Source organism: Ochotona curzoniae, unplaced genomic scaffold, assembly GCF_017591425.1.
Source record: "Ochotona curzoniae isolate NIBS_2020 unplaced genomic scaffold, NIBS_Ocur_1.0 contig_2692, whole genome shotgun sequence".
Taxonomy (NCBI): Eukaryota; Metazoa; Chordata; class Mammalia; order Lagomorpha; family Ochotonidae; genus Ochotona; species Ochotona curzoniae.
This window is the reverse complement of record NW_024465556.1, coordinates 6,853,968-6,998,146: the sequence shown is the minus strand read 5'-3', so window position 1 is coordinate 6,998,146 and position 144,179 is coordinate 6,853,968. Positions and strand designations below refer to the sequence as shown.

Here is a 144,179-nt window from a genome sequence, read left to right as displayed (position 1 = left end):
CTGACAGAGTTCTGGATTCCTGGCTTCAGTCTAGCTCCAGCTTGGCTATTGAAGTCATTAGCCTAGTGACTAAATCCATACCTTGCATGCGCTAAGGACATATATGGGCACCAGTTCATGTTCCGGCTGCTTTATTTCCCATCCAGCTCCCTTCTGGTAGTCTGGAAAAGCAGTAGTGGATGGCCTAAAGCCTCGGGACCCTGCACTTCCATGGAAAACCCGGAGGAAGTTCCTGCTCCTGGCTTTGGATTGGCTCACCTATGGCCATTGTGGCCGCTTGGGGAGTAAACCAGTGGATGGAAGATTTAAAAAAAAGTTCAATGGAAAGAGCATATGTCTTTTTTTTAAAGATTTATTTTTATAATTTTTTTTTTTATTGGAAAGGCGGATATACAGAGAGGAGAGACAGAGAGGAAGATCTTCCATCCGATGATTCACTCAGGGCAACAGCTGATACTATGCCGATCCGAAGCCAGGAGCCTCTTCTGGGTCTCCCACGCGGGTGCAGGGTCCCAAAGCTTTGGGCCGTCCTCGACTGCTTTCCCAGGCCATAGGCAGGGAGCTGGAAGGGAAGTGGGGCTGCCGGGATAGAACCAGCGCCCATATGGGAACCCCGGGCATGCAAGGCGAGGACCTTAACCACTTGCGCCACCACGCCGGGCCCAAGAGCATATGTCTTAATATTTTTTTAGAAGTCCTAAATTTGTATACTTATTATACTACAAATTAGCAATTATCTTCCCACAAGTTTCTTAAGCCCTCCAATTTTCAAATATGGGATTCTAACACTGCAGGTGGAGGATCATCCTGTTGAGCCACCATGTCAGTCTCTTAAATATGAAGTGATAACAATCATACCAATCTCCATAGAGTGGATGAGAAGAGACAATAGGATAAACCATGGGAAGCACTCCATTCAGATTATGCATCCAATAAAGTTGCATTCATTTCATTGCCCTGATCTTCCCTTTAGGTGCTATCTTCTGGTTTGTTGATGGCGGTTGCTAGTTATGGTGAAATGTCTCCTGAACTCTCTGTGCTCTACAACTCCAATCTTTATGGTTGCATTACAGGGAGCATCTTATTTTTGGAAGTACATTCCTGAGAGATAATAGATATTTTGGAAGAGCTCTGAGCTCTGTCTCATTTCAGCAGATTTGATAAGATAATAGATACTGCACTGACATGTAGTGCTAAACAACAAAGGGTTTGAACTGACATTTCTTCGTGTGAAAAGGCAGTTAGCATAATTAGTCATCAAAGAACTGCAAGTTAGTGGGATGACTACTGGGATGGTTCCAATCAGAAAGACGATGAAAAGAGTTGGAGAGAATGGAGATTGGAATCACACATTCTTGGGTGACACATAAAAGGTGTAGTCCCTTTTTGGAAAAGTTTGGCTGTTCCTCAAAATGTTAAACACAAAGTTACAAAAATGATCTAGCAATTATATTCCTATGCAAAAGAATGAAAACAAACATTGTTGAGCAAGTTGTTCAGTAATAGCATTAGTCATAATAACCCCACGATGGAAACAACCTAAATGTCCATCAACTGGTGAATGGAGAAACAACACCACACATGAATACCACAGAATCTTACTCAGCAATCAAAAGGAAAGAATACTGATGTTTCAAACTGGATAAACCTCAAAACAATTATGCTGACTGAAAGAAGCCAGTCACATATTGTGTGATCCAGTTTGCATGAAACATCCAGCACAGACAAATCTGTAGACTAGAAAAGCAATCGAGGGGCCGCTGATGGCTGGGGATGAGAGGGCAGGGAAGTTTGGGGGTGAGTGAAGAATGACTGCTAATGGATGCAAGGTTTCTTTCTGAATGATGAGATTGTTCCAAATGGGATTACAGCAGCAACTGCAAATATCATCAAAGCCAGTGAATTATGCACTTTAAACTCCAGTATGTGGAACTGTAGCTCAGAAAGGCTTTCTTTAAATAGTCAGTTATGCTTACGTTGTTTTTGAATCTTCCACCGGCATCTATCTTGCTGAGGTCAACCCACTCTGCCGCTTCACGTCAAGAAGCAAGGTTACTACTTCTGCATTTCCCTTGCTCTAAATAAGAAAGAAAACAAGACTTCAGAGTTCTGCAGCCCCAATATCTATAAAAGCAGAATTTCTCTACCGGGATTGAACAACCTAACAGCAAGTGTCACCATTTAGAAACCCTGACTGGGGCTAGGGACTGTGCAAGCCATGGCCCTGACAGCTCATCCAGCAACCTGACCGCATCAGGGATTGTTGCAGAATAGCCCTACTCCAGCTCTCCCTTGGTGGATCCCCTGGGGGTTCCCAGTCCAACCGGACTCCAGGTGGCGAGTGCAGGCAGGTAGGGAGGGATCACGTGAGCCAGGCTCCACGTAGCAATCACCCACAGCTTTGGAAAGCCTGAGAAGCAGGGTGGTGAGGAATCCATCCTTCCCCACCTGGCTGGGGTATTAACTTCTGCCAGGATACTGTCCCCAACCCCCTTGGTCCCCACCCTGTGTCAAGAGTGCCTGGTTTCTAGTCCGCTGTGTTTTTTTTTTTTTTTTTAAGATTTATTTGATTTTTTCTTATTGGAAAGGCAGATATACAGAGAGAAGAAGATACAAAGAGAAAGATCTTCTCTCCACTGGCTCACTCTGCTGAGCTGAACTGAAGCAAGGAACCTGGAGTTTCTTCTCCCACATGGGTGCAGAGTCCCAGGGCTTTGGGCCATCCTCGACTTGCTTTCCCAGGCCACAAGCAGGGAGCTGAATTGGAAATGGATCAGCCAGGATATGAACTTGTGTTCATATGGGATCCTGGTGCATGCAAGGTGAATCATTAGCCACTAAGCTATGGCTCCCAATTCTAGTAAGTGCCGTTGATCCAGCTTCCTGGCTGTGAAACCCAGGGAGGCAGCAGGTGGTGGCACAAGTACTTGAGTTCCTGCCTCACACAGAGACCAGGATTGAGTTCCTGGCTCTTGACTTCATCCTGGCCCAGCCTCTGCTTTTGAGGGCATTTAGGGAACGAATCAGCAGTGGAGAGATCTCTGGGTCAAATAAAATACAAAAAAGACTCTACTAAGAGGCAGCTCTTTTTAGAATGAAACAACTGGACTGCCCAGGACTAGGCAGGGTGTGCCCCACAGGCATATGTGACAGAGCCAAAGCTGCCACTGTGCAGGTTATGAAGAACTTGGAAGAATGAGTACACTGATTCTGCTAAAATATTAGAGAATAAAGTGAAACACAGGGCCTGGAGAAAGAGCCAGGCGTTCTTGGCCAAGTGTGACATGATGGAGCAGCAGTACATCCACCGCAGTCCCTAGCTCAGTCCTGGTGAGAGGCAGTCAGCTCAGAGTCGTGCCAGCAGCCCTGCCAGTCTGGGCACAAGTCACCTGTTTTCTCAAGTACCGCTGGGGATGCTCCTGCGATTGCCACATTAACGTCTCTCCTGTTCCTTATAAACCAATGCTTGTCCCTGTCATTGTCAAGCAGAATCGAGGCCACGCTGTCCAGGAATCATCCTTCTCAGTTGGAGGCCACTCTACCCAGGGGTTCCTAAAGTTTCATCTGTGGGGGCTTTCTTTTGACTGTTGAGAGTTCTCCGGCATTCTGCGGCAGTTGGGCTTGGAGGCCACTGCAGCAAGTGCAGCTAGGTCATTTCCCTCTTGTGGTTGCCTGAATAAAACTCAGGAATCACCAAGAGGTGGCGCTCACTCTGCAGCGATGGGAACGCTCGGATCAGGTGTTTGGCTGGCAGGGAGCTCAAGCTGCTCATGGACATATTTGCTGAGCAAAGATCCAATCCTTTCCCCCGACCCCATTAAGTGTTCAGCCTACGGACGGTAAGAATTTAGGGGACCATTCCCATAGAGGATCCAACAGTGGATGTCAGGTTTTTAAATTAGGTTTTAGGATTTTTAGGGTTCAAAAAAGGAGATGAGGTGACTAGCTTAATTGGAGAAGACTTTATTTCAGGAAAGGCAGAACTGAGGCAGAGAGTAGAGTTGGGGTAGAGCCTGCCTGGATTGAGAACAGGGGTTGAAACTAGGCTTCACTCCATTCAAGCAGCAGAGTACCTTTTTTCTTTCTTTTTTAAAAATATATTTTTTAAAGATTTATTGATTTATTTTATTGGAAAGTCAGATATACAGAGAGGAAGAAAGACAGAGAGGAAGATTTTTCATCCACTGATTCATTCCCCCAAGTGGCCACAATGGCCGGAGCTGAGCTGATCTGAATCCAGGAGCCAGGATCCTTTTCCGGCTCTCTCACATGGGTGCAGTGTCCCAAAGCTTTGAGCCATCCTTGGCTGCACTTCCAGGCCACAAGCAGGGAGCTGGATGGTACACAGACCAGTACCGATATGGATCCCAGTGTGTGCAAGGTGAGGACTTTCATTGCTAGGCTACCAAGTCAGGCCCAGCAGAATCCCTTCTTACACTGCATATTGGAGGAGGTGCAGAGCACCACAGGGACCTTGATAAGGTGGGTGGAGGGTGTGAAGATAGGCTTCTTAGTGAAGTTTACAGTGCATATTTTTAGCAACCTTGGAATGCCCCCAAGCACAGGGCTTTCCGGAGCAATAAGTATTCCTCTTGCCTTTAGATTAAATACCTGTTACCTAGGCCAGGAACACCCAATGTTCCAATGGTGGATGTCTAAATGTCTTTGCGTCCTACCAGGTTATAACCCAGTGTTGGAGCCAATGCTCTTACATAACAGGTTCAGCTGCCACTTATGGTATGGGCATCCTATATGGGCACCAGTTCAAGGGCTGCTCCACTTCCATTCTAGCTCCTTGTTAATGAGCCTGAGAGAGCAGCAAAGAATTGCCCAAGTGCTTGGCCCCCGCACTCCCATGGGAGACCTAGAACAAGCTACAGGCTTCTGCCTAGTACAGTGGCCATTTGGGAAGTGAATCAGCAGATGGAAGGTCTCCACTTCTCTCTCTTTCTCTCTCTCTCTCCATCTCTCTCCTTTCTCTTTCTGTATCTCCTTCCTCCAACTTCTTCAAATAAATAAGTAAGTAAATCTAAAAAACAAACAAACAGTATTGAGTGAATCTCTGTTTGAATGCAGGCCCAGGTCCATCTTGGGTGGACAAACAGGGCAGAGCACCTTGGTGCTACGGGATGCTAACCTTCCCAGTAGGAACTTGTGCTTCTCCAAGGGTGTTTTAGCTGCATGTGCACTCTGATGCCTGTGTTTGTTACAGTAGTGGTCCTGTCCACTTGAGGCTGCACTGAGTCTGAATGAACTCTGAGTCCTTAATCAGAAGCTTTTTAGCATTGCAATCCCCAGAAATGTATAAACTTAAAAAAATATATAGCAATGGCAGTACAGCAGTTTCTCCCCTGAAAAATTTATTCTCGAAATTGAAAAGCGTTTCTATGAAAAAATAACCCTACTCAACTGAATTCTAACTTTGTGATAAAAAGATGAAGATGGGGTGGATGTTTGGTACAGTCATTAAAATGGTGCTGGGAACACTCATGTCCTGTATCGGAGTTTCAGAATCCACTTCTGAACCAGTAAGTGCAATACATTTCTGTTTGCCTGTCTGTATTTCTGCTTTTCAAATAAATAAGATTAAGGCAGTGATCTCTCTAAATCAGAAAGTTGTATGTAAAGAAACTTTTCATTCCTTTATGAGATGTGCTATACTTTTGCAAAGGCATTTAATTTTTTCATCTTATGTCTGGAAATCTTGTGACTCTCCACAAGCAGTAAGTCCCTTCCTTCTTTGATGTAAATTGTCATTTGGGGTTGGGTTGTAAATATTCTGAATGGAGTTTTTCAACCATAACTCGTGCCCTTGGTCAATGTGTGTTACAATTGTTCATTCTGAATCTGATGTTGTCATCTACTCTGTAAAGCAATAAGTAAATACTCTGTTTGGTCAATTCTTCCAGTAATCCAGGGCAATATAATGCAGCTTACTGAGAAGGCTGGTTGCAGTGTTGCTCCCCAGTTTAAACAGCAATAAATATGTTAATAATATGAAAGTTGTTAGACAAGTCTACATCATACAGACCTTTAGCAAACAAACATTTCCAAGAGTTCTGTTTCCTGGAAGGTTGTATTGTATAGGATGTAATTATCAGGATATAGTGCTTAAAAGAATATAGTTGAATATACTCTGTATGTTTAACAGAATATACTCTTTACAATCCGTAAAGGAAGAACCAACTTTATGATCAATTAAGAGTGATAAAGACACCAAAAGCCCATCTGCCTTGGAGGATCTTCATATCCTTATCATGGAAAAAGCGGAAAGGTGATGACTTCTTACTGCCAAAGGGGAGTTAGCTGTTAGCCTAAACTTGGGCAAAACTATGTGTATAAATGCATGCAAAGAAAAATATCCCTAACTCCTGCCTGTTCTTTCTGTCTTTCAGAATGTTTCCAGCTGCAGCACCCACCAATAGGAGCTGGAACAGGAGGCAGACTAGATTAGGAACAGCTGTGCAATAAGACTGCAGACACTGAGGTGAGGTGAGTCATGTCAGCCCGGGCCCAGGCTGTGCTCGGGTAGTTTGGCTCAGATCATGGAGTCCACCTCTGTGGTGGGGGATGGGTTCCTGAGCCCTGAGGTTGAGGGAACTGGTGAGGTGTCGGTCGCTTGGCTCAGATCCTGGAACCCACCTTCTAGGTGGATTTTGATTTTGTGAACCCCACAGGTAGGGAATCTGGTGGGGCTTGGGTCCCCTGGAGCAGGTCCCAGGCCCCGACTACTAGGTAGGTGTCAAGTTCATGAGCCCCAGGGGTGGGGTTTAGGTGGGGCTTGGATCTCCTGTCCTGGACCATGGGGCCCACCTACTAGGAGGATGTCAGGTTCGTGAGCCCGAGGAGTGGGGGATCCCATGATGCTTGGGATACCTGACCCAGGTACTTGGACTGGCCTGCAAGAACATGCCCTACTTAAGGAAAAAGGTGGAGCAGTGGACACAGGCCCTGTTGCAAAAAGGAGACTATGGCCACATATTTGGTGCTGTAGCAGGAGAACAGAATAAACTGGACAACTACCCCAAACAAACGATGACAGCAAAAACTCAGTGAATGGAGCCAATGGACACTGAGAGGATGGCATCATCCTTGAGTTGGTGAAATTGGCAGCATTTCAAAACTATCCAAACCACTTGGACAGAACCTCCGGAGTATGTCCACATTGAGACTCTGGGTTGATATGAGGTGGCAGTTCCTCATCCCTGGGTACTGGGACATGTGGAAAGTGGTGAGTGGTTTTCTCCTTTGTTTCTCCCCTTCCCCCAGGAACAATAAGGAGAAATAGCAAATTTGGAAGCAATGAATTCACCCAGTTTTCCCTAAACCTCGATCCTTCCCACCCTGATCAACCATGTAATTGTTATTTTAAAAAATTAAATTTGTCAAAAAAAAAACCCCACATTTCTATCCTCAATATTTTTCTCCTTTCTATTCCATTACCTCTGTTCCCTACAATCAGGACTTGCTTTAAGACCAAGGATAATAGAAACAACATTCATTTGCCTAAAAAATCTATGCTTCTAGCCTTTGAAAGAAGGGGATTCTAAAGTATGCTACAATATGGATGCACCCTGACAGTCTCAATGAAATAAACTAATCACAATAGATTGATGCTTGGGGTAGGCATGTGTAGTACTGTGATGAAGAAGATGCTGTGGATGCCTGCATCACTAATTGGGACACTTGCTTGGAGTCTCAGCTCTGCTTTCTAATCCCAGCTGCCTGCTAATGGGTACCCTGGGCAGCAGCAGTGATGGCTCCACGTACTTGGGACTTTTCCACTCATGTGGGAGACCTGGTTTGAGTTCCAAACTTCTGGCTTTAGCCTGGCCTAGCCTCGAGTATTGTAGGCGCTTGAGAAGTGACTATCAATAGATGACTTGTCTCTCTCTCTCTCTGTATTATTTTCAAATAAAATTAAAATAAATAAATGACTAACACTGGATGATACCTCCTACATGAATCATCACATTGATGGAAACAGAAAGTAGAACAACAGTGTCCCAGAGCTGACGTTGGGGCATGGGTGAATTATTTAATGGTTATTTTTTCAACAATGTATGCACTTATTTGTTATTATAAGACAGTAAGTATAGAAGTCTATAAATTGGTTATAGGTTCAATTTATCTTTTCTGTTTTTTGAAAAAGGTATTTTTTTTATCCAAAAGGTAGAAAGCCACAGAGAGAGAGGTAGTGACAGAAATTGAGATCTTCCATCCTCCCGCTCACTCTCTAGATGACGACAGTGCCCACAGCCGTGCCAGGCTGGAGCTAAATGCCTGAAACTTCGTCCAGGCCTTCCACATGGATGGCAGAAGCTCAGGCATGGAACCTGAACCAGCACTCCCGTGAGACGTCAGCATGGCAGCTGTGGATTGATCGACTGTGCACGACACTGGCCCCAGGCTCAGTTTTTCAAGATGAAAGTTATGGATATTAGTTGCTAAACAAAGTGAAGATGCTCAACACTACTAAACTACGTATTCCAAAATGGTTAAAATAGTTAATTTCATGCCTTTTGTTTCTTTTTTTTTTTACCATAGTTTAAAAGCAAACAAATAGGTCTTATTTAAGGCAAGTATCGGAGAGACTACCGACCCTCACACAATGCCGGTGAGAATGTAAATAGCATCATTGTTTTAAAAAAAACATTTAGGGCCCGGCGCGGTGGCGCAGTGGTTAAGGTCCTCGCCTTGCACGCCCGGGATCCCATATGGGCGCCGGTTCTAATCCCGGCAGCCCCGCTTCCCTTCCAGCTCCCTGCTTGTGGCCTGGGAAGGCAGTCGAGGACGGCCCAAGGCTTTGGGACCCTGCACCCACGTGGGAGACCCGGAAGAGGCTCCTGGCTTCGGATCGGCATAGCATCGGCCCGTTGCGCTCACTTGGGGAGTGAATCATCGGATGGAAGATCTTCCTCTCTGTCTCTCCTCTCTGTATATCCGCCTTTCCAATGAAAAAATAATAAAAATAAATCTTTAAAAAAAAAAAAAAAAAAAAAAAAAAAAAAAAATTTAATCAGTTTCTTTAAAAGTTAAACATAGATATAACATATGACCCAGCAATTGCATACTTAGGAATGTACCTCAGATAAATGATAAGTGTTTACACAAACATAGGTACATAAATAGTTATAGCAGCATTATTCATAATAGATAAAAAAGCAACACAACCCAAATGCTCCTTAATAGTGCATAAATGAACCAAGTGTAATATGTCCATACAATGGCATACTAGTAAATGTTTAAGTGGAACAGAATACTGAAATGTACTATAACATGGATAAACACCCAAAACATGCTGGGGTAGGTAGATGGTGCAATGGTTAAGATGCCTCTTCAGAAACCCACATTCCATATCAGAGTGCCTGGGTATGAGTTCCGCCCTCTGCCTCTGGCCCAGCTCCCAGGGGATGTACACTCGTGGAGACAGCAGGTGATGGTTAAAGCACTTGGGTCCCTGCAATCAATATGGGAAACCTTGATGGAGTTCCTGGCTTCTGGCTTTAACCTGATCCAGCCCAGGCTGTGGCAGCATTTGAGGAGTGAGCCATTGGATGGAAGGTCTGTCTCTTCTCTTCTCTTTCATTCTTACCAATTCGAATAAGCAAATGAAATTTTTTAAAGAGCCCAAGCCTTAGCTCCCATGAAAGTCAGACTTAAGAATCCTGCCTATTGTCACCCATCAAAAATAGCATCTTCTCCTTTTTACCTGTTAGGAGGTAGAAAGAGCCTTAGAAGCTGTCAATTTGGGCTTCCTTGAGTAGATAGTACTTAAAAGAGGCCAAATAAATGGGGAATGATCCAAGATCTGAAAATTATTAATGAGGCAGTGGTCCCACCTCCCTACAGAATTACTCAATATTTGCACTCTCGACTGAGATACCCCAAACTGCCAGTGTCTCTTCTGTGCCGGGCCTCAAAGCTGCCTTTTCCTGCCTGCCTCCAAACCCAGACAGTCAGCCTCTTGTGAGCTTTTTGCAGGTTATTTGCAGAGACTGGTAAATCTTTAGGGTGGAGGGTAGAGAAACGGTTTCACATAGAGTGGTTTATTTGTGTGTTTCCCATCAGAAACTCCAGTTTTGGACGTTTGACTAGCACTCTCTAACTTCCTGGCAGAACATGGCTCCTGCATAGCCAAGGAAAAGCATAACTGGCCTATCAGCAAAATAAACTATGTGGGGCTCCCTCTTACCCCTGGGAAACAGAAACTGGTCCCTAGAAGGGAATACAATCCACACAGCGATTCCTATTCCTAAACTGAAATACAGTTCCCATTAACAGGTTATGAATCCCTAAGTAGAGAGACGTGCCAAAGCTCCTACAGCACGATCTGTATCAGGCTTTCAAAAGCCAATCAGAGGGTCTGGCACAGTAGCCTAGTAGCTAAAGCTCTCCCCTTGCAAGCACCGGGATCCCAGATGGGCGCCAGTTCTAATCTTAGCTGCCCTACTTCCCAACCAGCTTCCTGCTTGTGACCTGGGAAAGCAGCTGAGGATGGCCCAAAGCCTTGGGACCTTGTACCTGCGTGGGAGACCCAGAAGAAGCTTCTGGCTCCTGGCTTCAGATTGGCTCAGCTCCCCCCATTACAGCCTCTTGGAGAGTGAACCAATGGACCAAAGATCTTCTCTGTTTCTCTTCCTCTCTGTTTATCTGACTTTCCAATAAAATAAAAAATAAATCTTAAAAAAAAAGAAAGAAAAGAAAAAGCCAGTCAGAGCAGGGTCCTCTCTGTAGGGAAACACAAGAAACAGAGTCTTCGTCCAATTAAAAGCTGTTGTGGCTGGGGCCCCTCCCTGTACAGGGATGCTAAACCAAGTCCTTCCCCAGAATACGCAGGCAGTCCAACATGCTACCTGTTGCCAAGGGGTGTCCAGGTCATGCTGTAAAGTGTTGGGGAGACTCCGTGAAACTGGACAGATAAAAAAATCATTTCCACCGTTTCTTGGGTAAGAGCAGCCAGCCCCAGGGCCAGGCTAAACAAGGCTGGAATGTTTGGCTTAACGTCTGATCATGGGACTCCTGGCTGTTGTTGTTCCTTGGCCCTAGAACTTCCACACTCCCGTTGCTTCTCTGGACCATGTGTCATTAATGTTCTCGTCTGTTTTCTCTCTACCTGAGTAGTCATGAGGCAGGGTTGCCAGCCTGCCCTTTCAGATGATATGACCTGGACCAGATGATATGTCTGGACCATGGGAGACAATCATTCCACAGACCACATGTAAACACCATAGGATATGAATTAAGAGAACCCAGTTCTGTACCCATATGTCAGCTATGAAGGAAAGACACAAACCACTGTGCCGGGCCCCTAATCCTCTCTTTGCAGAGTAGCTGAGGGCAGGGTGGGATTCACTCTTTGCTTGGCTTATATTTGTCAGACGATTCTGTTCACTGCTGTTGGGGGTGGCAGGAGGGGGTGGTGGGAGGAGAGCGCGGTTCCTGGAGCTTGACTGTGATATACCGTGGAGGGTATACTTACGTAAGTAACTGCTGTGTTGATCAGCTCTGCCCAGGCAGCGGACAGGAAAAATTGAGTCATGTCTTTGACATCCCATCCACCTTTAAGCAAAACAAAGCTGTGGTGTCTGGTTTGACGTCTCCGTTGCCTTTGCAGGAAAAGGAACTGGCACTATTGCAGGTGCTACAGTTGCATAGCTGCCTTCATTCACACCTTGAAAAGTGACCCTCGCCTTGTTCTGCTGCGATGCTAAAAGCTTTGGGTCTCTTGGAAAAATGTTCAGATGATTCCCACACAGAACACTAGCGAGGGAAAAGGCAGAGGAAGGGGAGAGAGACAGAGAAGGAATGTAAGAAAATTCAGTAGCAAGGACAGGAAAACCACAAGGCACTGTTCAAATGTGTTCTTCAGGGCTGATTTCCACTGGAGTTTCATCTGTGGGAAGCTACGGAGGGCGCAGTGTATGCTTGGATCCTGGCCCTGAATGTGGAATCTTGAGGAGCAGAACTGAATATCAATTACATCACATAGAATTAGGATGCAGTGGTGTGCCAAGGGCCTGGAGCAGACACACAGGGCTCATTCTACACAACTTCAGACTAGCTGATATTTGTTTTTAAAATGTATTTATTTATCTGAAAGTCAGTTACAGAGAGAGAGAGAGAGAGAGCTTCTATTGCTTTCCCGGGCCATTAGCAGGGACCTGGATCAAAAGTGGGGCAGCTGTGACTTGAACTCAAGACCACTGTAGGCAGAAGGTTAGCCTGTAACACCACCATACCAGCCCCAGAATTTAAGAATAATGTTAAGCTTCCAGTAATTTTAAAGAATGCCAGTGATGAAAAACTCTGCCCCCAAAGGTAGATCCCTGAAATGAGATCTAAATACTTCCTACAGTTGCTCTTTTGTATATGTCTTTATTGAAATGTGATTTACATACTGTAACATTCTCCTATTCCAAGTCTACATTTAAATGATTTTTAATATATTCATGAAGTTGTGTGGCCATCACCATAATCCAACTTCAGATTTTCATCACATTGTTGAGTTTTAGTAATACACGAGTAAGCTTCTAATTAGCACCTTTTTATTACTAATCTTTTAACAGCTCTGCATACTACAAGGGAACTACTCTGGATAATTTCCAGTTGTATCATTGGTCTCTGAACCAATGGAATTCAATTACACACATTTGTTTTGAAAGAAAGTTCATAATGGTCTAGCATCGCCTCTGGGCAGTTTTTGCCTCCACTGTCTGTGATTTTACAAGGTGTTGCATTTAAACAGTGGATTAAACATAATTTATGATTTCTATAAGCAACTTTGTTTTAGTTTTCTTTTGTTCGAAAAATATCTAAGGATTTATTTATTTTTCTTTGAAAGGAAGATTCATAGAGAGTAAAGAAGAGACAGAGACAGCTTTCATCTGCTGATTCTCTCCCCACCTGAATCCCCTCTATTTTTTAAAGATTTATTTATTTTTATTGCAAAGTAAGATGTACAGAGAGAAGGAGAGACAAAGAGGAAGATCTGCCATCAGCTGATTCACTCCGTCGGTGGCCACAATGGCTGGAGCTGTGCTGATCCAAACCCAGCAGCCAAGAGCTTCTTTTGGGTCTCCCACACGGGGGCAGGGTCCCAAGGCTTTGGGACATCCTCAACTGCTTTCCCAGGCCACAAGCAGGGAGCTGAATGGGAAGTGGGGTGGAAGGGATTAGAACTGGTGCCCATATGGCATCCTGGAGAATGCAAGGTGAGGATCTTAGCTGCTAGGTTACCATGCCGGGGGTCCTCCATATGGTTCTAACAGCTAGAACTAGGCTAGTCAGAAGCCAAGAACCTGAAGCTTCTTCCAGGTCTCCACATTGGTGCAGGAAGCCAAGGATTTGGACCATCTTTTGCTTCTTTAGACGATCCTTTTTTTAAAAAAAAATATATTATTTTTAAAATTTTTATCAGAAAATCAAATTTATAGAGAGAAGGAGAAACAAAGATCTTCTGTCTGTCTGGTGGTTCACTCCACAAGTGGCCACAACAGCCAGAGCTGAGCCAATGCAAAGCCAGAAGCGTGGAACTTCTTCCAGGTCTCCCATGTGTGGGTACAGGATCCCAAGGCTTTGGGCCATCCTTCTCTGCTCTCCCAGGCCACAAGTAGGGAGCTGGAAGGGAAGTGGAATGCTAACTGGCACCCATATGGGATCCCAGTTGATGCAAGACAAGGATTTAGCCACTAGGCTGTTGCGCCGGGGCCCCTGTTTTTCACTGCTTTTCCAGGCATATTATTAGGGAGCTGGATCAGAAGTGGCACACCTGAGACTTGAACCAGCACTGATACAGGTTTGGGCATCACAGGCAGAGGCTTAATGTACTATAGCACGGTGTCGGCCCCTTTTGATGCTTTTTCTTATTCTGGTGTGAAAATTTTTAGATAAGGTAATGACCAATTAGGCTTAAATCATATTCAGGGAAGCATGAAGCTTTAAAATTGTTCCTTGAAAATCTGTACGTAGTTACCATGGAAAAGGCTATACAACAATGAAATATAAGGAAACTGAGTGCTAACATTAAAAAAAGAATAATAATTGAAAGAATGCCAAGAGAAACAATGAAATGTGCTATATTTTATGGGTAGAAAAAGTCAATAGTCACTGAACATCCACTTTAAAAGCCAGAGATAAAAAATAATATTTTCTGTTATTTAGTCATTTTCTCAGATGAAAATGTCTAAGATGGAAAAATGGGAAATTTTCACTAAGTTATAAAAGTTATTAATAATTTTTAAAAAGTATTTATTTTAATTTTTTATTGGAAGGTCTGATATACAGAGAGGAGGAGAGACAGAGAAGAAGATCTTCCATCCGTTGATTCACTCCCTAAGTGACTGCAATGGCTGGAGCTGAGCTGATCCAAAGCCAGGAGCCAGGAGCCAGGAGCCAGGAGCCAGGAGCTTCTTCCACATCTCCTAGGCAGGTGCAGGATCCCAAGCGCTTGGGCCATCCTTTACTGCTTTCCCATGCTACAAGCATGGAGCTGGATGGGAAGTGGGGCCGCTGGGGGTAAGAACTGGCACCCATATGGAATTCCAGCGCATGCAAGGCAAGGATTATAGCTGCTAGGCAACTGTGCATGGCCCTAAAAAAGTTATTTATAACAAAATTTCTAGCAAGCTCAGAATTCTAATGGATTTTCCCCCCAGACTTTAGAAAGCCTCTTGAATTGATCCCAAGGACTTACGAGTATTCCTATATCTGGATTTTTTGACTAAATCGTATTTTTATGATTCTATCAAGCTCATCCTCATATGTTTAAGGCTCTCCCTCACACTGATGTTACTTCAGGTAGAAATTTTCCAAGTTTGCTCTAAAGCACACTGTTCTAAAGGGGGACTGACTGGTTGAATGTGAAGGTGAGATGGTGCATGGAATCGTGCACACATTTTTTTTTTCAAACACTCAAAAACTGCAAATGTAATATTATTCACAACTGCTTGAGGCCAAAATGTAGGTATTTCACCTTTCAGAAAACACCTGAATGAAAGGCAGACATGTGTCCTGGCCACTAAGAAGCCCATTGGAGTGTCTGCTTCACATAGCAGAGTGTCTGGATTTGAGTACCAGCTCTCTCTTAATTCTAGCTTTCCGGTAACATGATCCTGGGGTGGAGCTCAAGGAGTTAGGTCCCCCACCCCACATGAGTCGCATCATGTTCAGTTTTTCATATAGAATGGAAATTGTATTAAAAGAAAAAGCTATCGGGCCCGGCGCGGTGGCGCAAGTGGTTAAGGTCCTCGCCTTGCACGCCCGGGATCCCATATGGGCGCCGGTTCTAGTCCCGGCAGCCCCGCTTCCCTTCCAGCTCCCTGCCTGTGGCCTGGGAAAGCAGTCGAGGACGGCCCAAAGCTTTGGGAACCTGCACCCGCGTGGGAGACCCGGAAGAGGCTCCTGGCTTCGGATCGGCATAGCATCGGCCCGTTGCGCTCACTTGGGGAGTGAATCATCGGACGGAAGATCTTCCTCTCTGTCTCTCCTCTCTGTATATCCGCCTTTCCAATCTTAAAAATAATAAAAATAAATCTTTAAAAAAAAAAAAAGAAAGAAAAAGCTATCTGTAAGATATTTGACCACTATACTGTTCATCCCTGACAATTACTTCTCTGCTTAGTTTATTAAAAAACAAACTTACAGTATCCTAAATAAATATTAACTAATGAGTTTCTTTCTGCAAATTAAGTCAGAAGTTGGGGGACAATAAGACTCGCATTTGAAGGTTGTATGCATCAGATGCTAGGACAGGGAGGGTCTCACATGTTGCCTGGTTCAGACATCACATCACCCCTAGGAAGTAGGTTTCATTAGCTTCACTTTATAGATGAAGCTTAGAGGGGCTTAGCAAAGCAAGCAAGCTTACAGGGTGACATGTGGTTTCTAACTAGTAGTGGATTTGAATCTAGATTTGTCTACATCCAATGAATGATATTGCCCTACAAAGTCCAAAGTTGAATTAGGAATTTAGAAAACACACAGAGGGATGAAAAGATAGGGTACCACATGCCAAGTGCCCTGTGAGAGCTGGAACAGGGCTGCTAGTGCCCTGGGAAGGTAGTCATCACACAGTTGGGACAGCTTTGTAGGAACGGGTTGAACAAGGCCTGAGATTAAGCATTTAGATTCAGACCTATAAACACCAAAGAATAGACATGGGAAAATGTGGAAAGTTGATCCATTCTTTTTTTCATACCCACAGGTGCTGGCTATCTGTTTTCATTATATATGTAGCTAATAGAAACCCTAGTGCTTTCCTGGTAACTTCATAGGCAGGCTTGGGGTTCAGAAGCTAATGTCATTACGGTATGTAAGAAACATTTCAGTAATGGAAGCTATCGATGAACTTTTCACTAATTTTTCTTGAAACTTATGAAATTTAAATTTTTTATATGAGCATATAAGCACAAATCTACATGTGTAAGTACATATATTTTAAATGAATGGCAGCTACAAATATAACAACTCTCCTGCACCTTGCTTTTTATTCTCCTGTAGAGTTTTATACCAGCATAGAAATGTCTACCTCATTTCTGCACATGGGTGTATTTTATAAAGCTAGTTTGAAAGTTTAGGAAAAAACTGAATTTAAAAAATGAAGTTCAGGGGCCAGTGTTGTGGAGCGGATGAAGAAGCCGCCAAGTTCAAGTCCTAGCTGTTAACTTTTTTTTTTTTAAGATTTATTTATTTTTATTTGCAAAGTCAGATATACAGAGAGAAGGAGAGACAGAGAGGAATATCTTCTGTCTGATGATTCATTCCCCAAGTGACTGCAATGGCCAGTGCTGCGCCAACCCGAAGCCAGGAGCCAGGAGCCTCTTTCAGGTCTCCCACGTGTGTGCAGGGTCCAAAGGTTTTGGGCTGTCCTCAGCTGCTTTCCCAGGCCACAAGCAGGGAGCTGGATGGGAAACGGGGCCGTGGGGATTAGAACCAGTGCCCATATGGCATCCTGGTATGTTCAAGGAGAGGACTTTAGCTGCTAGGCTACCATGCTGGGTCCATATGCATAGTTTTTTTTTTTTAATAATATACATTTACCACATGATTTTTTGAAGACTCCTCATTTTTCTTATAATCATGTACTATGACTTATGTAGTCTGAACCATTCTTTGACCCTTAGGCTGTTTCTTCTAGTTTGCCATTACAAATAATATGTCATGTCATACCCTTACACCTGTAACATTTGCTCATGTGTGACTAAATCTCTGGTATAAATTCCCAGAAGTGGAGTTTCTGAGTCAAATAATACACGACTTTTTAAGTTTTAGAGATAGTGCCAATATTCCCTTCATAGAGGTTGACACTGATTTTTAAAAAGCTTATCTGGAACCAAAGTCCTTTTTTTGTGTGTGGAATGAAAGATTAATCCATGAGTGCAATGTACTGTCCGCTGGGCCCTCCGAAGCAGCTTACCATGAAAGCATATGACTTTCAGTTCATTCATCCCACATTGCTCGAAACTGGATTGTGTGCAAAGCAAAAACCAAATCAGGGAGCCAGAAAATTGACTGTGAGCAGGAAAGTTAGAGACGTACAGCAAACACTATGAAACAAAATTACATCCTGGCCTAAAGCATCTAACTTCACACAGGTGGAAAGGGCTAAGCACAGAGTGTGGGAATGCTTCAAAGAGGAGGCTTTTCTGTGCTTCCATAAAGAAGACTCTCAAGGCTTTGAGAGAAGTCCAGAGCAGATGGCGTCAGGACCCTGAGTGCTAGTCCGTAAGATGAACATGGGACCCCTACAGTAGAGGTTATACCCGGAGTAAAGGAACCGAGAAAATGAACACAGTCTTGCTATTTAGGAAAAATGTGGATGGGGCCTGGTGCGAAAGTCTAGTGGCTAAAGTCCTCACCTCGCACAGGTCAGGATTCCATATGGGTACTGGTTCTAATCATGGCAGCTCCCTGCTTGTGGCCTGGGAAAGCAGTTGAGGATGGCCCAAAGCCTTGGGACCCTGCACCCATGTGGGAGACCTGGAAGAAGCTCCTGGCTCCTGGCTTCGGATTGGCTCAGCTCCAGGCATTGTAGCCGCTTAGGGAGTGAATCAGCTGATGGAAGATCTTCCTCACTGTCTCTCCTCCTCTCTGTGTATCTGACTGTCCAATAAAAATAAACCTAAAAAAAAAAAAAAAGAAAAGAAAAATGTGAATGGTATATGAGAACTCTGTACTTCCCAGGCTTGATCCACTGAACATCACTGAGTTCCTACCTCTCAGACTCGTGTTTCTGCTAGAAAAGCACATAGGCCAAGGCATTGGCATCTTGTTATTTTTTTCCTTCTCCACAGTAAATGATTAGTACAAACCTGGGCATATGGTTATTAGTTTGTAAGCCAGAATTCCTTCTTTTTTTTTTTTAATTTATTTACTTATTTAGTTAGAAAGGTCAGATCCACAGAGAGGAGAGACAGAGAAAGATCCTCTATCCATTGGTTCACACCCCATGCGGCTGCAACAGCCAAGCTGAGCCAATTCGAAGCCAGGAGCCAGGAGCTTTTTCTAGGTCTCCCATGCAGGGGCAGGGTCCCAAGGCTTCAAGTCATCCTCTATTGCTTTCCCAGACCACAAGCAGGGAGCTGGATGGAAAGTGGAGCAGCTGGGATACAAACTGGTGCCCATCTGGGATCCCAGCACATGCAAGGTGAGGACTTTAGCCACTAGACTACCATACCGGCCCCAGAATTCTTATTTCTGTACCCCTTCTTCATTTGAATCAATTGTTTGAATCCAGGGAAAGGTTTACATTACTGAAAAAAGAAATAAAGCTTTGAAATTGTCCTATTTCCAATTCTTTCCTCATGAACTCCTCAACCAATATGACAAATCCTCTTAGATTGTAAATGTAAAAAGAAAATACAGGTGTCTATATCTTTATCTTAAAGATTCATTTATTTAAGAGAATCCCAGCCTAGGTTGCCCTGTACCTGGGTAAGTGTTACTAGCTGAGAGAAGAACAGCCAACAGCTGGCTGGCATCCTGGGCCTGGTTAATGCCAAATTTGTGTTAACTATACCACTATGCCAGTGTAGTAGCTAATTCTTTTCTTTTCTTTTTTTAAGATATGTGAGAGGATTCAGCACCACAGGGTCCTCAGCCCGGCTTGGGGCAGCCCGTACAAGTGCCATTTGGCACCAGAGGCCCCACACGCTGCCAGGCACAGGGACTATAGACTGATCAGGGAAAAGTACAAGGGGGTGTCTGGGAGGGAAGACCACTGAGGGAGTGTGTTGCAGGAATGACTTCTGAGGCACTTCCATGGACAAGGCCATTATATCTGCTGACCATGGAATGCTTGTGTCAGAACTGGGCCTCCTTAGTGGTTCAGACAAAGCAGCGCATGGCATGCCCAGATGCACAGGGAGGATATGGCACTCCAGGTTGGCCTGCAGAGGACATTTAGTATCCAGGCAGAGGAAAGAGGGCAGAACAAATTGGCCAACCACCCTGGCCAGGCATTGACAGCAAATATCTGGATGAATGGAGACTCCAAAGTTGAACTACGTTAGCAATGGACCTTAGAATGATTTCCTCATCATTGGAGTGGCAAGAGTGACTGTATTTCACAACCGTCAAAATCACTTGAGCAGAACCTTCAGAGCATGCTTCCCAATGGGGACCCTGGGGTGACATCACGTGGCCTTTCCCCATCCCTGGCTGCTGAGGTGGTTGGGAGGCTGGGTGTGGCTTCTGCTCTTGTCGCTCCCTCCACCAATTCCCCCATATACAGGAAGGAGAAAAATAAATTTTGGAAACAGTGGTCTTACCCACTTTCCCTAATCCTGAACTCTTCCCACCCTAACCAATTATGTAAACATCATCAAAAATAAAATTAAATTGTATTTAAAAAATAAAGGAGAAAGATCTCCCATCTGTTAATTTACTCCCCAAATGGCCATAATGGCCAGGGCTGGGTCAGGCTGAAGCCAGGAGACAGAAGCTTCATCTAGGTCTCTCACATTGGTTCATGGGCTGAGGATTTGAGCCATCAACTGCTGCTTTCTCAAATAAGTTAGTACATTAACAGGGAACTGCATTGGAAGTGGAGCAGCTGGGAATTCAACTGGCACATATATAGGATGTTAGCTTCACAGGCAGAAGCTTAACCAGCTATGCTACGTTTCCAGAACTGAAAGGTTAGCATTTGTTAATAGAGAAGGAAAGGCCAGGGTTTCTCCATATGCTACTTCTGTAATAAGTTTCCAAGCATCAACTTTTAAGATTTTAAGATTTTACAATGGTAGAATTTTCTTCACATGGAACCATTTACTGTGTGGTAGAAATTGTTTTCATAAAAATCATATACTGTAGTTTATTGCTTCTGCATTATATCATACAAAGTGAATGGCCATCTTTTTCAAAAAGATTTATTTTATTTTTATTGTAAAGTCAGGTATACAGAAAGGAAGATCTTCTGTCTCATGATTCACTCTCAATCATGAGAGTGGATGACAACAACAACTGGAGCTGAGCCGATTTGAAGGCAGGAACCAGGAGTCTCTTCCGGGTCTCCCACAAGGAGATGCAGGGTCCCAAGGCTTTGGGCTATCCTCGACTGCTTTGCCAGGCCACAGGCAGGGAGCTGGATGGGAAGTGAAACAGCCAGGACATGGACCAGTGCCCATATGGGATCCTGGTGCACACAAGGCAAGGACTTTAGCCACTAGGCTACTGTGCTGTACCCTTGAATTGCCATCTTACAGCAACTTATGAGCAAAGGGCCATGTTGACTTTTACGTTAAATTCTCAAGTGAATTAAGATCTCTTCAAAGTTTCTGTTATTTTTAAAGATTCATGTCCTATTTATCACACCATTTGGAGCATGATTATAGTTTAACAATAGGTTTAAATATCTGACTTGCTAATTTGGGGTTTAATAATAGATTTTTCTATCCTTCTAAAATAAGAACAATCAGTAAACTCTCAAATCAAAAACCTTGCAGGAACCCTTTCTCTTACATGCGACCTTCAACCTACCAACAAACCTGTTCCATTCTACCTCCAAAACATACCCTGGTTCTGACCAATTTTGTACCATCTTAGATACAGTCACTATTCTTTCTCTCATCTGGATTATTACAATAATACTTGTAGCCTCCCAAATGTTTGCCTTGTTCTGTTCTTGGTGTCCCTACCATCTAGTCTCTGCATAGAAACCTGACTATGTAAATCAGATGTCACCTTCCATCTCAACACCCTTGGTAGGAGTAGATGCTATGGTGCAATGGAATAAACTGCTGCTTGAGACATATGCATCCCATGTCTGAGTGCCTGGGATCCAGCCCCACCTCTGCTTCTAATTTTGTTTTCTGCAGCCTGGAAGGAGGCAGGTGATTGCTCAAGGGTCCCTGCTATCCTCCTGGGAGACCTGGATGGAGTTCCTGCTTCCTCTCTTTGGCCTGGCACAGCCCTGGCTGTTTCAGGCCTTTGAGGAGTAAATTAATGGATGGAAGAACTTACTCTCAGACTTGTTCTTTCTCTCTTGCTCTGCCTTTCACATAAACAAATTAACAAACAAGTAAATAAATAACCTTAAAAAAAACCTTGGGGCTGATACAGTCATGTAGCAAACTAATCCTTCCCTTGCAGTGCCAGCATCCCATATGGGCAATGGTTCATTTTTCCGCTATTACACTTGTGTTCTAGCTCCCTGCTTGTGGGTTAGGAAAGCAGTAGAAGATGGCCCAAATCCATGGGCCCCAGAACCCAGGTGAGAGCCATGGAAGAAGCTCCTGGCTTCGGATTGGCTCAGCTCCAGGTGCTGTAGCTATTTGGGGAGTGAACTAAAAAATGGAAGATCTCTCTTTCTGTATATCTAATTCTCAGATATAAATAAATAGAATCTTTAAAAAAAATCATCAGTAGCAGCAATCCTTTTTACTCAGAGTAAAATCCCAGGACTGCCACACATTGCTAAGCCACAGGGATCTGCATCAATAGATGATTTCCTCACACTGGGAACTTCCTAGCGAACACTCACTCAAGCCTAGAAGATAAAAGTCAATCACTAGCTAGTCCTCTCGATGCCATCCAGAGGTTTGGTCAACACAAGGTACATGTGGTTGCTGTAAAATAGGCTACTGTTTTCTACAGTGATCTTTTTTTCAAAAAATAAGCAGGAGTGCACTCTAAAGTAAAGATAAAAAAATACACAGCATTATAGTCTGAATCAGTAATATTGTCATCCATTATTATTATTAAGAACTGTGTATCATTATAATTGCATATGTCACACTTTTACATGACTGACCACACAGATTTGTTAACATCAACACCATCACAGGTATACGAGTAATGCATTTAGTGACAACATGACCAGAGCTGTGACATCACTAGGCAACAGGAATTTTTCAGTTCCATAATCATGTTATGAGGCTGTCGTCATACATGTGGCACCTGACTGCACTTATCTTGACCAACACAGCACTGCTGACCTCTTTGACCTCATCTCTCTTCCTCCCTGACATTTTATTCAGCTCCAGCTCTGGGAGCCTCCTCGCTATTCCTCCAACAAACACACACACAAGCCTAGCATAATCTACCCTTGGCACTTGCACTCCACGGCAGACCATGGAACCTGCACTTTTCTTCATGGTTAGGGTCTGAGTCCGGCAGTTCGATTGGGGAGATCCCCAAAGAAACTTTGTCTGAGGTGATCCCAGCGCAGATTCTTGTATGTACTAGCAAGTACAGGGTCCGGCCCCGTCCATTGCCCCAATCAGCTTATGCAAATGATGGTAGTTGCAATTGCTGGGTCATTTCTGTCTCCAGCCCTGTCTTCTACACAAATCAATGGGTGTTGCAGCCAGGTGGCCAGTGGTTGAAGCCTGGCTTTGCTGTAACTATGGTGCCCTGCAAGGCCAGGATTCACCCACAGCTTGGCAATGGCAAATGGGGAGCTAGGATCTCCAGCATGAAGCCTGGCCTGGCATGGGTTCTCCCAGCCACAGACATGACACCCACACCTCTGAGTGGACTTACCTGGACTCCATCCACCAACTTGACAGTGGTGGTGAAGCCATGATCCCGAGCATGCTCACAGCTGCCCAAGATCCGCCCACAGCACCATCACCACTGTAGATGGAGGAAATTCTCAGAGCTCGGGCTCGGATAAGCCCAGGATTCACTCACTGCTTGGCAGCAGTGGATGGGGAGCTAGGATCCCCAGTAGGAAGCCCGTCCCAGCACTGGTTCTCTCAGCCATATTTAGACACCTGCACCTCTGAGCAGACTTATCTGGGACAATGATTCTGAAATGTTATTAAGCAGTTAGATAAAATGAACAATAATGAATAATTTAGCACACTCGCCTGAGTATTAGGCAGGTTGAGTTTAAAGAAAGTTACAGGAGGCCATTGTTTAGGGACTGAGCTTCTGTGTTAATATCAGTCCACACCAAAATACAGTCATTTATGCTAAATGCTATATAATCAATCTGAAATTTAAGGAAGCACATTCAAGACAGACCACTAATTCCTGAAACAAGTGCGCAGGCAGATTTCAATCTCCTTGAGTCAAAGTCTTAAGAGATGTCCTCTGTTTTAACTTACAAAAAAGTAACATGCAGCAACCTTACCTTAACCAATCAATTTTCCTTCCTTCTATTGTTCTACCACCTTTCAAAACAGACTCTCCTGCCATTGCCCAGTGGGAGCTCACATTCCATTTTGCACAAGGAAGGCTGCTCTAGTTTATGAATCACAAATAAAAGCCAACTAAGCCTATAACCACATTTGTTGCAATTTCTTGTGACAGGTGCTTCACATGCATTTTATCTGCATGACAGCACTGTGAGACAGCCCTATTATCCCTGTGTTATAGAGGCTCACAGAAGTTAAGACCTGACCAATAGTCCCTAACTCTTTGTTAGAGATTCCCCCAGGGATGCTCATTAATCAGCAGTGGGTACTGACAAAGGTTGTGTTGAACACATGCTGCACCCTTTTCAAAGTTACATTGTTGCACAGCTTAATTTAGAGCATCACTGTGCTGAGGTCATGAAACATTTCCAGGAAGATCAGGTGTTTCTTCACTAGCAGATGGCACACCTCCATAACCACCACTGATTGAACTTTTATTCAGTCATGCTTGAATACACGACCTTCTAAATCGTGGCCAAGTCAATAGGGCCAGTCTGTTCTAATCCTTTGTCTTGCTTTCACAACTGCATTTCATCTTGCATATTAAAAGTCAGGGAAAGCAGCCAGTATCCCAGTGGAGCAGGTTAAGCTACCTCCTGCGATGCCAACATCTCATATAAAATCAATTGGAATCCCAGCCAGAAGCTCTACTTTTGAACCCATTCTAAGCTAATGAGTGTAACAGAAGATGACCCACATGTTTTGGCTCTGGTTGTTCATGTGGGAGACCCTGATGGGATTCCAGTCTCCAGGCTTTGGCTTTAGCAGTAGCTTTTTTTTTTTTTTTTTTTTTTTAAGACATTTAGAGAGTGAACCAGCAGATGAATGATGTCTCTCCCTCTTTCTGTAACTCTACCTTAGGAAAGTGTGTGTGTGGGGTTATACTTTTAATGACATCACTCTACAGGGAGGTACTCTGTAGATGTAACATGCAGTAGAATCAGCCAGCCATCTCAGGGAGAAGGGAAGGTGGCCCAAAACTAGCCACAACTTTTGGGGAAGAACCAGCAGATGGAAGATCTTTCTCTCCCTTTCTCTTTGTAACACCAACCTTCAAATAAACAAATAAACCTTTGTTTGGAAAAAGCCCATGAGTTGTTGAACCAGTCCCTATGTACCCAAGAAGGTAAATACATACAATGAACCTGTTTCCCCAGTCTGAAAAACGTCAGAAACTGTGGCCTTTGTCATAAGAGTTTTGTCTGCAGATTTGAAATAACCCGCAAATCATACTCCTTTATAGTTATGATGTATCCCATGCATACTGGCTTAAAACAAGCTTGCCTGGACAGTTTCTATTGGTTAACTAGTTAATATCCCTAGTTTAGCCACTGATATGGTAATTAGAAAGATTTGGTAAACAGTCAATTTTACCTGGATAAAAATAATAATGTTTTCTAGACGGCTGTTCAAAGGTTTAGAATATTAGATGCAAAGAAGCAAATCTGAGGGATAAAAGCATAATCAAAGTTTTGATGGGGCAGAAGACAGATATGTTTGGTTGTTGGCAATTACTTTTGTACTCTTTAAAAAGTGAATTTGAAACTCTAAAGGCCTGGCGTGGTAGCCTAGTGACTAAAGTCCTCATCTTGCATGCACTGGGATCCCAGATGGGCACCAGTTTTTGTCCCAGCTGCTCCACTTCTCTTCCAGCTCCCTGCTTCTGGCCTGGGAAAGCAGCAGCAGAGGACAGTCCAAAGCCTGGGGACCCTGCACCTGCGTGGGAGACTCGGAAGAAGCTCCTGGCTCTGGATCAGCTCAGCTCCAGCTGTTATGGCCTCTGGAGGGTGAACCAGTGGAAGGAACATTTCTGTCTCTCCTCTCAGTAAACCTGACTTTTCAATAAAAACAAATCTTAAAAAAAATTCTAATTAAAAAAAAAAAGAAAGAAGTCATAGAAATGTAAGATACAGTAAGGAATACTTACTGCTTGTAAGCAGCTAAATCTGGGGAGGCACAAAGGAATTTCAAGATCAGGGACTTAAATCAAGGGCACATTGCTAAATTACAAAATTTAATTTATGACTTCACGTTTTCATTACTATTCTACACTAGGTGGCGCCAAGGGACGGGATGGAAGCAGCAACCAGTAAGGGAAAGCCAAGGTTATCATAGCTTCTGCCCTAGAAGCAGATTTCCTGTGGATTAAAGACAAACAGTATTAAAGAGAAAGGGCAGACGTTGCATTATGGGATGGTACAAATGCTCTTTGTTGCAAGGGGTGAGAAGGTAAAGAGATAAGGAAAAGGTTCATGTGAAAGTTACTAAATAGACTGCACTGGAAAAACAAAGGTTGAGAAATCTTAGAACTTAAAGCCCCTAGTATTAAGGTGAACATACAGCTGTTTGGAATGCAATGAGGGGGAGCCTGCCTTAAGTTTCAGATAAAGAAGAAGTGTGGATTGTGTTGAGAGAGATCACATAAGAGCAACTTTTCAGAGTTGCTGGAATTTTAAAAAATAAACAGATCTAGCAAAGTTCAATGGATGACGAGACATCAACTCTCATCTTGCATACGGAGTTGGAAGAGCTCCTACTTAATGCTGGTAGGAAGTATTTTTAGCAGAAATGCTAATGTGTCCTCCAGCAATATATTTTACATGAGACAGATTAAATGAAAGGTAAAGGTGGGTCTCAACACTTACAGATGAGAACAGTCTCATGCAGAATGCCATCTTGAGCGCAATGTACTTTCCATTGTTCCTCGGAAAGAGGTTACAAGAAGCAAAGAGAAGCAACTGTTTTCAACAAGTGCATACTTGGGGACTCTGCCAAATGAAAAGCAAATCAATTACACAACACATGATGCACAATCCAAGTCTGGCATGGTTTTGCTTTGTTTGAATTGAATCACGTTTTCTGTTTGGAGACACAGAAGTAATACTCATAATCTCATGCGCTATTTCTTTACAGATTTACTGAATTAAAAGAAAAAAACTGACTCCCAGTCTTTCTTGTTAAGTATAATTCCCAGGAGCTTCAGTTATTCTATGTAATTCTTTTGTTTATAAAATACTTTCTCACTTAAATCCATGAAAAATATTTTCCTGGACAGACTGATGTTCAAATTGTCCTTTGTAAATTTCTACACTTGATCTTAGCCAAAAGGCTGAGAAGCAATCCCTTTGTAAATTTCTGAGATGTGTATTTGAGTCATTTAAAGTTACTGGTTAATAGCCTGGCGGCGTGGCCTAGCAGCTAAAATCCTTGCCTTGAACACTCCGAGAACCCATATGAGCGCTGGTTCTAATCCCGGCTGCGCCACTTCCCATCCAACTCCCTGCTTGTGGCCTGGGAAAGCAGTTGAGGATGGTCCAAAGCCTTGGGACCCTGCACCCATGTAGGAGACCTGGGAGAAGTTCCTGGATCCTGACTTCGGATCAGCACAGCACCGGCTGTTGCGTTCACTTGGGGAGTCAATCATCAGATGGAAGATCTTTCTCTCTGTCTTTCCTCCTCTCTGTATATCTGACTTTCCAATAAAAAAAAAAAGTCACAGGTTAAGAAGAGATTAGAATAGACCGGTATCGGCCTTAGTTTGGATCCATAATGCTCAACTGAATGGAAGGGAAAAAAAAATTTTTAAAAAAATATCCCAGTTAGTAACGTTCTATGAAGCTTCAATGCATTATGCTTACAATCACATATTAGAAATATCAAAATACAAATATCAAGATCAATAAAAGTGTGATTTCTTTTAAAAATGTATTTATTTGAAAGGCAGAAGAATGACAGAAGAGAGGGAGAGACAGATCTTTCATTTGCTGGTTCAATGTTAAAATGGCTGCAATAGCCAAAACCTGGCCATTCTGATTTCCCGCAAGACTGACAAGAAGCACATGAACAATCTTCTGCTGCCTTTCTGGGTGCAACAGCAGGCAACTGGACCAGAACCAGGGCAGCTGGGACCTCAACAGACAAGAACTGGTGTTCTTACATGGATGTCAGCATCATAAGCAGAGCCTTAAGCCACCATGCCACGCCAGTCCCAAGTCTCTGTACCTCAGAGAAGACCTTGGCTCAATGGTGCCTAGACCATTTCATGGAGATGCTTTGAAAAAGGGGGCGTGGGCCACAACCAAAACAGAGCTGCCTATTTTTCTTCTGTTAAGTATGAATTCAAAGTAACTTATACTAGTAATACTTCATAAAGCAATACTTTAATATTATACAAGTTGGACTAATCCCATAGTAGTAGATTAGAGTTGATACTATCAGTTGAAAATGTGCACTGGTATTTGAGAACAATTGCCTAAAATACTGTTTATTCCAATCATTGCAATTTAAAAGGTTGGGTCATGAGAGCCTTTGCTTGAGGTCAGTTGGTAGTAAAAGTGAGGGGCAAGAATATTATGGCTAGTAACATAATACTCTCACTGGCACCCGAGCAACTTGCTAATTATAAACCTTCAAACAAAGCAAAATCAAAAACCTTCATAATCAATGTAAAATCAAATAATTCTACGTGCTTAATAGAAATATTTGGTACAAATGATTGTAGCTTTAAGGTTTATCAGGGAAACAGCGTCAAGTCATAATTACACAACTTTATGCCATAAACTATATATAGTCTAAACTGTGAGCTTCCAGTTTTCCAAAATGCCCACCAGTTCCATGGTCCATGGCTGCCTATTAAATATTTGCTACAGATCAATGTCACTTAAAATCGCTGTAAAACAAGCTCTCCATACAAAAACCAAACAAACAATCAAACAATAACAACAAAAAACAGGCTCTTCAGAAACTATGAGAACAAATGAGAGGGAAAAATGGGGAGAGCCACTTGTCCAATACTGCAATGAAATGATAACCACACACTTCAAGGTGTTTAACTAGATCAGAAATTATGCACAATTAAAAAAAAAGTCACATCAACATATTGACACCCACCATTTTTTAGGTTAATTATGAAAGGGAGTTCTCTTTGAGTATTTATTATTTTTTCCTTTGTGGGGCAGAGACTGAGAGCAAGCTCTCACCAGCTGCTTCATCCCCCAAATGCCTGCAAGGAGGCAGGAACCAAGAACTCAATCTTGATGTTCCACGTGAAAGGCAAGAATTCAATTACGTGAATGATCGCTGCTGCCTCCCAAGGTTTGCATCAGTAGGAAGCTGGAATCAGGAACCAGAACCAGGTTAAAACCCAGGTTCTTCCCATGGATCATGGACAGCTTAACCAACAACTGAGCTGCCAGGCCAACCAGCAGTTCCTTACAAGGTTTGAGCATCCCATTAGCTCAAAAACATGTTAACTGATACATTTACCTGTTCTGGTAATACACAGCAGGAAATCTGTCAATGTCATTTCCAATTGAACCACAGAAACAGACCAATACACCTTCGAAAAGTAGTTTTGATAACTGTGTGATAGGCTCCTACAATTATAAACAAAAATACCTAACAACCTAAGTTTATAATTGACTGTTAAGTTACAAGAATGTCCCTTTACTAAAAACTTTGTAAAACAATATTTGAAAGTATGATTTCCCTCTTTTGTTGACCCTGCAAATCTGACAGTATCAGGGTTTCATGGTTTTAGATTTCGTTCTCTGTGCTGTTAAATACATGTCCAGGTCAGTCACAAGTGCTGCTTAAAACAAGTCTACCCAGTTTTTGTAGCATTTTTTTTTTAAACCTACAATGGCACACAAAGCTTATTTTAAAAACTGCCATGATCAAATATAATTTAGGAACACCGCTGTCTGGTTTCATTGATTCTAATAAGGAACTAGACTTTTTTCAGTGGATTTATGAATGACTATTGAAAATTCAAGTGTGTTAAAACAAGAAAGTTTATCTCATCATTTTTAAATGTTTGCATTATTACACATGTATTTTGTTTTGGTATCTTTCCTTCCATATAATTCAAAATCTCTTTAAAACACAAAATTACCTCAGAAAAGTTCATATAGGCATGTGACTAAAAGCAAGTTCATTTTGGTGCAAATGATTTTGACACTCATGCCATGGTTTTCCTATTATATGTTTTTCCCATGAATTTTCCAAAGATCTCTCAACTATTCCAGCTTTCTTTGACTGCTCCTAATTATTTTCAGTTTTCATAATCAGTAACAAATGCAATGCTCCTGGTATGACCCCTCGATGAATGTCACATAAGCGCTGTCTTCAAATCTTTGCTTTCTGAAAAGATGCACCTCTTATTTTTCTCCAGATGCTTCCTTACTAATGTAAGCCATACATGATTTCCCAGAGTGGGGGGTAAGGAACAATATAGCCATCTTCCATGTCTTTGCTCTAACTTTGTGAATACTATTTCTACCATGGATGTGGGGCTTTGTAATGAAGACAATTGGCATTGTATGTTCCAATTGTTGCTGCCCTCAGTTCCAGCCTTTGCCATTCCCTGGATACAATTTGGGAACATTATGTTGTTGTAAGACATTCTTCATGACTTTACATCAGTTATGATTTTGGTTTATTAGTTCCTTTAATGGATCAAGGAAATATCCATCAAGATGAATACAGAGATGTTACTGCCCCTGAATTATGGACCTGGTCACTTACAACTAAGCAGAATAATACAGCTCATTTCCTGATTGAAAACTTTGAGCACACAGAAGCCATGTTTTCTCAGTGTCACTGCTATTGTCAAGAAGAAATCAAGGTTGTAACATTTTCAAGCTTGTACTAAGAAGTATATATAGCTCGATCATACCTTATTTACTTTCTAGCATAAATGAGTGATATGAAAAGGTGGTAATGTTTCCTTGAAACTTACAAGTACAATTTGCGTATGTGTGATTTTGAGAATAATTTAATACATCAACCTCAAGATATGACTATATTCTAATATCATTATTTTAAATTTAAAGAAACGGATCCTTACAAGACCAAAATAACCCACAGGCCATGAAGTTGGTTTTCACATTTTCTTTGTTTTTTTTTTTTTTGTTGCTGTTGTTGTTTACACAAATGTGCACCACGATGTTTCAGCAATTAAGGCAAATGCCATGAAATGTGAAAGCTGCAATTTGCAATATACCACATCTAGAACCCAGAGGAGGTGAATTAGACAGAAGTGGTAGTCACCCTAATTAAACAACCAGGTAACATCATGACAAGTCGGTCTGCAGCATGTGAACTGTCCCTCTAAGTTTCCTTTTTCTTGACAATCAGGGGTCCCACGTTGTCTCCAGTCTCTTCGTTGTGTTTTGTGTGGGATCCATCACAGAACGGGAACTAGCAAGAGAGAGAGAGAATGTCAAACATCCAATCTCAGGATCGGTAAGATGCCTGGCAGAGTGGGCAACGATGCCTAACTCAGGCACAGGACATGGTCACTTTTTCAGACTTTTCTTGGCTATTCTAAATAGGCTTTCTCAAAGAGCAAGTCTAAAGTATGTATACTAAGTAGGAGGAAAAACTGGTTTGTAAAATTGATCATTAATTAAATTTCACTGTTGGCAGCTTTTTCTATGGTTAGGTACTAGTTAAATTCCTTTGTAGAATTTTATTTTGAAAGATTATTTTGAAAGATTCCAAGCTCATTCATTTAAAAACAATTTACGGGGCCCGGCGCGGTGGCGCAAGTGGTTAAAGGTCCTCGCCTTGCACACCCGGGATCCCATATGGGCGCCGGTTCTAATCCCGGCAGCCCCGCTTCCCTTCCAGCTCCCTGCCTGTGGCCTGGGAAAGCAGTCGAGGACGGCCCAAAGCTTTGGGACCCTGCACCCACGTGGGAGACCCAGAAGAGGCTCCTGGCTTCGGATCGGCATAGTATCGGCCCGTTGCACTCGCTTGGGGAGTGAATCATCGGATGGAAGATCTTCCTCTCTGTCTCTCCTCTCTGTATATCCGCCTTTCCAATGAAAAAATAATAAAAAAAAAATAAATAAAAAATAAAAACAATTTACGTGTTATTTCATGCTGGTTATCTCACAGTAATTTTGCTTCAAATCTTTCCATTTTGTTTTTTTTTCTTTCTTCATATCCCAAATTTCTTCACTTTTATACACATATGTCATTACATCATTTTTAGATAGCATTTAAAAGGACTTCCTTCTTTTAGAGATGTGATAACAGAAGTTCCCATTTCTTCCCCAGATTTCACATTTTAGAGGTAACTGATATTCTGATGTTCCAAGGAAAAGGGACAAACAATTTCTAGTAGTTGTTTCTTAGACTACACCAGGGAAGCTGAATCCTGTAAAATATTCGAATTTGGTTTCATTCCACGTTTGAAAAACATACCAGGGAGTACTCTTAAATCACAGCAAAATTGTTACTCATTTTCATGGCATTGTAGAGAATACATTGCAAAATGTTCTTATAAGAGCCTGTTGTTCGCCCGGTGCGATAGCATAGTGGTTAAAATTCTTGCCTTGAATGCACCAGGATCCCATATAAGCGCCGGTTCTAATCCTAGCAGCCTCACTTCCCATCCAGCTCTCTGCCTGTGACCTGGGAATGCAGTAGAGGATGGCCCAGAGCCTTGGGACCCTGCACCCGAGTGGGAGACCTGGAAGAGGCTCCTGGCTCTTGGCTTTGGATTGGCTCAGCTCCAGCTGTTGCGGCCGCTTGGGGAGTGAACCATCAGACAGAAGATCTTCCTCTCTGTCTCTCCCCCTCTCTGTATATCTATCTGCCTTTCCAATAACAATAAATATTTTTTTAAAGCTCCTGTTGCTTCATTATTATTAGAGGCCATTATTTCCCAAGTTGTTGTATATTGATATAATTTTACCAAAATAAACTCTACATACAAATGCCTATTTATAGACAGCATGTTCCCCTTCTGATCAGCCTACTACAAGGGCGCTGAGTGTGCTTAAAGTAAGTTTCAGTATTGGTATGGAGTTTTCCCTCCATTGTTCTTCTGCGCTAAATTTCATTGAGCTTTACTTATCCAGGTAAGCTTGAGATTTTGTTTTAACCAAGTTTCATTTCTCTTGTAGTTTTCATCCTCACATTTAAAGCACATTTTCTTAGGGTTATTTCCGTATCTTATCTGTTTTAGATAAACATTGCTAGATTTTCCAAATGCATCCTTCCTATTGTTAAATAACATTAACATTTAATGTCAAATAACATTCCTATTGTTAAAATTGTAACAGAAATACGAATGTAATGCTTCAGATGACTCCTTGGGACTTCGAAATTGGAAGGCCCAATCATCAGATAGTTTTTTTTTAATTTCTTCCCTTCTGTCCTTTTATATCTGTTTAATGTGAAATGACAAGAAGGTCTTTTTTTTTTAAAGATTTGTTTACTGTTATTGGAAAGTCACATATTCAGAGAAGAGGAGAGAACGAGAGGAAGATCTTCTGTCTGATGATTCACTCCCCAAGTGGCTGCAACAGCCAGAGCTGAGCCAGTCTGAAGCCAGGAGCCAGGAGCCTCTTCTGGGTCTCCCAAGGGGGTGCAGGGTCCCAGGGCTTTGGGCCGTCCTCGACTGTTTTCTCAGGCCGCAAGCAGGGAGCTGGATGGGAAGCAGGGCTGCCGGGGTTAGAACTGGCGTCCACATGGGATTTCTGGTGCATGCAAGGTGAGGACTTTAGCTGCTAGGTTATCGTGCTGGGCCCGAGAATGTCTTTGTAGTCTCATATCGAATGCACCTATGATCTAAAGTGTATCACTGTTCAATGTACAGTATGCTGTTATTTTGATGGAGCCAATTTAGAGTCGTCAATTGGGGCAGACATCTGACACAGTGATAAGACACCGCTGGAGATTCTTGTCTCCCATTCTGAAGTGTTCCCTGGGAAGGCAGATAGAGGCTCAAGTACCTTAGTCTCTGCCACCCACATGGGAAGCCCATATGGAATTCCAGGCTCCTGGCCTTGGCCTCTGGCCCAACCCTGGATGCTGGCGCACCAACCAGCAGATTGAAGATCTGTGTCTTTTTCTCTGCCTTTCCTTAAGTAAAAACGAATTAGGAAAACAAAACCAAAAAATGTAAAGTAATAAGAGGTTTGGCTTTTAATGGGACAATAAACTTCTGGTCAAGAGAGTATAATCTTAGGTAACTGAAATTTGATAATGAAGGCATATTATTTTCAACTAGAAGTTAGATGAAAATAGTATTTGATTGATGCTAAAAACCTCCAATGTTAATTTTATGATCATTACATTTCTAGATATACTTCAATTCCCAAGTAGATGGCAATGTAAATGTAACATAGGTAAAGCGTCCATTATTTCTTTCTTAGGTCATTAAAACGTGGTGTGTGATATATATTAAAAACAAACTCTTCCAACAAAAAAACAGGAACGCAAGCTTTCATTTTTTCTTGGCATGGTTGAGGAGAAAGGCTATAAAAACCAAACAAAAATGTATCTCATAGTAAAATAGAGCATTTCAAAGTGACATATGTTTAAAAAACAAACATGATTTTACAGAGATGAAAGTTTACACTGTAAAGACCTCATTTTTACAAACAGTATAAGCAAAACATTTTACTGTGCAGTTTTATCTAGTTTATAAAATGTATCCCTGAAAAAGGAGATATTTCTAAATAACCTCACAGTAATCATTAAAAAGGTACGTTTAACTTATTAAAAAGGTACGTTTAACTTATTTCTTTTTTATATCATGTTGAAAATGTTAGAAAGCTAATGTTTATTGTCAAATTATTTTTCTTCAATGTATACAATCAAGAACAGGAGAATACAAAGAAATAGCCATGTATAAATGAGAAACCATTTTCCTAACAATCTAGCTTTGCCTAAAAACCGAAATTAGCTTACTTGCTTCATATTCTGAAAAGGAAATAAAAAACATGCACACACTTCATACCTTTATAATTGTTGCACTCTTTATTACAACCTTAAATCAGAATCATTTTCCAAACTTGATATATTTGCTCATTGGTGAAATTTAAGAAAATGAAAGGATTAAAAACATGCATTTTTCTCCAACAGGATCACAAATTTTTAAAAAAGATTTATTTACTATTTTTATTGGGAAGTCAGATATACAGAGAGGAGTAGAAATAGAGAGGAAGATCTTCCATGTGATGAGGAGCTGAGCCGATCTGAAGCCAGGAGACAGGAACTTCTTCTGGGTCCCTCAGGCAGGTACAATGTCCCAAAGCTTTGGGCCATCCTTGACTGCTTTCCTAAGCCACAAGCAGGAAGCTGGATGGGAAGCAGGGCTTCTAGGACATGACCCGGTGCCCATATGGGATCCCAGACATGCAAGTTGAGGACGTTAGCCACCAGGCTGCTGCACTGGGCCCAGGACCACACATTTTTAATGATCAATGCCTGGAAGCTGCCTAATATGAGATGCCAGCATTGTAGGTAGCAATTGCACATGAGCAAAAGTCTGAGACCAAGGTAGAGGCCTGTTGGCGAGGGTCTGTAGTTGGGCAAGGTCCAAGGAGATCTCACAGATATCCTTGAGCCAGTCACGTACTGACTCCTGCACATGGGTCACGCTGTTACTTCCTGATCATCATGCCCCGGCTGGTTAACATCAATTGGGTATGTAGGAGATGGAGCTTTTAATCTTTGTGTGGCATCAACTACAGTCATCTGCTCCCCAGGCAGTACAATGAAAGACTGAGGCATCGAGCCTTCTAGGTCAACCTCCTTTCTCAGAGAAGTGGGCTTCCTTCTGGCCATCTGTTATTATAGTCTTAATCTAACGTCTGTCTCTTTTCTTATTTCCTCAAATGCATGCTGCCCCTTCTCCAACCCTGTTTATGCCATTGCTGGCAGTGATACGTATTTATTTTATTTTATTATTCTTTAACAATTCTTTTTTTTTTTTTAAGATTTATTTTTATTAGAAAGGCAGATACACTGAGAGGAGGAGAGACAGAGAGGAAGATCTTCCATCCGATGGTTCATTCCCCAAGCAGCCGCAACGGCTGGAGCTGAGCCAATCTGAAGCCAGGAGCCAGGAGCCTCTTTCAGGTCTCCCACGTGGGTGCAGGGTCCCAAAGCTTTGGACCGTCCTCAACTGCTTTCCCAGGCCACAAGCAGGGAGTTGGATGGGAAGTGGGGCTGCCAGGATTAGAACAGGCGCTTATACGGGATCCTGGTGTATTCAAGGCGAGGACTTAAACCACTATGCTATCACGCTGGGCCTGGTAGTGGTATTTATTAACAAATCCTGGGAAAATTATGTGAATGAAACTGGCTGAATTTCCTGTATGTTCAGAAAATATTGTTTATGCACCTAATTTGAAACTATAAATTCCAAGATTATTTTAAAGAACGGCCATGGATTTTTCTTTCTTTTGAGACGGAAAGCACACTGGTTCTTTCTTTCAATGTTTACCAAAGACAGGCCTGCGTCAGCCCAATGTTAGGGGCTGGAATTCAACGCAGGTCCCTGAGAAGGGAGGTAGGGGGCCAATGACCTACGTCATTACCATGCCTCACAGGGTCAGTATAACAGGGAAAGTGGAGCCAGCAATGCAGCCCTGAGGCATATGGCCTTCTTACCCATCAGGCTAAACGCCCGCCCTGCTACATCTTTTACCACTGAGGAGGAGAGGGCAGGAGAAAAGAGGCTGCAACAAAGGTTTAGGAGAAAAACCACCACTGAGCCATGCTTACTATCTGGAAAAACACAGTAATGATAATGCAGCTTTTTGCTCAAATGCAAAATGTGTTTCTTTTTAATGGCTCTACATCTCAAACCTGTAGCTTTTAGGGTGATTCATGGTAGAAATTTTAAAAACACTCTTCTCTCCCCTTGACTTCTTGCTTTCACTGGCAACAATAAAACAAACAAAAAAACCCACACATCTCTTATTCTTCCTAACTTCGTAGCTTTCGTAAGACTTTTGATTCTGGCCCAGACTGCCCAGGGCCAGTTTGGCTCCTTACCACAAGCAGCTCTGAGAAACACTCTTACTCTGGTTGAGAATGAATAGAAAAAGTGAGGCTCTTACACACCACTTTAGGGAAATATATGACATTTACTAGCATGTGCACTGAAATGATACACAAGACAGCGGATACGGCATGAAAACACAGTGTGAGAAAATACGATTTTTAGAAGCCTGTCCGAAGGCAGGGTGGCCAGAGAAGGTTACCAACTTTCAGAACACTCTTTCTATGAAGCAGTGGGCTCAGTGCACCCCACCTCTCAACTGCCAATGGGATGGAGGTCTCCCGTCTCTCACACTCCCCTCAAAACATAACCACTGTAGTTGCCAGTGAAGGGAATTGAACCTAAAGAGCAGGACCAGCCACGTTTCATTTTCCCTTGTGCTCCCGAGGTCAACTGGCAAAGCACTCCTTTATTTCTTGGTCTGCCTCTTCTTGCTTTGTTCAACCTTTCACCGGACTCCTCCCGGGCCGCCAAATAACTATGATGCAACCCACCTGAGGTGAGGGGCAGGGAAACGGGAAGTTGAGTAAGAAGAGTAGGTTGCACTCTTCATTCTAACATCAAGGTCCTTCCATCTTCTTGACTGAAAAGTAAGACTCTTCTTTCTCAAGGCTGTTTCATATCTTTCATTTCATTTTCCTTCATTTCTTTTTAAGATCTTCCATCTGCTGATTTATTCCCCAAGTGCCTGCAATGGCAGGAGTTGAGCTGATCCGAAGCTAGAAGCCAGGAGCTTCTTCCAGGTTACCCATGTGTGGGTGCAGTGTCCCAAGGCTTTGGGCCATCCTTTCCTGCTTTCCCAGGCCACAAGAAGGGAGCTGGATGGAAGTGGAGCAGCCGGGATATGAACCAGTGCCCATCTGGGATTCTGGAGCGTGCATATAAGGCAAGGACTTAGCCATTAGGCTACCATGCCGAACCCTTTCTACCCTCTTTCAAGATAACAATAGCTCAAATAATACCTCTCCTTAAGTTACTTTAAAGGTTTGTCTACTTTTTTATTAGAAAGAAAGATTTACAGAAAGAAGATGAGACCGAGAGAATAATCTTTCATCTGCTGGTTCACTCCCCAAATGGCTGCCATGGCCAAAGTTCAGCCAATCTGAAGCCAGAAGCCTCCTCCAGGTCTCCCATGCAGGTACAGGGTCCCAAGAACTTGGGCCATCCTCTACCACTTTCTCAGGCCACAAGCAGGAAACTGAATGGGAAGTGATGCAGCCAGGACACAAAGTGATGCCCATAAGAGATGCTGGTGCTTGAAGGTAGAGGGTTGGCTTGTTGAACCCTTGTGCTGGCCCCTCCTTAAGTCACTTTAAATGTTTCCTCTATTGGCTCTTTTCATTCTCACTTAAAATAGGAATAGACTTTTTGTGAAATACAATGGAATTGGCCAGCTTCTGAAATAGCAGACAATACACCAACCCCGGAAAGCTTAAGGGAACAATAGCTTATGTCAACAAAATATAACTTGTATATATTACCAAGACATCCAAATCATCTCACTCGCGAAACATACTCAGAATGTTAGAAATACACAATAGGTTTCTACTGAGTAGAGCTTAAGAATGAATTAGAGGGACCTGTGTGGTAGTCAAGCAGCTAAAGTCTTCACCTTGCATGCCTGGAATCCCATATGGGTGCTGGTTCTAATCTCGGTGGCCCTGCTTCCCATCCAGCTCACTGTTTATGGCCTGGGAAAGCAGTGCAGAATAGCCCAAAGCTTTGGGACCCTGCACCCGCATGGGAGACCCAGAGGAAGCTTTTGGCTCCTGGCTTCAGACATAGCCTCTATACTAATTATTCTCCTGAAATGACAGATTTAAGATTTATTTACTAGAAAGGTAGAGTTTAAGAGTGAGAGAGGCATGGGCCCGGCGCGGTGGCGCAAGTGGTTAAAGGTCCTCGCCTTGCCGCCCGGGATCCCATATGGGCGCCGGTTCTAATCCCGGCAGCCCCGCTTCCCTTCCAGCTCCCTGCCTGTGGCCTGGGAAAGCAGTCGAGGACGGCCCAAAGCTTTGGGACCCTGCACCCGCGTGGGAGACCCGGAAGAGGCTCCTGGCTCTGGACCAGCATAGCATCGGCCATTGTGCTCACTTGGGGAGTGAATCATCGGACGGAAGATCTTCCTCTCTGTCTCTCCTCTCTGTATATCCGCCTTTCCAATGAAAAAATAATAAAAATAAATCTTTAAAAAAAAAGAGTGAGAGAGGCAGAGACACAGATGTTCCACCTGCTGATTCGCTTTCCTTATGGCCACAAGGACCAGGGCTGACCCACACTGAACCCAAACGCTTCTTCTCTGTTTATGGTGTGGGTGCAAGCACTTGGTAATCTGCAACTGCTTTCCCAGGCAAATGAGCAGGCGGCAGATTAGAAGTGGAGCAGCTAGGAGTTGGACTGGTGCCCATATGAGATTGCTTCATCAGACAGCAGTTTTACCTTCTATGTCACAACACCACCCTGACCTGGTTGTCTTTGTACAAGCTCATGTGTAGTGCTGAATCTTTGAGAATTCTTTCCACTTTGAAGCCACATTTTTAGTTTTCTCTTAACCCTTCCAGCTCATTTCATCTCCTTAACTGGCTTCTGCTCTTATTCAGAATGTAGAAAATGTTCCAAGATTTCATGCTTAGCCCAGTTTTTATGTGTATCAAGGATCAGCTGCATTCCTACACTTGACTCATCAGCTTTGCTGAGCTCTGTCTCCAACCCTGATGAAGCACTTAGTAGCAGCTTCGCATGCATGCTCCCATACACAACCAAACACAACTCTAAATTGAGGAGGGTAATGGGAAGAGCTTGTGCCTCTAGACAAGGGGAACTTGCTTGGCAAGCACTTCAGATTTACGTTGTGCTGCTCAAACCAAAGTGCCAGCTGTGGAAATGGAGAAACGGCAACAGATACGTGAAACCTTTGACAATAGGGTTAACCCAATATAGTAATTTTTGTGTGGAAGACTGGAGAAAGATAGGAAGCATTAAAAGAGCAATTAGATAATGCAAACAAAAAGGCAATTCAGGTTGACAAGATAATTTCCCTTGTCAGTAATAAGCATTCCAAATTTACATGGTGAATTTGCGGTAACAGTTGAATGGAAAGGCACAGCAGATAATCTCAATGTGGATGTAATGTGGGGGTATCGGGGTTAGAGATAGAAATCAGCACACTGATGAGGGACAGGGAGAACTCTTCATCCACTGGTTCAGAAGTGGCTGCAATGGTCAGTGAACCAGGAATTTCACCTGGGCCTCCCCTATGAGTGGTGGGAGTTCAAGGACTTAGACTGTCTTCTGCTGTCTTCCCAAGTGCATCCGAAATAAACCAGCTAGGACTTGAGTAGCATTCAGCTATGGGATGCTGGAATCGCAGGTGGCAACTTAACTCCAAACACTGTCCCTGACATATCTATTTCTGAGAGCCTAGCCCCACCATTGAGAACTTTTTCACAAATCCTGCATCACATGCAAGCAGGCCCACCATACTGCAATGCCACAATGAGAGTGTATGTCAGAGCCAGTGTTGTGGCACAGCAAGTTAAGCTGCTGAGTGCCACCTCAAGTCCCAGCAGATCCACTTCTGTCTTTCCTCCTACCTTTCTCAGACTTTGCCTTTTGAAATAAATAAAAATCTAAAAACAAACAAACCAAAAACTCCAAAACAAAACACTCAAAAGATACATAATTTTCATGGTTTCTTTATTGGGGGAGCCTTTTAATGTTGTTTTTTTTTGTGAAACAGTGTTTATATCAAATTTCTTATGATTCACCAGAAATTGTATAATAATACTATAATAATAATCGCATAATAATACTTGCAAGATGATTTGGGAAAGGATTTTTACCCTCTTTTGATCACTAGGTACCATCTTGTTTGAACCTGCAGGCATCAAAGATGAGATTGCCACAAGGAACTCGATGAAATTCTCATATAAGAAAATAAGGTGCTTAATAAGAATCCTACCTTGTTAGACATTTGGCTACAGGAGCTGTAGCTGAAATAAGGCTTGTGATATTTACCAAATATGAAATTTCTAAAGGTAATCTTTAAAAACTTTCTTTTGTAAATTTTAAAAATGTGTTTCAGTAGTCAAAGCCTGAGAACTCACACACATACACACACACACACACACACACACACACACACACACAAAAGAAAGAAAGAAAAAGAAAAAAGAACTTCTTGCTTCCTTTCGTGTTTAGGCTGTGCATTTTGTTTCCTGGGTAACGGAAGCTAAGATCTACTTGGGAAGGAAATCTTCACAGTAAATTAAGATGGGATTTTCTCTCTTCTTTGGCCAAGAACATGGCTACATTCACTTGAACTCAAAGAGGGTTTAATGTAATTTTGCTACAGAGTGTTAATGTATCTTGGTAAACACATTCCTAAAGAGTATATGGAAAAGCAGGAGAATGGAATCCATTAAGAAAGAAGGAAGGAGGAAAGAGACATTTTTTAATAGTGTCTGGCGACATAAGTTTGATACAATCATTTTTCCTCACCTTTTTGGACCTCCAGCAACGACAGTACACGGCTTTGTCTCCCAAATCTTCCATGTCAAAAGCATGCACTACCTTAGGGTTGTCCTTCTGTATGTGAAGGTTCACCATGGCTTTGTTGCGGTGATCTTTCACATAGAATCTTCTGTAAGCAAGGTAACCAAGTGCCGCTGTGCCAGCAGCAAAGGTAACTGCTGCAACCCATTCAACTAGAGGGAAGGAGAGCAGGAATAATGATCAGAACCCAAATCCACACCAGTTACCTAACATGAATGATCATAAAGCAATTTTTCAGTATTGAGCATCCCAACCCTCAAAGAAAATCTTCAATGTTACCAAAATGACTAGAACTACTGGTGTAATAACTATTGTTAAAACTTTCCCCTGCCTTCCCTGAGAGATTGTGTGTTCTAGTCAGTGACACAAGAGAGAAACTTAAAATTTGAGGAGGAAAAAACAAGGCCTAATCTTTGAAAATGCGCTCATAAAAGGGTTTTAAAAACTGTATGTGTTGGGCCTGGTGTGGTAGCCTAGTGGCTAAAGTCCTCCACTTACAAGCACCAGGATCTCAAATGGGCGCTGGTTCGTATTCCCCTTGCCCCACTTCCCTTCCAGCTCCCTGCTTGTGGCCTGGGAAAGCAAGAGAGGATGGCCCAAAGCCGTGGGACACCCACATAAGAGACTCAGAAGAAGCTCCTGGCTTTGGATTGGCTCAGCTCCGGCCGTTGTGGCCACTTGGGGAGTGAACGAGTGGATGAAAGCTCTTCCTCTCTGTTTCTCCTTCATTCTGTAAATCTGACTTCCCAATAGAAATAAAGCTTAAAAAAAAAAACCTGTATGTGTCTTCATGTACCTATTATCTAAAAAATATGGAGTGGTTCAGCAACTTAAACTTCCACCTGCAATGCCAGGGCCTCATGTTAGGATGCTAGTTGGATGGAGGCTTTTGCTGCTCCACTTGAGATTTAGCTCCCGGTTAACTTTCCTGGGAAGGCACTGTAACATGAGTCCCTGGCTTCAGCCTGGCCCAGACCCAGTCACTGTAACAGCCTGGGGAGTGAACCAGAGACTAGAAGAACCTCTCCGTCATCCATTCCATTCCTTTCTCCGTGACCTTCAGACTAAATAAACAAATAAACACATATTTTCAAATATGAAACATAAAAACTCAGATTAGAAATTAAAGCCAAATCAGGAGGTGATTATGTCAGCAAACATGACTCATTACAATTCACTTAAACAGTAAAATCCCCATGTTATTTTTAAATGAGTGAATTTACAAAAACTCAGTTATAACCACCACACAGAGTATAACTACAAATAGAATTGTAGCTGAAGAAACAGCAACAACAAAAAAGGACAAATAAAACCACCTTTTAAAGAAAACATTCAAAGGAATATATTTTACCGGATTACAGTTTCCAAACCAGTCAAAAATCTATAGTTCTGTAAAATACCAAACTGCTTTCTCATAACTGAAACAAAATCGAATATACTAATATGCTTTGTAGAAAACATGATTCATATAATTATAGTTACATTCTCAATAAATTCTAAATTTGGAATTTCTGCAAGTGGATGATTATCTGAATACCCTACAAACCTCATTTTAAATTTAATAACACTATTCTGCTTCTAATAATGATAGTAAAAATACTTGTTGGACTAACAGGCCATGTATTTTGTGTGGCTTTTCAAGGGATCCTTAGAAACCCAAGTGCTTAACAACTACCCCAGCTCCAGGCAAGGACGGAGAGAAGAAATTTCTGCATAATCTGGTTAGCCTCAGTCTCAGAGAAGAGTTGTCTATTCCGGGCATGGAGTGGGCTGCAGGAAGAAGTTGAACAGGGGTCAGAATAAACACACATCACTGCTTCCCAGCACTTCCTGAGTCAGATCTTCGGTTTCTGAAATAAGTTCCCAGACTAGCAAACAAAGCCCTAGAGATAAAAAAAAAAAAAACACACACACACACACATTCCAATGGGATAGAAACACACAAGGAATAATTAGTTGGATGGATTATTGACGTTACTGAGTCAAATTCCTTATTTCACGATTACATAAAACTGAAGCTCGGTCTTCCAAATCTCTAATGGAAAGGAGCAAACATTCCCACACTTCTTTCCTTTGATCATGGTCTTGTTTTGCATAGTTTATTTAATAATTTAGTTTTGATAAAAGTTTTTGAATTACCATATTCTCCATATTCTATTTTCAATGTCAACTACAGTAACATTTTTCTTTACAAAGCACTTTAGGCTGTTTTTCTTCCCACTACATTTGCATTTCCCCCTTGCTACAAATATTAACTGGTGTTTGTGTGTTCCTGAGTGCAGTATGAATGAGAAAGAGGCTTAATTTACTTGACAGCCACAAACCTTTGGCCTCATCAGAGTATGTTTTTAAATACTCATGCGTGCACATTTGTCTTGAAGTTTAATGCTGCTCAGTGGCATTACCTTGCAGCAACTCCAAATAGTGCTGCTGTGGTGACTTTTAGGGGGATTCAATTCTTTCCATCTGATGCATTACTTACGATGGAACGAACTTTCCTGACAATATTCCCTACGTCAGATGCTATAGCAATTCACTTCTCAGCTAATGGACAACCATTCTGAGTAGGTAATGTATCCACATTATAAGCCAATGGACTAAACATTGCTTTGCATAGTGTACAATGTTTGCTGATGTTGTTCATAGTACAAACTTAAGACTAGAATAACACAACTCCTTAGACACTGTTTGATCTTGGTCGTACCTTAGTTTTTTGGTGAATTAATTAAGTACTCACTAATATTTGCTTTAACGTTGCTACCATATTGTAAAAACTCCTGAGATCCAAGGAACAAGCAGATGACAAAATCTAAAGCCAGTAAACAGAGAAAGAACTGAAAACCTAAAAACGCAAGTAGTATGAAGCTCTTAGTAGGGTGGATGTATATCAGGAATAGCCACAACTTGGAGGTAACCAAAGGACTTTGTCAAGATCAATTTTTCAGGATATTTCAGTTGGCACCTTTTCAACAATGGCCTAGAACTCAGGTATGGAAAAATCTAGAGCATGACTTTTACTTCTGGTTTATTCTCATTTTCTTCTCAAGGTATAGAGATGACTGGAATTAGAGTAATCCATGCTTTATCCAACTTCGTTCAATAATGCTTTCTATCTACATAAATACCAATAAAGAACAAAAATACAGATAATAGGCAACATTTCAAAACAAATCCTCTTTTCTTACTCTTTCCTTGGTCTATACTATTAAACTCTTAACATTATTCAGAGATTGAAAAGGCACAGATTTACCCCTAAATCCCAAGCCTTTGTTTATGACCCATTTCCCTAATTTTCTTACTGTGAGGATTATTGTGCTATAATTCAGACAGAAATGTTACCTCTCTTCTTTCCCTGTGGCCCCTTTTCTGCCCCAAACTGCTCACCACTGTGTGCCGTCAACTGTCATAGAATCAGAATGTTCTCCTTTAGGAGGGGGGAGGGGAACTCTTACTGAACCCTTCCCTTAGATCTTGCTGATTAGTAGCTTGGGCTTGGCGAGGCTTTCCTGTTGTTGCTGTGGTTATACATTGGCAGGCTGTGTCTGGCATACAATCAGCATTGAAAAGTTTCAGGAAATAAAGTGTGATTCATTTGTGTATTTCTTTCATCTTAAGATTTACTTATTATTGTTGGAAAGAGAGAAGACAGATTTACAGGGAGAAAGAAAGATCTTCCACCTGCTGGGTCATTTTCCACATGGCCACAATGGCCAGAGATGAACCAATCCAAAGCCAGGAACCATAGGCCTCCTCCAGGTCTCCCATGTAGGTGTAGAGTCCCAAAGCTTTGGGCATCCTTGACTGCTTTAGGCCACAAACAGGGAATTGGATGGGAAGTGGAGTAATCAGGACCCGAACCAGCGCCTGTATAGGATACCAGTACTACCAAAACTGAGGATTAGCTCGTTGAGCTATCACACTAGCCCCTGTAGGATTCATTTATTTGATTGTGCAGGTCAATCTGTCAATCCTACCACCACATTGCTCTAAGAAAAAAATGACCTGTCTGTCAACTTCTTAATTTACTGTATCAAAATGTGGAACTGACTTCCTGAGATTGAAAATAACAACAACCCACCTTTACTATCTGGAATAGCTCAGACACGCACAAACACCATAATGAATCTCCATTTACCTCTCTCAGCTCCAATAATAGTGGCCAATCTTGTCTCATTTCTTACTCTAAATCCAACCCTTCATTTATTCATTTATTTTTCACAATCTGTAGGAGTTATATTTCTTTCTTCCCTTAGTATGATCTGCATATTCCTTCTTGGATGAAAATGAACTCTTTACCGGAATAGGGACCTTCCATCCTCCAGGTCATATGAGGGCCTTGAAATTAGTGCTTTGGCCCTACCAAGGCAACCACTGCTACACATCTATAGTAGGTAATTTTCTTTTTAAATATTTTAAAGATTTATTTATTTTTATTGGAAAGTCAGATAGATACACAGAGGAGGAGAGACAGAGAGGAAGATCTCCCATCCACTGAATCACTCCTCAAGTGGCCATGATGGCCAGAGTTGAGTCAATCCGAAGACAGGAGCCAGGAGCCAGGAGCTTCTTGCGGACCTCCCGCGAGTGCAGGGATTAGAACCGGCATCCATATGGGATCCCAGTGGGTACAAGGCGAGAACTTTAGCCACTAGGCTACCATGCCAGGCCCAGAGCAGGTAATTTTTAAACTGATAATTTTGTATGTTCCGTGAGTGATGCAAGTAGCCAATGTCCCTTACAGAGAAAATGTTACCCATTCCTATTCGGAATGATGATTGTAAATGGCTTAGTTAATCTGCTGAAACAAGATAGTGTTTTTCCTATGTTGACATGAAATGAATTTGGAAATCAGGAATTCATTTCAATAAAATACACAAACCTAGAAAAGTCAGAGAATAACAATTTATGAGATGCTATTTTGGCTGTTTATGTTACAAGGACCAGGGTGTGGGCTGTGTGGACAGAGGAACATCCTTTTGGAACCTGAAGGTAAAGCAAAGTGTGAAACAGGTGAGTTGAACGGAAGGCAGGCTAAGGAAGATGGTGAACTACGAGTGATTTGAGGCTGAAAACTAGTTTTCATTTATAACACACTCATTTCTCATGTGAACATAAAGAAGAATCTATATGCATATTCACACTTTCAACTTTTTATCCAACTTATATGGATAATGTGCTTACCATTGTTACATAATATTCCACATCTTTTTATGATTTTTTTTCTAATTTTAGTTAATATATGATCATTCCTGCCCCTCCCCAGTTAAGAGACCTAAATGGCTGCCCAACCCATAGGAATGTTTTAAAAACTATCAGCACAATCAAACTTTTATGAGAACTAAACATTAACAGCTAGCTTCCCAAGACTTCTCTGTTTCTGACTAGGCAGGTGCAGGTAAGAGATTTACAAGGGCCATGGGACTCTCCTTACAGGGTTCATAACCTCCATGTTTTTTAGTGAAATAAACCCCAAAGCTGAACATTGTCAGTTTAAGCTCATAACCTGCTTCATCAATTTCCAGCTCTGTAGGGTGCCAACTAGCAAAAGCGTCACTTCTGAATTCCCTTATGGCTATACTTAAAAAACAAGAAACTCATTTGAGTACAGTGAAGATCACTCCTCAGACAGCGATGAGAAGTCCTATTTCATATCCAGAGTGTGCTACCTGGAAAAACTGAACCCAAATTTTGGAATTTTTCAGTCCATCTTACACATGTGCCAATAATCTTCCTATAAAACTATCAACAGCACAAGCCACTGTAAGACAAAATATAGTCTTACTCTCAAGAAAACAGGTTTTCTTGTTTTAAAGAACCATAAGTAAACCACTCTGTATTTGAAATGTACCAATGTATCCTTATTTTTGCAGCAAATCACCTCTTCAGCATGAGCTACTCAGAATAGGCCAGGAAGCATCACCCTCAAATTTGATCATCATAAGCAGAACACCTCCATTTCTGGAACCCGCTTCTGTATTATAAAATGAGGGCTCAAAGCAGTAGGGATGGCTTTCCAGAACCTGGTCTAGAGTCTCAGTACTCACTGACTGAATCAGAGGGGTTAAATTTTAACTTCTGGATGACCTCTGCATCTTTATTCAACCAGAGTTACAGGTAACCAAGCCTTGGGGAGTGGCATTTCATATGTGGGCAGGGCGAGCAAACCTATCATGTCACTAGGAGACAATCCTAAACAATTACAACATCGCCAAGAACTGTTATAAAGTGGAACCCCACGCTCAACCAATTCTGTAAACTCTGACGGGCTGTTCTGCCAAGCTTTGCTTCCAAGCACCAGGTAGGAAGGCTGAGAAAGCTGAGGGCGCGGCGGGCCCAGCAGCCAATCCTCCCTTCTGGATCAGTGCCAGGGAGCGCCAGAGGCATCACAAAAAACAGGGAACACCGGGGGCCTCGGATCGGGTTTCTTTCCGTTTAAAAAAGAAAAAACAAATATTCTGCAAAACTAAGAATGTGATTAGTCATGCACCGCTTCGGGATAGAAGGAAACGGACTTTGCAGTTACACGTTGTTCTACACGTGAGAGGGGAGAACATCTCCCCCACCACCCCGCCTCCTTTTTGAGACGTAAAGATAGAAAAGCGAATTAGCTTAAGGACCCCTAGCAGCGGGGTCATTAGAGGAACGGCTGAGCAGAAGGCTTGCATGGTCCCACCCTGCTGTGGCCGGTGGCACCAGCACCCCGTGCCCGACCTCGCCCCCTCAGAACGCGCGGCCCGGCCAGGCGCTGCCTTGCCCTTCTGCAATCTCAAGGTGACTGGACCGGCCGGTGCGCAGGACAGATGGGCCAGCGGTGCGCAGGCCGCCGGCCTCACCCTCTCCCAGGCCCCACCTCACCTCGGATGCTGGAGTTCGAAGTCAGACTCATGGTGCCGTCACCCAAGCGCGTGTGCACACTACACTCAGCGCAAACCCGTTGGCGTCCGCAGCTAAAGGTACTGGAGCCGTCCTAAGGGCACGGACACCGGGGAAAGCTACTGCGCAGGCGCCAAGCCGGGCCGTCAGCACGTGTGTGAGAGCGAGCCAGGCCGGTGGGTGCTGCGCGTGCGCGGCGCCGTCGCCCTCCTTGCTCACCCCCGCCCCGGGCCTTGAGGAAGTGGAGCCCGGATTTTGACAGCCGCGGGAGGGGAGGAGGGAGGGAGCGAACGGGGTAGCTACTGAGTTTGCGCACGGCGGAGGGGGCGGGGCCGTGGAGCCCGGGCGCAGGGCTTCGAGAATCCGGAGTCCAGGCCGGATTTTCCGTCTCCTCCAGGTGTGTGGGGCGGCGGAGCACAGGTGTTTGTAGGGCACTTGCCTACCAACGACAGCAGGTATCTGACTTTTTTTTTTTTACCCCGAAGGTTCTCGCTCAGTTTCTGTTTTAGCGGTAGGGCAAGGTCCAGTTCTCCCGTATGATGCCCGTGCCGGCAGTGGGATGGGGGAATAAAGTCCCATTCCAGAATTCCCCCTTCGCTGCTGCTGTGCCTTGCACTTGAGTTAGTCTCGTGCTCAAGACCTTGGAACAGAGTGTCAGAAAAAAAAAATCAAATGCTGCTGCTTTCCTCGTGACCCCGTAATTAGGGCTGTGTCTTCTGCAGCTTGCGCGTCAGTTCTAACGTTTTGGATCAAGCCTGTTTCTAAACAGCAGTCGTGGAGAAGGCTGCGAGTCGTTTGAAAACACGTTTAAAAAAAAAAAAACTTCTGTTGTTTTCGTGCTGGGTAGGAGTTGGCTGCAGGTGAAGGGTGGCCTCCCCCACACACCTGGCTGCCCTTCCCAACTCCCCCGGGGCCATCTCTGAGCCAACCCTTGGGAAGCCCTGAAACGCGCCTTGAATGAATGAGGGCGCAGGGCCGCCTGGGCACGGACCCCGGCCTCGGCCCCTCCGGGGACAGGACCTCCTGGGCACGGGCTCGTCCTGGGCATGGACCCCGGCCCCAGCCCTTTGGGAGCAGGACCTCCTGGGCACGGACCCCGGCCCCTCGGGAGCAGGACCTCCTGGGCACGGGCTCGGACCCTCCGGGGCAGGACCTCCTGGGCACGGACTCGGCCCCTCCGGGGGGAGGACCTCCTGGGCACGGGCCTGGCATGGACCCGGCCCAGCCTTGGGAGCAGGACCTCCTGGGCCGGACCCGGCCCTCGGGAGGACCTCCGGGCACCCTCCGGGGCAGGACCTCCTGGGCACGGACTCGGCCCCTCCGGGGGGAGGACCTCCTGGGCACGGGCCCCGGCCCCTCGGGAGCAGGACCTCCTGGGCCCCGGCCCCTGGTCACCCGGTGCCGGCCTGCCGCGGGGGTCCCGTCGGGCGGCCTCTGGGCATGCTCAGTAGCGGCGGCGGCCGCGGGTCGCGCAGTCGGAAGCTGGCGGCGGCCGAGCAGGCGGTGCTGACGCGCGCGCGGCAGCCGAGGGGACTGGAGGACGGCGGGAGGGGGCGGGGGCGCGGGAGGTGGGGCCGCCGCCGTCAGGGCCCCAGGGAGCGCGGGGCGCCGCTGCCGCCGCTGCGCTGCTCGGTTCCGTGTGCAGGGCAGCGCCGGGGCTGCTGGCCGCGGCGGCTGAGGCGCGGGAGCCGGGACCGCGCTCTGCCGGGAGTTGGGCAGGGGCGCGCCGGGCGCCTCCGCGGCGTCATGGACCCTCTCCCCGGGCCTCAGCGGGCACCAGCCGCGGGAACCCCCGGGCCTCCGGGCGGCCGAGCCTGAGCGACCCCCGGTTCTCCGGCGCCCCCTCCCTCCGCCCTATTTTTTTTTCCCCCCTGCTCTGGCTGTTGCTGCTGCTTGTACGCTCCGTTATGGCAACGGAACCGCCATCCCCCCTTCGGCTCGAGGCGCCCGGCGCCCCAGAAATGCGGACCCCACCGGCCAGCGAGGCCGCCCCCGAAGGCACCCCGCAGCCGCCGGCGGGCGGGAGGCTCCGCTTCCTCAACGGCTGCGTGCCCCTCTCGCATCAGGTGGCCGGGCACATGTACGGGAAGGACAAAGTGGGTAAGTGGGGGTGGCGCTCCCTTTCCACCCCCGCACGCCCCCTGCCCGGCGGAGCTGCAGGGCGCTCCCTGGCCGGGCTGAAGGGCTCCCCCTGCTCTGCACGCCGCGCCCTGGCCCTTCCGCCCTCCCCAGAGCCTGGTCACCCGCCCAGAGGGCTTCAGAAAGTGGGGCGATTTCCAGCGTGTGGGGCGTCAGGCTTGTGGAGGGGTGGCGAGGAGAGGCGGCCTGGTCTCCCCGGGGAGGGTGGGTGTCGACTGGAGAAGCCGAGGTTAGTGAAAATAAGGAACTTCGTTTTAACTGGACGGGAAAGGAAATTCTCCCCTGAGCACTGGGTCTGTTTATCATAGGCGAGGAACTATTGCAAAAGAAAAGGAATGAAATGCAGATGATGCTAATCTGCTATTTCTCTTGTGGGTGCAGCTGCATAGCTGGAGGGGAAGGAAAAAAAAAAACAGCTTCAACAGCTCTGCCCCTTTATCCATTTATTTATTTATTGGTGGTGGGGAGCTTGACTTAGCTTATCTCTTCTGGCATATCAAGGAGGTTTTTCTTGGTGTCTCCTTGATTTCCCTAGGAGGCGTGGTTCTGATAGTGGGAAAACTCGATTCCCGGTAGAAAATGCACCCTGGAGTTGTACTAGAAAGGCTCACAGCTGAAATTTTTGTTATTCTTGTTCATCTCTGTAAGAATGCCTCACAGCTTCTGCAGTCTGGTTTTCAAGTGTCTAACTTTTAAAGTACAGCACAGAAACTGTCGGTTGAACAATAATTTTTCTAGCTCATTAGTTCCCTATTGATGACTTGTGGAAATCCCATAGATAAGTGTATGACTTCGGCGATCTTTGACCCGGAACAGCTAGCAGAGAGAACATTTAGTTTATGCTGGTAGGCTGATTCAGGCTTAAAAAAGAAAAAGTGATGATTCAGGTTTAAGTGATAAGATAAAACTGACCTTTTGAGATGAGGTAGCTAAGGCTTGGCCTGGTTGGGGACAAGCTTAAGTCACATAGGTGCCGTGTGTTAGAGTATTGAAACCATGAGATTGTCCTTTGGAATAGGATTTTTTGTGTGTGTGCTAAGCTTACAGAAATGATTTCCACCAGGCCTTTTGAAAATGAATGGGTACTAGTTGGAATTATGTTACTTCTCAAAGAGCAGTATTTCACATTTTACCTGCCTGCATTTGTTTTTGTTATTGTTAATGAGTTACGCTATCATTTGCCACCTGTGTTTTTGTGCCTACTATATTGTGAATTGTTTGAGGAAGAGACCCAAGCTATTGATCCTGCTAGCCTTGCACAGAGATTGGGACTTATTTTGCACTCAGAAAATATTGGACACATGAAGGCTGACAGTTCTTTTAATACAGAGTCAAGGAAACAAGTTTCTCCGGGTGCTTAGCATAGATGTTTCCTCCTGTGTGTCATGTCTGGGAATGGGAGCTTGAGAGCTGATCTTTCACATAACCTCTGTAATACGTTTGTTGAGTTCTTAACTCTCATTGCTCTTCACAGTTCTCAAGTTCTCAGTCCCGTCGAAGGGTGCTTGGTGATTTATATTAAGTGGGGGCGGGGGGGGCAGGTGCATCAAGGTTAAGATGCCAGGTGGGATCCTGCTATCCCATGTCAGAGGGCCTGGAATGGAGTCCTGATGTTGCTAATGCTCACCATAGAAGTCAGTAGGGAAAGGCTTACGTGATGAGGTTCCTGCTGCCTGGTTGGGATTGCATTCTTAGCTATCCCTGGCCCTTAGCAGGCATTTGAAAGGAAACCGGTGATGCTTACCTGGCGGGGGGATACCATGATCATGCAGGTGGTTTTCCCAGGGCGAGGCTCATCCATTGCACCTGAGCTGTGCTGGCCCCTGCGATTTGTGAAACTCAACTGCATAATTTGCGGTAGTGGGGGACTGGGTTCACTCTCTCAAAACAAAAAAACCTAAAAACAAAAAAAAAAGTAAACTGGTGGAAGAGAAATGGAAGTCTTTCTGTTCCTGTACATTTCAAATGAATATAAACATTAAAATGAATAAATTGAATTTTCCCAGTAATATTCAACAGGCTTGAAAAAAGTAATTCTTTGCGTAAGAGTTATTAGAGATTGATTTATGTACAAAGGGATTAGATTAAAAAGAAAAATCCCAGCATAAACTAATCTCTGTGATGACTATTGTTGCTTAAGAATAGAACCAGTGCTGAGGTAGGTGTGTGACCTGGTGTGGTGTCTGAGGGCTGTAGTTTAATGCCCAGCTCAGCCTGTTGACTTCATCCTCCTGCTAATGGACCTGGAGAGGGAGTGGCAGTTGCTCCAGTGATTGGGTTCCTGCCATCCCATGTGGGAGACCTGGATTGTGCTTCCTGGCTTCTGTCTTTGGTCCCCACCTGGCCTGTACCTTCATTGGCACTTCTGGAAATGTGAGGATGACAGCTTGTTTGTTCTCTGTTCTTTGCATCTCAAATGAATTTTATTATTTACAATAGTTACCTGATTATAAATATACCCTAAATGTGAGTTAAAACTGCTTTACAGACAATGGCTGAAATAGTTAACTTGTCATCCAAATTGTCTAATGAAATAAATTATAGGGCTCAGCACAATAGCCTAGTGGCTAAAACATCGTCTTGCATGTGCCAGGATCCCATATGGGTGCTGCTTTATGTACCAGTTGCTCCACTTCCCATCTGGCTTCCTGCTTGTGGCCCGGGAAAGCAGGAGAGGATGGCTCAAAGCCTTGGGACCCTGCACCCATGTGGGAGACCCGTCTCGTAAAGAGGTTCCTGGCTCCTAGCTTCAAATCAGCTCAGCTCTGGTCATTTTGTCCTCTTGGAGAGTGAACCAGCAGATGGAAGAACTTTCTCTCTGTCTCTCCTCTCTATAAAAATAAATTTAAAAAATAGAATTGAGAGAAGAAATTTTTAGTCCTAAATTTTATTTATTACATTCTTTTTAAAAGTAGACCTTCTACAATTTCAGATGCTTGTTTTGACCAGACTGTATTGCCTGATTACAATGCCTTGAGCAGTTCGTGCTATCTATATAATGTGTATTTATTGACTTGAACTCTGAGATAATGATTCAGTCCTACATGTTGTTTTTTTTTTTTTAGATTTATTTTTATTATTTTTTATTGGAAAGGCGGATATACAGAGAGGAGAGACAGAGAGGAAGATCTTCCATCCGATGATTCACTCCCCAAGTGAGCCGCAACGGGCCGATACCATGCCGATCCGAAGCCAGGAGCCTCTTCCAGGTCTCCCACGCGGGTGCAGGGTCCCAAAGCCTTGGGCCGTCCTCGACCGCTTTCCCAGGCCACAGGCAGGGAGCTGGAAGGGAAGCGGGGCTGCCGGGATTAGAACCGGCGCCCATATGGGATCCCGGGCGTGCAAGGCGAGGACTTAACCACTTGCGCCACCGCGCCGGGCCCTACATGTATTTTTAATGCTCTCATAAGAGCACCTGAATAATGATAATCTTCCCTATTTATAAAATGGTTAACATTCAAAGTTCAACAATTTATTATATCTCTACATTGTCATAAACTGCTTAGTGTTTAAAGTACATTATTTAGCTCATGCTTTACCAACTGGAATGATTCTTGGTATGCTTTATTAAAAATTTTGTTTATTTATTTGAAAGGCAGGTTTACAGAGAGTAGGGGAGACAGGGAAAGGCAGAGTTAAACAGAGAGATGGGCAGGGAGAGAGATCTATTCATTGATTGTCAGCTGGTGAAAACTGGAACAGGCTGAAGCCAGGAGTTTCATCCAGATCTCCCACATGGCTGAGAAGCCCAAACACAGATGACTTTCCTTTTCTCAGGCACAGTAGCAGGGGACTGGACCAAGTGGAAAAGCCAGAATTTGAACTGATGCCCACATGGGTTACCAATGTCTTATGCATTGGCTTTACCTTCTAAACCACAATACCCATCCCACAAGTTACTTTAAACTTAGCTCATCCCTTTGCTAACGCTAAAATCATCCATTTCTCCAGGAACTGTCATTTCCTTTACCTTTGGAAATGCTTTTATTTATTATTTATTTATTTTTATTTTGATTTATTTATTTCAAAGACAGAATTACAGAGAGGAGGGAGGAGAGAGGAGAGAGATCCTCCATCTGCTGTTGTCTCCAAAAGGCTACAATGGAGTCAGGGTCTTCTTTGGGGTCTCCCATGTGGGTGCCAGGGCCAAAGCACTCATCTTCTGGTGATTTTCCCAGGCTATTAACGGAGAGCTGGATTAGAAGTGGGCTGACAGCAGGAACTGATGCCCATGTGGGATGTTACTGCTGTAAGTGGCAGCTTTACCTGTTAAGCCACAGAGGCAGGCCCTGGAAATGGTATTTAGAAACCAAGAAGTAAATGCTAGTGTGGTTGTTGCTGCTGGAACGTCATGTGTCCAGTCCTTTCCAATGAATATAACAAAGGCTATGTGTGTATATTTGAGAAACCATAAATATCAGGCCATGAATTTTATTCTAATATAAATTTTTTTTAAAAAGATTTTATTTTAATTGGAAAGGCAGATTTACAGAAAGGAGAGATAGAAATATTTTCCATCTGCTGGTTCAGTCCCCAAGTAGCTGCAACGTTCAGTGCTGAGCCAGTCTGAAGCTAGAAGTCAGGAGCTTCTTCTGGGACTCCTAGATGGGCATAGAATCCCAAGGCTTTGGGCCATCCTTCTTTGCTTTCCCAGGCTACGAGCAGGGAACTACATGGGATGTGGAGCAGCTGGGACATAAAGTGGTGCCCATATATGATCTCGGTGGATGCAAGGCAAGGCTTTAGTCACTGAGCCATCACGCTAGGCCCAGAATTCTTACTCTTCATACTTGATAGTCATATTCTTGTTCTTCCATAGTGAAAATGTAATTCCTCATATGTTTATTCTTTTGCTTAATCCTATAATTTACAGTTTTCTACACTCATATTACTGCAGATACAAACCTAAAATAAAGAACTCAAGATGGGATGCCAATGTACTGAGAGTATGCAATTGAAAACTGTTCGAAGTTGTTTGGTTCATGTTTATTTTAATTGTTATTTGTTCCTTTCTCTCATTTGCAGTAGTGCTTATTTATTTGAAATGTAGTTGGGTTCATTGATTTGTTTATACTTAGTTTGTTCTCTGATTTTGTTTGTTGGTTATATGTTAGAATGTTTACACAATCAGAGAATGCTTACAAAAAGAGGCTTCCAAAAGTCAAAGCTTTAAAAAAAAAAAATCAGAAGTTTGGTTTCTTCATCACCCACTGCATTGCTCTGAATTGCCTCTAGGTAACCAGTCTCACTGTTTTCCAAATTAGTCTGAGTTTCCTCTTGCAGTAGTAAGCGCATTTTTTTCACAACTTTAACTTGCACTGTCTTATGGCGAACTTATTTCCATAACATGAGATTTAGTTTTATCAAGGATATCTTTTCCTTCTGTGCAACTTCTTCTGGCCTAGGGACATTTTGTCCCTTTCATTAAGCATTGCTGTGATAATGGAGCTCATGTGGGTGAAATCCGTCCATGACTCTGTAAGGACATCAGCACATCTTGGGTTGAATCTTGACGTGAGCACATGTGCTTTGTTCACTTGGATATGTCAGTGACTAGGGAATCCATATCTAATCCCTTCATTTTGACATGACTGGGAACGCATGCAGTATCAATTCAGCACTCTTTTTGGGCCACTGACTTTCTGTCCACTCTGGCGTGGGCACGCCTGCTGACTCCACTGTTGTAACGTGGGAGTGGCACACAGCACTCTTTTAAAGTGAAGTCTTTCAGATACTTGGTAGCTTTTGGACAAATCTGTCTTGGATGGTTTGACCAGTTTTATGGTGTTAAAGATTAGAAGCCCTTGATAGGTAGGATTTTGTGGGCTCTTCTGGGTCTAGTGGGTAATTTTCACAAATCTTAGGCCACTTAGGTAAGAGTTAAGTGTGCATGAGCTCCCTCCCCCCATTTTTTTCTAAAGCAGTCTGTTCTAGAAATTGGTGTTTTTCAGTTCATAGTTCTTCATTCTTATACCTCAGTTGTACAATCTGCTGTGTATGTATCACAGTTTATTCAGTCAACTTCCTGGTCTTGCTTTTGGCCTTCTGTCTGTTTTTCATTGGTTTATTTATTTGTCCTGACAATAATATTGCATTGTCTTGATTCCAGTTTCTGCATACTGAGTATAGAACAGAGTAAGCATCCCTCTTCCTGCCTCAGTGTTGTTTCTTTCTGACTCTTAGCATCTCTATATAGAATTCAAATCAGTGTGCCACTTCTTGCAAAAAAAAAAAAGAGATGAAATTTTGTTAGGCATTGCTTTGAATTTGTAGACTGCTTTGATGAGAACTGGTTTTTATTTTTCATCTATGTAGTCCTTTTTGTTTTCAGTGTAGAGATCTTGCACATAGTTATAGATTTTCTGTAAGCATTTTCTTTTTTAGATTTATTTTTATTGGAAAGGCAGATATACATAGAAGAGGAAAGACAGGGGAAGATCTTCGGTCTGATAATTCAGTTCCCAAGCGGCCATAATGGACATAGTTAAGCCAGTCCGAAGCTGGGTCTGCCACACTGGTGCAGCGAACCAAAGCTTTGGGCCATCCTCGATCGCTTTCCCAGGCCACAAGCTGGATGGGAAGTAGGGCTGCCGGGATTAGAACCTGCACCCATATGGGATCTCAGGCGCTTGCAATGCCAGGGCTTTAGCTGCTAGGCTACGGCACTGGGCCTTTCCTTAAGTATTTTAAGCTTAAGTAAATTTCACTGCCTTCCAAAAACAAACAAACAAACAAAAAGGCATAAATTTCACTGCCTTTAAAAAAAAAATAAGGCAGTTAGAGAGGAGAGGCAGGGATCTTCCATCCCTTGGTTCACTTACAAAATGGCTGCAGTGGACAGAGCTAGATGGATCTGAAGCCAGGAACTAGCCTCTGCTGCTTTCCCAGGCCATAAGCAAGGAGCTGGATTAGAAGTGGAGCAGCTGGGATGCAAATTTTTTTGCCACGATATGGATTATAATTTTATAAACTGAGAGGAAACTGAACACATCACAATCTCTGAATAATTGTGTATATCCCCATTTTTTCCCTTCCCATGATAAAATGATCAAATTTGGGACATAATATTTGGCCTTTGCCTTTGTTTAGTAAAGTTTTTTTGCAGAAAAAAATTGTCCCATGTAGATGTCATATTGCCCATAGTTGTTTTGTCCCTCCAGCTGCCTGTTCCATTGTTACTTTTCCCATCCAAGAAATTGTTGAAGAGTTTAGGAATAGCACTTCAGGATATCCTTTAAATGTGGCTTGTCTGATGATATGTATTGATTGAATTCATTTGGGGGAAATACTACATGAGTTATGTCTGTCCTCCAAGTGTCTTATCCTAAAGCACAAGATAATCAGTTGCCTTGTTGCAGGTAAAACTTTGATCACATGGTTAAATGATATGTACCAGATTTTTCTACTCTGAAGTTACGGCTTTTCCATTGTAATTAGGTAATTTTAGAGAAATATTTTGAGACTGTTAATGTATCTTCTCCCTTCTGGAACTTCATACCCAGTTTCTTTCTTTTTTTTTTTTTTTTAATTGGAAAAGCAGATATACAGAGAGGAGGAGAGACAGAGAGGAAGATCTTCCATCCGATGATTCACTCCCCAAGTGAGTGCAATGGCTGATGCTATGCCGATCCAAAGCCAGGAGCCTCTTCCGGGTCTCCCGCGTGGGTGCAGGCTTCCAAAGCTGCTTTCCCGGGCCACAGGCAGGGAGCTGGAAGGGAAGTGGGGCTGCCGGGATACACATCCAATACCCAATACGCGGGTGCAGGCTCCCAAAGCCTGCTTTCCCGGGCCACAGGCAGGGAGCTGGAAGGGAAGCGGGGCTGCCGGGATAGAACCAGCGCCCATATGGGATCCTGGGCATGCAAGGCGAGGACCTTAACCACTGTGCCACCACGCTGGGCCCAATACCCAGTTTTTTACACATCCATTGATATTGGACAGTCACTTGACTATCGTGATAGTCACACAATAGTAATATCTGTCATTCTTGTTATTTGTTAACTGCCATTCCACATTAAGGAACAGATTCTCATATTCATCCTTTAACTCTCCTTATTCATCTCTTCTAGAATGGACTGATTTGCAAACCTCAGAGGAGGAATGATAGTCATTCTTGCTTCTAGTTCTTTTAATGCTCAGAATGCCCCTCTCATCTGTGGCAGTCTACTCAGGCAGGCTTCTGTGTCTTTTGGAAATTTCTTGTTTTTCCTTTGTAATATATGTTTCACTGTGTATCGTGAAGATACTCCTTTTTTTTTTTTTTTTTAACTTTGGAAACCCTGATTTTTTTTTCAGGGTTAAATGATATTTGGCACACACGGTCTGGATGCTAGGTGTGCTCACTGTTGAATGTGGTTGCTGTTTGTCCTGCAGGAGAATGGAGAACAGAACTGTGTAATTTCATATTCTTTTTTTTTTTTTGAAGATTTATTTATTTTTACTGGAAAGGCAGATATACAGAGAGGAGGAGAGAGAGAGGACGATCTTCTGTCCGATGATTCACTCCCCAAGTGAGTGCAACGGCTGTTGCTGCGCCAATCCAAAGCTGGGAACCAGGACCTTCTTCTGGGTCTCCCACGCGGGTGCAGGGTTCCAAAGCATTGGGCCGTGCTTGACTGCTTTCCCAGGCCACAAGCAGGGAGCTGGATGGAAAGCGGGGTTGCCAGGATTAGAACAGGTGCCCATATGGGAATCCAGGGCATTCAAGGTGAGGACTTTAGCCACTAGGCCACACATCCTCATAATTGTTATTGAAATTCAACCTCACAGGGTTTCTCCCTGCCTCCTTCAGACCTCTATGCATCTCCCTTCTTGAGAATGCTCTTGAAATCATCACTGTATTTATTCACTTTGAAATGCGTATTTACATACTATCTTATATTCCTGGAATGCTAACGCCACATGATTAATTATCCTATACTTACATGTATTGCTGGAATAAATTTTCTAATGTTTGTTAGAGATTTTTATGACTGTTCATTTGAGGCTATGATCACTTTTTAAAAAAGTCTTTGTTGAAGTTTTTTAAAAAAATGGATTTATAAAATAGGAGTGATAACTTTCCTATTTTCTGACAAATGTGGTAAGAGTAATAGTTTTTTTCTGTAGATGTTTGATAACATTCCCTAGTAAAGCCAGTTGAGCCTGCACTTGTCTTGGGACATTCTTGTTTTTTTTTTTTTTAAGATTTATTTATTTTAATTAGAAAGTCAGATATATATAAAGGAGAAGAGACAGAGAGGATGATCTTCCATCCGGTGATACACTCCCCAAGTGGCCACAACGGCTGGAGCTGAAGCCAGGAGCTTCTTCCTGGTCTCCCACGTGGGTTTGGAGTCCTAAGGCCCTGGGCCATCCTTGGCTGCTTTCTCAGGCCACAAGCAGGGATTTGGGTGGGAAGAGGGGCTGCTAGGACAGTAGCCGGTGCCCATTTGGTATCCTGATGTGTGCAAGGTGAGGGCTTTAGCCACTAGGCTACTGTGTGCCGAGTTGGAACACTCTTAAATTATGAAGGCAGTGCCTTTAGTAGACAAACAACTCAAATTTATTTCTTATGTTAGCTTTAATGATTTATGTCTAAAAGAATTTATTGAAATTACAAGTGTGAAGGTTATAATTCTGTTGTCATTTTAGTCTTTGTAGGATTTGTATTTTTCATTTATTCATAATTATTTTTTACATATATCTAGGTACAGGTTTACAAGTTTTAAAGCACATTTTACTTTCATTGATTTTTCTTTGTTGTCCATTTTTTATTAATTTTACATTGCCATTTGTCTTTCCCTAGGGTTGTTAGGGAAACCTCCTTTTTCTTTTTATGAAATTACCTGAGATGCACAGAATGCACTTCTCATGGCAGACAGGGATGCAGCTGCTCACCTGTCACCTGCTTCTTGCCATTGGTAGGAAGCTGGCATTAGAAGCTGAGCTGCTGCCTCAGCAAGGCACTCTGGTAAGGTATGCGGGTGGCTGAAGTGTTTGTCTTAGCAGCTGCACCAGAAAGCAGTTCTTTTCTAAGAACTGTCCATTTCAATCTAAGTACTAATTTCAGCAGTAGTCCACTCATCTTTTCTTTATAAATTAGTTAAAATTTTTTCCTGATTTTCCTTGTGAATTTTGATTCATGGATAATGAGAAGCATGCTGTTTACTTTCTGCTTTTTTGGTATTCCTCCCCCCTAAGTAGTTCCGTTATGGCAGATTATATAACCCTAATCTTTTCAGGTGTTAGGCTTCTTTTTTATTTATTTTAATGATCTGGTATATAGTCAACCATGGTACGTCTTCCATTTATACATGACAAGAATATTCTTGCAATTGGATGCACCATTCTCTTTGTGGTGAAGTTGTTTGGTCCTGTTGGCTCGATTTTTTTTTTTTTTTTAAGCTGTAGCAAGTGTGTATCTTGGTGTTATGTTACTGAGAAAGTAATTGTGGGGTTTTCCTTTGTAGATATCTGTATCCTTTTTGGTTCTGTCCTTTTTAGCTTTATTTCTTTCTTTTAAAGATTTTATTTATTTTTTTTATTGGAAAGGCGGATATACAGAGAGGACAATCTTCCGTCCGATGAGTGAGCGCAATGGCCGATGTTACGCAGATCCAAAGCCACGCGGGTGCAGGGTCCCAAAGCTTTGGGCTGTCCTCGACTGCTTTCCCGGGCCACAGGCAGGGAGCTGGAAGGGAAGTGGGGCTGCCGGGATAGACCCGGCGCCCATATGGGATCCGGGCGTGCAAGGCGAGGACCTTAACCACTGCGCCATCCCGCCTGGCCCTAGCTTTATTTCGTTTGAACCTCTGTTACTATCTACCCATGGATTCAGAATTTTGTGTCTTAGTGAACTGACCTTGTTGTTATGAAATGCCTTTCTTTGTGTATGATATAATTGCTTTTCTTGTTCTCTAATGTGCCTGGAGTTATGTTCTGGTTTATACTGTATCAACTTTCTCTGAGGAATGCTTGCAAGATACCTTTTCTCCATTTACTTTTTAAATCTTTTTATTATTTTTTGAGATATTAGGAGGTCCTTTATTTCAGCAGGGTAGGAAATGGGAGTAAAGAATGGGAGGGCAAACATCTCCTGTCATAGTGGCGATGGGGGCTGCCAGGCAGGGGAAGGGGCAAGGTGGAAAAGGATGAGGCAGAGCCAGGTAAAAAGTTGCCCATTCTATTTTTAACCCACATTATTCTTTATTATTTTTTAGTCATATCTTTATTTCTTCTATAATTCGTTAAAAATAATTAGTAGCTTGTTGTTTATTTTTACCTACTTAAAAGGTCTAATGTGAAAGAAAAAGAAAAGAATGGATAGGTTATGTTTGCCAGTTCTTGCCCAGATGGCTGCAAGAGTCAGAGTTGGATCAGGCAGAAAACGGGAGCTCAGAACTCCATCCAGTGTCCTACATGGGTGACAGGAGGTCAGGTGCTTGAGCCATCATCTGCTTCCCAGGGTGCGTGAGCAGGAAGTCAGATTGGAAGCAGAGCAGCAGGAATTCAAATCAGCATTCTACATGGGATATGGGATTCTGGTCACCCCAGTGTCTTTAAATATTTAAAGTGCCTGAGATTTTTACATGATGTTTGGGTCTTCTTTTGGCTCTGTGTATTTATAATTTTCGTTTCTTACAGTATATTTGAACTATTATGTCAGATACTTAATCTCATTAAAAAATTCTTCAGTCCTTTTCATTGCAATATTTTTATAATTGAGATTAAATACAATATGCAGTTCTTGGTGTGTGTGAATACTTATTTGTTTAAATAATATTTTTAATAATAAAAGCAATGTATGGTTAGAAATTTCTGTACAGTTACAAAAAAGAAAATAAAAATTGCCTAGGATATTCCTTGAGCACATAGGAACATTAACACATTCTATAGTTTTAATCCTATAGAATCTGTTAATTTTTCTTGTGGTAAATATGTAAGAATTTACCATGCCTAAGTGTACGGTAGTGTTAACAGTGCCACTGTACTTTGTTAGTGCACACAGGAGAACTGTCTGATTGGGTAGTAGGAATTACCCAGAAGAAAGCCTTATTTACTTGGAACAAGTAGAGAAGGCAGAGGGACCGTGGTTCCTTACTGAAGCTGCCTTCCTGAGAAGCAGATGATAGCAAGGTTGGGGAACCAGCATGTGGAAAGAGGGAGTGGAAGTGCTCTTCCTGCTCCAGCAGATTGGTTACATGTTCATACATTGTATGCTTAAAATCCTCAGACTCAGGATTCCTGGAGCTTGTTTTGGTTGACTGGTCATCTGCCCTCCCCCTTTCCTTTTCCCTCCCCCCCCAGAACAATGTTGCAAGATAAAGCTTTCCTGGAACATTCTCTGAAAAACAAGCTCTGACAAGTGGACTGTTTCAGAGTCTCTTACTCTGTTCCTGTGCCTCCTTCTTGGCTAAATCCTGTATTCTTGATTACTTGTACAACAAATCTTTAGAACTTTCTCATTTCCTTATTTAAATGTTTATTTATTGGAAAGTCAGATTTCCAGAGAGAAGAAGAGACAGAAAGATCTTCCATCTGCTGGTTCACTTTCCAAGTGGCTGCAATGGCCCAAGCTGAGCTGATCCAAAGGCAGGAGCCAGGAGCCTCCTGGTCTTCCATGCAGGTGCAGGATCCCAAAGTTTGGGCCGTCCTCCACTGCTTTCGCAGGCCACAAGCAGGGAGCTGGAGGGGAAGTGGAGCAGCTGGGACACAAAGCGCTCGTACTTTTGCTACTAGGCAATTGCGCTGTGGCCAGATGCCTTTCTTTTTAAGGGCTGGAAAATATTGCATTGTGTGAATATATATATATATACACATACTTTTCTTTCAGTCCACAGACGTTTAGATTACTCTCTTCTCTAAGCTATTATGAATAATGCAATAGTCAACGTGTGTGTATGTCTTTCTTGCATATTTTAAGATGTTTATTGTTCTAATGATTTTAGATGGTTGATTCTGATTTTCTCACTTTTTTGTTTATGAAATTCTAGTATTTTAAAATTTAAATTTGGGAGTGATTTTTCATGATGCAGTGATAGGGCCTGTGTTAATACACGTGCTAACTTTAGGAAAAGCTTCCTAAGGGGTGGGCCGTCATCACACTGCTGTACCTGCTCTAGTTTGGTGCCTGTGCCCAGCCCTCACTGCTCCTGTTGGCCGTACCTGTGCAGTACGTGCACAGCTGCGTGGAGTGCATCTGGATCAAAACGTTTAAGTACGTGCTATCACATGAGACCAAATTTTTTTTATCATATAGGAAATTCGTTTGTGGCCACTGTTAATACAATTTTTTGGTTTGTTTGTAAAAGCAGAGTTGGTTTTAGGTATTATGTTTGGCTTGCTTCTTCGAAGGCACTAGGCTCTCCACTATACCATCAGTGCTTGGCTTACTTCTTCATACTCCATCGTGTCACAATCTGTTAATGAGGAATTTCTCTTAATATTTACACCTGTGTTCCTTTCATTAAACAGGCTGAGGAGACATGGGAGTAGAGGTTGGAGACAATAAAACTAAACTAGTTAACTCTTAAAATTTTTTTTTTAATTGGAAAGTAAGATCTACAGAGAAGGAGAGACAGAAAGATTTTCTATCTGCTGGCTTACTCCCCCAAGTGGCCACAATGGCCAGAGCTAAGCCAGTCCGTAGCCAGGAGCCTTCTTTGTGTCTCCCACGCTGGTGCAGGGTCCCAAGGCCTTGGGCCGTCCTTGACTGCTTTCCCAGGCCATGTACAGGGAGCTGGAAGGAAAATGAAGCAGCCAGGATACAAACCAGTGCCCAAATGGGATCTCGGTGCGTGCAAGGCAAGCACTTTTGCCACTAGGCTACCACACCAGGCCCAGCTATTTAACTCTTGTGTTTTGGTGCTTTGCCAGTAAGAAATACTGAAACATGTTGGTTTAAAGGCCAAATTTATTAGGGAAAATTAAACATTATGTTTAAAAAGTGGTTTATCTGTCACCTCAGGAACAAACCTATCTTGTGAAACAAGATGTTCTATTCTGAAAGCATTGTTAACATTTTCTGATTTTTGTTCCGCAGGTATACTACAGCATCCAGACGGCACAGTTTTGAAACAGTTACAGCCTCCTCCCAGGGGCCCGAGAGAGCTGGAATTCTATAATATGGTAAGTAGTTGCAAGAATTTCTGCAGTCATGGTGTTTTCCCAAGTTTTCTGGCATAAAAAAAATGTGTTTTGGGGCTGGCTTTGTGGTATACAACTATCCCTTTCAAATAAAATATATTTTATGCTATTTGACTGTGTGTCCTTGTGTTTAACAGAAACTAAAGATTCATAAAAATAACACTTGGAATCTGCTTGTATCACCTGAATGTAATGCATTCTAGTATTTTCTGTTTTGTGTAATTTGTTCTTTTTTTTTTTAAGATTTATTTATTATTTTTATTACAAAGTCAGATGTACAGTGAGGAGGAGAGATAGGAAGATCTTCCGTCCGATGATTCACTCCCTAAGTGACCACAAAGGCCGATGCTATGCCGATCCGAAGCCAGGAGCCAGGAACCTCTTCCAGTTCTCCCACGCGGGTGCAGGGTCCCAAGGCTTTGGGCTGTCCTCGACTGCTTTCCCAGGCCACAGGCAGGGAGCTGGAAGGGAAGTGGAGCTGCCAGGATTAGAACCAGCGCCCATATGGGATCCCAGGGCATTCAAGGAGAGGACTCTAGCTGCTAGGCTATGGCGCCGGGGTCAATTCTGCTTTTTTGAAGGAGAAAAGGAGGGAGGAAAATAGGAGAAAAGAGAGAATAAATGATCTGCTAATGCCCCAGATCGCCACAATAGCCAGAGTTGGGCCAGGCCAGAGCCAGGAGCTAGGAGCTTCTTCTCAGTCTCCCACATGAATACAGGGCCCCAAGCACTCGGGCCATCTGTTGCTGCTTTCCCAGGCACGCTAGTAGGCAGCTGGATTAAAAGTGGAGAATCCGGTGCCCCAATGGATGCCAGCATCATAGGTGGTATAGGTAGTAGCTTAGCATGCTAGAGCACAGTGCCCGCTCCTCCTGTGTATATCATACAAGTTTTTATTCAGGACTGTTAAAATATGACGATGTATGGATTTGATCTATAGTTTGAAAGCTCCTCACTGAGAAACTAGGTGTTTCTACTACAGAATTCCTCAGTCTTGTCAACATCCTGAAGTGTGTTGTGCTGTGTCTCCATGTGGAAAAGAGTATATATTTCACATGTCATTTAACTTGTGACTGGGGATACATTTTAGTTCATTCATAGTATTCCGTGATCATTACTGACTCAAAGGAGTTTCATCAGCCCTAAATCAAACCTTTGCAAGTCATGTTACAGTATTCCTGCCTGCCTCCAGTCCCGTAACCTCCAGTCTGCTCTCTAAATTTTCCTTTTCAAAGTGTTTCATGTAAATGAACCCTGCAATATGTGACCTTTGGCTTTCGTATAATGGAATGTTTTTTAAGGATCCTGTACATTATAGCATGTATCATATGTTTTTCCTTCTGATGGCCAAGTCTGCTTCTCCATGGAGTCATTGAAGGACGTCTGAGTTGTTTTATCTTTTGGCTTTTTTAAATAGTACTGCTGTGAATATTTATGTAGAGTATTTTGCTTGAGTACTTGTTTTCAGTGTATTCGGATGTGATCTTACAAATGCAATTATTGGATCCTCTAATAATTACACATTTAATTTTTCTAGAAGCGTTCCACCGGTTTGCAGAGTGGCAAACAGTAGTATTGAGTGTATGAGAGTTCTCTACTGACACTATTTGTTTTGTTCAACGGCCATCCTATTCAAATATACAATGTTATCTCATTAGAGCTTGTTTTGGTTTGCCTTTTTCTGATAGTTAATGCATATTAAGCAACTTTTTATGTACTTAGTTGCTAAATTATATGTCTTCTTCAAAGTAGTGCATATTCAGATACTTTGCTCATTTTTAGAATTCTCTCAGATTGTAGGAGTTGCTTACATGTGCTGTGAATGAGTCCCGTGGCAGAGGTGTGGCTCGCTGATGCTTCTGCCATTCCGCTGATTGTCTTTACTTTCTTGCTTGTATCCTTTGGAGCACAAGCTTTTTTTTTTTTTAGAGATTTATTTTTATTATTATTATTATTTTTTTTTTATTGGAAAGGCAGATATACAGAGAGGAGAGACAGAGAGGAAGATCTTCCGTCCGATGATTCACTCCCCAAGTGAGCGCAACGGCCGATGCTATGCTGGTCCAGAGCCAGGAGCCTCTTCCGGGTCTCCCACGCGGGTGCAGGGTCCCAAAGCTTTGGGCCGTCCTCCACTGCTTTCCCAGGCCGCAGGCAGGGAGCTGGAAGGGAAGCGGGGCTGCTGGGATTAGAACCGGCGCCCATATGGGATCCCGGACGTGCAAGGCGAGGACCTTAACCACTTGTGCCACCATGCCTGGCCCACAAACTTAAAATTGTCAGTGAAATCAAGCTTATTTTTTGTTGCCTGCTTTTGGTATCCTATTTAAGAAATTTTTGCCTAATCTAGTGTTATTATGGCTTATACTCACTGTCTTCTAAGCATGAGTGAGGAAGGCATCCAGTTTAATCATTTGCATGTAGAATTCTAGTTATCCCAGTGTTGTTATGTTCCTTCTCCCTGAGGTATCTCAGCAGTCTTGTTAAAAGTCAGTTGGCCCTAAATGTAAAGAAGTTATTAAAGAAATTCTTAATCCAGTCCTCTATTGCTGCCAGGAATAAAGGATGAATTTGGGATTGAGAGGCACTAAACTGACAACTGGTACAGAGATCTTCCATCTGTAAGTTGATTTCCTCCCAGTGAAGATGTGAAGATTTCTTTCCTTTCTCCTTTTTTTTATTTTTAGATTTATTTATTTTATTACAAAGTCAGATATACAGAGAGGAGGAGAGACAGAGAGAAAGATCTTCAATCAGCTGCTTCATTCCCCAAGTGACTGCAACGGTTTGTACTGAGCCAATCCAAAGCCAAGAGCCAGAAGCTTCTGGGTCTCCCACACGGTTGCAGGGTCTCAAGGCTTAGGGCCATCCTCTGCTGCCTCCACAGGCCACAGGCAGGGAGCTGGATGGGAAGCAAGGCAGCTGGTACACAAACCGGCGCCCGTATGCGATCCCAGTGTGTGCAAGGCAAGAACTTTAACCACTAGGCTACTGTGCCAGGCCCTCAATTGTTTAACTGAGCAAAATGATATCCAGTTGCATTCATTTTGTTGTAAAAGACAAGATATCATTCTTTTTGATGGCTGAATAGTATTTTATAGTTAGTGTATGCCACATTTTCTCTCTTCAATTATCAGTTGATGGATATGTGGGTGATTCCGTATCATAGCTCTTGTGAAGTGAGTTATGATAAATATAAGGGCACTAATAATTCTTTTATTTTCCTAATTGATTTCACTTCATTTGAATAAATTCCTAGGCATTGCATGGCCTGATCCTCTCTAGATGGTATTCAGATTTCTGAGGAATCCCCACCCTGTCTTCATAATGGTTGTACTAGTTTATATTTCCACTAACAGTGAATTAGGTTGCCTTTTCCCGACATTGTCACCAGCATTCTTTACTATTTGATTTTTGGATGGCCGCCATTTCAGCTGGAGAGAGATGGTATCTTATTGTGGTGTTATTTGCATATCCCTGATGGCTAGTGATCCTGAATATTTTTTCATGTGTTGGTCATTTGTTTCATTCCTTTCGTATCTTTTGCCCTTTTCTTAACTGTATTGTTTTTGTTTAGTTTATTCGGCTCTTTATATCTCTTGGATGTTAATACTTTATCATTTGCATAGTTAGCAAATATTTTCCTCCATTCCTTTGATTGCCTGTTGACTTGGTGGAGAATTTCCTTTGCAGTGTTGAAGCTTTCTAGTTTGTTAGAATCCCATTTGTTGATTTTTGCTGTGTTTTTAAAAAAATTTGTTTGAGATTCTGTTTTTATTGGAAAGGCAGATTTACAGTGAGAAGGAGAGAGAGAAATTCTTCTGTCCTCTGCTTCATTCCCCAAATGGCTGCAACAGCTGGAGCTGAGCCAATCTGAAGCCGAAAGATTTCTGATTCTTTTTCAGTTTCTTGATGTAGGCATTAATTGCTAAAACTTCCCTCCTAATGCTGCTACTGCTGTATTCCATAGGTTTTAATATACTGTGTTGTCATTTCAGCTTCTTTTTAGGAGTTTTTTGATTTACCTTTTGGTTGCTTCTGTGACTCTGTTCATTCAGGACCATGTTTTATTGTCAGACTTAGAGTTTCATTTTTTCTAAAGCTTATTTTTGTTTTAGATAATTATTTTTTAAAAAGTTGTTTAGTTTTGCAAAGAGAAAGGCCATCCATCTGCAGGATCACTCTCCAAGTGGCTGCAACAGCCAGAGCTCAGCTGATCCAAAGCCTGGAGCCAGGAGCTTCTTCCAGGTCTCCTATGTAGGTGCAGGGTCCCAAGGCTTTGGGCCGTCCTCTGCTGCTTTGCCAGACCACAAGCGGGGAGCTGGATGGGAAGTGGAGTTTCCGGGGCCTGAACTGGTGCACATGCGGGATGCAGGCTCCTGCAAAGTGAGAATTTAGTCACTAGGCTACCGTACCAGGCCCATTTTCTAGAATTTTGAAAGTTAATTTCCGGCTTCATTTCATGTAGTCAAAGAAAATACATGGTATGATTTCAGGGTTTTTTTTTTTTGCCAGAGTCCAGCTCCAGCTGAGTTCGGAACTCGCGAAGGGTGCGTGGATGAGGCGCAAAGAGGAAAGAAAGAGACGGACCACTAGGATTTTGTGATCATAATGGACCACACACAAAAGCTGTCCACTTTATTTATATAAAATCAGTCAAATTCTGGCTCAGACTTTTTACGTCATGACCAAGTGGGTGTTTCTAAGGATAATTCTGCCATTAGTTTTACCTAGAAACAATAGAAGTTCCTGCTAACATTACCTAGAATTTCCTGCTACAATTCTTATCCTACAACTCAATCTTGTACCACAAAGAAAAGGGGAGTCTAAAGAATGAGGAAAGAATGAAGGCCTAAATCTAGATCCCTTGATTAGCATAGGTTCAATGGGGACAGCCAAGACAGTAGGAATGATAAAGGGCAAGACATTGACCTCCAAGCTCAGGCTGAGCAAAAGGTTAACCTCGCAGTAGCAAATGCCAGGATGGATTAGAATTCTTCTGCAGGGTGGTCCAGTGTCCATGCAAAAGAAGGTGGAGTTGCATTCAGGTGGTTGTAGAGACATCCACCGGGTGGGCCCTGCCGAACAGCGGGAAATTCCTTGCGGCCCTGCCTGCAATGGAACACTCTTCAACCCCTCATGTCCCCCACATCTACTGCACGGACCCCAACATTTTTTAATTTGTTGAGGCTTACATTATGGGCTATCCAGGAAAAATTCATGCATCTGATGAAAAGAATGTGTATTCTTTGGTAGTGCCCTGGTGTGCTCTATAGATAGCAGTTACAGCCGTTTGATCTGTACTACACCTCTGATATTTGTTGAATTTCTGTCTGGCTGGTCTATCCATTGATGTGGGGCGTTGATGTTTCCCATTATTATTATATTGTAGCCAGTGTCTCCCTAAAGATCCATTATGAAATGTTAAAATAGCAAGGGGACCTAGCATTGGGTACTCATGTTGAATTGATCTCTGAATCATTAGATAATGCCCTTCTTTGTGTCTTTAAACAGTTCATGTGCTTAAGCCTGCTTTATCTGATGTTAGGATAGAACTGTTTGTTTTGCTTTCTGGAAGCATGAAATATCTTTTTCTATCCTTCAACTCTCTGTATCTTTGTTAGGTTCTTGTAGGCAGCAAATAGCTAGGTCTTGTTTTTTGATTCATTCAGTCTTGTATCTTTTAGTTGACAACTTTAGGCCACTCACATCTAAGGTTATTGATAAGTAACGACTTGTTCCTGCTCTTTCTTTCCCCATATTTATTCCTATTGTCTGTTTTACTGAGAGGTTTTCCTGCCGTCACATTTCTTTCATAAAGATGACTGTCTCTCTTTGTGTAGCCCATCCTTAAGAATCATTTGTAAGTTTGGGCGAGTAATTAAAAATTCTTTCAATTTCTTTGCCTTCTTAAAAAATTATTCTTATAATGCAGATTTATAGGCAGAAGGAGAGACAGAGAATCTTGCCTATGCTGGTTCATTCCCCAAATGGCTGCAATGCCCTGAGTTAAGCCAATCTGAAGCTAGGAGCTTCTTCTGAGTCTCTCATGTGGGTGCAGGAGCCCAAAGACTTGAACCAACCTTTGCTGCTTTCCCAGACCATGAACAGGGAGCTGGATGGGAAGAGAGCAGCCAGGACTAGAACTGGCATCCATATGGGATGCCAGTGATGCAAGGCAGAGGATTATTAGTCTGTTGAGCCACCATGCTTACCCTTCCCTCCCCTTCATTTGTGAATGTGAGCCTCTCTGGGTACAGTATTCTGGGCTGACAGTTTTTTTCTTTTAGGACTTGGACTGTACCTCTCCATTCTCTCCTAACCTGTAGGAGAAATCAGCTCTTAGTCTTAATGGGAATCCTCTGAAGGTAATCTGCTGTTTCTCTCCTGCAAATTTGAGAATGTTTTCTTTTTGCTGTACTATTGAAAGTTTGACTATAATGTGTTGTGTGAAGATCTTTTCTGATCATGTCTGTTAGGAGTTCTATGTACTTCCTGTTTTGGATGGCTATATTTTTCTAAAATAGGGATGTTTTGTGTCATTACTTCAATGAGTATACCTTCTGATTCATTCTGTTTCTATGCCTTCAGAAACTCCCAAGACATGTATTTGGTTGTTTGGTAATATTGGTTGTTTGGTAATATCACATGAAATCTGAATACTGTTTTCAGTTTTTCTATATTTTTTCTTTTTAGTATTTTGTTCGACTATTTCTAAGAGTTTGTGTTTTAGCTCAGATAGTCATCTGTATCACCAGGTTTGTTGCTAAGGCTTTCCATTTCATTTTCTGACTCTGAGTTCTTCATTTCAAACATTTCAGTTTGATTTATCTTCAGCATCTTTATAGCTTGGCAAAATTTTTCACCCATGTCCTAAATGAATTTCTTTATCTCATGTATTAGTGTTAGTTTCTCTGTGTTTGTTGACTGATCTTAGGGTTATTGTCTGAATTTCTTTTCATGCATTTCATCAATGGGCCCATCATGCTCTGCTCATTCTGAGGTTCCCTGTGGGGTAATTGTTTTCCTTGTTATGTTTCTTGTGGTTCTGCATTTATTTTTAGGCATTTGTGGGAACATTTGTTGGTTTTCTCCTCTGATGGATTATGGCTTATATCCCGGAAAGGTGCCTTTGTGACGTGTTCAGCGGATATCCAGGGGCATGTGCTGGATGAGACCAGGCAGCTATGCTCAGTGCTCAATGAAAGGGAAAGAAGCCAGAGTGACACCCAAGATTGACATAGCAGGTCTCGGTCTCCTTTTCCATCAGCAGAGTAGAGGGTATGACCACTTCCACCATTATAATTACAGCCTTACTTGCTCTGCCACGGTGATTAATTCCTGGGATTAGCCCACAGTGGCCCCAGCCCCCACCTACAGAGGCAGAGGAACCACACTAACAATATGCGTGGTTCTCAGTGTGAGCCTGCGCTCAGGGAGCCCAGAACCTCCAAAGCATTTAGAATGATTGCGCAGAGAACCAGATCCAACCCTTGGCCCATCGTGCAGTCCCAGAATTCCCACAGTCATAGTCTCACAAACCTGCCCTGTCCATGGATAAAACAGGTGTGTTACCAAAGTTGGCTGTCTGCTTGTGCTCTACCTTGGCAGTTTAAGCCCTAGAGCTTGTGATAGAGTGAGAGGGAATGGAGTACCTCAAGGCCTTAATGGGTTCCTAGTGCTCTCCCAACCTTTCAGGCTGGAGTCAGAGCCAGTGGGGACTGTGGTATCCTGATATGTAGGCACATGTGTGTGACCACTCAGTCTTCCTGGGATTGTTATGATAGCAATTTCTCCCTGATCATCACTAGTTGCCCTTGCTGGGTATAGGGTGAAAGAAATGCACTATCCCTTCACAGTGTTGGGTGGGTACCCTGCCCCCCGCCTCCCCTAACACACCAGGCTGGACTGAGTCAGTGTGTTCTGCAAGATTCTCCCTCAGCCAATAGTACCAGTGACGTGGGTTGTAGTCCCTTCTTACCTTGCTCCCAGAAGATGACTGTCTTCCAGCCGCAGGCTAAGGGAGTGGTGGGTGTTGTCTTTGCGCATTGCTGAGTGTTTGTACTCACTGCTTCATGACATTTCTCTTCTTTCTGTAGAATTTCTTTCCAATAATCCTTGGAAATGCATTTCTATTTTTTTTTTCTGTTATTTTTCCCTGGTGAAAATCAGCATTTGTTTTCCCTGTTTGGCCATCTTGGATTCCTTCCTTATCTATTTTATTGAATGGTTTACATTCCTTAAATACTTGGTAGAACTTACCTGTAATAAGGGCAGCAAGCTAATGTCTATCTCTACCTTTCCTTTGTTTTCTGTCTCCTTTTTTCTCTCTCCCTCTTCAGTCCCCTTCAGTCACCACTGTTTTTGATTTATTCTTTCTTTACCTCTTTCCTAGGGAGTTATAGATGTTTAATCAATGATCCAGTTGATTTAAACGTCTGCAAAATTTTTTTACGTGGAAGTAGTTATAGTTGATTATGTTTTTATATGGAATTACCCATTTGACAAAGATCTTCATAGTGTTTTTTGTTGTTGTCTCTGTTTTGGTTATCGATCCCCTTTATTTTCTGTTTTTATTTGCTGCTTCCCTGGGTTTTTGTTTTGTCTTTTCTTTCCTTTTTTTAAAAGTCAGCCTTCCTGCCAGCAGTATTGTTGTTATTGTGGTTGGAAAAGGAAAAAGATATTTGAGGTTTTTTTCACTGTTCATTTAAAAATATTTTTTATAATCTGTGTTTCAGGATAGTAACTATCTCTTCAGGTCTGCTTGGTCCCTGAGCTGACAGACCCCTTCAGAAGTTCACGATGGGGACTTGAACCTGCCAAACATGGACTCAGATGGAGTTCCTGGCTTAAGGCCAAAATACATTTTCACCTTCCCCCAATTCAGCTATGTTTTTTTTTCCTTTTTTTAATCTGTTACACTCTTATTTTTGCTATCCCTTTATGGAAAGGTGTTTGGATTATTGCAACACAGCAGGCAAGATAAATACAAGCCTTATTCCTTGAAAAAAAGAAAAAGAAAAAGAAAAGATTCATTTATTTGCAGGGCAAAGAGAAATCTTTCATATGTTGTTTTATTTCCCAGCTGATCCCAGTGGTTGAGACTGGGCCAAGTCAAAGGCAGGAGCCAGGAACTTTATCTGAGTCCTTGTTTTGGTAGGGACCCAAGCACTTGGCCTGTCCTTCCCTGCTTTTCCAGGCACATTAGCCACGAGTTGGATCAGAAGCAGAGCAGCTGAGACATGAACTGGTACTATGTTATGGGATGCTGGCTTGTAAGCATTGACTCAAACCAGTGTATCACAATGCCAGCCCCAGTCATGCTACTTAAAAAAAAATCAAGAGGTGAATGTTTAACAGAGCAGTTAGGATACCATTTGGGACACCCACTTAAAACAAATGCTTGCTTTAAGTCTTGACTCTGTTTTAATTCAAATTTCTCTTAGTAGCACTTGCTGGGTCCTTGCTACTGATGTGTGAGATCTCAATTCAGTTCTCAGCTCCTGGCTTTAGCTTGGTTCAAGGCAGGCCTCAGGGACAATGAACACAGTGATTACACGATCTCTATCATTCTGCTTTTCGAATAAAAAGAAAAACTTTTATATGAAAAGTAAACATTTTAAGACTTATTTATTCAAAGGCACAGTGACAGAGAGAGAAAGAAATTTGATTCACTGGTTTTCTCTCAAATGGGCATAATGGCCAGAGCTGGAATTCTGTGCATGTCTCCTGTGGATGACAAGGGCCCGGGAGAATGAGCTTCTTGCACTGTTTTCCCTGTCACGTTAGCAGGGAGTTGGATTAGAAGTAGAGTGGCTGAGATTCAAATTGGTACATATATGGAGGCTAGTGTTGCAAGTGGGAAGTTAGCACACAGTACCACAATACTGACCCCAATTACAAGTATTTAAGGAGAAAATGTACTATCTCTCTTGCATTTCTGTTATGGAGCTAAACTAATTTTAAATACATTTCATAATTTTTCATAATTGTATGGAGGCAGTACATATCATGCACATGTTACTGAACCTAATGAATGTGCTAAACATATATGTATACATGTCATATATATTTTGTTTCAGTGTTAACTATGCCATAAACTTCATGTAAGCTTATAAAGATCTGAATGTTTGTTGAGTCCACTGGACTCAGTTCTGTGGAGTTAATGTTATATGTAACTACTTGACTATGATTTAACATATATAACCTTTCATAAGCATTTTACATCAGGTAATGTTCATGGTCTTAGATAATTTGGAGAATAGTTCAAAGAAATTTATTGGATAAAATGTCTGCCAAGCTATTTACTTTCAATCTATTCTGAAATTTGTATTTTCTTTCTTTATTTTTAATAATTTTTTATAATGGTTACATGGTTGATGAAAGTGAGAAGTTTGTATTTTCATTTGAAAGGCAGAGAGAAAATCAGACTTACTGTGTTAAAGGATGATATTTTAAAATTTAAATGTATTTATATTTAAATGTTTGTTACATAGTGAGGGGATTGCAGAGCAATATGGGTCTCCAGGAGGGATTCCGAGGGATTGGGGGGTTGGTGAGGGAAAAGACCCCTCCTTTCCTCCTCTAACTGCAGGGGTAGAAATATGCTGGGGTGGGGGATCAGGGAGATGCTGCACCATTCCTTACTGCCATATCGTATCAGTGCCAAGGGACAGAGATGGTCCCCTGATCTCACCAAGGGACAGAGATGGTCCCCTGATCTCACCAAGGGACCAAAAGGATATTTTAAAAGAAGGTAAAATCACAATTTCCTTAGCAATATAAAGTAAATACATGTTTAAGATTTATTTAATGAGGAATATAGGCAGGTATTAAAGCTGTTATAAAAGAGAAGAAAGTCCACATTGATTTGGAATAAGGGGGAGAATATGATAAGGAAATTACCTGTACCTCCTTTGGTCAGAGTTATTAGCATTTCTGTCTATAAACAGAAATTATCTTCTTTATTCTCATTGATTTACAGCTTGCATAGTTGTAAAACAGTTCAAAGACATTGAAACCCTGGTATTATACAGTGTCAAAGGAGATGTTTGACAGATAATGCATAGTTTTTACTCGAGACACAGTAATCTCTTATTACATGTTTACTTCCTACTGAATTTTGTACCATGGGAGTAGTGACTCAGTTGTGTTATGAAAAGTGTAGGGCTGTTATAAAGGGCCTTATATGTATGAGAGATTAACAAGTGTACATTTTTGTTTCAGGTGTATGCTGCTGATTGTAATGACAGTGTTCTTCTAGAGCTACGAAAATATTTGCCGAAATATTATGGCATTTGGTCACCTCCCACTGCACCAAATGGTAATATTCTCATAAAACCTTCATTTTTAGTTTTAATCCCGGAAAGTGGGGTTTTTAAAGGCTTTGTGTAAACCCGAACTAACTCTGTAATATAAAACAAAATACATAGTATGCATTTTTCTTTCTATTGTCTGAGCAAAAAATATTTGCTTTTCATTGCATTTTAAATAATAAATAGTAAAACTTTTCATGATTTTATCCTAATTCTCAACATAGTTCTACATCCTTCACCTCCAGGCTTTAAATTGAAATCTTCTGAGAAATGCTGGTAATAAGTTTCATGGAGGATAAAAGGATCTGTAATAAGGACACTGAGTTTTTTTTTTTTTTTAAGATTTATTTATTTTTATTGGAAAGTCAGATATTCAGCAAGAAAGATCATTTGCCTGCTGGCCGGAGCTCAGCTGATCCGAAGCCAGGATCCAGGAGCTTCTTCCAGGTCTCTCATGCAGGTGCAGGGTCCCAAGGCTTTGGGCTGTCCTCTGCTGCTTTCGCAGGCCACAAGCAGGAAGCTGGATGTGAAGTGGAGCAGCCAGGATGTGAATCTGGGATCCTGGTGCATGCAGGGCGAGGACTTTAGCCTCTAGGCTAATGTGCTGGGCCTGAGGACACTGACTTTTTCTTTCTTTATGCTTGAAGCAATATTTGCACCTTGAAATCCTTTGCCGGAATGGACAAAGAACTCAATTAAAGGAGCAACAGGGTAGCCAAACCCTTGAATGACAGTGATTGGAAAGGATTTCAAACTTGAATGGGCATAAGAATAACCTATAGTGGCCAGCGTTTGTAACCCTGGGTATTCCACATCCAGTCCAGCTCCTGTGGAAGAGCTGATGGAATTGCAGGCTCCTGTGTGGCCATCTGGGGAGTGAACCAAGAGGATGAAACTCTCTTTTTCTCTGCTTCTCTCTCCCTCCCTTTCTGTAACCCTACATTTAATGACTTTTAGAATAGCAAAAGAATTACCTATTCTCTGGTTCACATGCAAATTTTAATTATGCAGTTGTGTATTGGAAGTAAGTGATAACAACACTTTAAATAAAAGCTGTAGATTTCTCTGCTGGAGATACTGAACCAATGCTGAGAATGAAAAGGTACTCCCATTTTGAGCTGGTTCCTTTGGGTTCTTGTCTTTCTTTCACTGATCAATTTCCTTTGCCAAGAGACAGGAAATCCTTAAAAGGGGATCTGGGTATCTCCCTGGGAACATCCTCACCTAGGTGATAGCAACTTCTCTGTTCCCTTGGGTGTTTAGGATTCTTCTAGACTTTAGTCACTTGGGAAAAAAAGAAAGCGAGTTGAGGCTGTTTCACTACAGGTTGAAAATGCTTATTTGAAGTGCTTTGGACAGAAAAGTTTCAAATTGTAGATTTTTGAATATTTACACATTTTGGGATTTTTGGGGTTAAGACTCACATTTAAACATAAAATTTATGTTTAATTTGTAACTTGTAACTGGTAGGTAACTTTTTAAGTATTTTTAGTTTTAGCTTAAAGGTATTCTAAATTTTGATTATTTTTTAATTGGAAAAGCCTGTTTTACAGAGAGAGGGGAGACAAAAAGATCTTCCATTCACTGGTTCACTCTCCAAATGGCTGCAATGGCCTGAGCTGAGCTAATCCAAGGCCAGGAGACTGGAGTTTCTTCGGCTCATCCCCCATGTGAGAAGTGATTCCAACATCCCCATGTGTAGGTTTGCAAGGCTTTGGTCATCCTCTGGTGCTTTTCCAGGCCATAAGCAGGAAGCTTGATGGGAAATGGAGCAGCTGGGATACGAACTGGCGCCCATATAGGAGCCCAGCACTTGATGGGGGAGGATTAACTAATTCAGCAATAACACCTGCTCAAAAAATAAATTTTTATAGCACTTTCATGTTGTCTGCACACATAACTTGAAGGTAAATATTTATGGTGTTTTTAGTGTTTTTCTCATTTTGGCTGCATGCAGCCTGACGCATGAGTTCAAGTGTGGGATTTTCTCTTGGTGCTGTTGTGTTGGTCCTCAGAAGGTTTCACATTTTAAAGCATTTTGCATTTTAGATTTTCTCAGTAGGAATGCTCCCTTCCCTTCACCCCTTCCCTCTCTCTTCTTCATTAAATTAATGACATCGTTTACTTTCTGATTTTTCTTTAGGCACTTTACAGGCTTAGGATACAGGTTTTAAAACTGATAGTTTTTTAAGACTTCATGATAGTATGTTGAGAGTTGTCAAATATTAAAAGCTTACTGAACAAAGTATTACAGCATAACTTAAATCATGAGAATTGTTAGCCAGTAAGGAAAGCTTTTTCTCTCAATTTTTTATGACAGATTTATTGAGATAATTTATGTAACGTAAGACCTATGTAAGGCATAAAATTGTATGGGTTTTAGCATATTCACAGTTGTAGACTCAGCACCATTATTTATTTTAAGAACAGTACCAGTAATGTGGGAGGAGGTTTCCCAAATATTATAATTTTGGGCAGTTGTCTACTGATTTCGAGCCAATTAAATATGATAAATCTCATTTGTACATGTGTGTAGATACATAGTGCATGTAACATCAAATGTCTTTAAGTATTGGTGGTTATCAAGCTGATTTGAGCAAACTGAATGTTTTGAAATGCATTTCTCCAGTGTAATTAATTGATAGGCTTCTAAGTCTATCAAGTTTCGTGAAACAGAGAGTCAAATTTCATGAAACAAACTGGCCCACTTGTTTGTTCTCTTCCTTCTCTTACACCAACTTTGGGGACTTCTTTTTTACTTTCAACTTCTTTTGTTCTCAGAAGTGGTTGATGATTAACATGGAAAAGCAGAAATATCTGTGATTTTCCATTTGGGGTCATATTGGGGCCTTGGTTCCCTGTCTACCGTTTCTTTTCTGGAAAGTTCAGAAATAAGGATGAAGCTAATATTTTTAACATAGTATAGACAGAAACCTAATCAAAGGTAGAACATATTTTCATAATTTATTAAGTTATTAACATTTGTTTATGCATCTAAGTAACTCCTCCTTCAATTCCCGAAATACCCTTCCTCTTGTCTTTTGTTGCGGGATGTAAGAGGGATCGGCCAGACAAGTCTAGGATGTAGTAAGGGGTCTTAATTAACCAAGCTTGATGATAGCAGTACCCACCAGAAATTAGCACATGAAAAGTCACCACAGTAATCTAGTCTGAATCAAAACCCTGTGAGGAACAAACGGTCATTAGACCTATGTCCTAGCTTCCCCAACAGTATAGATAATAAGAGACATGCAGCGAACAACCTGGACACATTCACAAAGCTGTGAACATTCACATTTTCCTGGCTTCTCTGTCCACATTCCATTACTGCTAGGCCTCACCTCTCCTGGAACTCTTGAAAGCACGTAAATTAGAAAAACAAAACATATTAGCATTTGCGTCTTTGTTGACTCTCCAAAGCAGTGAAGAGAGGGTGAGGAATACAGACATACAGGAGCCATGTTCAGGGGCTACCTGTCTTCAGAGTCTGTTGGTAGGAAGCCAGAGAGCAAGAGGGTTCTCAGGAGGTCTAGTGTTGGAACTCAAGATCCAAGGAAGCACATGATCAAGAAAGCCCCTCTCTATCATAGGCTTTGATGAGGGCTTGGGACCCAGAGAGCCCTTGCCCATCATGGGCCTTTGTGAGGGCTTGAGAGTGGTGTGGTTGCACAACACAATACCACCTCCTTCTCAGGTTCCAGGTGATGATAGGTGAGTGTCATTTGATTTAATAGGTGGGCAGAAAGAATTACATAGCTGGGGGCAGAGGGATGGCTTCCAAGGTCATGACCTGAACGAGCTGCCTAAGACCTTATGGTTTTTAAGATAACTATGCTGTTCATCTTTACTATTATTTATGTTTGAATATTTTTTTCAATAATTCAGATAATTGCGTTTTTCTTCCTGTCATACTGGGAACTTTTTTGCCTTTTTTCGAGTGCCAGTAGAAAATTTGGTGAAGCAAGTTTTTAAAATATGTAACATTTTATAAAACACTGTTATACTTGTTTCAAGATAGTTAGACTAATGAAGTACATTTACAAAATAGGAAAGTTTCCTTCATCCATATTAATGTTGTATAATCTTATACTTTGATCAAAGGCATGGAGCAACTAGATATATTATAAATATTAACAATGCCCTTGATAAAAGCCACAGTGAAATCTTAATGCTTCACTTAAAAAAGAGTAAAATTTGTGTGTTGGAACAATTGGTAGTTTTTTTTTTTGTTCTTTGTCTTCTCAAAATTGAAGAACTATAGAAATTCTACATATGCTTTCCATAAGCTTTTAAATTTATTTATGCATTTCATTTATTTGAAAGGTAGAGAAGAAGAAGGGTAGGGCCAGGTTGAAGATAAGAACCAGAAATGTCGTTTAGGTCTCCTGCTTGTTTAGCAGGGACCCAACTGCTTGGGCTGTCAGTGCTGCTTTTCAGGGTGCACGGAGCAGGAAGACATAATCAGGAATTGAGCTGCTACTTGAACTCAGAGGCAGGACCACAAGCAGCATTTTAGTTGCTGTGCCTGTGCCTCCCCCAGCTTTGTATAAATTGTGATAAACATTAAATTAGTGATCATAGTGTCCTAAGCGTAACTATATTTATAGTTATTGTTACCTCTAAAAATGAAGTCTGTTAGAGATTATTTTATTTACTTATATTGAAATGTATAGATAATCTCTTAGATTTGGGATTTATAAGTATTGATCCTTGAAGTACTGAAAGATCAATGTAAGCATCACTTTTCTTGGGGCTTGTGTTGTAGCGTATGGATAAAGCAACTGCCTGCACCCAAATGGGTGCTGGCTTGAGTTGCACGTGTTCCAATTCCAGTCCAGCTCCCTGCTAATACAGAGAGTATTTTATAATGAGTATAATGAGTATTAATACAGCCCTAGTGCTGGGGTCTCTGCACCCAAATGGGAGACTGGGATGAAGTTCCTGGCTCCTGGGCTTTAGCCTGGCCCAGCTTCGTCTGTTGTGGCTCTCTGAGGAATGAGCTTGTGGATGGAAGATTCTTGTCTCTTTCAGATGAATAATTTAAGAAAAAAACACAGAAAATACCTCTTTTAAAAAAATCAGTGGGGTTTTTTTGTTTTTGTTTTTGTTTTTAAGGTTTATTTTTATTTTAAAAAAAAAGGCAGATATACAGAGAGAAAGATCACATGTCCACTGGTTCAAACACAAGTATCCGGCAAGCCTGGAGCTAAGCTGATCCCAAGCCAGGAGCCAGGAGCCAGGATCCTTCCATGGGTCTCCCATGTGAGCACAGGGTCCCAAGGCTTTGGGCCATCCTCAGCTACTTTTTGAGGCCAGAGTAGGGACCTGGATGATAAGTGGAGCAGCTAGGACATGAACCAGTGCCCATATGGAATCCCGGCCAGTGCTAGGTGAGTCTGAAAGAGTGAAACAGTGGTCTCGGAGGACCAAAAAGCGGGTGGATTTGGGTACATCAGTGTACATCTGAGCAACATTATGGGCATTCTTAAGGTTAGAGATCAGATGATATTTTGATGTTAAGATAAAATATTTACCTTGAGATAAAAATTAATACCTAGGAAGTACATGTTTTTGTTAGTATTTAGTAACTGTAGGTTGGGGCGTGGTAGTAACCTCAGGGTTGGATAGTTTCTATTGACAGCTGTCTCATCGAATTGCAGCTGCATCTTTTAACAGTCATGTGCACGTTTAGTATTTATATGTGTTTGCATGTAAAATTAGCGTATGTGATGAATGCGAGATAGGCACCAAATTTTATAATAAATATAATGCCAGTTTTCTGCATTCTTTAGAAAAAGCAATTATAGAGGACAGCATTGTGGCATGGAGGGTTAAGCCGTTACCTTGAACATCAGCAGCCTATCTGCTCCACTTCCAGTCTAGCTTCCTGCTAATGTGCCTAGGAAAGCAGTAGAAAGGGCCCAAGGGTGTCCTCCTGTCTACCAGTGTGGGAGACCCAGGTTAAATTCCTGAGTCCTGGCTTCAAACTGGCCCAACACTGACCTGTTGCTGCCATTTGGAAAGTGGACCAGTAGGTAGAAGATCTCCTCCCTCCTCTTCTCTTTCTCTCCCTGTCTCCTCCTCTTCCCCTCTTTTCTTCTCCCTTTCTCATATCTCCCCAATACCCTTCTTTTTCTCCTCCCTCTCTGTTTTCCCCTCACCCTTTCTTCCTATCTTCCCTTCTCCATCTCTCTCTCTCCCCCCTTCCCTTCTCTGTGTTTCCTTCGTTCTCTCTCTCTCTCCTTTTTTTCCCCTTTTGTTTCCCCTTCACATTATAATATCATTTAGCCTTTGTAATATTCCTTTGGTTTTTAATAATGTCCATTTTTCTTATGATTAAATTTTAGACATGTTACTGAGGTCACATGCTAACATAAGAAATCATTGAGTTAAAATTTGAACTTAATTTCCTTGTTTCCAAAGCAATTATTCAAACTATCATTTCAAGGCAATTATTTAAACTGGCTTGTGTTGCAGCCCAACCCAGCCCGATCCACACTCCATTCTGGTCACCAGCGGATGATATGAAATTGCCCTGCCTGGTTTGCCCCCAACCTGAGCCAAATGTATGGTGCTGCTGGGTACCATTCCATGGCCCTGTCGGGGCTGCTCCCTATCATGGTTCTTGTGCTCACCTGCAGGGACTGTGTCTTGCCAGAGGAGTTGCCCAAACTCCTCCATCAGAACCTCTCCCAATGCCAGATCTCACATACACTGGTGGGTTCATGGCCAGCCCTACTTAGTCCACCTCCTGTCCTAGCAGGAACAGTGGCCTTTCCTGACTGGCCTTCAGCCCATTCTGGTTTTAACTGTTGGGTGTTTCAGGCTAGCAAGCCTGGTCCACACCCAGCCACAGTTCACACCTGGCTCTGCATGGGCAGAGACCTAGCCTAGCCCATCCTATACCCACACTGGTTCTCATGAGCACCAATGGGTGCTGGAGTCTAGCCCAGTCTGGTGCATGGTAGTAACATGCACCACACTACATCAGTCCACACTTGTGCTTATAGACACTGCAGCCGTGCCCAGACTAGACAGCAGCCCCTAATCTGGCCTTCGCAGTTGTCAGTGTGAACCACAACCCAGCCAGGGCATCCCCTTTGCTCCCAGCCAGGCCTATCCCCAGCCGTAGATTGTGCGCATGGTTTCTTTGACCCATCTTGGCATAGTCCTTCACATGTGTCTTTGCCTTTAGATGCTGTAGCCTGGCCTGACCTGGTCTGCCCCCAGTCCTAACTCTCACTGGAGGGTGCTGACACCTGGTCCTTCTCAGTCTGCCCCCATCCTGGCTCATGCAGACTACAATTAAACTTTAAACAAGAAGGACAAATGCCAAAAGTGACATGAAAGTCAAGGTGTCGGGGACAGGCACTGTAGCACAATGGGTTAAGCTGCTGCCTGCAATATCAGCATACCATGTGGTTCTTGAGTGAGTCCTGGCTGCTCTACTTCCAGTCAAGCTCCCTGATGACATGTCTGGTAAAGCAGTGGAAGAGAGCCCAAGTGCTTGTGCTCCTGCTCCTCCTGTAAGAGACCCACATGAAGTTCCTGGCTCCTGGTCCTCAGCCCTTGCCATTATGACGATTTAGAGTGAACCAGTGGATAGGAGAGCACTCTCTGTGTGTGATATTTTCAAATAAATAAATGAATTGTAAAAAACAAAACGGACAAGTGAACACACAAACAACAAATAAAACAACTTTGATAGATCAGAGAACTAAGGGCAAATAACGACCTAATTCAATAGTTCTTAACTTAAAAACTTTACTTCTGAAGGTTAAGAATAAGTAATTTAGTAGTAAGTTAGTAAATGCAGTTGTATTTAATATACTGAGAACCTGAAAATGAGGTTAAGAAAAGCATTTTTGGCCAATCAAAACAAACAGCAATTAGAGCTGTGAAAGTACTATTTACTGAAGGAATGGCTTAATTTATCTTTTATAAGGAAGGCCAGGTTCAAAGTTCTGTGCAGTAGGATTAAGAAGGCAAATCATTATTCATTCAGCAAACATTGTACGTAACCGTAGGCAGAGTCTACATTTGTATTTCTATTTTCCAAGAGAAGAAGAAAGAAATAGGAATTTTATCGCTTCTCTGCCTTTTGGCTAAGATCAAGTGTAGAAATAGGAATTTTGTATTTAGGCTTGGGATTTTTATATTCACACCTTAGCTTTTGTCATCTCTGTCTTAAAAAGAAATAGCTTTTTCATTTTTAAAGTCTCTACCCATTGACAAGTAAAGAATAATAACTTTATGGTAAGGTGTAGATGTATTGATAATTAACTTATAGACACTCAATATCTTTTTTGGGGACCCAGAGCTTTAGTGTAGGAGCTTAAATCTCTGGTGGCAGCGCTAGCATCCCATAAGAGTGCTGGTTTCTCTCTTGGCTTCTTTATATCCAGTCCAGCTTCCTGCTTATGATCTGGGAAAGTAGCGGATCAGCTCATTATGACCATTTGAGGAGTGAACCAATGGATGGAAGATCTCTCCGTGTCTCATCCTGAAACTCTGCCTTTCAAATAAAAATAAATAAATCTTTTTTTTAAAAAAAGCAGGATCTTCATTTTATTTGAAAGGCAGAGAGATCTATCTACTGATTCACTCCCCAAATGTGAAGTCAGAAGCCTGAAACCCATAACAGATTTTCTGTACAGATGACAGGGACCAGTTATTTGAGCCGTCATCTACTACCCATTGGGGCACACATAAGCAGGCAGTTGGAATCAGAAGCAGATCTGGGACTGCAACCCAAACATTGCTGCATGGGATGTGAGCAGCCTAAGCAGATTTTTTTTTTAATTTAAAATTCATTTATTTATTTCAAAGGCAGAGTTAGAGAAAGAGAGACAGAGATCTTCCATCTGCTGGTTCGCTCTCCAAATGATTGCAACAGTTAGGTTGGGAATTTCATCTTCTTTTCTCACTAGGGTAACAGGATCCCAAATACATAGGCCATCTTCTGCTGCTTTCCCAGGATCAGCCACGGCTCCTGGGACATCAGTGCTTCAGGTGGCAGCGTAATCCATTATGCCAGAGCTGTACCAAATGCCCAGCCGAAGAATTTTTTTTGAAGATTTATTTATTTTTATTGGGAAGGCAGACTTACAGAGTGAATGAGAGTCAGAGAGAAAGATGTTTCATCTGCTGGTTCACTCTCCAAGTGGCCACAATGGCTGTAGCTCAGCCTATCCAAAGTTAGGCGCCAGGGATGACTTCTGGATCTGTCCCGTGGGTGCAGGGTCCCAAGGCTTTGGGCCATCTTCTACTGCTTTCCCAGACCACAAAAAGGGAGCTGGATGGGAAGTGGAGCAGCCAGGACCTGAATTGGCGCCCATATGGGTCCCAGCAGATGCAAGGCAAGGATTTAGCCTCTAAGCCCTTGCGCCAGGTCCTGTTGGTTAGTCTTGATTTCAACTGGAGTCATACCAGTTTTTAAATCCAGTGATTTTAACTTTTTATTCTAACATTTCGTTTTGTTTTCCTAGCAGTTACTTTTGTATTAATACGTTTTACTAATTATGATTTTTCTTTAATCACAGATTTATATCTGAAACTGGAAGATGTGACCCACAGATTTAATAAGCCTTGTATAATGGATGTAAAGATTGGACGAAAAAGCTATGATCCTTTTGCATCATCCGAGAAGATTCAGCAGCAGGTCAGCAAGTACCCGCTAATGGAAGAGATTGGGTTCCTGGTGCTTGGCATGAGGGTAAGAATGATTATCAGTAAAATACCCATATGTATCTTTACATGTTCTTTCTTGGAATTATGGCTGTCCTTGTAATGCTTATGTATTGAAATACAGAATGTCTTTGGGATTCAGCTGTTGATACCTCCTCAGTGTGTCAGCTCCGTGAGGCCAGAGAGTTTTATTTTTTTGTAACTGAGACAGAATCTTTGTCTCAGTAGTGCTGACCTATAGGAGGCAATTTAAAAAAAATGGTAGTATCAAATTTTGTTTTATTTTGTTTTTAAAGATTTATTATTTTTTTTTAATTGGAATATCAGATTTACAGAGAGAAGGAGAGACAGAGAGGAAGATCCTCCATCCCTAAATGGCCACAATGGTCAGAGCAGAGCCTATCCAAAGCCAGGAACCTCCTCTGGGTCTTCCACATGGCTCGGGCCATCCTTGACTGCCTCCCAGGCCATAAGCATGGAGCTGGATGGGAAGTGGAACAGCCGTGGTATGAACTAGCACCCACATCGGATCCTGGCACACGCAAGGCGACGACTTTAGCCATTAGCTACTGCCCTGGACCCTGTAATTTTGTTTTAAAGAAGTTTTAAAGTTAGGTGCAAAATAAATATTTAAAGTTTACTCTTTTTTGATAATATTACATCAAAAATAGAGAAGAATTCTTTGTCATCAATGTTTTCTTATGTTTCCAAAATATCAATTCAAAAAACAGGTGATTATCTCAGACTTTGGAGTTTAAAAACAGTTGTTGTATTTGCTCACAATTCTGTGGATTGGCAGTTTGAGCAAACTCACGTAGGCAGTTCTTCTGATGTCATTTAGGATCTTTCATGTGACTGCAGAGATCTGATGACTCACTGAGATGACTTAGGTTACTTCACTGGCGGGTCTGCTTTCAGTCCAGCTCACCAATGAGCCTAGTCTATCTTTCAGATAAATAAATCTTAAAAAAACCCGATTTTACTCTGCCATGTTCTGTAGTTATGGATTTAACTTCTTTGCCCGTCACAGCTGCAGACTAGTTTTTTTCAATTTCCTGGCTTGCTAGGCAGAATTCAGCCCATTCAGTGAGACCTTTGCCCACTGCCAGATTGCTTCCTCACTAATGTCATTAATCATATCCCCGTGTTATTAAACAAGCAGTTTTTATTACTCACCTTATTTTACTTTGAAAAGCAGCCTTCACAGATGACTGAGTCTTCCTGGAAATATTCCTTTCTTTTAAAGATGTATTTATTTTTATTGGAAAGGCAGATTTACAGAGAAGGAGAAACAGAAAATTCTCTACTGGCTGAGCTGATCCAAAGCCAGGAGCCAGGAGCCAGGAGACTCTTGGGGGTCTCCCCTGTGGGTGCAGGGACCCAAGGCTTTGGGCTGTCCTCTGCTGCCTTCTCTGGCCACAAGCAGGGAACTGGATGGTAAGTGGAGCAGACAGGACAGGAACTGGTACCCATATGGGGTCCCAGGGCATGCAAAGCTAGGATTTAGCTACTAGGCTATTGCCCTGGGCCCCTCCTGGAAATATTCTTGTTATCCCTAAAGCAACCCTCTCTCCTGGTTTCTTCTTCTTCTTTTTTATGATTTACTTATTTTTATTGCAAAGTCAGATATACAGAGAGTTGGAGAGATAGAGAAGATCTTCTGTCCAATGATTTACTTCACAAGTAGCCACAATAGCTGGAGCTGAGCTGATCCAAAGCCAGGAACCAGGAACCTCTTCTAGGTTGACATGGGTGTAGAGTACCAAGGGCTAGGGCTGTCCTTTACTGCTTTCCCAGGCCTTAAGTGGGGAGCTGGATGGGAACTGGGGCAGCCAGGACACCAACCAGTGCCATATGGGATAACGATGTGTGCAAGGTGAGGACGTTAGCTGTTTGGCGGTCACACCTGGCTAATACAGCATAGTGTTTTGCAGTATATATGTCAATAATATCTTTGCCTAATCTTGTAAGAATGTTTTTAGAATCTGTTTTCATGTTGGGATCTATAATACACTTTAGTTTTTGTGTATGCTGTGAGAAAAGGGTTGAATGTCATTCACATCATGTGTATGTCCAATTGTCCCAACACCATTTGTTGAAAAAAGTATTCTTCCTTCCACTGAATGGTATTGACACTCTTATTGAAAGTCAATGGACCATGCTCTATTGTGAAAGCCTAGTGACTAAATCCTTGCCTTGCATTTACTGGGATCCGCTTTGGGCAGGTGTTCGTATTCCCCCCTGCTCCGCTTCCTATCCAGCTCGCTGCTTGTGACCTGGGAAAGCAGTGGAGGACAGTCCAAAGCCTGTGGACCATGTACCTGCATGGGAGACTTGGAGGAGCTTCCTGGATTCTGGCTTTGGATCGGCTCAGCTCTGGCTGTTGTGGCCACTTGGGGAGTGAACCAGTGGATGGAAGATCTTTCTCTTTGTAAATCTGCCTTTCCAATTAAAATAATAATAATAATGAATAAATAAAGCATAACTGAGAACTTATTTTTAGACTCAATTCTACTTAACTCATACTGCCTATTGCTACCCCATGCCACCCTGCCTTCATTCAAGTATCTGAGGGGGGTAGGTTTTGAATTCTTAAGTTTTTCTGCTTTGTTCTTTTCCAATAACTTGTGTGGTTTATTAAGATATATGCAATAAAGGATAGGAAAAAAAAAACCCTTTAAAAACAAAAGATATCAAAAAGAAGTGGGTATAGAGTGATTTTGGTTGGGATTTTTAAACTTTGACAAAAGATAGTAATAGCTGTAAAGCCAAGATGCAGCAGAGCATATTTTAACACAGAGTTTATGTAAAGACACAGGAGTATAGGGGAATGAGCTAGAAGGAATATATATCATCTTAAAAGACCCATACTGAAGAAAAGTTACTGATAACAGGATCTTATTTTGGGATTTAGTAGATTTTGTGTTTTGAAATTGTTTCCTTATGGGTTTAATTATTGTATATGTGATTGTTGATTTTTCCAGTTTTGTGTTGATTTCAAAAGTAATTTAAAATATAATTTGTAGACGTTCACTTCAATTAAAAAATGTATGATTTAAATTATTAAAGGATTTCATTTTAAGTGTTCTAGTATATTTTGACAACTGAAAATTTTTTTTATCAAAAAGCACGCTTTGGGGAGAGGTAACGTTTCCTCATTGTCTGAAAAGATACCTCTCGTTTGATGTTCGTGAACACATTGTCTATAAAATCAGATTCTTTCTTGTATATTTCTGTTTGAAATTGTGTGAGATACTATTTTTTTCTCATAAATTGATTATATATGTGTGTTAAGATGCTTGAATCTGCTTCCGACATCGCTAAGTTCATGAACAGTAAGCTCAGTGTGATTCACGGAGTGCTGGAGCTTCCGTTTGCTTTTTCCACCTACCGATTTCTCCCAGTGTTCCCACCCCCCTTTTTTTTTTAAAGATACAATTTTTGCCATATATTTATGTTTTCAATTAGAATGTAACTTTGCTTGCTGAGTATCTTTGCTCCTGCGAGTGCTGGTGCTGGTGCTGGTGGAGAGACTTTCAGGTCTCTTTCCATTCTCATTTTAGTGAGATAGAAATAAACAGGAAAATTTAAAGTGCAGTGTTTGGCTGAAACCATTTAGTTCTCTCTCTGTGAAATTTACATTTTCATATGTAAAACTTATTCTGGCTCAGATGATGTACTCCTGAATAGTAGAATAGGGACAATTTTATTGGTAGGGTTTTTTAAAAACACGTTTTACATGTGTTTAACACTTTTTATACTTGTAATCATACATAATTTTTGTTGTTTGTAAAGTGATTTCTTCCACTCATCTGTTTTCTTAGGAAGTTTCTGAGAAGATGCATAGTTTTATGGTTCATACTACAAAAAAAAGAAAGTGAAATGTGGTTGAAATGTTTGAGGTTTGACTAGAAATGTCTTCCCTGATGATTACTTAGTCACAGTCTTCAGCATTTTGGTGCGGGCCTTGTCAGCATTTCATTTTGTATATTTTGGTGGTGGATGCATTTGGATTTTGACCTGGCATATTGTATTAACACACCTTCTCTCTTCATTCAGATGACTATTTAATCAAACTAATATTATATGATAGATAAATTTTCCACTGATTTAAAGTAAATATCTTTACTACATAATTCTCATGCATATGACTAAATATACATATATGTATATATAAATATATGTATATAATACATATAAATATATAAATAATACATATGAATAATATATAAATATGTATAAAATACATATAAACATGCACACATGTATAAATATACATACACATATATAAACATACATAAATTTGTGTATAAATATGCATATTTAAGATTTATTTATTTTGATTGAAAAGACAGATTTACAGAGAGAAAGAAGAGAGAGAAAAAGATCTTCCATCCACTGGTTCACTCCACAAATGGCTGCAATGGCCAGAGCTAAGCTGATCCAAAGCCAAGAGCTTCTTCCAGGTCTTCCACATGGATTCAGACTTCAACGCTTTGGGCCATCCTCCTCTGCTTTCTCAGGCCATAAGCAGGGAGCTGGATGGGAAGTGGAGCAATCAGGACAAAAAAAGGCACCCATACGGGATGCTGACAGTTCGATATGAGGATTGGCCAGTTGAGCCATTGTGTTGGCCCTTCTAAAATATATTTTAATGTTTGTGTTATCTTTTAATTTAGATTTCTTTTGGCTATTTTTTGCTTTTGTTTTATTTGAATTTCTTCTGGTTATTTTTGGTTCTTTTGTGAACTTTAGAATTAGCTTGTTTGGCTGAAGAAATCACTAACACATTTATTATGGGTTTAAATATGTTTTTTAAGATTTATTTTATTGCAAAGTCAGATATATATATATAGAGAGAGAGATGAGGAGAGGCAGAGAGAAGTATCTTCTCTCCAATGATTCACTCCCCAAGTGACCTCAGTGGCCGGTGCTGCGCCAATCCAAAGCCAGGAGCCCAGATCCTCTTCTGAGTCTGGGCTGGTGCAGGGTCCCAAGGTTTTGGGCCATCCTTGAGTGCTTTCCCAGGCCACAAGCAGGGAGCTGGATGGAAAGTGGGGCTGCCAGGATTAGAACAATTGTCCATATTGGATCCCAGCGCGTTCAAGGTGAGGACTTTAGCTGCTAGGCCACGGTGCCAGGGCCGGGTTTAAATATTGTTAACTCACTCTCATTGTTGATAAACTAGAGCTTTAAAAGTGATTTTTATAATGTTGAATTTTCTCTGAGAACATGGGTATATCCCTTAGGAATATTTGAAAGATGTCTTTACATAGATCTTGTGCTGTTTTGTTCTTTGCATTTGCAGGTGGAGTCTTCTGTATACTTTATAACTGGTTATCTGTATATGTGAAGCTTATTTTCTGTTTACTAATTTGTGTGCATTACCACCATTTTAAGTTTTTATTGTTTGTTTTCATTTTAAGCATATTTTCCAGTGTGCAGTCACTTTATGTGCATGATGATGCCTCTTCTTTTATTATTTCTGTTTGCATTTGCTAATAACACCACAATAGTGTCAGATAATAATTACAAAAGACAATGTAGCAGAACACTTTTCTTGCAAGTTTTTTCCATTTCAAAAGAAATGCTTCCTCATTCTCCATTTGCACTTCAGTTAATATTGGAAATATTCATCTCTGCTTATCTGCAAGCATTTTTATTAATGGTATATAATTTGCTAAATGCCTTTCTGCTTGATTCTTATGAGCATTACTTATTTTTCTTTAGAAATCTGTTAGAATGAGTAGCTCTCATCTTTCACCTTTGTGTGGTTGGCATCATCTCCTCGTGGTCAAGAGTTGGTAGTTGTTTTTTTTTTTTTTTTTTAAACAATAACTGCTTGTCTTTGACAGGTGTATCATGTTCATTCTGATAGCTATGAGACACAGAACCAGCACTATGGAAGAAGCTTAACAAAAGAAACTATTAAGGATGGTAAGAAACTTCAAATGCTTTTATTGGGACCAGAGTTGTGTTGCAGTGTGTAAAGCTGCTGCCTGTGATGCTGGCCACTCTGCTTCCAATCCAACTGCTTACCCATGCTCTGGCAGAACCAGCAGTGGATTGCCCAGGTACTTGGGTGTCCACCATGCACAGGGAAGACCTGGATGAAGCTGCTGGCTCCTGGCGTCAGCCCTGACGAGTTTGACCATCTGGAGAGTGAACCGATGGATGGAATTCTCTCTCTCTCTCTCTCTCTCTGTAACTCCATCTTTCTAATAAGTGAATGATGCTTTTTAAAAATACTTTTGAGTAGTTAAAATGATTCGAAAGATATTTTAGTTCCTCTTTGGAATAATGACTATATTAAAAATAAACCATTTTTTTAAATAAAAATTTGTATTTATAAAAGTGGGTTAATGATACTCAAACCATGAGTCCACAGTCCTCTCTTTCATTCTCATTGTTATTTTTATGCTTTTGGAAAAAAAGTTTGTGAACCAACTATCTGGCTAAATGTTGGACTTGAGTTAGTTTTTAAATTATATTTTACTTTTAGATTTATTTATTTGAATGGCAAATGACAGAGACACATACAGAACTACATATAGTGCATCTGTCTGCTTGTTTAGTCCCCAGGTTCCTGCATAGGTCTGGGCCAGACTGAAGTGTCGTATTTGTCAGCTCCATCCAGCTCTCTCATGCTTGGCAGGGATTCAGGTACTTCCCACGGTGGGCATTCAGTAGGAAGCTGGATTAGAAGCTGAGTCAGGACTTGAATACAGTCACCTTGATGCTGACTATGGACATCCCAAGTGGCATCCTAACCACCATGCCAAATGCTCTCCCCTAGAGTAATTTTTTAAATAAGAGGTAGTAGTGTGTTGAAATGAGCCATTGCATAAGAGCCTTCAAAATGTTGTAGCATGTATTTTTACTAAAGTTTTACTAGATTTCCCATTTACAGTTTAATGTTGTAATGAAAAATCAGGGGCATTAAAAGCATTCAAATAAAGTCTGTTAGCATACAGATATGCTTCTGAAGTATTTGTGGTTGAGATACAGGAGAGGTAGTGAGCCTAGATTTCTGGAAATGATAGTATGTCAGAAGATTATGTATATCTGCTGAGATAAAGAAGAGCTCTGCAGAGTTTATGGAAGAAATTTTATTTACATATATAAAAAAACCATCCACAGTGTGAACTTAGAAAATATTGTTTGCTTTGGTATACTTACTCAGCAGCAAGATAATTACCCAGATTAGCTATTTTTAAATTATCTTAAGCAACAATTTTAGTTGCTTAATTCTAGTTGGAATTCTTTTTAAATAGTTTCTGTACCAAGGAGGAAAAAAATGATTTAAAAACAGAAATGAAATTACATATACCTTTAAGTTCCTGCATATGGTAAACCAGGCATAATTTTAGAAGATGCTTGAATATGGCAACTGATAGCATTTGTAAGTCTCAGATTTTTCTTTTTCTTTTTTTCTTTTCTTTTCCTTTCTTTTCTTTCCTTTGAAGATTTTCTTATTTTTATTGGAGAGTCAGTTTACAGAGAGGAGAGACAAAAGATTTTTCATTCACTGGTTCAGTCTCAAAGTGGTCACAGCAGCCATAACTAAGCCAGTTTGAAGACAGGAGCCTCTTCCAGGTCTTCCACACAGGTTCATGGTCCCAAAGCTTTGGGCTGTGCTTTCCCAGACCACAGGAAGGGAGCTGGATAGGAAATGGAGCAGCTAGGACACAAAGTGGCACCCATATGGATCCCTGCACATGTAAGGCAAGAACTTAAGCCACTAGGCTACTGCCCTGGGATTTTCCTTGCTCCTTCCCCAAGTTCCCTTTTCCCTCGTTGGAGCTACCCTGTATTATCACTATGGTATAGTTCTTCATAAACAGTCATATGTCCATCAATGCGGGCATGGGCAGGGGCAGAGTCCAGCATCCTATTGTCAAGCTATAGTTAACCGTATCATTGGGAGTCCATAAATGAAAAGCCACAAAACAAAATCAACAGGAAGAAAAGAAGAAATTAAAAATGAAATTAAATAACATGCTACTGAATGACTAATGTGTTGCTGAAGAAATGAAAAAGAAAACCGAGAATCTTATTGGAGAAAATGATGCTACTGTATGATCTATGAATAATTTAATAAGAATAATTTAATGAATAATTTAATAAGAAAGTGTTTTGAAGAGATGCAACTAAAAAAAAATCTAAGAATATAGTTTCCGCTGATCTTTGTTGGTGAGATATGTGTCCTGTAGGCAACAAAAGGATGTGTCTTTTGCTTTGTTTTGTTTTGTTTTAGTCAAGTCTATCATGATTGTTTGATGGGTTTAAGCCATTGACTTTCAGGGTTAATAAGAATAGGAGGTAATTTGGTCCTGTCATTTTAGCAATGGGTTGTTCATTGTTTGATTTAGTCTTCTGTTGTTATTTTACTGGGATGTTCTTCAGATTTGCCTTTGTCTTTGGTGGGTGCTATTCCTTTTCTCCGTTAAGAGAACATGTTTAAGCATCTTTTTGTAGGGCAGATTTGGAAGAGGCTTATTCTTTGAGCTTTTCTTTACTGTGGAAGAATTTTATTTCATTTTCAAAGACAAAGGAAAGCTTTGCTGGGTACATTATCCTGAGCTGACATTTTTTCCCTTTTAGAATCTGAAAAATGTCTCTCCATTCTCTTCTTGCCTGTAGAGTTTCCTATGAGAGGTCTCCTGTGAATTTAATTGGCATTTCTTTATATGTCAATTGATTTTTTTCACGTGCACATTTAAAGATCTTTTTCTTATGAGTGACTGAAGAGAGCTTGTTTATCATGTGTCATGGTGAGGATCGCTTTTGGTTAACCCTATTGGGAGTTCTCCACCTCTCCTGGATGTTTCTCAATTCTTTCTCTAGATTAAGAAAATTTTCCCTTATTATTTCACTGAATACACCTTTAAACCCAGCTTCTCTTTCCGCACCTTCTGGGACTCCCATAACTCTTTATATTTGGCCTTTTAATAGTGTCTTTCAGTTTTTGAATACTTTTTTAAGCATGACCTATCTCTGCTTCCAGTTTTTTCTTTGTGTCCTCCTGGTGACAGGAAATATCTTCCAGTTCTGAGATTCTTTCTTTTGCTTCATTCATTCTATTTTTGGAGACTCCCCACTGTACTTTTAATTTGTCCCACTGTATTCTTAATTTCTGAAATATTGACGTTCATTTGATTCATTTCCTGTGTGACATGTTCCTTAAATTTCTGGAACTCCTATATTATTTGCTTCTTGTTGTTGACAAGAAGCTTTATAACAAGTGTTTTGAATTCTGCATTCCCCCATTTTCTTGATGTATTCCTCAGTTAACTCTGAGGTTGGCTTTTGCTCCTTTCCCATGCGTTTACAATTCAATTTTACTTACTGTGATTGGCACACAGCGGATTCCAGGTCTGGGTTCTTATGTTACACTTCCACCATGGTCTCCATAGCCCCAGCTTGTAGCTCACCACTCTCTACCTCCTGTGACACTCCTGAGGCTGCACCATTATCTGTACAAACTTTCTCCCACTTCCAGTTGGAGCAGGTCCCAGGATTAGGGAGACACCTGGTGTCCTATATAGCTAGGTTGTTCTTGATGCTGATCTTGCCAGAACATGTTGGCCATTAGGTCCGAGGGCCACACGGCCTATTTTGACCCATACGGTACTGATGTTGGCATTAGTTTCCCTGTGGGACCAGTGCAATGCATTGACCTCAGTGAATTTGCTCCCAGCTCTGCACATGTGCTGCTCACTGTTGTCCTTGCAATCTTAAATTATTTCCACACCATAAGAAATGGCGCCTGATGTGCCGCTACTAGAGTTCTTGGTCTGCTAGCCCTCAGACCTGAGGGCTACTTGAACCTGTCTTGGATGTCATGTTGTTGCAGTTCCCTGAGCCAGAAATGAGTTCACTCCCAGCTCTGTGCATGCACAGTACTGTCCCATTGCTTTTGCCTCTCTATACAAAATGGCACCTGTTTCAGCTCTAGGGGCAGACTGGGCTGCGAAATCTACCCTGTTCCTACACTGCCCATATGGGACCTGCCGCTCTGTCTGCTCCTGGTCAAATCAAACTAAGCAGCAGATGGGCAGTTCTTTGGGTTCACGTCCAGAGCTCCCGGTAAATGTCCCTTCTCATGTTGTTGCTAGGGAGGTTCTGGCTGCCTGTGCAGTTCAGATCGTACTCATTGAATGCCACTGGGATATCTGTCACTGCAACACCACACCGATGTGTCCGCTGCTTTCCTGTTTCTGTCAGTCTCCAGGTGCCACTCTGATGTCGTTCTGTCCTCTTCTGTTTCCTGGAATGTGCCCTGTCTATTTCATACTGGCTGATTTTTCTCCATCTGTTTAAATGCGTCCATGCCCTATTCCCTAACTTAAAAAAAAAAAAAACCCACGATTTAGTCAGTATTCCTGAAAACAAGTAAAATTGGATAGAACTGTTTTGATTTAGCATTTTTTAAAAGATTTATTTATTTAAAAGAGTCACAGAGGGAAAAGCAGAGAAATATTCTATTTTGTTTCACCTTGTTTCCCCTACCCCCACATTGGCTGCAACATCCAGGCCTGGGCTAGGCTGAAAGCAGGAACGAGGAGTTTCATTTGGATCTCCTATGCAAGTACAGGGTCCCAAACACTTGGGATGTCTTTCTCTGCATTCCCCGGCACATTAGCAGGGAGTTGGACTGGATGTGGAGCAACCAGAAGTTGAACTGGCATCCATATGCTGGAGTACTTGATAATGGGCTATCAACATCATTAAAATGATTTTCATTTGGCTCTGTGTTTTAGGTTGGCTGTATAATATGCTTCCAGAAAATCAAATGGTTTGCTATAAAATCCCTACCAAGAATAAATGGTGCAAACCTTGGAATCATATTTCTTTATAGATAACTAAACTAGCAGTCTCTCTGTAATAAACTTCTATTTTATCTAAATGAAATATTTCATCTTAAGTTAGGACCATTTTTAAAGATTTATTTATTAATTTGAAGGTGTTAGAGAATGAGAGAGAGTGAAAAAGAAGAGAGATCTTTCTGGCCACAGTGGCCAGAGCAGGTCCAGGCTAAAGCAGGAGCTCTCCCACATGAGTTGCAGGAGCCCAAATACTGGGCTGTCTTCAGGTGCTTTCCTAGGTACATTATCAGGGAACAAAGTCAGAAATGGAATAGCTGGGGCATGAATCAAAGCCCACATAGGATGCAAGTATTGCAGGCGTTGGCTTTATCTGCTACATCATAACACTGGCACCCATTAGTGTCATTGAAATGCTTTCCAATGAGAGTGTCTTCACCAAAAATTAAATTTCTCTGACTAGAGTTCTTGGATTGCCATAATTAACTGTTCAATTGATTATAAGACATATGATAGGGAAACAGTTGAACTATTTCTGTCATTAATTTGTTTCTCAACTGATACCTATTTTTATAATCTAATGGTAATCCTAATGTTTTCCTTTTTGTAGGAGTCTCCAAGTTTTTTCATAATGGATTATGCTTAAGAAAAGATGCTGTTGCTGCCAGTATTCAGAAGATTGAGAAAATTCTTCATTGGTTTGAAAACCAGAAGCAGCTTAACTTTTATGCAAGTTCATTACTGTTTGTTTATGAAGGTTCATCTCAGATAGCCACTACAAAGTCTAATGACAGAACTTTGGCAGAAAAGTTTTTGTCCAAAGGACCCCTGTCAGATACGGAAGTACTGGAGTTCAACAATAACTTCCATCTGTCAAATTCCTCAGTAAATGGAAAAATAGAGTCCTCAGTAGGCAAAAGCTTATCCAAGATGTATGCTCGGCACAGAAAAATGTATTCAAAAAAGCATCACAGTCAGACTTCACTGAAAGTTGAAAGTAGAGAGCGAGACAATGGGTGGAAGAGCTTGTCACAGGAGCATTTAAATGGAAATGTACTTTCCCAACTGGAAAAAGTTTTCTACCATCTTCCTACTGGTTGTCAAGAGATTTCAGAAGTGGAAGTGCGAATGATAGATTTTGCTCATGTGTTTCCTAGCAACACCATAGATGAGGGATATGTTTATGGGCTCAAGCATCTAATCAATGTACTTCAGAGTGTGTTAGATAATTGACTCCTTTGCTTCAGTCTTTTTGAGGGGTGGTCAATCACAAGAGCAGTAATCACTCCTTCTGCCCCTCTGATGCTGTGTAAAGAGTTTGTATTGTGCATTGATGTTCTATTTGTCTTTATACTTTAGTAGAGAGGTTAACTTTTTTACAATCTTACTCAGGAAAACTAATTTGTCAGAAAACTATGAAGAAAAAGAAACTTAGGAATGTTAAGCAGGGAACGTGGTGGTACATGGCGTAAAAACCTATTTGGCTCAAGCAACATGGAAACCATTCTTAAGTCATTAAGAGCTTTTTTCACATTCTGTAGCCAATTTATCATGAAGTCTCTGTCCACCCACCTTTGACAATGAGCCATATCTAAACTACTATGTTATTACGACACCTATGAAAATAAAGAAAGCACAGGTTAATATCCTTATGACTGCTGTGTAAGGAGTGACTAAAACTGGAGAAATTTCTGCTTGAGGACACTCATTGTTTCAGTTTTACATTAAAAGTCAGACCAGCATATCAAAAGGTGCTTCTTTGTGCAATTACTTAAAATTGTTGCATTCCAAAAGCAGATTTTTCCTTTAATTTCCATCTGTAGATATCTTTTAAAATACAATACTTTAAAGAAGATAATTGAAATGCACAACAACAACAAAAATCTTGAAATTGAGAGTGCTAAATATTCTTACTGGAGTTAGGAGGAGAGAGGTTGTTTGCAAGAAATGAAACATTTTCTTAATACATGTTTCATTTATGGGAAAATGAGAATATACATTTGTTACATTATGAAATGTATGATGTGGCAGTGAGAAAAAAGTATAGTAAGAAATGTGATACTTTTCTGTATTTGCAGTGCCAAAAAGGTGAATGATTAAAAATTTGCTTTATTTCTCCTTTAAATAACATTTGGAGACTTTTCTCTTAAACTTCATACATGGCTGCATTTAACTTGTTCGTGGTAAGAATTTATATTGCCACAAGTAGTGTTTCCTAGAATTTCTGTTACGTGATGAAAGGCAACATCCAGTCTTAAGTTGTTAGAGAAAGATCATGTATAAATTAGTGGATCATATGAAGTTTGGTGCATACTGCAATCCATACTTTTGTTTCTCAAAACAATTTTATGTCACATTCAACAAAATAACTAATTCCCTGGAGATCAAGGGCAAAACTGCTTTTCCCTGGAAACAGAGAGGCAGATATTTAGCTTTGCTTCACACCCACTGCCTCCCAAAAAGTCACTAGTTGTTCGCCACCAAAGCATCTAAATTTTCAATCTGCAGGTATATTTGATGTCAGTTCTGTCATTCCTTACTTTGATTTCCTACCAGTTCATCTAAACAGTTAAACGTTTTGCTTATATATTGTTGGAATATGTCTTAAGCTTGTACGTTATTACTTTCACCCTTTTCCCCCCTAACTTTACAAATTTACATTTAAATCTAAGCACCTTTTTTGTATGTTATGGAGGAAAGTATCAAAACTTTACATTTCTTACCTTCCCAAGTCTATCTTGAGGGTGCTTTTAAAATATATGAGCCCACATAAAAGTACCAAGTGCTCTGCAAATTTTATGCTTAGTAAATCTATTAAACCAAGATTATTTGAAAATTTATACACATTTTAGTACAGTAAAATTTGATTTCTTTTAATTTTTTATTAGAATCAATGTAAATATTTTTCATGTGGACTTAATAACTTTTTCTCTACTGCCCAAATGAGTACTGATTATAGATATTTGTGGGATTGAATTTCAAGTTTTTTAGTTGTATTTTTTCCATTACAATATGGACTTTTGTTGTTGTTGTTATTTGGATAATTGTTCAGGAAACCTTAAGCATAAATAATAAACACTATTCTCAATCTTAACATGACAAGAGGCTTTTTTGTATGGAATTGGTGTCAGCCTATGTACAATGAATTTAATAAATTTAAGTATTATCAATATTTTTGCACATTTTAGCTCCAGATTTTCATTTATCTGTATTCGGAAATGTGGTTTTGTTAAATCTGTGTGTTAACTTTCTTTATACAATAGATCATGTTTTTTTTTTTTAAAAAGGAGCATTTTTATCTTTTGTTTTTCAGGGAAGGGATTAGCATCTAATTCTGTTTGTTTACATTTTTTATCACTGTTATCCAATGCTGATTTTATGTTAAGTAAGCTTACATGTAACAGTAAGTATCAGTTTATGTAACCTATATGTGACTATTTTACTGTCCTTGTCATTTGATTATGCTGAGATTTACCACTGTGGGGATGAATGATTGCTGTTCACCATATGTGTTTTGAATGTGTAAACATTTAAGAAGTGAAGTAAGAGTAACATTTGGGGTAATGGGATTGTTACAGCTTTTTCACCCTAGGAAACATAGTGATTTTAGCGTGTTTCTTTGAATGCATTCATAAAAAGGACTTTTAAAGAAATTGTGTCTGTGAATAAAACATTTCTCTAATTAAAACTTAAATTGTACAATAGTTTTATAATAAAATATTTACATTAATTGATATTTTAATATTGATGGAAGTTGCATAGATCAAATTAAAATCAATGATAAATGCTAATATTTTATCTAAATAGTTTTTCAAGAAACAGTTATGAAAATGTATATTAAATGACTGTATCATGGAGATTGTGGTGTTTAAACTCTGTATTCCTGAATCCTTGATGTATCTGGAATTATACTTAGAATGCCTCTTTACACTACAGGTTTGCTATCGAGGGGCTCTAGACTATGTTCCGTTGAATAAGGAGTTTGGATATAATTTTAATACTTTGTGATTTTCCTGGTGTTTTGTTTATATCAGATCTAAAGTCTAACTATCAAATGTATAATGTTACTTAAGAAAACAGTTTCCAGAGATATTTCATTTGCAAGGTTTTTTTGCTTTATGCAGATGCAAACTTTTTTTTTTTTTTTTAAGATTTGAAGTATTGGAAAACACATAGATTGAAAGAAAATGTTTGCGAAATTGAAGAATTATGTCCCCTATTTCAGTAGTTCCCTGTTATCAGTTTGGCTTTTTATACTTTGAAACTTTGCTTTAAAAAATTGTTTACAATGCTATGTGATTATCTTACCCAGTGCCTTTAACCTTGATTTGATAACATTTGTCACCTTGGTTATCCTTTCTGCTACAACATGCTGTGTTTTCATAACCTTAAAGTCATCTAAAAAGTTTTTTTGGTTTTAATTATTGATGTTGTCATCGAAAGGTGTAACAATTACCTGTTAAGACTTTGGAGAGACAGGATTGCCTTCAGAGGTCAGCATTCTTCATTAGTTCATTCAAAAATATTTATTGGCTATAAACATAGCATTACTTGGCATTACTTGGCCCACCACAGTACCTCTTCCAGCATTATTACTGAATAGAGTGGGATGGAGACCTAGAGATGTAAAGAAATAGCCATTGAAAGAGAATTAGCACTGTAGCTTGTGTAGAAATAAAGGATAAGGCACAAGTTGAGATGAAGCAACAATATATTAGAGAGGTTAGAAAGTATGTTGTACAGCATTGTGACTTCTTTTTGGCTTTTGAATCTGGGCGGTAGTTATATATCATATAATGAAAGCCTTAATGTTTTACTTCACTTGCTGGTAAAGGTACGTTTAATTAGACTATCCATTTAGAGTAGTGTTGAGCGTAATGTTACTGTGAAAAACATTCCATTATGTAGTCACAGACAAATGGACTTCAGTTTTTATTTTTTGTATGTAACAAATCAGTACAAATACATTAGATTTCAAACTTGTCTTTATCACTGGTACTTTAAATTTGGCAGTGAATATGGAACTACTTTCTGACTAAGAATTGCATTTTTACTTAAAATTACTATTAATGTTTTAGGGCGGCTGTAACCATAGCCTTTCCCTTTTTCCAGGTTCATATTTAAGTTCCTACTGGTTCTTTTGATAATTTCTGCAATTAAACAAATTGGAATGTACTTTGAGAAAAATTGCTTTTACTTTTTATCTTTTTTTTTGTTATTAGAGCTAAATTTGGCCTGGCGTTCACTTGCAATATATAAACAGTTTATGAAGTGAAATAGTCTTCAGTATGATACGTGATACACTTGCATATAGATGAAAATGGTGTGCACAGAGACACTTTACTGTGGGAACTGTACTGGAAGATTTATGAAAGCATGTGAAATTGCACCTAAAATTGTGTTCTTAGTGACCATCAGCAGCAATGCTAAATTAATTTTACTTGATGAATGAATGTATTTTTAGTGTAGTCACAGTTTGGTTTAAATGTCTTCATGTCTTTTTTTCCTTAATGTATTTGTAAATTATACTATTGATGTGGGGTGTTCTTGGACTGCAGGGGTTATTGTCAATGTGATTTGTGTTTTTATTTTATAAAATCATTTAATGTGATATACCAATTTTTATAAGTGATATTTAGATAACCCTAATAACTGTATATTTGACATCTTATTAAAATGTTTTGCATTGGAGCTTTTTTTTGAAATTAATTGTAATATGCCAGAACACCCCATGTGTAGTTTGAAAATTTCTCTTCATAATTTGAAAATTACTCATTTACGAAATACTTCATGTCATGGGCCAGAGCCCATAGGAGTCATTCAGGATGCACAGGGTATGCACACTGGAGAGGATAAAGCATGGAAACTGTCGTGGATGACCTAAAAAAAATCTTTGCAATCTACCTAGAGGAGACGTGTACCACAGGAGAAATAAATTGACTCACTTGTAGAATACATACTATAGTTTTAAATGTTAAGTATGTGAGACAAGTTGGCATGTATTTGAATTTCATGAAGCAGTTCAATAATCAGCAACTGGATAATTTCATTCACTGCTTTGCAAAGGACAAAGTGAAACACCTACACAACATTCTTTTTTACCTTTGATGATTTTTGAAAGTTGAATAAGATTCAGTACCTATTCTCAAGTTATGTACTGGTGGGAAAAAACAGGTAAGTGTGAGGTAAGGAATTAGCGATGATTCATCAGTATCCAGCATTGTTGTGCTTCAGGAAGAGTAGTTTTAATATCAAGGGAAGAACAGCTGTGTGATTCATCACATCAAAGTCAGTGTTTCAGAAGGGTTTATTGAGGTCTGTCTGTATACCGCAGCTGTGTCTACCAGGGGTGAATGAGATGGGTGAAGTAGCTTCTCCCCTTGGTCTGGCGACTAGCGGCCAGGCTCATGAACATAAGAGGAAACCACTCTCCCAGACTCCTTGAGTTGGAATGCAGGCTGAAAAGAAGACCCAGGCAGGTCCTGTGACCGAGCTTCAGAGGATCTCACTGAGGCCTGAGATTTGCACTTGCTTGTGTGGACTCCACAGTAGAATGCAGTACTTTGAGCAGAGACCCAACCAGGACTGTTGAAAACAAGTGTCATGCAGTGGAGGAAGATGTGCTTAGAATGAGTACATGGCCAGTAATGGGTGAGGACATTACTGGCCGTTATCTTGATCAAAGCAAATGCAGATGTGAAGAGACTACTTCCCATGACGTTTTGAGCGTAATAATGGATATCATTTTCTTTCACCGTTCATGACATTAACCTTTAATCTGTGAATGGTGACTACTGTGCCAAACATTCTGCTTACACTTAATAGTATGTGCCACTTGCCATCTAACAGCATTTCTTGGAATGCTTTAAGCATAAGTGACCATAAAATTGGTTTAGGGCCCTTGAAAATGATGTCAGAAATTATCTTTGTTTCTAAGAATTTAGGAGCTGTTTGTAATTAGTAATATAATTTGATAAAATGTCTCAGGATTGTTAACCAAAAAGTTTACATGTTTTTAATTTTTTCTTTTTTTGAAAGACAGGGTTTGCATAGAAGAGACAGACTTGTGATCCACTTCTTCACTCCCCAAATGGCTGTATTGGCTGCAGCTGGGCTGTTCAGGAGCCAGGCGCTTCTTCATGTCTCCCATGTGAGTGCTGGGGCCTAGGGACTTGGGCCAGTTGCTGCTTTTCCAGGCAATTAACATGGAGCTGAATTGGAACTGGAGCAGCTGAGAGTCCAACTGACTTTCACGTAGAATCCCGGGTGGCAAAATTGCCTAATACACAACAAGGCCAGCTCCTTGCAGATACTGACTTCCATTCTTTATCCAAGTCTGTTGGAATAGTCTGTGGTTTGCCCTTAAACAAGTGTGAGCACATTGCTTTTTAGTCTCAGATCCACAAAGGCCTTTGTTAAATCATTTTCTTCACAGGGTAGGATGAGAAAAATAATGAACGAGGAAGCATCTTAGACATTAGTCGCTTATGGAGGTATAAATAGTAACACCTGCATTGAGAAGATCATAAGCTTAAGGCAAATGGGCTCCATTTGTTACTTAGGACAGGCAGAGAGGGCTTGCTTGCGTCAGATTCCAAGAATGTAATCCTATTTGTAAAGAAACTACTTTTCACATTAGTCTTCCATTTTGTACTTTAATGTGATTGACTCCAGTCCATCAGGTTAGGCCACCAGCAGAGCATAGTACAAGTCAGAAAGCTTGCCCTATTGTGGTGTAACACCTTAAAGTGTGAGGAGCCTAAACATCTTTTTTATTTGTGTGAGTCTGCAAGAGGATTGGGTGGTTCTGGTGGTTGTGACTGGATTTACTCTTGGCTTCCGGTTAGCTGACTGGTCAGCTGGCTTAGGGTGGGATGCTGTGTCTCAACCTTTCAACAGAATGGCTTAAGCATTTCTCTAAGCTGTGGAAGGGGTTCCAGAGAAGAAGCTGAAAGCTTGCAAGCAGGTTTCATACTTCTGTTGCCCAGTCAAGAGTCAATGTGCAAGGGCGATCAGGAATGGCACAGATTGAGGGGGGCCACAGCAATCCAGCAGATGCCCCAGCCTAAGGTGAGCTCACGAACAGGCCAGGAAAGGGAGGCTTGTCTCATGCAGGCCAGGGCTTCATCAGACCTCATGTTCAGAAAAGTGACAGGGTGGGCATTTCATTCCCGATAGAACAGAGGTGGTCACAGGGCAAGCAGCTCAGCCAAGTGCAAAATGCACATGAGTGTTTAATGTGTTTTTAAGTCCACGTCTCCACCCACTGTTTCTTGGAAGAGCCTACTGGGCAAACCCACAGTATTATTGCTTTCAATTGGGAATTCCATGTCATGGCTTAATGAGGACTAAGCAGCCAATACATTCATGAGCTGCTTTTGTAGAAACTTGAATGTCAGCTGATTTTCTTTCAAGTGTGCCCATACCACTAGCCTTCTGTGGCAAAAATTTTGCAAAAGGTGTCATGTTAACATCGCAGACACCAGTTGATCAGTGGTTATTAAAGCTTTTTTTTTTTACTGAACTAGTAGTTTTTGGATTAGATTTTAGTTCCAGAACCTAATTAGTTTTAAAATAGTGTTTGAACTTCCATAAGTTAAGCTAAATTTTTTGTTGTTAAATCAGAATATCACACTGTCATATTGTTCCTACTGTCTCTTATTATTAGTATATAGTGTGCTAGGAGTGTATATGTGTGTGTGTAAATTCTTATAGGAGATGTCTGCTCACTTCAAAATTGCTTTTTCCCATCTATTTCCTCATTCTTTTCTCAAAGTGGATTGTATTATGATTTTTACATATTTAATTTGTTTTGAAGATGTCATGGGAATAAAATTAGTCTTTATTTATTTAATGCAGAAAGGAGGAAGAGAGAAAAGAAATCCTCCATCTGCCGTTTTATTCCACACACGTCCCCCACTAAGCCAAGGTTTGTCCAGGCTGAAACCAAGAATCAGGCCTTCAGTTTAGGTTTTGCATTGGGGACAGGGACCCAATCACTTGAGGAGGAATTTATCAGAAAGCTAAAATTGGGAGAAGATCCAGGACTCTCCCACGAGCTTTCCTGTGTGAAATGTTTTTAAAAACATTTCATTAATATAAAGAGCACTTTTCAGGCACCCCATAGATGCCAATAAGACAACCACACTTAGCTGAACTGCCCTGAGCAAGCAACATCTTAACTACCACCCCGTATGACCATCTCTGCATAGCTTTAAAGAATAGTATCAACACTCAGAACTGAGCTTATTCAGAGGACTCAATGAGTTGCATAGATGAATTTGTTGCTTGTAGTGTTATGGTAGTTTCCTGATGCTGTAAGGCTTTTTTGTTTGTTTGTTTGTTTGTTTAAGAAAAAGCTTAAAGCTATTTTATTTACATAAGATGAACAACTTCCAGATGTTTCACAATACAGATTTAGGAGTATAGTGATGCTTCTTCCCTCCTTGCCCTTCCTACAATCCCTGTTCCCACAACTCAACTCCTTCTTATCTCTCTTAAACATTTTTTAAAAGATTTATTTATTTTGATTGGAAAGGCAGATATACAGAGAGAAGGAGATACAGAAAGATCTTCCATCCGCTGATTCACTCCATAAGTAGCCACAATGCCTGGAGCTGACCTGTTCCAAAGCCAGGACCCAGGAACTTCCTCCAGGTCTCCCATGTGGTTGCAGGGTCCCAGGCTTTGCGCTGTGCTCCACTGCCTTCCCAGGCCACAGACAGAGCGCCGGATGGGAAGTGGAGCAGCCAGGATACAAACTGGTGCCCATGCGGGATTCCAGAGCATGTAAGGCAAGGATTCAGCCACTATGCTATCGCTCCATGTCCTTTAAAAACTTTTTTTTTTTTTGTATTGGGATACTTTCAGTTGACTTCACAATCAGACATAAACCTCCCCTAGATAAATTCATCAGATCATAAGCAGGAAAGAAGGGGGTGTCCACAATCCTACTTCCTGAGTAGAGACAAATGCTGTGAGCAGTAGTCACATCTCCAGGTGTCCCTCTCATGGAGCACTTTTCTTTGTACTCTGTGAGTTACCACAGATCAGGGAAAGCAAGATATTTGGGTGTAAGGCAATTTTGAAAAAATGCAGATTGCAGGAGTACAATGGTGGAGGCATGTCTAGATCATACAAATGAATTTAAAATTTTACCACGTAGTTTATTAGAGGGGTTTATCACATACCATACAAACAAATGTTTCAGATCCTTAAGTTCAGGTACAAAGAAATTTAATTTGTAGCAGCTTTACTAAGTTATAATTCAAGATTTCCAAATCTGTTATTTTAGATTTATGAGCCATCAGAGCAATCCAGTTTTGGAACTTTTTTGTAACTCCAATTTTCCCCACAAGCTTACTTTCACATTTTAACGAGCATAAAGCAGAAACACACACACACACACACACACACACACACACACACACACACACACACACACACACACACACACACACACACACACACACACACACACACACACACACACACACACACACACACACACACACACACACACACACACACACACACACACACACACACACACACACACACACTCTTGCACAGGGTATCCTCTAAACGCCTAAACTTTTAAACAGAAAAGAAAATCCCCTAGTACCACCTAGTGGTGTATCTGTATATTGCAAGTTGATATTCGAGTTTTGGGAATGCTTGGTCTCAAGGTGTTTTTGTGTGTGTGTAGCATCATTTTTAAAAGTTTGTCACTGAAACTCAACATGCAGCTCTCCATGAGAGTATCTGAAATTTTTATTAACAAATGCCTAGCAGCTTCATTTGATGTTCTCGCTTCCCCAGTTAGTGAAATTAACTTTCTGAAGAAAACACTGAGAAATACATAAAAATAGAATGGTTTATCTCCTAGAGTTGGATAATGACAGCATTTTCCCCTTTTGGTTCCACGTAACTCCAGAGTGTGAAGCAACAATACTAACTAGAAAACTATACAAAGTGTACCTTAAATAGTGAAATAAAACTTGAAAATGTTATAAAATACCTAAAATAAAACAGCAATTTTAAGTGTATTATTTCCCCTCAGTTCTTTCTGTTTTTTGAGATTTTTAAAATTTATTTAAAGATTTATTTATTTTTAGACATACAGAGAGGAGGAGAGACAGACAAAAAGATCTTCTGCCCAGCACATGCAAGACAAGGACTTCTGCCACTAGGCCACCGTGCCAGAGCCTCCCTTAGTTTTTTGTTAAGGAGACAGTAGCTCTCCATCTTGACAGGTTATTATTGAAGGCAGTGGTTAATTGGGAGTGTTTTTTCTCAGCCTCACTGTATGAGTCCTTGCAGGAGACTCCACATGTTATCTGGTTCATGGAAATGCAGTGGCCAAAGATTAATTAAATCATATCATTCTAATATTCACATGGTGAAATGCAGATAACTCAGTGTTCCTGGAAAAATACTTTATTTCAAAAAAAGTTATTTAAAGAAACATTAAGTTTGGCAAGTGTGCAAACTGAGATGCTAAGTAGCATATTAATAAATGTCAAATTTAGATTCAAGTCTGGCTCTAATTTTTTACTAACTGTGTGATCACGAACAGATCCTTGACCTCTTCTTGAATTTATTTCTCAACTGTAATATGAGAATAATGAAAATATTTATGTGATATTGTTATGGGAATTGAATGAAATAGCACTGCACAGCCTACATTAAACGCCCAAAAACGTTAGATGTGACTAGCACTATTTTACTATTAATAGTATTTTCTTGACATGACAAATGAAAGATCTGACTTACCTGTGACTTTGGGGGAAATCTGGTCATATTACTCCCATTGGGGTGTGAAAACTGTGAGCACAACTGAGTGGACTGAGCGCTGTCCTTGGTTCTGAAATCCCCACAACCTGCAGGTCCTGATTCGAAACCTCAGGATACTGGTGACTTCTGGCTCAATCTCTTCTAAGAATTTTGAAGCCTGTGAGCGCAGAAGTAAAGGGACATGTAGACAGACAGATGCACACACATCCTTGTACGCAGACACAGAGGAGAGGGGGAAGCAAAGGAGGGGAAGAGGGAGAGGGAGAGAGAATGTTTCTTAGAGCTGCTAGGCAAAATGAGGCGAAACACACTCTGCATTGTTGATCTTGCTTTTAAATTGCTAGCTATCAACACTAGAAGGAAACACACTATCCCGTTTCATCCAGCAGGGTTGTAAAAATAGCTGCTGCCTTCGGGATGTGTCCATGCTGCAGACCCAGTCAGATGGATCCGATAGTGAGCCATACAACTGAGGAGTTTTCTCTGCTGCTTTGGTCACGTGCACCTACTCGGAATAGAAGGCGTGAAGATTGTGTTGGGAGTGGAAGTGAGACAAAGGCACGAAATGCATCATTGTGTCGCCTGCATGGTAACAAAGCCTGGCTCTAAGCACACTAACCGATTGCTGTGCAGAGCTCGAGTGCTCTGCCTTATAAAACTTGTTTTGTGGAACTTCCGATGGTGTCTCAGACATGTGCAGTGCTTATCATGTGCAAGCAGAGTGTGCATGTTGGCCCACTTGTATTGTTACAAAGGTCTTAAAGAGTAAAAGTTATTTTTTACTCTTGTCCTAAAAATATTTTACTGTTTTGTGTGTTGCTCAGTAAAGGAAGTGGCAGTTTTCGGTGAGATGGGTGCAGCCTCTTCAGGGTGAGATAGACAGGCTGATCCATTTGTCTGAGATGGGTCATATAGGAGTTTTGGGGTACCCAAATCTTCCAAGTCCTGCCATCCTTTCTCAGTAAGTTTTTACAAAGATTTATTTATTTTTATTGGACAGTCAGATTTACAGAGAGAAGGAGAGACAGAGAGGAAGATCTTCCTTCCACTGGCTGCAATAGCTGGAGCTAAGCCAATCCAAAGCCAGAAGTCAGAAGCTTCTTCCAGGTCAGCCCTGCTGGTGCAGCCAACAAGCAGGGAGATGGAAGGGAAGTAGAGCAGCTGGGACATTGACCTGCACCCATATGGGATCCCGGCACATTCATGGCAAGGACTTTAGCCTCTAGGCTACCATGCCAGGCCCATTTTCTCAGTAATTCTTAAACATTTTTGTTGTTGTTGTTGATTTTGAAAATCAGAATGGTACAAGGAGAGAGAGAGGGAGAGAGAGGGAGAGGAAGAGAGAAATCTCACTGGCTGTACATTCCTCAAATGCCTACAATAGCCAGGACTGTGCCTGGCTAAAGCTAGGAGCCTCTGTCACCCACAGGGTGGGAGGGACCCCAGCAGTTGGGCCATCATGTATTGTTTCCCGTGGTACCCATCTCCAGGAGGTAGAAGCAGAAGCAGAGCCAGGACTCAAACCCAAGCACTCTGATAAGAGATGGAGGTATCCTCAGTGACATCTTAACTGCTGTGCCAAAGTGCCCACCCCCGCGGTAACTTCTTTGTGTCCTATCCCTGTGTGAACAGTGCTGCAACTGTTCTGTAAGAAATGATAAACTCAGCAACTTGAAGGGGTTTGGTCTGCAGTTAGACACAATCCGGTGATGATTAGTAATAGGGAACTTTTATCACAGTCCAGAGAACTTAGGAATGAGAAACTATCTTCTCTCTGTTTAAACCTGATTTTGTTAAAAGTAGTTATACTTCAGTTTTGAATTTGTTATATTCTTCACATTATTCTTAGGCCAGAGAACAGCTCAGATTTCCTGGGTGATCCCAGGAGTAGTGTAATGAGAATACACACCGCAATGTGCTGCAGGATCTTCAAGGCTTGTTTCTAAGCATTAACATGATTTTCATTACCTTTAAGCAGAACCAGAATCTGTTACATGTTGATCTGCCCTAGCAGTTCCAATATGATTACCACTGGGCTCCTTGACTGTGAAGTGTGATGGCTTGCACTCTTCTGGCACTTCCATTCCAACATTATCTTACCCAGCATACTCTCTTGTGGTCTTCCATGTGCAGCATACATTCCCAGTTCTTCAGGGAGTCCCCCTAATCTGCCCATTTCTGTCCTGATTTGATTAGAAGTAGTTGACCCTAGAATTACAATTGCAGGAGAAATCACAAGATTTACTTTGCCCACTGTAGGATTTCATCTACTGGACTTGAGTGTTTCACTCATGCATGGTTATGTGATTTATGCCAAGTTGTAACAGGCAGTCTGGGGCTTTGGTTGTTGCCAGTGAAGAAGAGTTTTATTGTTCCTATGGTTACTGAGCTGTGAGGACTTGCACTTGGGGTTTTTATCAGCACAAAGGAGGACTCATTTGAAAAAGAAGTTAACATAGGAAAAATGCTGGGCTGGAATGGACATGTAACACAGATACACGTACACAGAAGTAGCTTATGATGCCACTAGAATATTGTGGTTAGCCACTGTAGAAGCTAATGTTCTCAAAAATTAATTCCAAAGCCAATAAATCTTTCCTTTATTTTTTAAAAAGGAATTGGATTTGCAACTTGTGCTTGAATCATTCCTATTACTTCCCCTATTGATTTATATAGTTACAAAACATTTAACATGTATGTTTTTATTCTCAAACATACCTGTCAGGTGAGGAAAACAGAGACCGGGTCTGATTTAATTTTCTGCTTCTCACAGTACACAGCATTGCTTCTTAAAGATGCAGGTGCTTAAATGGTCTGACTTCTCTCAGACACCTAACTAGTCTTAATTTAACAGGTCTGAACCCATAGAATGCCCATTATCACTTTGTTTGTTTTGTTAAGATTTTTTTTTTTTAATTTTGGAATAGCAGAGAGAAGGAGATACAGAGAAAAATATCTCCTACCCACTGGTTCATTCCATAAGTAGCCACAATGACTTGAGCTAAGCTGATTCAAAGCCAGGAGCCAGTTTTTTTCAGATTTCCCATGTGGGTGCAGGGTCCTATGGCTTTGGGTCATCCTGGTCTGCTTTCGCAGGCCACAAGCAGAGAGCTGAATGGGAAGTGGAGCAGCTGGGCCTAGAACAAGAACTCAAAGAGGATACTGATATTGCAGGCAGATTAGCATGCTATGCCACAGTTTTGGCCCAATTAAATTTTTCTGAAAATTAAGTTGGATGCAAGGTTTCTATCATGAAGCACACACACACAGACACACCCTTTTTTTTTTAATTTTAAAGATTTATTTTATTTTTATTGGAAAGGCGGATATACAGAGAGGAGAGATCGAGAGGAAGATCTTCCGTCCGATGATTCACTCCCCAAGTGACCGCAACAGTCGATACTATGCCGATCCAAAGCCAGGAGCCTCTTCCGGGTCTCCCACGCGGGTGCAGGGTCCCAAAGCTTTGGGCCGTCCTCGACTGCTTTCCCGGGCCACAAGCGGGGAGCTGGAAGGGAAGTGGGGCTGCCGGGATTAGAACCGGCGCCCATATGGGATCCTGGGCGTGCAAGGCAAGGACCTTAACCACTGCGCCACCACGCCAGGCCTGGACACACCCATTCTTGAGCACATGGTACCAATAGGAAGAGCTGGAGGAGTTTCCTGATCAGGGTCACCACTGAAAGAATTCTTGTGAAGGAACTGGGCTGTAAGCTGATGTTAGCAAAATATGGAGAGCTTCTTGATGAGTAGGAGGGATGGCAAGGGCAGTCTCAATCAGAGGAAATGGTCCGTAGGAGCAGGGAATGGAAGCAAGGGCCTTCGTGTAGTGAGTGGATACACACAGCTGATGAGAGAGTAGTGTTCAGGAGACCCAGTCCAGAAGAGGCTGCTGTTCCAGGTAAAGTAGAGGTGGAGGAAAGCCTTGCGTGCCTCAGTCAGTGAGAAGTTTACACTTCATTCCAGAGTGCAGGGCAAGGATGAAAGCATGGATGTGTTAAGATAAGAATGCAGAGAAATGAATTTAGAGCATAATGGATTAGAAGAAGCCAGGTGCACTGAGCACTGTCAGATGAGACACTACTGTTCACATCTGGTGTAAAGCGAAAGGATCTTGGGTGAACTCTTGTTCATGAGGGTCTAGAATGTGAAAATATTGCCTCACTATGACATGGGCTGTTTAAGTTCATCAAATCTATCCTGGCACTGTGTCAGTGGCAGATTCTTGGAAGCACGGGAGTCTTTACTGGACAGGATGGCCAGGAAGGCAGCCACACAGCAAGATGCTGATAGGCTAACACTCTGAGCTTCCAAAGAGAAGGTTTTGGTTAACGCTTAAAGCACATTTTGGGTAGCAAGGAAAACCAGATGAGTCTGTAAAAAACAAGATACTGGCAATCAGGTAAGGGCACAGATGGCATAGGTGGGAGTCATAAGTAGTGTTGTTAGGGCCATGGGACACAGTCAAAAATAGTCTTTTAACCAGAATAAGCATGAATCATGGGCCTTATATCTGGGATTGTCCTTCTCCCAGGTCTTGCTTAAAGTCATAGGAGCCTGAGTTATCAGGAGATTAAGATGGAGTCACAGTTGTTCCTGGTGCAGCAATGCTCTGTAATGGGGTGGGGCTCAGGGAGGTGGTCCGTTACATGAACAGTGTTATATAAGGTTGATGTCTGAAGCACAGTGGCTTGGAGTTCTCCAGAACCTTTTGTGCCTAATGCCTCCAGCCAACTTGGCTTGTGGTTCCAAGGATGAATGGAACACTGGGATTGTATAGATGTCGGGAAGACCTCCAGATCCTTCCAGCTTGACGGGCGTAGGTCACTGGTGCTGTCACATTGGTGCAACAGGAGGGATAATGTCAGCAGAACTCAGGGCCTGGTACATAGCAAGTCCTTTATTGAGACCAGTTAGTTCTTTCTTCCAAAAAGCATTGAGAGAAGGAGCTTCAGGTGCGAAGCACTTTTACTGCAATGGCTGGGTACATTTTTGTGATGACCACGGCCTCTCCCCCCCCACCACCACTCTTGAGCTGAGGGGCTCAGCTGTCTTGTCGGTGGCCTGAGAGAACACAGAAGCCCAAGTGCAACGCCAAGGGGCACTGTAAGGGCAGAAGTGCTGACTGTCCCCAGGGCTCCTCCCTCTGCCTCCTTTTCCTGGTGACCGCTCTCTAGCCCTGTAATCAATCTATGGCTCTGTCTCCTCTGGCACAGCGCACTACAAAGGCATAGCCCCAGTGTTGTTTGTACGAGACCTCTATCCTTGCATGTATGAGTAGTTCCTCAACTTCTCCTTTTACCTTCAGGCTTATTTACTGTTTTGGAAACCTAGACTAGGGTCAGTGTCACTGCCATTATCATCCGGGGAGATAGAAATGTTTACTCCAATGAGTTTTGTAGAGACACAAAATTTTGATGTAAATTGTTTTTTTTGTGAAGTGTGAATTTCAGCAGTTAAATAGGGAATTTGTCACTGTTAATTTCTTGTTGACATTTAAATTGCTACCTGCCAACAAGCAGGAAAATTTCTCAAGTTTACAAGCATGCGTGTGAAAACCATATTATATTAAACCATATATTAAAGCAAGGATGTGTTTCTCCAAACAGATGTAGTGTTTGTTGCCAATATTGGGGAGCTAGTGTAATAAGAATGGATTTTGGCTTTTGGGATTGATTTTCACAGTTGTCAGTGGCAAATACTGAGTGAAAATAATATTTTATTCCATTTTCCCTGGAAACTATACCTCTTCATTTTATCCTGAGGTACACCCCTTGTTCTGAACTGACTTTAGCCATGGAAAACAAAAAAGGCCCAGGAAAGAGCAGGTTCATGTCTTTGAATACTGTACTGGCTGCATGTCATGCTGGCTTTGGACACTAGGTGGCAGGGTTGCTCTTGCTAAGATTTGATGAGCCATTGCAGGCAGACTGTGTGCTCTGATGGACAGTACGTTCTCTTAGTTACTGCCTCCTCCCCCTCAGAGGACACACAGGATGTTCCCATTAAGACAGGCATTTATTTTGCAATCCATAGGGAGCGTGTTTTCACATTATTGATGGCTTGGCTGAGGTTTTTTTCTTTTTCTTTTTTTTTTTTTTGAAACCTTTCAATTCATTTCGGTAATAGGACTTGCTAGGATCTCAACCTCTCATTTATCAATGGTAAATATTAGCAGAGAAGTGAAACACGGATTTAAAGTCCTGACATCATGCTTGATACTGAAACCCTTTGCCTAAGATTTTTTGCAGCTTTAGAAGAGCTTAAGAGAGTGGACGGTGGCATGCTATTTTCCTGTATGAATGTTCAGGGCTTTACCATGCAGTGCAGAACTTAAGGCTTAGATTGGTCCTTAGTTATCATTTAATGAACAAGTCCCTCCATGGAGCACCCAGTCCTGTCTGTGGTGGAAACTCATGGGTAACCACCAAGTGCAGGAGCCTGAGCCCTGTAAATGTGCATCACAAGCCACTTCACAACCGCACAGGTAATCTTGCACTTAAAGCTCTACCTTACGGTGACATTTGGCATTTTTATTGCATACAATAAACATCTCTTCAGGAGAAGCCTTACTAGGTAGCAGGCCACAAGTGTAATGCGAGCAAGGACAGAACCCAGGTGATTCACACTCACCCCTCAGGCTTCAAGAAACTTGGACCTGCTCTCATCTGTTCTCCCTTGTCTCTGAGGCTCAATTATACCAGAAATGTGAGGGGGGATCATTAATCATCAGTCTTTATGGTTCTGGATTATTTATTGTATTATTAAAGATAATCACTGAGGCAATAGATAGGAGACCTCAGGCTGACTGGAGTTCGGAAGGCTTACGATGCTGCATCGATTTGGACAGGACAGGGCAAGGCAGGGCAGGCCTGATCATGGACAGGCATGGAAACTCGGCAGGAAGTCTGTCACTGCGCCCAGGAGTTTGAGTGGGTGCAGAGGTTTCTCCAAGTAGTCTATATGTGTTTTCTGAATGTTTTGCTTTGTTTGAGGAGTTAAGTATAATGTTATAATTATGTCTTCTCCTAGAGTGAGATCAGAAAGCTGCACCCCGTGTTGCCAAGAGCACGTTGTGATCGCGGAGGAACCGAGGCTCCTACCGCAGCACAGGGCATCTTCCTGCAGAGGTCTTAGCCTTCAAGGGGGTTCCTGCTGAGCTAGGTCTCTAAGACACCGCGGGAGTGGTAGATTACAAAGTGAGAGGCTGTTAACGAAAAGCCTAAGCGCACAGGTTACTCAATTACTATTCTTGCTCTAGTTGATATGTTGATTTAGGGTTTTTAAAAATGCTTATTTATTTTTCCTTTTCTTGAAAAGCAGAATGATGGGAACACAGGTATGCAGTTGAGAGAGGGAGTGAGGAGGACACAGGAGTGGGGGGAAGGAGAGGAGCAGAGATTCTGTTATCCGCTGTTTTATTCCTCAAATGTCTGCAACAGCTGGGGCTGGGCCAGACCAAACCCAGGAAGAAGTGTGGCGCTCTACCTGGGATCCCCAGGTGAGCAGCAGCAGCCCAAACCCTTCAGTCTCATCTGTTGTCTCCCAGGATGCCTTAGCAGGTAGCTGAGTTAGAAGCAGAGTAGCTGAACTTGAATTTGAATTGTGTTTTGTGATGTGGGTGTACCAGGCAGTAATTTAACCAGCTGTGCTACAGCACCCATGCCTGTTTTACTGCTTTATAATCACATTCTGAATAATCTATTAATCGAGTAATTTGTATCTGAAATTAGTTCGGTGTGACCATTCATTTGGTGTAAACACAACATAAAGGGACCAGTGTGGCTGATCAATTGGCTAATTCTCTGCCTGTAAGTGTCAGCATACTGTATGGGTGCTGGTTCATGTTTCAGCTGCTCCACTTCCCATCCTGCTCCCTGCTTGTGGCCTGGGAAAGCAGTAGAGGATGGCAGTAGAGGATGCTTGGGATCCTGTACCCTAGTGACCTGGAAGAAGCTCCTGGTTCCTGGCTTCAAATCGGCTGAGCTCTAGGCAATCTGAGGACATCTGGGGAGTGAACCAGCAGATGGAAGATCTTTCTCTGTCTCTCCTTCTCTCTATAAATCTGCCTTTCCAATAAAATAATTAAAATCAAAACACAACATAAAATAAGACAAAAAAGCTAAGTTGATTATAGTATAGCGTTCCTAGCTGGTTTAGGTTTTAAAATGCCTATAAATTGGTGGATCTTGTGTTGTGTGAATTTTATTTCAATTCAAAAAAAAAAAAAAAAGGACAAACATAGCTGGAAGGCAAAATTTCCCACTTGCGGAAGAACTTCCTATCTGCTATCTATCAACTCTAAATTAACTATATACCCCATTCGTTTTCATTACAAATCACTAGGGCCTTTGTTATGCTCTTTCTTAATGCATTATCTACACTTGATCTTAGCCAAAAGGCTGAGAAGCGATGATAACACATTATCACTCTCTAGGAAAGCAAATACAGAATTAAGGGTATATAATGATCCATGGTTGGTTATATTTGATTTTTCCCTGGCGGCTAATCCATTTCTAAAATATATGTTTTGGAAATGAATTTACTTAGCTTGTCAATATTTACAATAATACTATTGCAGTTCTTAATGAATGGGAAGACTTATTTTAGGTGAAGCAGGATCAGAGAGATCTTATTTTGCTCAATTAAGCAAATTTAAAAAATTTTTAAGAATGTCATTTATTTAAACGGGCGAGTTAGAGAGAGTGAGAGAGAATGAATCTTCCATTGGATGGTTCAGTCCCCAGATGACTGATGCAGCTGGGCTGGTCTAGGAAAAAGCCAGGAGCTCAGAGCTCCATCTGGGTCTCCCACACGAGTGGAAGGGGTCCAAGCACTTGGGCTATCTTCTGCTGCTTCTCCAGGTGCACTGGCAGGGAGTTGGTTCATAGGTACAACAATAGGGACTCAAACAGGCACTCATGAGCTCTCAATCAGAGCAGTAGTTTCCTTGTGTCCCTGTTGCCATGACAAAATGTGGTTGGACCTTCAAGTGTTTTGCATTCTGGAGTCAGACATGTTACCATTGTGCCAGGAGGTCATGAATGTATTGTATGCTAGATTTACATGGATGATATGGACCATAGATGATGACAGATTTAGGTGGGAGAAGCTGATTGACAGGGTAAGCAGAAGACAACTAAAGACCAAGATTTCTTAGTTCTGGTTTTGCCAGGAGATAATCAATCTATGCTGTTTTCTAGGGTGAAGGTCCCGTGAACCTATAAATTCCACCAGAATTTCCCATCAGGAGGCTAACTGTGATACAATAGCTGTTGTCCCCTAGGGGACAATCTCCCACTGTTGGGGCATCTGCAGCTCCCGTCTTCCTGCAGAATCCAGCAACCTGCCATAGCAGCATTGATTATCCTCAGATCTTTCCTGAGGTCTCCTTCTGCCTTCTGGTATACACTTCATTGCTTGAGAAGTCTGTATTTTTTTTTTGCCCTTGTTCTTTTGACCTGAAACATTTCTGGGTTCCTTTGCTGAATTCTTGTGTGTGTTAGTGAATTCAGACTGCCATAACAAAATATCACAAACTGAATGGCTTACATATAGAATTACTTTCTGTTATAATTGCAGAGTAAATTTCCGCTGCATGCACTGTACTTCCTAGGCTTTGCTGAATGTCTACATACATGTGTTAATGTAAACATGAACTCTATTTGTTTCTGACTGTTAGGCATAGGAGGGAAGCATCTAGAGAAGCTCAATTTCCTATGAGCTTGGCATGGATAGTTATTTTTCTTCTTTCATTTTGCTTTTATATCCATAACTAGCCTCATCAGTGAAGTGGGTGGTCTGTTGTTTCAAATTCCCTTTTATCAAGTGAAGATATGTGTATAATAATTAGTCTTCAGAGCATTATCACTCATTTCACCTGTTGCAATTGTTCTTGCTTTTCTGAACATGGTGGTAATTATTTTATGTGCTTCTCTTAAGTTTCATATGTATGTATATATATATATATATCTATTTCCTTTTCTACTTTCTATTTTTCTTTTATATATTTATTTTAAAAGGTTTATTTGAAAGGCAGAATTACAGGGAAAGAGAAAGAGATCATCCACTTGCTGATTTACTCCCCAAAGGCTGCAACAGCAAGGGCTGGGGCAGGCTAATGTCAGAATCAGCAACTCCATCCGGGTCTCCTATGTGGGTTACAGGGGCCTAAGCACTTGGGCCATTTTCTGCTGCTTATAGAGGTGCAAAATCAGGCAGCCAGATTGGAAATGGAGTGGCTGGGACTCCAACTGGTGCTCACCTGGGATGCCAGCATCACAGGTGGTAGCCTAACTTTCTGTGGCGTATCTCTGGCCTCCTCGTCTCTTCTACCTTGATACAATAGTTCATAAAACCCAAAAGAAGGGAACATTTTAGCCTCACTCTCTTTTGTGTCCTCAGACCCTGGCCTAGAGCTAGCACGCGGTGGGCACACACTCCATGAATGAATGATTCAGGCATTAGCTGTAGGGCTGTTTGCTCATTACTTCTACAAATCAAGAAAATCAGTTGCAGAAGCAACATTGTTCTGTTCTCCCACCTTACTTTTCCTGAATTGCTGTTTTTTGATATTTACACTTGGGGCATCTATGTTTATGTCACACAACTGCTAGTTTCGTATCTGAGGAAATTTTAAAATCATGTTTTATCTTCATTTTACATCTAAGAAGCCAAATTTTATCAACTTCCTCTTGTTTCATTCAGGGTTTGTGATCTTTTCATGTATAATTCATGCTGATATATTGTAGGCTGTTATCATCCATGAACTGACATCTAAAGCACCAAAATAAAGCATCCCTTACAGAGTATTATGACAGACTAGCAGTGACCATGATGTTTATATACATGAAAGTAATTTAATACTTTATTACTTATGCAGCTTTTCCAACATTATCTTCATTTTTGTAAAAATAGGATTACTTCTTCCCTATTTTATTGCTCCTCAATCCAAGTTTTGTTCAGTCAGGAAAAAAAATCTGATTTTCATGGAGACTTATGTACTATGCTACTTAATTACCTGCCAATCACAGTTTGGGTTGTTCACATTTTCTAAGATTGTAAGTTGTGGTGTCACAGACCAAATCCGATGTGGAATATTCCATGCAGTGTTAAAGATATCTGATTTACTTTTTAAAAAAGAACATTTACTTGAAATAGTTACAGAGATAGGGAGATGGATAGATAGGGAGAGAGAAAGGAAATAAATGGATGTGGGAGAATTGAGAGAGAGAGATTTTCCACTTACTGGTTCATTCCCCAGATATCCACAATGATGAGCACTGGGCTGGGTGGAAGCTGATAGCCAAGAGGCTTGTCTGGCTCTCCCATGTGGGTAGCAGGGACCCAAACACTAAGGCCACCTTCTATTGTTATTAACAGGCCACCAGCAGGAAGCTGCATTGGAAATGGAGCAGCCAGAACATGAACTGGCACCCATATGAAATGCTGGCTTTGTAAGTAGTGGTTTTACCTTCTGTGCCACAACACTATCCCCTGATTACTTTTTTCCATTAAATGTTTTTTATTTTTTGATGTTTTTTTACATGGCTGATTAGCCTCCAATTACATTTTAAACAAAATTTAAATATTTGGTCAAGCGGTTCAGTCATAGGTTGGGACACCTGCACCCCGATTCAGAGTCCCCAGGTTTGAGTACCATCTTTGCTCCTGACTCCACTTTCCTCTTAATGCCTATCCTGCGAGGGAGCAGGTGATGACTTGAATTCGATAACTTTAAAAACTTTCAGAGTAGACACATAAATATTGAGCCATGCTATCTTTCTGAGATTTTTGCATTGTATGCTATCCAATCAGGGTAAATATCTTCATTTCTTCAAACATTTAAGACATATTATTTCTTACCTTGTGATGTCCCTGAATATATGCTTATTTTTAAAAAATCCACATGTTAAACTTTATTTAAAAGTTTGGTACAATTGTGGTAAAATCTATTGCTAAGGCTCTTTTCAACATTACAATTGTTTCAGTCAAGTTATACTTTTGCTAATTGCTTTTGTTTCACTGCATTTTCAATAAAGAATGTCAACAGCTTTCCAGTTATACTCCTACAAACTGACTGTATCACTTTTAATTAAACAGCAAGGAAAATAGGTAAGTGAAGTAATCGTTATTGATGGAGTATAAGCATTATCAATTCTAATGAGTTGAGATGGCATTAATTAGTAAGTTGATATCAAATTTATAATTCAGTAAGTCTTGGTATGAAACCAGCAATTTCATTTACTACCTGATGCTATGTGATGGATTGTTGCATATAAAGGGTCAATACCTTATAGAATTCTACTCCAGGGTAGGGTATTGACATCTTTTGGGATCAGTTCAGAAATTCAAAAACTGGCATTAGGTGTGGGTGTTTGATCTGGTGGACAGGTGCCTGCTTTCTAAATCAGACTATCTGGGATTGATATCCAGCTCTCACACTTTATTCCAACTCCCTGCTAATGCAGACGCTGGATAGCAACTGTGACAGCTCAAGCAATGAGTCCCTGCCGTCCATGTTGGAGTTTAAATAAGTTCCTGCATCCTGGCTTCAGCACGTAGTTGGGAACATTTAGCGATGTGAACTACTGGATTGGAAGACTTTTGTTCTACTACTTAAATAAATAGATAAATAAATGGTAAAAGCTGGAATGATATTGGAAGCTTCTAACGAGTTGGTAAATATCTGGAAATTCCCATTCTATGTTTCAAGAGAGAAGTTGAAAATTCAAAGTTAATGAAAGCTAATGAAATTCAAAGTTAATGAAAGCTAATGAATGAGTCAACTGTGGTAAATATATTATTGATGTAATCTTAGGTATCAAATGAAACAGGCTTTAAAAGCATACATTTTTAGTGATAAAAACTAACATTTAGGGAGAGAGCTTTATGTTGTCTAGGATTTCCTTTGAAATGATTCAGAAAAACAAAATGATATGAACACTAAAACAATAGTGTCAGGGTGTTGGTAATTGTGAAAGCTAGTAGTGGATATGGAATTATTCCATCTGTTTTCATATGTGTCCTGGACTTTCTATAAAATAATACATGAACAAAATAAAATAATAAAGGTTATTAGAAACAAGTAAAAATTAATAACATTTATCTGCATTTTTGCATACCCTCCCAAAAACTTGAATAGGGCCAGAGAGCTCATTCTTATTCAGAATATTAACATTTAATTCATGCTTAAAGTGAAAAATAATTGTTTCTTTGGTTGGAATTCCGCAGGCAAAGCTTTCAAAGAGCATTTAAAAGCAAAATATATTTTATTTTATTTTTCTTGGGAAAGACATATCTATTTGAAAGAAAAAGTTATGGAGAGGTAGAGATACAGAGAGAGAGAGAGAGAGAGAGAGAGAGAGATCTTCCATTTGTTGGTTCATTCCCCCAAATGTTTACAATGGCCAGGGCTGGGCTACGCTGAAGCCAGGAACCTCATTCAGGTTTCCCAAGTAAGTTCAGGGGCCCAAGGACTTGGTCCATCTTCGGCTGTTTTCCCAGGATCATTAACAGGGAGCTGGATCAAAAGTGAGCAGCTGGGACTTGAACAGGCACTCCTACATGATTCCAAGGCTGCAGGCAATGGCTTTACTCACTATTCCACAGCACCAACCCCCCCCCCCAAATATATTTAATTTTCAGCAAATATAGTTCCATTTCTGTGACAGTTTTCTGCTCTGTGCATAAATTGGATATGGAAAGCTCTTTGGAAGAGACTATTAAATTTAGCTGTTAACATCCAACAAACAATTATTTTGGTGGAAAACAGAATGAACAGGACAGCATTGTTGGAAATGCCTTATATAATTCCTTTATTTTAACCAGGATTAGTAAATTAATTTTACCTTCTCTGAACTTGTCCCACCCAAATCCTGAGAAAGAATGTACTCTGTTTCAATATGCCCCTGATGTAGATTAAATAATGGTCCCCAAAGTGGGACATGTTAATGTTATCTCATATGGCAATAAATATTTTTAGGTGTGTTTATGGTAAGGATATTGAAATAGAAAATTTATCCTCAATTATCAAAGTGGATGCTAAATATCATCATGGTACTTCTTATGCAAGGAAGGCAGGGGTAGTTTTATGACGAAGACAATGTAGGTGAAGCTGCAGCAGAGAAACAAAGCAGATGAGGTAATGATCAAAGCAGGGAGAAATTTGAAGGTAATACCCTGTGGGCTTTGAAGGTGAGGATGGGGCTGAGAAGCAAAGAACACAGTTGTAGAGCCTAGAGAAGCAGTACAAAGGTGTTCTCCTGGATGGCCTTTGCGGGGAGAGTGGCCCTGTTGCCACATTGAGCTGTCTTGGAATTCTCACCTCCAGAGCTGGGAAGGAATAAACTATGTTGTTTTGAGCCATCATATTTGTAGAGTTTATTACAGCAGCTGTTGGATTTTAATGCATCTTTCCTCTTCCTGTTGACCTTAGTTTGCATCCAGTGCTGTTTTTCTTTAGACTGAAATCACTTTTTTAAGATTTTTCTCCTTGTTTGGGAGGCAAAGTTCTCTTGATATGCATTTCTTCTAACCTGAGTGTTTTTTCACGTATTGCCTTAAAGATGTTGCATTTTCCTGTGTCTGGGAGGAGTTACTTAAACAGTGTGGAGAGGTGGATATTTACTAAAAATGAATATTGATTTTACTTTTTTAAAAAAGATTTATTCATTTTTATTGGAAAGGCATAGTTACAGAGAGAAAAGGAGACAGAGAGATCTTCCATCTGCTTGTTTGCTCCTCAAATGGCCACAACAGCTGGAGTGGGGCCATTCTGAAGCCAGGAACCAAGAGCTTCTTTTGGGTTTCCCATGTAGGTGCAGGGTCCCAAATGCTTGGGCCATTCTCTGCTGCCTCCCTAGGTCATAAGCAAGGATTTGGAGTGGAAGTGGAGCAGCTGGGACTCAAACCAATGCTAGTATGGGATACTGGTGCCATAGGCAGAGACTTAGCTTTCTACCACACCATACCTGCCTCCCTTGTTACTATTTTGTCTTAAGATTCTGCAGGCTGGTTTGCATAGAGGAAACAGAATTGATCAACTACCCCAGTAAATTTTGCCAGCAAATTTCTGGGTGAATGGTGACTCTGAGGTGTGGGGAGCCATGCATTTGGGTCGGAGGGCATGGGTCTGTGATGAGCACTGCTCCTCAGCAAGGTTACGAGGAATTTCTGGTTGTGTGGCAAGGCTCGGCAGAATATCTGTTCATCTCATTGCTGCCTCATCCCATTGTATGGATGCTCAATCACCTCTCTGATGTTTCATAGAATTTTCCTGAGGGTGTTGTTGTTGTTTTTCTGTTAATGTGAAGTGATCCTGTAACTGGTATAACACCTCAAACTGATCAATCATGTTATGATAAAAACATCTTTAGCGACATAAGGTAATGACACACAGCTAAAAGTATACAATAGTACAATTGAGTCCACAATGTCTCCAAACATCCTGTTATGTGCCCACATTTGTCCTGAAGTTTACCCTTATATAAGTAATGTTTTCCTTAAGAAATGGCTTGATAATATCTTGGAACAGATGGCAATCATGGACGTACAAAGAGTTTGTTTACCATGTAACTCGAACTGTTACAACACATGATATGACACATTTTGGTTTCTCACCACGGAAAGCAGAAAGTATATGGGGCATCTTCTAAAGGGAAACAAATGTGAACCTCCCCCGCCCCCAAATGGCTTAAAATCTCAACCTTATACTGGCACTTATATTTAGGAAAAGAAAAGAGTTTATAAAAACTTCTATCTTATATTGGCACTCATATTTAGGGAAAGAAAACAGTTTATAAAGATAAAAGGAAGTTTCTTGTAAAGGCCCTCTGATTGTAGATTGGCTGAGTTGCCTTGATCCCTTTCACTGCCCTTTAACAAAGAACAAAAAACAATTAAATCAGCACTAGGTGAATGTGATGGTAATTAATGCATGATATAAGATTTAGCAAAGAATCTATGGTTTTGCAAATTCCTTTCACTTATGATCTTTTCTTTTAACTCTGTACTCTTAACATTTTAAGCAATATTAGTTTGTGTTTAGTAAAAATTGATTTTGAATATAAGTAAACCACTTATCACTATGTAACCGCATGTGCTGCCAACCATGGAGTTCCTGGCTTCTGCCATGTCACTGCAGGTTTGAATGAGTATTAGCTTGATGAAAATATTTTCTAAAAAGTAAAATAATAGTAATGTTTTCAGGATTGATTTTGTAATCATTCTTTTGTAATGAAGTAAAAATGAAACAATTGGATGCTGTGCAAAAGCTTGTGATGATTTGTGTATAAAGAAAGTAACTCTGAGTAATCCATTATGAGCATCATGTCATAGTGGTCCACGTCTTATCTCTTCATATCATCTCGCTGATCCACGCATCCTTTGCAAGCTACCCAGTCAGCCGGAGCAGGCCTCCAGCACCTTTCCAGTCATAAAATAAAATACACAAATCAACCACAAAGGTATATCTTGTATTGAAGTATTTGAAATGTATTTCAAGGGTGAGAGTACACTGGAAATCTTTTAGCATTTCCTCTTTTTTTTGGCTGATGAGATATCACTATGGGTCATGGGTTCTCTGGAGAGAGCTGCCTTGTCAGGCTGCTAGGCTGCTCTCTGCTGTCTGCCACATTCTGGCTGGCCTTTTCACCTTCATTTTCTTCTTGAGATTTGTCCTCCTCTGAATAAAAATCTAAGACTTCCTTCTGTCTTGTTGGCATAATTGTATTCTGAATATGACCTTAAATACATAATTTATATATGATTTTATTAGAGTGGTTGTCTTCGGGTATTCATGTCCAATCTTAAAGATGCCTGTTTGATAATCCAGATCTCCAATTATGCCTCTTTCGGCAATTCTGTATGTTGCAATCAAATAATCATACAAAAATGTTCTTTTTTAATGCATATTTTTCCTTTTTCGATTCTTAACTTCCATGCAAAGTTCGGAGACAAAATGATCCACTTTTCTCTTGTATTTTGTAACAATGATAAAATTGTCCTCTTTTTACTTTGTTCAACTTTTCTCATCTAGAATTCATCTAAAAGAAACAGATAGATATTACTGCTTTTCCCTTAGGTAAAAATGCAGAACAGTCATCATTATTTTGAGGAATGAGAAGAAAAAAATCAAAAGGGATATGTGTATCAGTGAATCTGAGACTATTACGAGCAATTGTTGTAGCCTTGCTGCAGGCAATAGTCAAGCCTGTGCCATTAAACAACAATGAATCTATGCTATTTTATATTTTTGTATGTATGCAGATGTATGTGCACAGGCACACCATTTTAGAGGACAATTTCAGTAATTGGCTCTTAGGTACACCTTCCTTTTCAGAGCTGTATTTTTCTCTGAAAGACAGTTTGCTCACGTAGGTGTCTTTGGAGCACAGCAAGAATAACTTCAGGAAGAACTAACCAGAATCCTTTCGGGTAGAGGGGACATTTGACAGAAGTGTGCAGAAACCTCACTGAAATAAACTCCCTGGAGGCATTCCATACAGATTGCAACTGACAATTGTCTTGCTGTCAGTTATTAAGATGGCTATGCTTTCCCTGACTTTCTCAGTCTTTCTTAGGCTTGTGGGTATCAAGTATCTGTCTTTTCCCTTATGTTGCCTAGTTCTTTCTCTGTGGTGCAGGACTGTCTACTAACACATTTGCTAGCATCCAAATGGCCACTTCAGTCAGAGTCCACTTTATCCTTTAGCTCAATTCTACTCACAGTTGGGCTACTGATTAATTTTAATTGCTAAGGAAACATGTTGACTGGGTGCTAGTCTTGGATCAAGTAATCACTAGTAGTCACTGTTGCTCCAACCAATCACAGCAATGCAGTGGATGACATACACTTCAGAGAGTTCCTTATAGGCATGTGGGCACAGCAGGCATGTGGGCACAGCAGGCATGTGGGCACAGCAGGCACATTTGCAGACTGAGAATAAAAACCCCAGCAACTGCGATAGGCTAAGGAAGTAAGTGTTTTGAGAAGACTGATTTTTAAAGAAGATTTATTTATTTATTCATTGGAGTGTCACATATACAGAGAGGAGAGATGGAGAGGAAGATCTACCATCCGTTGATTCACTCTCCAAGTGGCTGGAACGCCTGGAGCTGATCTGATTCTAAGCCAGAAGCCTGGAGTCTCCTCTGGGTCTCCCACATGGGTGCAGGGTCCCAAAGCCTTGGGCCATCCTCCACTGCTTTTCCAGGCTACAAGCAGGGAGCTGGATGGAAATGGGGCCACCGGAATTAGAACTGGCACCCATATGGGATCCTGGCATATGCAAGGTGAGGACTTTCACCGCTAGGCTACTGTGCTGGGCCCAAGAAAACTGATATTTTTAAAAGGCATATTTGTTTATTTGAAAGGCAAAGTGACAGAGGGAGAGACAAAGACTTCTCTGATCTGCTGGTTCACTCTGCAATAGCCAAACATATACCAAGTTGAAGTCAGGAACAAGGAATTCCCTCCAGGTCTCCCATGTGAAAAGCAGAAATCTAGGTACATGGACCATCATCCACTGTCTTGCAAGTACATTCAGAGGTAGTTGGATCTGAAGTTCAGAGTAGCCAGGGTTGCAACCAGGTTCTTGGATATAGGATGCAGGCATCCCAAGCAGTGGTTTAACTTGCTGTGCCACAACATCTGCCCCAAGAAAACTGTTTGGCTAACCATCAAATCACCTCTTTGATTTAATCAATAAGTACAGTCAGCTCTGTGGATTAAGAAAACTAGTTTATATTATTATTCCTTTGATAAGGACCTTCTTTGCTTTCTCCCGATTCTATTCTTGTGCTAGTTTTTGTGTGGCTCTTGGCCTTCAAATTTCTTTCTCTTGTAGACACCTTGGCAGCCATTCAGGCTAAAATTCTGAATTTGCTTTAGTTGAGTCCTTTGCATCTCCAGGCACTGCTCCCTGTTTCTGCCTCTTTTACCTCAGGGTGGTTGTCCTGCTGTGAGGCAGGATTTTATAACTATACTTCAGTCCTTGATCAAGCAACTGAGTACTCAAAGGGTACCCCCTGTGAGGCATTGTCTAAAAGTTTAGCTTGTGATGTGCATCTTCAATTTCTTTCTAAGAAAAGGAACCTTTTACTGGTTGGAACTTTTAACTGTCAGGGTAGTTCACTTCTGTAACTTTTGTTAAGTCTAAAAAGTAGATTTTTAGGAACATGAATCAAAACTAAATCAGCATTCAGACAGATAATAAGCAAATGGGACTATGGCACTGAGAAATGTAGGCTAGCAAAACCAGTTTCTTGGAGGGGCATCATAACCTGGAGGACAACTTTTCAGGCAAAAATATTCGTTAATTACATGTATAAATCCCTCCTGCTCCAGTTTTTGACATTGTTTTTTTTCTTGGCTCCTTTGGAGAACTACAAGAGTTTTGTAGACTTTTGTCTGAGGTAGAGCAATGATTCGCCACCTCACAGCTATGGTGCAGACTTCCTCATGAGTTCACCATCACTCTCTATATCCAAGGAGGACATATTGATTCATTTGTGTTCCCAACAGGAATGTCAAAGTGCTGATGTGTTTCTCGCCTCCCAAGACCCATGTTTTGACACACCCTCCCTGAGCAGTTTTCAGGGTTCAGCATCCTGAGTGAGTCACTCTGTTAGGCTGCAAAGTCTGAGCTAGGAGCAGAAGGGCTCATAGAGGCTCCAGGAGCCCTGGCAGCCTTCAGGCCCTACCTTCAACTAGAGTTGCCCAATTCTGGTTTTCAAGATTGCTTCTAAAGGCATAATTGAACACTCAATCTGATATGGAGTACAGACATCTCAAACCAAGAGCCCAGCGTCTACCGCAACACCTGTATGGCTTTATGTACTCGCTGCCACGTTCAGAACACAGAGTGGTTCTATCTCCCTGACATCTCCTCAAGCTTCCTCACTGCAGTCTAGCTCCCATTCCATCCAGTTCAGCTTCTGGCAAGTTCTAATCTGTTCTCCATCTCTGTGGATTTGGTTTTTGCAAGGTGTCATATAAATGTCATCATGTATCATGTGACCTTTGTAGACTGATTTCTTTTCCTGGGCATGCTGTCATTCTTTTGGGGCCTATTTTATGGATATGCCACAGTGTATTTTATATCCACTCAATGAAGGATCTTTGGGTTGTTTTCATTTTTTTGATGATTGTGAATAAATAATTATAAAAGTCACATTAAGAACCAGACTAGTATCCTCAAAGCTTATCATTTCCTCATTATCTTACCATATTTCCTGGAGTCTGACCTCTCTGGCTCTTTACATCTGCTGTATCTGTACAGTACACACGGTGCCTATAATGGTGTGTTACTGAGCACCTGTTCCTCAACTTCAAGTGCATCTCCTACACAGAGCTTGAAGTCAGTTATTATGGGAGTACCCTCATACAGTCCTGTGGGTTTCACATCATGGAACTTGCTAAGTGTTACACATCAGTGCCTATTCTCTTCCTCTGAGCCAGTTATTAAACATTATTTTGCATGTTACCAATCCTGGTAGCAATGCCTGTGTGCACCAGAATCTTTGTAACAGGAAGCCAGGAAACAAACCCTGCGATTATAGATACCAGGTACCATGGATGCTTAATATTAGCCATGATTTCATTAAGCAGCTCTTTAATATATATAATTAAACTCAAATTTTAACTTATACATAAATTTACCTATTAATGACTTCACATGGTAACAAACAAAAAACCCCAAAACCCAAAACCAAAAAGCTTGTGCTAGTCTACATATCTTCATTTTTGTTTTTGAAAATTGTGTCACTGAACCTCAAGTGGTAACAGAAATGATTGAAAGAGTGCAAAGTTGGCAGTGTGTAAACACTTGCAAACCTTTTATCTGGACCCGTTCAAGGATAAGCTGACAAAGATTATCACTGAAGCTTGGAGTTGGCCAGACTTTAACTTGCTGTGATCTGATGAAATATTTTAGCTTTATCCACTTTCTTCTTTTCCCTTTTTTATGCACTGGCACCCCAGGCATTAGCTGGAAGTGAATTAAAGGTCCCCAGAAGCTGTGATTCTGCAGCCAGCTTGATATTAGAATAGAATTGATTATCTGGAGATATTTGCATATCGAAGAGGCCCTCCCACCTATTCATTTCCATTTTAACTCAGGAGACATGTAGAAAGCTTGTTAATACCCTTACAGTTTTGATCTCTCTGCCTATGTAGCTTCTGATTCAGGGATGAATACTTTAAATCCATAAAAGGGAAATGATAAATAAAAGCAAATGTAACAGAGGAGAAATACACTTCTAAAATGAATTTGAAGTCTATCTTTAGGCAGTGTCAAATAAATTCAGACTTAAGTAAAGGGAGACTTTACACAGTTGGTGGCTGTGGAAGGGGAACTGTTGTAACAGAAAGATGCTCTGATCATAGCATCCACAACTGTCCCAAAAGACAGGCAGGAAACCTTTACTTTTTATAGGAAGTAAACAAGGGCAGAAGGAATTAAGTGGAGGGAGTGGGATCAGCAGAGGGTGTGGCTGGATAGTTGAGCACACTTTTCTCTGGTATCCACTGACTCAGGAGAGGTTGCTCAGGGAGGGCTGTTGTGCATAATTGTGTTTGCCTCAGATCCAGGGCAGGCTGAAGTTTCCAGGGTTAGAGAAGCCTCTAACATGCCAAATCAAGTGAGTGTTGTGGGAACAAATAGTTAGGTTATTCATTTATAACACAGAAAAAGGATTGTGAGAGGTCATCGACTGGCCTGTCCTAGGTAGAAAAGGGAATCAGCTGGTGGTCTTCATTATTAGTTATGTGTGGTTTAGTCTACACTGAGTTGCAAAAGGGTGTTTCTGGTATAGGGATTTCTTAATCAATACTATTTTCCAGGAGCACAAACACAGGCAAAGCTCAATATTTTTAGCAGCCAATGTAACTGACACATTTTACATCTGATTTCTGTAGGAGATCAGAATATATTGCTCTCTAAATGTGAAGCAGTATTGAGCTGAAGTCATTTAAGAACCCGATATGGAAAGCTCTCTGTTCTCCTTCTCTCTATTTGCCTAAAAACAGTATGTTGATTTACAAAGATAAAATGTGCTCTGCCCTCTCTTCATGTGAGAATAAAGGTTAACCATGAAAGACAACACTGGACTTGGTTGTCCTGGAGATGGCACTAGAGAAATCTATGATGATAAAACTCACTAGCTTTTATCTGCTATGTGTTTGCCTTTCCCCAGGTTGCTGCCTGTGGAGACTCAATTGCCTTATGACTTTCTGAAAGATTTACTATTCTTACTGAAGATGCTACTGTATCAGCTGGAATTCAAAGCTGGGTGTCTCCCATGTTTGTGAAGTGTACATGTTAATAAACATCTGTTTGTTTTCCTCTTGTGAATATGTCTTTTGTAATAGAGGTTCACTCTAACTAAACCTAAATGAGTTATTTACCCATTATAGTTATTTTTATTAAATTTTTAATATTTATTTTTATTTTATTTTAAAGAAAAAGAGAGAGGGAGGGGGAGGGAGAGAGAAAGATCTTAAATCTGTTGGTTCACTCCTCAAATGCCTGTAACATCCAGAGCTGGGCCAGACTGAAGCCAAAACCTAGGAATTCCATCCACGTGTCCCAAGTACTTGGGCCATCACTGCTACCTCCCAGGATATTAACATGAAGTTGGATCAGAAGCAGAGTTGCAGGGACTTAAACCATGTTCTCTTATATGGATATGGGTATCTCAAGCACTTAATGCCATGCTAAATTCCCAAACTCAATCAATCAAATTAGCTTTCCACTAATCAAAAAAAAAAAAAAAAAAAAAAAAAAGGAGAAGCAGAGAAACACAGAAAAAGATAGAGCTTTTGTCTGCTGATTCACTTCCCAAGCATCCGTAATAGCTTCTTGTTGTGATAGCTAGGAGCTCAACCCAGGTTTTCTATGTGGGCAATAGGAACCCAAACCTTTGAGCCATTACTGTTGCCTCCAAGGGTCTTCCTTAGTGTGGGAAGCTGGAGTGACAAGTTGGCACATGGAATCAAACATTTTCTCTATAGGATGTCAGCATGTTAACCACTAGGCTAAATGGTTGGCCCATGCCCAAGATTCTTTCTTTTTTTTTTTTTTTTAAGATTTATTTATTTTTATTGGAAAGGCAGGTTTACAGAGACAAGGAAAGATGAAAGATTTTCCATTTGCAGGTTTATTCCCCAAATGGCTGTAATGGCCATAGTTGAAGTGATCCAAAGCCAGGAGCCAGGAGCTCCTTCCAAGTCTCCCATGTAGTTGTGCAGGGTCCCAAGGCTTTAGGACATCTTCCTCTTCTTTCCCAGGCTTCAAACGGGGAGCTGGATGGATGCCCAAGATTCTTCACTGTAAGTTTTAATGCTGTGTTCTACTTCAGATATATGTTCAATATGAAAATATACATTCACATACTAAATTATATGATATGTAATATTACAAGCATTTAAAAGTATGTGAATACTCATCACACATCTCATATTTTCAGTGGCTCACATAGGACTTTGATTGGAAAGCTTATTGTATTTAAGTGTAGTGGAACTTTTTTTTTTAAAGATTTATTTTTATTATGTTTTTATTGGAAAGGCGGATATACAGAGAGGAGAGACAGAGAGAAAGATCTTCCATCCGATGATTCACTCTCCAAGTGACCACAACTGCTGGAACAGAGATGATCCAAAGCCTAGAGCCAGGAGCTTCATTCTGGTCTCCCAGGCTGGTGCAGGGTCCCAAGGCTTTGGGCTGTCCTAGACTGCTTTCCCAGGCCATGTGCAGAGAGCTGGATAGGAATAAGAGAAGCTGGGACTAGAACCAGAGCCCATACAGGATCCCAGTGCATGCAAGGTGAGGATTTCAGCTGCTAGGCTATGGCACCGGGCCTGAAAGATGATTTTTATATAACAAATTTATAGTCATTTCAAATTCATCTTGTAACTTAATCCTCATATTCATTTTAATTTTAGCTGCCTCCTGTTAACCATCATCCTTGCGATTCGCCAGTCTTGTCATCTTGGCAGCTAAGGTTTATTAATATAAGAATTATACCACTCCCCTCTTAGCTCTATACTGTATCAGTCATCCTTCTAGCAGTGGGCACTCTATGCTAGGAATAGAGCTTAATAAGAATCTTAGTTATCCAGACCTGTTTTTTTTTTTTTTTTCCTGCATCTCTCAATTGCTCACTGCATCAACTTTATTTCTTTCTCAAAATGAGCTGGATACCAAGATGGCCAAGTGAAATTGTTGTCCTCCTGCCTAGGTGAATAGGAAATTATGGGTGAAAGAGTAGCATCAAGCAAACCCCAGGGCAGTGGAACCCTAGTGAGGCCTGTGTAATCCAGCCAGGGAAGCAGTTTCAGCCAGGTCACTGTAGGTGAGGAGGGCACAGATGCTAATGGGAGCCAGTGACACCGGGCTGTCCTTAGGCAGCACAATTACAAGGCTCTGAATGTGTCTGGATTAGTGCTCTGCCATGCTCCAATGTTTTTTTGTCCTCAGGCAGCTGTGAAGCCATAGAGTTGAATGAGGAGGCATTAGTGCAGCAGCAGAGACTGCAAATGATTTTGTTTTGTGCTTGGTAAAGGTCACCCTGCCCATTATGGCAATGAGGGTCGCCTGCAAATTTCTTCATAGGCTCTGCCTGGCTCTGAAACAATTTCACTTTCTCAGCATGAAAAACAGGGTCAACACTCTCAAAAGGCACTATTAAGATTTTTGTAGTCCTATCTTCTGGGTAGTGAAAGAAGGACTCGATTACTTTTTCATGACTGCAGAAAAAAAACATTCTTGGCTTAGCAAGGGCAGACCTTTCCATTTTAGTTGAGTTCTGCATCATACAGCAATTACTGAAGGGTTAACATTAGGTGATTTTAGGTTATGGGGTAGACTTGTACAGTAGAGATCTGTGGTCAGAAGCTTTTCTTGGTGTCTGCAAATATGGCTGAGATTAGTTTTGTAAATATTATGGAGAAACATCAAGACACTTATGTGTTCTGAAAATAGAGTACAAAATTATCAATGGTAATTCCATATAATATAATTGATTAAGATGAACAAACTACAGATAGTGGCGAATGATTCATTTGGTTAGATACAACATGATGAGAAGATGAAGCAATTTAAAATCTTTGGACTTCTAAACATCTTCTCCTCTTTTCCAGGCCATCAGCAGGGAGCTGGATGGGAAGTGGAACAGCCAGAATTTGAACTAGCAGCCTATGGGATGCTAGCACTGCAGGAAAAGGAATACTTAGGTTTGATTCCTAGCTCTGATTCTTGCTTCCATCTATTTGATAACACAGACCATACGAAGTATAGCTTTTATGGTGAAGTTTCTGGGTTCTCGCTACTCTTGTGAGACCTGGATTGAATTCCTGATTTTGGCCTCAGCCACTGTGTACCTTTTGAGGCTGAACCAACAAATGGGAGCTCTTGTTCTCTGTCTCTGTGACTTTCTGCCTCTCAAACAAAAAACAAACATACAATTTAAAACAGAACATGCATCACTGCCCACACACACAAGCCGTAACTCAAACATCTACTTTTGAGGCAGTATCATGACTTGGGCTGATAATCAGGCTGTAGAGGATGATGGGGCCTACTGTGAATGGAAGAGCTTCACAGCTTCACTTAGAGACTTTGTCTTAAAGATTTGAAAAAGCATCATGCCAGGAAAGCAGCAAACACCTGTAGGCAGAATAAGCATGTGTGTTGCAGATTGCAACCACTGCCTTGAGAAGTTATAATCTCATTAGGGAGAAAATGTTTCTAACAAAAACAAGAAATACTGGATAAAAAAGACCTGCTGCTTCTTAGAGCTCCAGCATTGAGAGACACCAAGGGGCAGAGGAGATTAGAAGGCAAGACACAAACCACATCTTTAAATGGTTTTGCTGATCACATGCACTTGCATCTACTTTACTTAGTTAACATATTATTACATCACATTTAATATATAGAGTATAGAGTTACATTTATTGGAATGGATATACATTTATTTATCTCTATTCAAATGGTGACTAATTGCTTTGCAAATGTTTGTATAGTAGATACTAACCTTTCCTATTATATGATTGAAAATATCTTTTAAATGATGATTTGGAGGTTTACTTTGGTTATAATGTCCTTTGTTGTAGAATAATTTTTAAATGTAATTTACACTACTGAAACTTACTAAAATTTTTTCATTTTTTGGTTGAGTTTTGTTGTGCTTTGCTTAATTAATCATTTGTGCTCTAAGATCATAGGGTATTTTTGCATATTTTCTTCTAAAAGTTTTCAAGATTTTTTTCATATTTACATCTAAATTAAATAGCATGCACCTATGGTTTAAGTTAGGGATCTAAATTTGTATAGGATAATTACATAACCAGAATAGGCCAGTAATATTGCCATAACACATTGTCATAAATTGCAATGGCTTCACATAATAAAGATATCTCTCTTGCTTACAGTGTCGAGCACTGGTAGCTAGTCTGGAGCAACACAGTTGGTTATCTGTTCTGCAAGCTTCTCAGACTCAGGCAGAAGTACTCACGCACTCTTGTAGCTTTGCCTTCTGGAATATGCTGAGTCCTCCGCTAGCACTGCAGAGAAGGCAGGGAGTTTTCTCACATGTTTTCATATCACTTCTCATTGCCATTGGCTATACCCTGTCATATGCGCAGGCTGACTGCAAGTTGTGGTATTAATGCAGACTTTGTAAAGAAACAGAAACTGTATACTGGTAAGAACAATTAATGTCTACAAATTAACTACTTGCTCCAGCATCATTTATTGGTTAACTTACCTGCTCCCTTAAACTTGGGATGTCATCTCCATTATAACATATAATCTTGTGTTCATATAGTCCACATAAAAGTTTGTTTTGGGGGCTCTTTTGTTTCATTGTTGTAGTGTCTCTTCTTGTGGAATACTCTACTTTTATAATTTCTATCCCTGTATGACATCTTTACATTTGATATGATAAGCTACCTACAGTGTCCTTTTTCTTCAAAATTGTCTTCTTGATTATAATTGGTTGTTTCCATATAAATTTTAGAAACAGCTTGTCATGTTGCATGATAAAACCTGTAAGATTTTGATTAGAATTACATTTAATTTATAGATTAATTTGGTAAAACGTGACATCTTTAAGATACTGAGCCTTGCCACCCATAAATACTTAGATTTTATGGCCCTAAATAGAGTTTTGCATTTTTCTCAATAAAATTCTGGCACATCTTTTGCAAGATTTATTTATATGTATCTTACAGGGCTACTTTAAATAATTTAAATAGCATATCTAAAAATTACGTTTTCTATTGGTTCATGCACAGGAATGTAATAGACTTTTTTATGGGTATTGATTTTATATTCAGCAAACATTAAGGGCTTACTTTTTGCATCTAATTTTTGGTCAACAGAGCCTCTTGAATTTTCTTTGTGGGAAACAGTATTATTTACAAAAAGAAATAATGGTGTTTTTCCTAATCCTTGTATTCTCTTCACTTCTTTTATGCTTCCTTATTTAGCCTGTCTTCTTCTTCTCTTACTCTCTACTCACCTTCCCTTTCCATCCTCTTTAATGACCAATTTCCCTTATTTTCTTCCTTCTGCATAACCTAGGACCTTTAGTTTGAATTTGATTAAGCATGATGGAAGGTCTGTTCTTACTGACTTTTAAGACAATGCTTCTATTAGCTTATGTTCATTTTGCTCTAGGCTTTTATCAGACACCTTTGTGTTGTGCTATGATTTGAATAAGATCATTTCCTGGACTCATGCAGTTGTTTAACCCCTGGATTCACGAAATGATGATAGTAACAGCTGAATGAAAACTTAACACTATTATGATGTTTACAAGGAGGGCTTAATGGGAGGTTTTCAGGGCGCTGGAGTTGTGTACTTTGGAAGTAATTCTCATTAGAGGCCTGGCTACATAAGTCTAACTCACACTCACTCGTTTCCTTCCTGGTGTGTCAAATAATGGTGCCTGCATACACTGTGCTGTTCCTATCCTCTGTCCTCATTAGGTGAGTGAACCAAGGAATCCCATCTGATTTTCAGCTATGAACCTCTACATCAGTGAACCAAGATAAATGTTTTCCCTTCTAAAGTAGCCAGTGTGGGATATTTAATTCTAGAGATGAAAAGCTAATAAATTTTGTAAAGAGGATTTGATGTGATGGCTCAGTGGCTAAAGCCTTGCCTTGCAAGTGACAGGACCCCATATAGGCACTGGTTTGTGTCCTGGCTGCTCCAGTTCCCATCCAGCTGCCTTCTTATTGCCTGGGAAAGCAATAGAGGATGGCCCAAAAATCTTAGAATGCTGCACCCATGTGGGAGACCCAGAAGAAGTTCCAGGCTCCTGGCTGTGGATTGGCTTAGTTCTGGCCATTATGGCCACTTGGATAGTGAACCAGCGGATGGAAGAACTTTCTCTTTATAAAATTGCCTTTCAAATAAAAATAAATAGAGCTTTTAAAAAAGAGAACTTTGTAAAGAAATGCCTCTTTTCTTTATACTTTTCTAACACTTTTTATTAACAATTGGTAGTGAATTTATTTTACCAGAATGCCATTTGAAAAAAAAATCTGCATTTTACCTGGTTGATTTGAAGTTGATTTTTCAGGTATTTATGGTAATTTTGCTAACAAGCAGAGGTACTGTGCCTTTTATTTTCTATGACTAATTCAATTTTATCTTATTTTAAAAAATCAACCTATTGGTGTGGATAAAATTCAAGATTCCTCATTAAGGTTAGAATGTGTGGTACGAACTCAGAAGACAGAACAATAAGCTTGGAGCTGATGCTATTTAATTCAAACTTGGGATAATTCAATCATTGGTATTTTTACAACACTATCAGAAAGTTTTTAACTCATCCCCTTGGGAGAAATCTTCTCTATATTCAGAATACCATTTTTGCTTACATTGCAAAAAATCTGCAGAGTGACTCAAAGGAGAGTAAGGAGACAGCCAATTATTTTCTCTTTTTTCCAATTATTTTTTCCTTTGTAATAGTCACAAATACCTCTCAGTTGCCACATCTCTGAGGCTTGCAGATTGTGGGTACTGAAAGGCTAGGGCAGCCTTCTAGAATTTTATTTGTAAGCACAGATTGCAGCAATTCTATTTTATCAGTCCTTTCACTGCTACTCTCATGTTGGTTGTTCTGTAGCAGTCAGTAAGATTTGCTTGTTAGCTGGACAGCTATGGATATTCTTTTGGGGGGAAAAAAAGATGTGTTTTCTTTCATATAAAGAATTAAGCCTAAATCAAACTGGAATCCCAAACCTAAGGTACTGTCTCCTCAGAGTTTATGTCCAGATATTTTGGTCTAAAGGGCAGAAATATCACAGACTCCTAGTTCCTGGCTGGTTTATTGATCTGCTGGGATTATATGGATGCTGTGCTATCAGAGTCATGCCGTAGAGCAGATTGTATGCATCTAAATTGGTGACAATAGGGCATTTAATTCTAAAGATTCTCTGGGTAATACATGGTCTCTCTCTAAAAATGCAGCCAAATCTCCACTTGTGCACTATTGAAGTTTCACGGCAAATTACTATACCACAAAAACACTGAAGACTTCTAAACATGTTAGAAAAATTGTCGGTTCTTTTTTTATTTTTTTCAGAGAAAGGGAAAACAACCATGTATTAATTGGTTTCTCTTTGGAGCAAGTGGAAATGAAATGATGAAAGAAATGGAATAGTAAAAAGGGTTTGGCATAACAGTTAAGACACTGGGATGCCTGCATCCCCCATCAGTGCGTCTGGATTCAAATCCAGAATCCACTTTGATTCAAATTTTTAGTAACTGTGCACTTTCTGAAACAGCAGGTGATGGCTTAAGTATTGGGGTACCTATCACCCACTTAAAATTTGTAGACTGAATTCTAGGCTCATAGTTTTAATATTGTGGGCATTTAGTAAGTGAATCAGTGCACTGAAAGCAAGGCACTTGGAATTCCCAAGTAAGTTTTGTGCAGTCAACTGCTGAGTGATAATCCTTTGCTTGGATGTTATAAGGTTCATTTTTGGTGAGGAAATATTTAAAATTTCCTTATTTGCTGAGACTCTACAATACATGATGTCACCAGAAATTCTCAATTTGATGGTTTTTCTCTCTCTCATTGGCTTGCAAAATGCATGTGTGAGATGAGATCCACTGTCTGGGTAGCTCTGCCTAGACAAGGGATCTACCTCAGTCATTACTGTATGATTTGTACTCAACTGTAATATATTCAAATAATAGTTCACTTAAAAAGAATAGAACTGGAAAGCAACCTGAAGATTTATGTTGAGTTCATTGATAATGAAGCTACTGTCAATATCTGTGCCAATGTTAGTCTACTGGGTCAGGGAACACTTTGTCATCTTGGTCCATTCTGCCCTACTTATTTTTCAATTTATTTTACTTCTAAAATTTGATAATAAATGCTTTCATTATTTTTATTTTAGTTTTCAAAAGATTAAGTATGATATATAGATGCACTTCTAAGAATACAATAATATTTCTTTCCTCCCTCCCTTACACCTTTCTTTCTTCACACTTTCTCTTTTTTATTGTTGTTTTTGAAATAACATCTTAAATTTGCATTACATTATAAAGGCTTAATACTTCACTGAATAAGATATTTAACATGTAAAAAGCAAAAAGATCTTAACCAAGTGGAAAAACAGACAAAAGCCCAAAACTATAGGTGAATGGAAGCATGATCTTTGTACCCATACAAATAAATTTTAAAGTCATCATGGAGCATTAAAACTGTAGTCACTTTTAGTCACTGGTTTGACAAAAGTATCAAACCAAATTTTACAAAAATATATTTGTAGCAATACTAAACAGACATTTTGGTGATGAAAGAGATTACATGTTTTCTTATTGGCAGATGTGTGAATTCCACAAAGAAATATCTGGCTACAAGATATCACATCTCATGGTTGTTCTGTTTATTTAATTGAACACTGCCTAGACTGCGTTGTACAAGAAGGTGGCTTACCTGGGAATAGAAGGAGCAGAAACTTCGATTAATAAGCCAGCTCTTTAACGTCTGTGGATCATGAAGAGTAGGATGGCGATGGAAATTGTGGTTGTGGATCTTTTTTCATATTTTATTTTTAAAAGATTTATTATTATTATTTTTTATTGGAAAGGTGGATATACAGAGAAGAGGAGAGACAGAGAAGAAGATCTTCTGTCCGTTGGGTCACTCCTCAAGTGACTGCAATGGCTGGAGCTGAGCCAATCCGAAGCCAGGTGCCAAGAGCTCTTCCAGGTCTCCCACATGGGTGCAGGGTCCCAAGGCTTTGGGCCATCCTCAACTGCTTTCCTAGGGAGTTGGATGGGAAGCAGGTCTGCAGGGATTAGAACTGCGACCACAGGGGATCCCGGGTGTGTGCAAGGCAAGGATTTTAACCACTAGGCTATCCTGCAGGGCCTGGTTGTGGATTTTTGATAACTCAGTTAATTTATCTTAACACTCAAAATAAATGTCAGATAAGTGTCCAGATAAGTGTCAGGAGCAGAGTGACAAAGCTTTATTGGAAGTTTATCAGAAACTTAAGGACAAAACTTAGGTTTTCTCAGGAAAAGATATTAGAAAATCCTAAACATTTGATTTTTTATTATTAAATTTGAATATTTGGGTTTCATCATGATACTTTTTTTCTTTCCATATTAAAATATTCTGAGAAGGGGACAGATAGTTCAAATTTAAAGAGAGGTAGCAGCCAATGAGACAGCAGGTGCAATATTAAATTTAGACTAATGGTGGAATTGAAATGGAAAATTATTCTGAAAACTTCCAATATGGCAAGACATTTAGCTGCATCATGATACTAAGGGCTTGCTATTAAGTGCTCTTTTATTATAGTTCTCTTGTAACAGATTTCTTTTGTTCAGATACAGTTCAAGATTTGTGTTGACTTGCTAAATGTTATGTTTCTCATTGCTCATAAATTTTGACTTTAAAAAGGTAGAATTCCTTGCCATAATTTTAGTTCTGTTATGTGAGAACTGTTAGTTTTGAAAATACTCAGAATTAAAATTGTCTAGAGCTTCAGTTTCCCACTGATAAAGAGACTAAATAGATAAATACTAAAATTCCTTCCATATTAACATTTTATGATATGCTAAAACAGAAAATAATAGCTTCAAATATTGGAGTGGGTGATGTTGGCTTAGGAGTTTTTCAGAAGTTAGATTTTTTTCTTTAAAGTCTAGCTTGAGCAAATGAAAGTTTAGAGAGGAAAACAGAAGATCCTATGGTTTTTCTTTGAGAAATAGATACCTTTCTTTTTTTAAAAGATGTATTTATTTTTATTGGAAAGGCAAATTTACAGACACCAGGAGAGACAGAATGATTTTTGCACCCACCGGTTTACTCTCCAAATGACTGCAATGGCCAGAGCTAAGCTGATCTAAAGCCAGGAGACTGGAGCTTTTTCCAGGTCTCACCCATGGGTGCAGGGTCCCAAGGCTTTGGACTGTATTCTATTGCTTTCCCAGGCAACAATCAGGGAGCTGGATGGGAACTGGAGCAGCCAGGACACAAACTGATGTCCACTTGGGATATCATAGCTTACAGGTGAAGGATTAGCCAATTGAGCCACTGTGCCAGCTTTGGGATGGGTTCTTATGGTAGCTGTCAAAATCCAGTCCTTTCCTTTCAAAATCATGGATTCACTGAGGTAGTAGATAGACTTCACACTCAAGAGGAAATGTTGGTTAAAGTGGTAGCTTGGTGCCCTGGGTTTCAGGAAAGGATTTCAAATATTTATAGCGTTAACAGTCCCAGGAGCTTCCCAATACCATGCCACCATTCCAGTCCTACATCTTGAATAAGATATTGGTATGTGACTGAATAAATTTGCATTTGCAGATTATAAATAAGCACATATACTTAAGTTACAGGCATATGCTAATTTGAGCACTTTTTCTTAAACATGCATGAGTTATTAAAGTCTAAATATTAGAAAATTGTAGGCCCAAAGCACTGTAGGATAGAAATGTAGGATATTATAATGTTAACCAAACAATCCACTACAAATAGATCATACAAAATGGATAGTACTTTATGAATCACAATCTAGCCTAGTGGTTAGGATATCTGTATCCCACATCAGAGTATCTAGATTCTGCCCCTGGCTATTACTTCTGGCTCCAGCTTCCTGTTAATGTGTACCCTTGGAGACAGTCATGATGGTTCAAGTACTTGGGTTTCTGCCACTCAAGGGGGAGACCTGGACTGCCTTAAAGGTTCCTGGTTCCAGTCTGGCCAAGGCACGACTCTTGCAGGCATTTGGGAAGTAAACCGTGGATGAGAGCTAACTCTGACTCTATTTCTGTGTCTTAAATATAAGTGAAAGTATATAAAATTTTTAACACCTGAAAATGTAAAAAAAAAAAAAAAAGTTCTACTTCTTTGGTAAGAAGCTTGGAGTTGATGCAACATGAAAATGTTTTGGAAAACCCTTGTTATATTGAATGATGATTTTCAGTAAACTTTGTAGCATTAGGCTGCAGAATGCTACACTTTATATTGGCAACAGATATTGTGGTGCATTGCCAAGTTGGCACAGATCCTCTCTCCCTCTCTCCTCTTCCCTGCTGCTGCGTGTTCTTGCTCCTGCTGACCCAGAGCTGTGATTCTCCTTGTGGGGCATGCCTCTGTTTTGTCTTCCCTTGCAGAAATTCTTGGGGATTGACATGCACCCAGCAAGGCTGTTAGTGGTGACTGAGTGATGCCCACTCAGGGCAGAATCCCAGCACCCTTTTCCTGAGCTGGAAAAAATTCTGAAGCACAGTTTACATTCCTGAGTTGTCTGTGCAGTGTTAGGCTGAAGCTACCCTCTGTGGGACTTGAAAATCCCATCCTTTCTAGGCTCTTTCTGCTTTCCTCACTGCTTCTCCTCCTGGGTTACTGCTGAAGCATTTCCTCGTGAGTCATTTTTCCCTGAGTTTTTATCTTAGAGCCTGCTTCCAGGGATCCTGATTTAAGACCTATTCATAACTAACCTAGCAGGTTATAGGCAAGGAAACATTGGTTTCACATGAAATGAAACACATGCACTTTGCTTAGATGATCTCACAGGTATCCTTGTTGTGGGGAATTTGCCATGAAAGACCACAGAAACCTCAACATGATTATCATGCTGATGATTTTAACATGCAAAGCAAGATTTATTTGAGAGAGAGAGAGAATATCTCCTGTCATATAGTAACAGGAGGGGGCTGCAAGGAAGAAAATACCCAAGAAAATGCTGGCAGTGGTGTCATTTAAGCACAATTTTGAGAGGGGGAAAAAAAAAAAACCTAGAACAGCAGTTAAAGGCATAAACTAAATTCCTGATTTGTTTAGAATAAAAAGGCAGCCCCCTTCCAGTCTCAAGATCAGTTGAAATGTCAGGCTCCATCTCCTTTCTTCCTTAAAATAAAAATTCAAAATAATAGAAGTTGACACTTCGATATAGTCAAAGATAATGGGACTTCTTGACCCTTTTTAAATTTCATGGCAAAACTGGAACTCACTGAGATGGAATTCACATGCCAAAAGGGGCTCCAACTAGCAGCCCAATTACTATTACGGTAAAACCAGAAGCCTGGAGGAACTCCTCTTTCCAAAGGAGGCAAAAATAAAGAGGAAGAAATATATTTTCATCAGGGACCAGAGACCCTAACTACCTATTAGACCATCTGATTCCTCATATCACAAGACTATGAATTACAACATTGTCTTTAACTATCTTTATCTGTAAGCAAAATGAGCAGTTGTTCTTAAAAATTTCTTCCTGGGGGATTATTGTCTGTGGAGTGCCCAAAGCTGAACAAAGCCAAGGCAAACTCCAGGCATTCAATGTCTCATCAACCTAAGCTCAGTGTTACAATTTACCAATTTGGAGCCACACACACATGTGTGACATTTGCTGTACCTCTAGAGTCTGCTTATGAAACTGGTTAAATGTAAGATTGTCAAATCAGATGGTTCCAAGGCGAGAATAAGATACTTCACGATTTTATTTTCTAGAAAGTGAGTTTGGAAGGAGCAACTTGAGAAATCACATCCAGTCCCACAGTCAGACCATACTTTCCCAAACTCTAGTCCTATTTCAGTAGAGAACAACAGCCACAGCATCATATAGAAGTTTCATGAAGCTCCTAAAATAACCTTTTCCTTGAGCCTTATGCATCCAGGCATCCAAATAACGTAATGTTTTCACAGTGGGATCCTGCACACTTTGAGTGATGTTGCCATTTGCTACAGTTCTCAGCAGTGCAGCTCTTCCACCCAGTTGCACCCAATTTCACTGATCAGTAGCTCTGGCTTAGCATCACCCTCATATATTCAATAATTCATCTGGCAGGTGCAGAGTATACACATCTAAAAAGGAATTACAACATCTTGGAAGAACAGGCAGTGCTTACTCTTAACTCTCTTGGATTCTGACATTTAATTTTGATATGAGGAGGATCAGTATTTCCAGCATATTCTGACACCTGAGATATTTATTACATTTTTTTCAAGGGTGAGTTTTATTTTTATACTTTCTTGAAAAATGGTTTCAATCCATAGGTTCCTCTGAAGTACCAGGAGTATCTATAGGCTGTCTGACCTAGATCTGACCAGTCACTGGACCATGCAGTCCAACTTATCAAACAAAGGAAACTGGCCAGAACTGAAAAAACAGTGAACATTTCCTTTTGCAGAAGTAGATGATATTGTATTCAAGCTTGACAGCTGTGACCATATAGTCTTTAAAAAAAATCAACTTATTTCAAAATTCTAAATTTACAGAAAAGCTTCAAAGCTACTATAGAGATTTCCCTTAGTCTTCAACCCCCCTCCTCCTCACTTGGACATCTTTTATGTGTATAATATATCTGTCAAAACTAAGGAACTGATGTGAGTATAATAACTAAGCATAACTAAGTATCAAGTTTATTTGGATTTCACATTTTCCATAACAGCCCTTTTTCTGTCTTTGGATCCAATTCAGTATCTTCCTTGTTAGTCTTGTTACTGCATATAGATATTTTTAAAGTCTTTTCAGGTGATATAAATATAAGTCTGTAAGTTTGTAGGGCCAAATAGCCAGAGTTCCAGTCACGGTAGAGTGGTCATTAGCTGGACAAAACTGGTAGCCGATTCAACTTTGTGGTGCCTCCTATGTAACTAGGGGATACTAATAGGATTATCAGATACATTTAGTAATCTCATTTGGTATTGTGTAGATTGAGCAAGTGTATTCATAGAAAAAACCCTGAACAGTACCGAACACATGAGTGTTCAGTCTGTGTTGCTATTTTTATGGTTTTATTCATACTGTTACAGGGAAATTGGCACAAAGGATGGAGACTAGCTCAGTTATTACCTCATGAAAAGAAGAATTTCCATGCAGACAATACAGTCAACAAAAAGAAGAATTATCAAGTCAGGAACCCTCTGC

General features: G+C 41.1%; 2 protein-coding genes and 1 pseudogene across 4 annotated transcripts; 2 read left to right on the top strand and 1 right to left on the bottom strand.

Moving 5' to 3' along the window:
• Positions 1–30,282: 30,282 nt before the first annotated feature.
• On the bottom strand, positions 30,283–48,061 carry CISD1 (CDGSH iron sulfur domain 1). 2 transcript variants are annotated; one of them, XM_040975801.1, is made up of 4 exons: positions 44,344–44,417; positions 42,618–42,774; positions 40,951–41,156; positions 30,283–30,842 (listed from the first exon to the last, which is right to left on the bottom strand). In XM_040975801.1, exons 2-4 carry the CDS (start codon positions 42,622–42,624, stop codon positions 30,753–30,755), a joined length of 303 nt encoding a protein of 100 aa, XP_040831735.1. In that variant the 5' UTR covers positions 42,625–42,774; positions 44,344–44,417; the 3' UTR covers positions 30,283–30,752. The 2 variants fall into 2 exon arrangements, with proteins under 2 accessions (XP_040831735.1, XP_040831734.1); XM_040975800.1 differs by lacking the exons at positions 42,618–42,774; positions 44,344–44,417 and adding an exon at positions 47,860–48,061.
• Positions 48,062–49,462: 1,401 nt separating this feature from the next.
• On the top strand, positions 49,463–100,010 carry IPMK (inositol polyphosphate multikinase). Of its 2 annotated transcripts, XM_040975797.1 has the most exons (7): positions 49,538–49,977; positions 64,040–64,125; positions 75,367–75,463; positions 76,574–76,576; positions 84,998–85,170; positions 90,998–91,079; positions 96,579–100,010. In XM_040975797.1, the coding sequence occupies exons 1-7, from the start codon at positions 49,785–49,787 to the stop codon at positions 97,199–97,201; spliced, it is 1,257 nt and encodes a 418-aa protein (XP_040831731.1). In that variant the 5' UTR covers positions 49,538–49,784; the 3' UTR covers positions 97,202–100,010. The 2 variants fall into 2 exon arrangements, with proteins under 2 accessions (XP_040831730.1, XP_040831731.1); XM_040975796.1 differs by lacking the exon at positions 76,574–76,576 and having other exon boundaries at positions 49,463–49,977.
• On the top strand, positions 51,753–51,903 carry LOC121153525 (annotated as a pseudogene).
• Positions 100,011–144,179: the final 44,169 nt, after the last annotated feature.

Bases quoted from the DNA above. Each gene is read 5' to 3' on its own strand.
- CISD1 (XM_040975800.1), bottom strand. From the start codon at position 47,890: ATGAGTCTGACTTCGAACTCCAGCATCCGAG. The intron at 41,157-47,859 runs GTGAGGTGGGGC...CCTTCCCTCTAG, and splicing joins TTCGAACTCCAGCATCCGAG to TTGAATGGGTTGCAGCAGTT. The intron at 30,843-40,950 runs GTGAGGAAAAAT...CTCTCTTGCTAG, and splicing joins GTTGCTGGAGGTCCAAAAAG to TTCCCGTTCTGTGATGGATC.
- IPMK (XM_040975797.1), top strand. From the start codon at position 49,785: ATGGCAACGGAACCGCCATCCCCCCTTCGGCTCGAGGCGCCCGGCGCC. The intron at 49,978-64,039 runs GTAAGTGGGGGT...TTTGTTCCGCAG, and splicing joins GTACGGGAAGGACAAAGTGG to GTATACTACAGCATCCAGAC. The intron at 85,171-90,997 runs GTAAGAATGATT...TGTCTTTGACAG, and splicing joins TCCTGGTGCTTGGCATGAGG to GTGTATCATGTTCATTCTGA.